The sequence below is a fragment of the Musa acuminata genome, chromosome BXJ1-3 (assembly GCF_036884655.1).
Source record: "Musa acuminata AAA Group cultivar baxijiao chromosome BXJ1-3, Cavendish_Baxijiao_AAA, whole genome shotgun sequence".
In the NCBI taxonomy this organism is placed as follows: domain Eukaryota; kingdom Viridiplantae; phylum Streptophyta; class Magnoliopsida; order Zingiberales; family Musaceae; genus Musa; species Musa acuminata.
The window spans coordinates 9,969,736-10,094,582 of record NC_088329.1 but is presented as its reverse complement, the minus strand read 5'-3'; the positions used below and the strand labels follow the sequence as shown (position 1 = coordinate 10,094,582).

General features: G+C 37.7%; 7 protein-coding genes across 7 annotated transcripts; 3 read left to right on the top strand and 4 right to left on the bottom strand.

The window, feature by feature from the left end:
• Positions 1 to 31,690: 31,690 nt before the first annotated feature.
• LOC135622608 (uncharacterized) lies at positions 31,691 to 34,363 on the bottom strand. Its single transcript, XM_065124611.1, has 2 exons — positions 33,235 to 34,363; positions 31,691 to 32,124 (listed from the first exon to the last, which is right to left on the bottom strand). Exon 1 carries the CDS (start codon positions 34,213 to 34,215, stop codon positions 33,421 to 33,423), a length of 795 nt encoding a protein of 264 aa, XP_064980683.1. The 5' UTR covers positions 34,216 to 34,363; the 3' UTR covers positions 31,691 to 32,124; positions 33,235 to 33,420.
• Positions 34,364 to 34,396: 33 nt separating this feature from the next.
• LOC103973867 (nuclear pore complex protein NUP43) lies at positions 34,397 to 39,106 on the top strand. Its single transcript, XM_009388536.3, has 5 exons — positions 34,397 to 35,272; positions 35,879 to 35,948; positions 37,167 to 37,401; positions 38,548 to 38,621; positions 38,728 to 39,106. Exons 1-5 carry the CDS (start codon positions 34,614 to 34,616, stop codon positions 38,797 to 38,799), a joined length of 1,110 nt encoding a protein of 369 aa, XP_009386811.2. The 5' UTR covers positions 34,397 to 34,613; the 3' UTR covers positions 38,800 to 39,106.
• Positions 39,107 to 42,479: 3,373 nt separating this feature from the next.
• Positions 42,480 to 47,091, top strand: LOC103973869 (uncharacterized). Its single transcript, XM_009388537.3, has 6 exons — positions 42,480 to 42,724; positions 42,824 to 42,880; positions 43,574 to 43,727; positions 46,345 to 46,442; positions 46,529 to 46,594; positions 46,758 to 47,091. The coding sequence occupies exons 1-6, from the start codon at positions 42,605 to 42,607 to the stop codon at positions 46,794 to 46,796; spliced, it is 534 nt and encodes a 177-aa protein (XP_009386812.2). The 5' UTR covers positions 42,480 to 42,604; the 3' UTR covers positions 46,797 to 47,091.
• A 353-nt stretch (positions 47,092 to 47,444) lies between these two features.
• Positions 47,445 to 57,843, bottom strand: LOC135622594 (autophagy-related protein 11-like). Its single transcript, XM_065124578.1, has 5 exons — positions 56,297 to 57,843; positions 52,140 to 53,820; positions 50,631 to 50,848; positions 48,462 to 48,675; positions 47,445 to 48,003 (listed from the first exon to the last, which is right to left on the bottom strand). The coding sequence occupies exons 1-5, from the start codon at positions 57,256 to 57,258 to the stop codon at positions 47,608 to 47,610; spliced, it is 3,471 nt and encodes a 1,156-aa protein (XP_064980650.1). The 5' UTR covers positions 57,259 to 57,843; the 3' UTR covers positions 47,445 to 47,607.
• A 3,277-nt stretch (positions 57,844 to 61,120) lies between these two features.
• On the bottom strand, positions 61,121 to 82,213 carry LOC135622585 (protein RRC1-like). The gene is made up of 18 exons (XM_065124566.1): positions 82,056 to 82,213; positions 81,735 to 81,813; positions 81,489 to 81,624; positions 81,302 to 81,347; positions 74,984 to 75,038; positions 73,127 to 73,264; positions 69,331 to 69,450; positions 69,078 to 69,243; positions 67,495 to 67,607; positions 67,293 to 67,358; positions 65,909 to 66,130; positions 64,822 to 64,880; positions 64,578 to 64,662; positions 64,300 to 64,437; positions 63,990 to 64,214; positions 62,857 to 63,641; positions 62,563 to 62,741; positions 61,121 to 61,870 (listed from the first exon to the last, which is right to left on the bottom strand). Exons 2-18 carry the CDS (start codon positions 81,798 to 81,800, stop codon positions 61,602 to 61,604), a joined length of 2,868 nt encoding a protein of 955 aa, XP_064980638.1. The 5' UTR covers positions 81,801 to 81,813; positions 82,056 to 82,213; the 3' UTR covers positions 61,121 to 61,601.
• Positions 82,214 to 83,572: 1,359 nt separating this feature from the next.
• On the top strand, positions 83,573 to 95,040 carry LOC135622578 (alanine--tRNA ligase-like). The gene is made up of 22 exons (XM_065124555.1): positions 83,573 to 84,085; positions 84,588 to 84,728; positions 86,195 to 86,341; positions 86,450 to 86,602; positions 86,693 to 86,822; positions 87,416 to 87,512; positions 88,424 to 88,544; positions 89,262 to 89,321; positions 89,726 to 89,776; positions 89,910 to 90,005; positions 90,257 to 90,358; positions 90,690 to 90,812; positions 92,180 to 92,323; positions 92,405 to 92,476; positions 92,563 to 92,638; positions 92,710 to 92,852; positions 92,976 to 93,084; positions 93,161 to 93,348; positions 93,871 to 93,960; positions 94,101 to 94,283; positions 94,443 to 94,619; positions 94,713 to 95,040. The coding sequence occupies exons 1-22, from the start codon at positions 83,588 to 83,590 to the stop codon at positions 94,782 to 94,784; spliced, it is 2,973 nt and encodes a 990-aa protein (XP_064980627.1). The 5' UTR covers positions 83,573 to 83,587; the 3' UTR covers positions 94,785 to 95,040.
• Positions 95,041 to 99,179: 4,139 nt separating this feature from the next.
• Positions 99,180 to 106,138, bottom strand: LOC135622574 (eukaryotic translation initiation factor-like). Its single transcript, XM_065124544.1, has 9 exons — positions 105,834 to 106,138; positions 105,040 to 105,111; positions 104,358 to 104,453; positions 103,880 to 104,089; positions 101,781 to 101,878; positions 101,395 to 101,482; positions 100,947 to 101,297; positions 100,620 to 100,862; positions 99,180 to 100,404 (listed from the first exon to the last, which is right to left on the bottom strand). Exons 1-9 carry the CDS (start codon positions 105,990 to 105,992, stop codon positions 99,406 to 99,408), a joined length of 2,316 nt encoding a protein of 771 aa, XP_064980616.1. The 5' UTR covers positions 105,993 to 106,138; the 3' UTR covers positions 99,180 to 99,405.
• Between the last annotated feature and the right edge of the window lie 18,709 nt (positions 106,139 to 124,847).

Below are 124,847 nucleotides of genomic sequence, written 5' to 3'. Positions count from 1 at the left end.
TTTGCCCCCTCCTCACTACGAGAAATGCAGATGGGTATCAATGTCAATTCAATTCATTTTGTTCGGGTTTAGACTTATTGAAACGAAAATTATTTTAAGTATCTCGAAAAAACAAAATAATTTTGCACAAATATAATCCAGTTTCGGTGGGTCCCAAGGCCGGTCTCGGAGATGACTTGTAAGCCAGTCGAAACTGGCTGAGTCAGACTGGTTTGACCTCGGCCGACGATGAAGCCTAGCTTGACCATTTGAGCCAGATTAGAATACTTTCTTTACTATTATCCTTCTTCGTTTCGCATCAAATTGGAATTTATCAGTAAAGATCGGCACCCATTAGTGTAATTGATTCCTTCTATTTGAAAGCCAAGTTCAATTAAATTGTGGTCGAAATGTGAAGACGGTCTCCAGCGCTTGAAACCAGCTCGGTGCTCTCGCCGACCACAGAAACCAAAGTTGGTGATATATAATATTTTGGAAATAAATCGTTTCCTTAATTTATCTATTTATTTATTTGGAAGACGAGATGAGTCTTGACCGAAGTTTGGGAAGACTCTGTCGGTTCTTTTCTCTTCCGGTTGCACTATATATATATATATATATATATATATATATATATATATATATATATATATATATATATATATATATATATATATATATATATATATATATATATATATATATGTGATTGAGATTCATTTTTACTTATATGGGTTTAGTCATCCATTTAAGTCTTTATGATTTATTTATATTTAAAATAATTCATATATTTATAAAAATATAATATATAAGTCTCTTTTGTTAAGTCTAAGTTAATAAACGTTGGAGACTACTTATTAAAATAATAATACATATAATTTAAATAAAAAAAATCCATTTAGCCCTTTTAATTTTTATTATAGACCACGCTTTTATGGTTTTACTCAAGTCTAAAATAATCCTAATATTTTTAAAAACATAGTATATAAGTCCCTCCTATCAAGTCTAATTTAATAGATATTAGAGTCTGATTATGTGACATGTTGACTAATAATAAACTATCAATATAATAATACACATAATTTAAATTAAAAAATTGAGATCACCATCAATGACAGGAGGAGATGTCATCGTGGAAGCGACCACCAGTAGTAGTATTGAGCCGCTAATGCCTAGTAGGACGTCATACGTATGCAACCTCTCTCGCGCTAATAACAAGCTCAAGAGCTTCTGATCCTATCTCAAGTGGATATGCGTTGACTAGTCCGATGCTAAGCATGCAATAGTCTCCTGATCCATCTTTTTACTCTTGGGTGTCTTCGTCCCCACCACCTCTTACTTCGTCCTCTCTTGCATCCTCACTCATCACGACTATGTTGTAGTGATCCAACTCTCCATCACCTCTGTCTTCGGCCTCTTCTATCTTTATCTCTCCACCTTCGTCCACTACTATAGCCTTCAACGCTTCTTATTCCTTGACCTTTTTTTTTATTTAAATTATATATATCATTATATTAATAATTTATTATAACTTAACATGTCAGATAAGCAAACTCTAATATCTATCGACTCAAACTTGACGGAAGGGGTTTATAAGCTATGTTTTTTAAAATATATGGATTATTTTAAATATAAACAAAATCATAAATACCTAAGTAGTGCATGACCAAAACCATACTAGCTAAAATGGATTCTTTTTTTAAAAAACTTAAATTATATATGATAGTATATTAATAGTTTATTATGAGTTAACATAATACGTAAGCATACTCTAACATATCCGTGAGTTCTTCGTATCATCTAATTAATTATACTAAAAATCTATATATAATAAAAGATAAATATATTCAACTATAAATATAATTAAAATTATCGTAAAGTACGAGAGATACATGAGGAAGAAGGAGGAGGATCATAGAAAGGTGCGAGGGGAGGGAGCGGGCTACAACGATCAACAAGGCAAGATCGCGTTGTCATGGACTTAGCTGATTTTACCTAAGTCGTACGACACCCTTGCGTGTCCGTCCGCAAAAGTTAGCCTCTCCAAAACCTCCCATGGTCCCTTAGGACCTACAAAAGATAAAACGGGTTAGAGAAAGTGCTTCACTCGGGATCCATAAGCAAACATTTTCGAAAACACTTCATAGACAATGCGAATTACAAACAGATTTTACAAGCTCTGAACGGTTGCACAATAAAGGGGCAAAATGGTCCACTACGGATCGAATATCTCTCACAAGTGTTCACGTGACACAACATTTATTTACAAGCCTTAGAAGGCTACCAAACCCAACTAAAATAGGGTTGTTAAGCCTTCGACTGTTCCTCTACATGTTGTGCAAAACATGAACAAATAGAAAGACACAAACATACATAAGTATTACATTAAACATCCTGTTTAGAACTTTGTCCGTGACATTCTCCCCCACTTATTCTTTCGACGTCCTCGTCGAAGCCTTTGTCGACACTACAACTCCTCACCTTTGCTGAGTCTTCAATCTTCTGCTCCAATTGTAATGCGTCTCTTGGCTCTCAACTACTCTCCGTTGTTGTTTTTGAGTAGTCGAACCTTTAATCCGCTATGCTGCTTCAACTCGCCAATGACTCTGACTCTAGTGTGGGGTTGGATGAGTTGTGCTGATCCCTATTGGTTCTTGCAGATCCTTTAGATAAAGGAAAAGACCATCCTTACTATGCGCCAATCTCTCAAATGCCTCATGTTGCTTGAATTGGGTGGATGCTCGTTGGAGATTTAACGACCATCGCCTCGCAAACTTCTAAAGTTTTGGGTCATTCCTCTACAAAATTTGCCCATTGACTCTTCTTTCACTTAGTTGTCACTTTCAAGTAGATTCATTTTACTTCCACTTTCGATTGATATTCTGTTGGGAAATAAAGCGGATAATATACTCTCAATAACACTGATCACCATTGGTGAGGATTTGAGAACTATTATCTTCTAATATCTTCGAATAGTCTTTGAATATGTGCAGAGCTCCTCTACTGGATAGATGAGAGAATTGAGATACTCGGTTTCACCCATTCTTTTAAGAGTTGAGAAGGCAATGGTTACTTGACTTCGCCCGCCTCCTTAATGATTGTACTCCATGTATCGAGTTGGTAACTAACCTTCGCCTACTCTTTGCTCACACTTCTAAAGCACTTAATGTCATCGAACTTCTGGAATGCAAGAAGTTTTTACCCCAACTTAGAGTAAGTCTCTAATAGTTTTGGTCGCCTTTGAGATTGAACCGTCTTCTCCATAAACCCTGTCGCCTACTCCATTAAGTAGCAAAGGTATAACACCATGTACTGCCTGCTTCGTTCCTTGGTCGTGCACTCTTGTATGACCCGAAGTCTTTTACTTTCGGTTATTTTGATGAGAAGCTCATTGACACCAGTCTTACGAAGTTCCTTAGTCTCTGCCCTTCAGCCTTGTCTTAGTACTTAGAGTTTGTCTCCGCATGCTCCACCTTCTCGGCCCTTTCACGACCAAGCGCTCTCCCTCCATGAGAGCAAGGGATTAATGACTTTCATGGAAGTCCTATCTCTGCGGTACCATGGCGCTGCCATGCCCATGACCATACTATCCATCGCCTCGCATCTGCATCTCTTTTCTTCATGATCAGTAGATATATCTCTGCGACACTCCTTCGAGTCCACCTCCATTCTAACTCATGCTTGATTTTGGGTAGCTAAGTCCCTCTGGACTCGTCGTCGCTTCCTCGCCCCTTTCGACCCCCTACTTCAACATCTCTGTGTTCTCCAAGCAGCTCCCTTTGGTCGATGGAAAGACAGACTGCAACTCCTATGCATGGCCTCTGCCATCACATTATCGGGTTTGCACTGATTTTGTTCTCCTTAGCTTCCTTGGTTGCAACGTTCGCTTACTTGACCTTATCCTTTGATTTGTCGGACTTAAGTGAATATGGGCTCTGAAGTAATCCAACTCTCCAACTGCTTCAATCATACCTCTACATGATCAAGTCCCTCCCATGGGACTCACTGGTACTTGCATTCGAAGTTTTCCCTCGGTGGTACACAGCCCTCATATGATGATGACCAAGGCTTTCATCCGATGCAAAATTTAATGCACGCATGGAAGACCCAACTCTATGGTACCATGACCTTCACTCCTTGAATCCAATACCCTTTTTGCCATCGTGTTGTTCACTGAAGTGGAGCTCCCAGTAGCTCCCAATCATACCTTCGTATGATCTAGTCCCTCATGGGACTCACTGGTACTTGCATTCGAACTTTCCCCTCGGTGGTACACAACCCTAATATGCTGATGACCAAGGCTTTCATCCGATGTAAAATTCGATGCACGCATGGAAGACCTACCTCTGCGGTACTATGACCTTCACTTCTTGAATCTATAGCCCTTGTTGTCATCGTATTGTTCATCGAAGTGGAGCTCCCAATAGCTCCTGATCATACCGCCGTATGATCTAGTCCCTTACGGGACTAGATTCATGTGTATCGCATTGCCACAAATTATTCCACCATAATCCGCTGCACCATGTCGCCTCCTGGTGACATCTCCATTGCATATGATCCTTGTAGGATGAACTCGAATTGTGATCCCTCCATGTGTGGCCTCGGCCAATACATCGCAGGGTCTTTTTCACCTTCGATTTTGTTCGCTCTTTCGGCAATCGACCTTTATCCACCCGCTCTTGGGTCACACTTGGATGAAGCACCGCTCTAGGATAGTCCATCGCCTAATAGCTCCTGAAGTCCACCGACTTCGCTGAAATTAGTGCACCATTGTCTGGATCCTAGGCCTCTACCCCTATCAGCACAATCTCCGCTATGTATTGCTTCCTTCATGGCAACTTGAATGGCAACACTGTGGCATATTCTTTAAGAGTACCCGCCTCTGCGTCCTCTTGCCCTGTGTCAAGGCCTTCTGAACCCAACTTCACCTCCGCAAGTTGAGTCGCCTTAGTTCCTCTATCAAATGTTTCTCCGAGATAAAATGCATGTGCCTAGAAGCTCCCTTCGTCTTTGGCACCATGCAAGATGAGTCCGCTCCATCAGAATGAGGAACACCCAAGTTGCTTCGTTCCTCGTTTTGCATTGAGTTGATGGTGGCCCTCGCGCCCACCATTCCACGAGTCAGCCCTCCCTTGAGTTTGATCTCTATATCGACTCCAAGTGTGGCTTCATTTGTGTTGCTTTGGGTCGCTCTCCTACTTGATCTCGCAATTCATCCACCAATGCATTCTCTCAAGCGAGATCATGCTACGACTCCTCGACGCTTGCTCGGTCAATTGAGCTTCGTGAAGTTGTTGTTTTTGAGGTACTACTCCTCAACATGTGCAGTCTGTTGCACATGATTGTCCCTCTAGAGAGCTGGAACTTATCCCTCCTGGATATCAATCTTATTGGAGCAACATCTCTCTTCGTTTCCTTCTCTATGAAAGTTTCAGAGGCCACTATCCACTTGGACTACTTCGCCTTGCTGAATAAACTGTGCATTATTCTGCCTCCTGCAAATGCGATTGTTAGATTGCGACTCCACATCAATACAGCCCCCGCTGCACCCCTCAAGGCCTAGCAACATGTTGAACTCACTGCACACTTCAACCTCCTACGGACGTATCCTTCTTATGCTAAAGAGAAACTTTCAATGCTCCATGGCACCAGGTTTTGGTCGCCTTGGGATCGCCACGAACACTCCATCGTTCACATACAAGCCATTGCATGAGTACCGAATTCTTCGAGTTAGCAATTCCCCTCGCCTCTGTGAGCTTTGCACAACTCTTTCGGTCGCTAAGCAACCCATTCTACCTTGCGTGATCTCATCCTTTACTAAGCACCTTGCTTGCCTTGAGCACTATCAAGTATTGTTGTCAATGTCGAGCCGTAGCTCGAACTTAGCCATCCCAACCTTTGTACGCTACGCATTCTTCCAAGCTTGTTTGTTCTCATGGTGCCTCTTGCGCGAAGGGTTTGTCATTCCTCTGAATGACAATCTCAGATGTCCACTCCTCTGAGCGACTCATTTTCCTTACATCTCTATGCCTGTTTTACCCAAAATGATCGCTCGTGCTGGCTGCCCTCAACGCAGTCCCGCTAGGTCCCCCACGTTTATATGACCAGTGTTTCTACGAGTGCTTGTCCCGCTCTGATACCATCTGTCATGGACTTAGCTGATTTTGCTTAAGTCGTGCGGCACCCTTGCGTGTCCGTCCGCAAAGGTCAACCTCTCCGAAACCTCCCATGGTCCCTTAGGACCTACAAAAGAGAAAACAGGTTAGAGAAAACGCCTCACTCGGGATCCACAAGTAAACATTTCTGAAAACACTTCATAGACAATGCAAATTACAAACAAACTTTACAAGCTCTAAACGGTTGTACAACAAAGGGTCAAAATGGTCCACTACAGACCGAATATCTCTTACAAATGTCCACAGGACACAACCTTTATTTACAAGCCTAAGAAAGCCACCAAACCCAACTAAAATATAGCTATTAAGCATTCGACTATTCTGTTAAGATCGGGGTTGACACTAAGAGGGGAGGGGGGGGGGGGGGGGTGAATTAGTGCAGCGGTAAAATAACATCAGTTTAAAAACTTCGTTGCGATAAAAATCGTTTACGATGTATAACTGTTTCGTAAAGGTAATACTTTGAATGCTTGTTTATAAAAGAGTAGTGGATGTAAAGAGCAAGTAAGGAGGTTTGCAGTTAAAGTAAATTGCATAAATAAAAATGCAAACCAGATTTTAGAGTAGTTCGGTCAACGTGACCTACATCTACTTTCGGCTTCCTCCTCCGACGAGGTCACCGGCATCCACTAGAGGTCTTCCTTCAATAGGTGAAGACCAACCACCTTTTACACCCCTCTTCTCCTTTTCATGGGTTTAGGAGATAACCATTACAAGCACTCACACTCCTCTTACAGAATTCTAAACTTAGAGTAGAGAAGGGAATTTCTAAAGAGATTGCAGCAATGTTTTCTCACTTTTGATCTCTCTGTGCTTGTGTGCTTTAACCAGGGATGAGAGGGGTATTTATACATTTCAAGTTGATTCAAACTTGGAGCCTAAAAACTTCTCATCTCGGGTTTCCCGGGCACGGGTGGTACCACCGCCTGCGCTGGGTGGTACCATCGCCAATGTCAGTTTGACACTAGGCGATACCACTGCTTGGGAGGCTGTGTTGGGTGGTACCACTGCCTAGACTAGTGGTGCTACCGCTTGGCTCCCTGCCAGGGTTGGTACAACCGTTTAAATTGGTGGTACCACTGCCTAACACAGTCTCGAAGACTGTGCCACGACGATGAGACTTCTTGGGGCACTGTTTGGGGCTCTCATTGGGCCCAACACAATCCTTACATGGGCCTAGCTGGCCCCTAATTGGGTTGGCCCAAATTCAAACGTAATTACGTGCTAACTACGATTTTTAAGACATTTACTAAGCTAAACAAGTCCCTATGTCTTGGTTTTTTCCGGTGAGCTTCCGGCGAACTTCCGACGATCTCTTGGCAAAGTTTCGACGGACTCTCGGCAAGCTCCTAGACTTCACGATGATCTTCTTGGCAAGTTCCGATGAGTTTCTCTGGCAAGCTCCGAGACTTCTTGGCTGGTTCCGCTAGAACTTCCGACGAACATCTGGACTTTCGACGAACTCTCGAACTCCCAACGAAGTTGCGTCCTTGACTCCGGGACTTCATTTTGCTTCATGCCTTGCTATCATAGTTAATCTTGCACATGTAAAAACATACTTCGATCTAGACAATTAATACTAAGCATTAATCATGTTGTCCGACATGTCATTGGTCCCTCTACCCGATTCTTCGGCGCATTGTCCTCTCTTGCAACTTATTGCCCAATCGATCAGTTGACTCCGCAACTCTAATATCCTTTGCGTAATATCCGCTCTTTTTGGCCCGATGACCAAATCCATGGCCCGAAGCCTTCTGTCGATACGTCAACCGATCCACCGGCTTGACATCCAATCTTTTGACATGTTTTCCCGCAGCCCAACATGATCCTTCGTGCTTTAATTGTCTCATCCTGATCGAAGCATCCTGCGTCACTCAAAATACAGATTAAAACATAAACACTTATTAATTGGTTTCATTATCAAAATATGAGATTTAACAATCTCCCCCTTTTTGATGATGACAACCAATCGATGACGGAGTTAACCTTAACTGTCAGAGTTTAAACAAACTCTCGCTTTCAATATGTCATATTGATAGAACCTTAAATTCAAACTGAATTCAAGTCATTGCAATATTCATCATGAATATTTGCAACACGTCATCATATATAACATGATCATACTTCTCCCCCTTTATTATCAACAAAAAGGAGAAGTTCAATTCTCATGTATTTGGATATAGAAGTTCAAATCATTGCATAATTAATATAATCTCCAGTTTTATCATCATGCAATTTGCTATCATCATAGATATGCAAGGCAGTAAGATAGTATGTTCTACAACATACAAGCTAGCAAATTTGAGATGTTCAAGAAAGCAACTCTTGCTTCTTGAAATATGCAAGTTGCAAGCTAGTAAATTTTTGCTTCCTTTGCAATGTTTGAGCTAGCAATTTTGCTTCCGTTGTAAAGTGCAAGTTAGCATGTTTTGCATCTTCTTGATTTGTGCAAGCTAACAAGTTTGCCTCCTTTCATGATGTGCACGCTATAAATTCTTTCTCGCCCTTTGTCATTGCCAAAAAGAAGGGAAGACCCTTTATATCAATTTTCATATGATGACAAAGGTAAAGAATTAATCCTTTTTCAATATGTTTGTGTATCATCCTAGTTTTAAATTAAAACATGCACAATTCCAAAACTTTATATTTGTATCCTTTCTTCATGCATTATATAAATAAATTAATCACTATGGGCATATCATACATGATATTCAAGCATACACAATACATTATTTTGGTAATAAATCATAGCATTTATCAACATTTTGATCATGATACTAAGCATTCATCATTTAGAGCATTCATGATACACATTATATGCAATACATCATTATAATAAAAAGTATAAGTATTACATGCATCATATCAAATCATAAATATTTCATATCATGATGGTACCAATTTTGTTAAATTACATCCTACCATGCATGATCAAAACTTCTCATTTGTATACATCAAAATAAATTTATGAATATTTCATGCATTCATATCATCACATAAAGAATATCAAGAAGAATTAATTGGGTGATGAGTACAAGGAGTTATACAAAAATAAATCATATCATGAGAGATAGGATCATGTAAATACCAAAAGATATGATTCATATATTAAATCTCCTCTTAAATAAAATACAAAAAAAAATTATAGGAGTACAAAGAAGAGATCTTGATTAAAAAATATCTTAGGTAATAAATCTAAGAACTCACAAGAAAAATCATGATTCATTTAGAAGATATCCTCTTAAGAAAACACCGAGAAGAAATAAGGAGAAAAAATGATCTCAATTCATAGAAAGATCTCAAGTTATAAATCTTGAAAAATCAAGATAAAGCTTATTCAAATTTGAATCATCAAATCAAAACCATTTTCAATAGTTAAAAAAAATAATACAAATAGATTCATCAAAATCAATAACATGGTTCACAAAATTCATAACATAAATTGATTCTAATTCCAATGATAATATATTTTCCTTTTTATGTATTTCATTTTAAATGATTGATTTCATATTAGCATGCCTTTTTCATTTATGTCAAATCCAAAAACATGCATCAACGTTTAAAACCGAAAAAGAACTTTCATTGAGGCATAAATTTGGAAATTTATTAAACATGATTATTATGCATCACTACTTTGGGCATGACATCAAAACATAGTTTCAAAACATTTAATATTTTCATTATATAATTTCATCATTATGCATCATCGAAATTGATTTCATAAAGTATTTTCCATCAAGATCATTTTGTTTATCGTAGTCATGCATTTTTCTTTTTAGGTGAATCTAACTTTTCATGTTTAGTTTCCATACAAAAGCTGTGCATCATCATTTCATTATTTCATCAAGCATGATTTCGTAAAGTATTTTCAATTAAATACAAAGATCATCAAGATACACATTATCACTTTATCACATCATTAAAACATCTAGCATGATTTAAGTCTAACATTTTGTTCCTTTATCATAAGTAATTTTCATAATTAATTTTTTTAAATTACTAGCATGATAAGCATGATTCCTATTTTTTTTTGTATTTTTATAACATTATAAAACATGTAATTTTTAAGAAAAATAAGTTTTCTAAACAAAAAAAAAGAAATGCATCATGAAAAGCATCATGTAATTTTGAAATAAATTAAGGGAGTTTTGATTACCTCATCGTTGAAAGCCGTTAAGGCGTAGTTTGCCACCTCGCCTTTGTTGATTTTCTTCTCGTCTTCGGAGGAGCTCGATTCATCCCAATTTATGTTCTTCTTCTTGCGTTCAAAGCAAATAGTTGTGTTCTTTTTATTCTTTGATTTTTGTTTAATAAACTTTTTAAATTTATTAGTGAGGAGTTCATGTTCAGCATCACTTGAGCTTATGCTCGAGTGATCTTCAAATGTTCTAAGTTCGAAATCCTTTCTGTTCTTTGGAAGGTTGTTCTTGAGTTCTTTACGTATATTGCACATCATTTCATAGGTCATCAAAGACCCTATTAGTTCTTCAATCAGAAAGGTATTCAAATTTCTTGATTCTTAAATTGCCGTTACTTTTGAATCCCAACTCTTATTAAGAGAACGCAAAATCTTATTTACAAGTTCAAAATCCGAAAAATATTTACTAAGAGCTTTTAAACCATTGATGACATCCATAAAACGGGTGTATATGTCAACAATAGTTTCGCTATGCTTCATTCGAAAAAGTTTAAAATCATGAATTAAAAAATTAATTTAGAATCATTAACTTTGCTAGTGCCTTCGTGTGTGATTTCAAGAGTGTGTTAAACATCGAAAGCCGTTTCGCACAAAGAAACCCGATTGAATTCGTTTTTGTCTAAGGCGCAAAATAAGGCATTATAGCCTTTGCATGTAGAGAAAAAGTCTTTTTCTCGAAATCATTCCAATCTTTTATTGGAAGAAAAGACGTTTTAAAATCAGATTCGATAATGTTCCATAAGTTCAAATATAAAGAAAGCAAGAAAACTCTCATTTGAGTTTTCTAATATGTGTAGTTAGTCCCATGGAATAAGGGAGGACGAATGAGAGAATTACCTTCTTGAAAGCCGAAAAGAGTCATTTCTCTTGGGTGTTCAACAAAATAAGAAATCACAAGGCTCTAATACTAATTATTATGATCGGGGTCGGCACTAAGAGGGGGGGGGGGGGTTAATTAGTACAGCGGTAAAATAACGTCAGTTTAAAAACTTCGTTGTGATAAAAATCGTTTTTGAAGTAAAACTGTTTCGTAAAGGTAATACTTTGAAAGCTTGTTCATAAAAGAGTAGTGGATGTAAATAGCAAGTAAAGAGGTTTCTAGTTAAAGTAAATTGCACAAATAAAAATGTAAACTAGATTTTAGAGTGGTTCGGTCAACCTACATCCACTTTCGGCTTCCTCCTCCGACGAGGTCACCGGCGTCCACTAGAAGTCTTCCTTCAATAGGCGAAGATCAACTACCTTTTACACCTCTCTTCTCCTTTTCACGGGTTTAGGAGACAACTCTTACAAGCACTCACACTCCTCTTACAGAATTCTAAACTTAGAGTGGAGGCGGGAATTTCTAAAGAGATCGCAGTAGTGTTTTCTTACTTTTGATCTCTCTGTGCTTGTGTGCTTTAACCAGGGATGAGAGGGGTATTTATAGGCTTAAGTTAATTCAAACTTGGAGCCTAAAAACTTCTCATCTCGGGTTTCCCGGGCACGGGCGGTACCACCGCCTACGTTGGGCGGTACCACCGCCAGTGTCAGTCTGACACTCGACGGTACCACCACTTGGGAGGCTGTGCTAGGCGGTACCACCGCCCAGACTAGCGGTGCCACCGCTTGGCACCATGCTAGGGGCGGTACAACTACCCAGACTGGCAGTACCACCGCCTGACATAGTCTCGAAGATTATGCTATGACGGTGAGACTTCTTGGGGCACTGTTTGGGCCTCTCATTGGGCCCAACATAGTCCTTACATAGGCCTAACTGGCCCCTAATTCGGTTGGGCCAAATTCAAACCCAATTACGTGCTAACTATGATTCCTTAGACATTTACTAAGCTAAACAAGTCCCTATGTCTTGGTTTCTTCCGGCGAACTTCCGACGATCTCTCGGCAATGTTCCAGCGGACTCTCAGCAAGCTCCTGGACTTCACGACGATCTTCTTGGCGAGTTCCGATGAGCTTCTCTGGCAAGCTCCAAAACTTCTCGGTTGGTTCCGCTAGAACTTTCGACGAACGTCCGGACTTCCGACGAACTCTCGAACTCCCAACGAAGTTACGTCCTTGACTCCGGGACTTCATTTTGCTTCATGCCTTGCTATCATAGTTAATCCTGCATATGTAAAAACATACTTCGATCTAGACAATTAATACTAAGCATTAATCATGTTGTCCGGCATGTCATTGGTCCATCGACGCTTCGTCCAATTCATCGGCGCATCGTCCTCTCTTACGCCATATTGCCCAATCGGTCAGTTGACTTTGCAACTCCGATATCCTTGGCACAATATCTGCTCTTCTTGGCCCGATGCCCGAATCCATGGCCCGAAGCCTTCTGTCAATACGTCGACCGATCCACCGGCTCGACGTACAATCTTCTGACATGTTTTCCCCCGGCCCAACATGATCCTTCCTGCTTTAATTATCTCATCCTGATCGAAGTATTCTACGTCACTCAAAACGTAGATTAAAACATAAACGCTTATCAATTGGTTTCATCATTAGAATCCGAGATTCAACATGTTCCTCTACATGTATGCAAAGCATGAACAAACAGAAATACACGGACATACATAAGTATTACATTTAACATCTTGTTTAGAACTTTGTTCATGACAGCGTGGTGGGCGAGGATGACTATGATGACGAGGTAGGAATGCTACGATGAAAGAGGAAGCTGGGAAGAGAGATGAGGGAGGAGAGAGAAAGGAGTGTGCGATAGAAAAAAAAAAAAAAAGGAGAAAGAGACAAGAATATTGAGAAATCGTTATCATTGTTCAATGTTTATCGCTTGCAACGGTTGATTATCGAAGGAATCACCATATGGTAACGGAGAAAAAAAAGGACCGATGAAGATAAAGTCAAATAATCATCGTGGTATCACTATCGATTAGGGATTGGGAGCACGTAAAGCATGGGTAGTAAAAAAAAAAAAAAATTAAATAATAAAATATTTTATTTGATTCGAATCGAATAATTTTTAACTGAATTAATCGATTCAATCAAGGTTTAATCAATGTAATTTAAATAACGAAAGTCTAGCTTGTTTATTATTTTAATTTATCATCTCAACTCACTTATTAATAAGTATTCTACTTATTCTCATCTCGTATTTGTATAAATAATATAAAAAATATATATTCTTTTTATCTCGATCTTCGTTCCCGTTTATTTTTTTCTTCTCGCAGACTGAGCATTAGGGGGCCGGTGAAGGCAAAAAAGGACTAGGAGGTCAAGGTAGCCCCCCTGGTGGTGCTACATGATCTAGCGACGATGGCTTTCGCGGAAGAGAAGGTGCGGACAACAAGGCAATGGGACAACAGGGTGGTGACGGAGAAGAACCGGGTGGAGAAAGTGGCGGCGCTATCGCTGAACGACATATGCAAGAGCAGGAGATGCCAAGGGGGGGATCTGTTGATGACCAGCGACAATATCATTGACGAGATGCTAATTGTATGCCGATCCTCGGCTTCGAGATCGCCCTCAGGTGCTAACGTAAGATGAGCTTTCATTTCTAAGCAATTCTTCTCATATCAATGAGGAACAAGGATTATTATTATTTTTTTAGACTTGTGTGCATCTCCTTCATAGTAACTTTTCTTGATCTTGAACTATGTTGGTGATGCAGTAGCAATTTAGTTGATTTATCACTAAAATCATTTTGATTAATTTATAAAATATATTACGTTATGTTAAAAGTTGTCACATGACAATATATACTTGGATGAAAGAAAGCAAATACGAAGGTGCAAGTCTTCATCTTTCTTATATTTATTTTGATATAATGATACTCTCTCATTTTTATATTTTTTAAATTATTTCCTGAGCCTATGAAAAGGGGTTAGAATATTATAATCCATCGATGAGAAAAAAAAATAAATTGAGTTATTTTCCCACCTTTTGTGTGGTGGGTGCATCACCTTTACCTAATTTTGATGAAATAATACTGAATTTATTTTATTTGTTTTGCATTTTAATGTTATATATATATATATACTGTGTAAAAAATTACGTACCTACCACTAAATAATTGATGTGAATTATTAATGACCCAAACGGCAGGTCAACCGAGCATCTCTCATGTTGTAGCTCCGTCCGGCTCATCTTTGATTGGCCCGCAAGTCACATGCAATTGTACTACGTTTGGCATACCAGCGAGAAAATTTACGGGACATATTTTTCCGCGGAACACCTAAATCACTCGCTCGTCGAGTCGCATTGTGGATCACCGGATTGGAAGGGAACGACACGGTGCTAATGTATCGATGAGTTACAGCTTGATGGTCCAGCTGGAGCCGTTTAGGTCCGAGTGTCGACAACTAAGACGAGCTAATGACTACGGCCCCATTGCTAATTGGGCCCGAGGATTCAAAATTGGCCCACTGTGCCCACTTTGGCTTGCACAACCCTAATAGACCAATATGTAATTTCCATACTTGGCTGAACGCCAAGTGTTCGCCAGAAGGTATGCTGCTGCTTTACATACAAACCTTCGGAACGATCTCCTGCGTTTGTATTCCGCGCTAACGTAATGCATCTATCTGAAGCAGAAGCATCAAAACCGTCGTTAGCCTGCGGAATTATGCGGACCGTAAGACGAAGAGAGAACCGTCGATAAGCGCCGCGCGCGTCGTACGACCTCCTATTTTTGGCCCAATCCAAGAATAGTATCCCGCCTCTTCTTCCCCTTCTTCTCCATGGTCGTGCCACCCCAACCCTATGGATGCGGTTCTTCTTCTTTTCCAGGATCCGGAGAAGCCCCCTGTGCTGCCCCCTCGTCGGATCGGATCGCTGACCTCCCTTCCTCTCTCCTTCCTGCGCTCCACCCGTATCCGTCGTGGGGTACGTAGATCGACTTGATCATTCTTTCGGGATACGATTCATTCGTTGTTCGATTATTATCCACACAGCGTCGGATCTGAGGCACCAGCCGTCGTTGTTTCTTTTCTTCTCTGTTTCTATGAATCGGCTGGCTCTGGAATCTTATCTGCGGCTTCTTTTCGATCAGTGTATTCCAAGTAGGTGCCGTTTTCATCGTTCGTGATTTAAGTATTCTGTCATCTCGTCTGTTAGGTCCTTTTATAATTGGATGAGTTCCGTTGAAATATTTTAGCCAAGAAGTCACCCATATCTTATCGTAGACTTGGGTTGAGAGAATGTTGACGTACAGACACACCTCTCCGTAGAGGGATTTCAGTTTTAGTCTCAACTCTCTCCCAAAACTCTCTCCCCAAAATCCATCAATCTTAGTGGGTCCTGATAGGAAGAGAGAGAAAAGATCTAATCCTTGCATATTCCGCAACGATTATGGATTAAAGACAGTGCCGATCTTGGATTAAAGATGATGTTTGGATTAAAGAAGGTGCTTAGCAGATCAAACGGAATCCCTGAACAGATGACATCGAAAGGTACGCATCGTAATAATTAGATCTATGCATTTGATTCCAATCCTAGTATAAAAGTTATTTTCGCATTTCAGATATAACATAATTATAGATTTTTATGCTTACAATTCGTATTAGAACCAGGTTTTTGAAATAAAATGTATTAGATCTGTTAATTTGTTTACGATGCATAAATTACTTTTATCCTCCAAGAATTATTGAGAAACAATGGTCACCGTCGACCTCGCTGCGAATCTGTGGCTATGCTGGGCAGCGTGCGCACCGCAGCGCATGTAGCCACTATACACGGGCATCATAGTGTCCATGCGACGGTAGGCTGCACACGGGTGGAACCCGTCCATGCAACAGCCGCACGTAGGTAGAGAGCCCCGACGATGGCCGTGCGCGAGCAGTGGCAGCCCCACGGTGGTAGCGTTGTGGCGACAGCGGTCGCGAGCATGCTAGAATTGCCGTAGGCAGCCGTGCACAGGCGGCAGCCCCACGCACAGGCAGTTGCGCCGTAGGTAGCAACGGCAGCGCCACACGCGCAGGCGACAACGACGAAGGCAGATTAGGGTTTTTTTTGGCATAATTATGATTTTGTCCTCGAGGCTAGTTTTGTAAAATTATAGTTTTGCCCTTTGCAAATTTCGTAATTTTAATTTATGTTCTGTCAACATATTTATGGTTTTACCCTCGAGTCTAATTTCTGCCAAATTACAATTCTACCATTCATAAATCGTATATTTCCGATTTATATCTTTTCAAATATTTACGATTTTATCAAATTTGAGAAATTTAGTTTATATTCTCAATTATAAAATTGATAAATATGATTATTATAATTATGATTCATTTTAATCATGATTATATTTTTGATTATTTGATTGGATTTAATTTTGATTTAAAAAAACTATAAATTATGGTTTATTTTATAATTTTCTCATATGAATTATTGATTATATATGTGGTAAATAAAATTAAAATCTAATTATTATTTTTAGAATTTTATTTACTTATTCACATGTATATATATGAAATTATGAAATAATATATACCTTTCACATGAATACATGATTTATATGAATTATTGATTATACATGTGATAAATAAAATTAAAAAAATTAATTATTATTTTTAAAATTTTATTTACTTATTCTCACACACACACACATATATATATATATATATATATATATATATATATATATATATATATATATATATATATATATATATAATTATGAAATAATATTTACCTTTTACATGAAGGCATGATTTATATGTTATCATGATTATCATATGAGTTTTCTTACTTATTAATATTCAATAATAATAATAATTATTTATTATTAAATTACTTAGAATTAATTTTTAATAATTATTATGATTATTTTATTATTGAATTGCTTAGCAAAAATTAAAAAAAATTGATGAATATTATTTGTAATTCATCTTCCTAAGTTTTCTCTGACTAGTAGTTGCCAAAGTGGCCCAAGATAATAAACTTTTGTGATATTAATTATGATAAAAGTTTTATCATTTATAGGATATTTTATATTTTATTTTATATTATTGCATTAGTCTTGAAGCCACCAAATTGACTTGGACTAATGATTTATAAAATAATATTAAGAAATTAGTCCTAAATGACATTAAGGAAATAATATTCATAATGACACATATAATTAGGAGATCTAGATAATTTAAAAGAGAATCTAATTCAAATAATTATATGATGGGGTATGATGATACTGTTTTGGATATCCTTATACCCAAATGTAATAATACTATTCCACAAGAATAGTATCAATCATCCATAAATATTCTTGAGTGAACACTAGATATGTCAATATTTCACCGAAAGATGTAATATAGATGATATCAATAGTTCATCAATTTTTGACAAATTTAAAGTATTAATGTTATTCTATATTTTTGCAATGATATTTCCGTATATACATTCATATGCTTTTAGTGTCCCTTTACTCTCTGGATCAAATTATTTAGAATGGTTAGAGTATGTGCAATTCACACTAGGTGTATTAGATTTTGATTTAGCATTACTTGTTGAAAAGTCTACTGACTTGACTGATGAAAGTACCGTAGAACAAGTTAATGAAATGAAGGTTTGGGAAAGATCTGATAGACTTAGTTTAATATTCACAAGAATAACAATTGCAAATAACATAAAGACTTCATTATCGATTGCAACTAGTGCAAAGGAATATTTAAAAGTTATTGAAGACAGATTTAAATCTGCTGATAAATCATTGGCTGGCACATTAATGAAAGAACTGACTATGGCTCAGTATGATAACACTCGAGGAATTCAGGATCACATCCTTAATATGGCTGACAAAGCTACAAAACTATAACTCAGTCTTTTCTCGTGCAATTTATTCTAATTCTCTTCCTTTTCAGTTTGACCTATTCAAGATTCACTATAATACAAATAAGGATAAGTGGGACTTGAATGAGTTAACTAGCATGTGTGTTCAGAAAGAATTAAGATTAAGGTAGGAAAGTTCATATAATGTTATGACTACTACTCAAGGAGCTGGTAATAAGAAAAAAAAATTGAAGCATTATCAATCAAAGAAATTTGCCGGGTTTGAAAATATTAAACGGACTAATGGAAACAAAGTCTTTACTGTAAAGTGTTTCTTTTGTGGCAAGGAAGGACACATGAAGAAGGACTGCATTAAACGCAAGACTTGGTTCGAAAAGAAAGTTATTAACTCGAACTTTGTATGTTTCGAATCAAACATTACAAAAGTTCCTTCTAACACTTGGTGGATTGATTCTGGTGTTTCAACTCATGTTATAAATAACATGTAAGGATTTCTTTTAATTCGGAAACCAAAAGAACATGAAATATTCATCATTATGGGAAATCATCTTAAAACGAAAGTGATATCAATGGGAACTTATCGTCTATGCTTAGAGACGGGTCACTTGATGGATCTTGTTGACACATGTTATGTCCTTATAATTTCTAGAAATTTAGTTTCTCTTTCTAAAATTGATGAGTTAGGATATTGTCTTTCTTTTAGTAGTGGCAAACTCAGCATGTTTTATGATTCAATAAAAGTTGGTTCCGGAATTCTATGTGATGGTTTGTACAGAATTAATTTGGATCTTAAGTTTGCAAAGAAATTAATAACCTTGCAATCAAGTGTTGGATTGAAACGTAGTTTCAATCATGAAAGATCTTCTATATTGTGGCATAGACGATTGTGGCATATCTCCAAGGAAAGAATTAAAAGATTAGTAAAGGATGATATTTTAGAACATTTAGACTTCACTAATTTTGATGTTTGTATAGATTGCATAAAAGGGAAAGCAAACTAAACATATAAAGAAAAATCACAAGAAGTAAATAACTCATTGAGATTATTCATATTGATATCTGCGAACCGCTCCATATTCCTTGTTTTAGTGGAGAAAAATATTTTATCACATTTATAGATGATCTGTCCAGATATGGCTATGTTTATCTAATACATGAAAAGTCTCAAGCCGTTGATACTCTTGAAGTATACATAAATGAGGTTGAGAGACAATTAGATAGAAAAGTTAAAATTATCAGATCTGACAGAGGTGGTGAATTTATGGCAGATATGATGGATCTGGTCAGAATATTGGTCCTTTTGCTATATTCCTAGAACAATCGGATATTTGTGCTCAATATGCATTACCAAGTGTGCCATAGTAGAACGGTGTTGCTGAAAGGCGAAATCGTACTATGATGGACATGGTTAGGAGTTTGATGAGTTATTCTTCTGTACTTGAGTCGATGTGGGGTGAAGCTCTTAGGACAACTATGTACATCTTGAATAGGGTTCCTAGTAAATCAGTTTCATCGACTCCATTTGAGTTATGAACTGGTAGGAAGCCCAGTCTAAGACATTTACATATTTGGGGGTGTCCTACAAAGATAAGAGTATTCAATCCATATGAAAAGAAATTGGATCCAAAAACTATTTTAGAATATTTTATTAATTATCCAGAAAAATCCAAGGGATATAGATTTTATTGCCCTAATTAGAATAGTAGAATATGTTAATGCAAAATTCCTAAAAAATGGCAAAATCAGTGGGAGTGAAAATTTCGAAGGATTAATTTTGATATCGAGGAGATTCAAGTTAATTCTTTCATATCATCCCCTATTTGAGAGATTGTTGTTCCTCAAATCAATGAGAGTATTGATGAGGGTGAACAACAAAATAACATTAAAGAACTCTCACATGATGTTGATGTAGCCGCTGATGATCTTGTAGAACAATCACAATTGAGATTTGAGAAAATCTTAAAGGAAAAGGAAACATACCATTTCTAATGATTATGTGGTATATCTACAAGAATCAGATTATGATATAGGAATAAAAAGAGACCCCTTATCGTTTTCACAAGCCATAGAAAGTAACAATTCTGAAAAATGGTATGATGCAATGAAAGAAGAGTTAAAATCAATAGTCCAGAATGGTGTTTGAGATCTCGTTGAATTGCCCAATAATTGTAAAAGAGTCGGTTGTAAATGGGTCTTTAAGACAAAACGTGACTCAACAGGTAATATCGAACGATATAAAGCCAAACTTGTGGACAAGGGTTTTTCTCAGAAGGAAGGCATCGACTATAATGAGACTTTTTCTCCAGTTTTAAGAAAGGACTCGTTAAGAATTATTATGGCATTAGTAGCTCATTATGATCTTGAGTTGCATCAGATGGACGTGAAAACAACATTTCTGAATGGGGATCTAGATGAGGAAATCTATATGGAACAACCTGAAGGATTCATTGAAAAGGGAAAAGAAAATTGGGCTTGTAAACTTAAGAAATCCATTTATGGCCTTAAACAAGCTTCCATACAATCGTATATAAAATTTCATAATACCATTATTTTTTTTGGATTTAAGGAAAACATTGTTGATCAGTGTATATATCTGAAGGTAAGTGGGGGCAAGTTTATTATATTGGTCTTATATGTGGATGATATTTTACTTGCTAGTAGTGATCTTGGTTTATTGTACGAAACCAAAATATTTCTCAACAAGAACATTAATATGGTTGATATGAATGAGGCAGCCTATGTTATTGGCATTGAGATATTCAGGGATAGATCTCAAGGATTATTAGGATTGTCTCAGAAATGATATATTGATCGTATCTTAAAAAGATTTAATATGCAGCTTTGCTCAGCCAATGATGTACCTATTACTAGAGGTAAAAAATTCAGTCAAAACCAGTGCCTAAGAAATGAAAGAATCAAATGAAGAATATTCCTTATGGGTGCGCAGTTGGAAGTCTATTATATACTCAAACCTGTACAAGACCAGATATCAGTTTTGCAATTGCAGTGTTGGGAAGATACCAAAGCAACCCAGGAATGGAACATTGGAAACCTGCAAAGAAAGTAATTAGATATCTGTAAGGGACGAAAGATTATATGATCACATACAGGAGATCAGATCAGCTTGAAGTGATAGGATATTCAGATGTTGATTTTATAAATTGCCTCGATAGTAGGAAATCCACTTCAGGATTTGTATTTATGTTAGCTGATGAGGTAATTTTTGGAAAAGTGCAAAGCAATCGCTTATTGCATCATCAACAATGGAAGCTGAATTTGTGGCATGCTTTGAGGCCACAAATCAAGCTTTATGGCTGTAAAATTTCATATCGGGACTTAGTGTGGTCGACTCAATTGTCAGGCCGCTGAAGATATTTTATGATAACACTGTAGTAGTTTTCTTATCTAAGAATGACAAGTACTCTAGTGGTTCCAAGCACATTGAGATAAAGTATTTGATGGTTAGAGAAAGAGTCCAAAAACAGCAAGTGTCAATTGAGAACTTGAGCACCACTATGATGATTACTAATCCATTGACAAAAGCCTTACATTGTAAAATATTCAAAGAACATGTTTTTAAAATGGGCTTGTGAGCAAGTCATAAAAGATATGGTGATGCATGTTTATGTGGATGCTATTATTGACATTCTTCTTGCTTAATTAAAGTTATATGCTTTTGCTATCCTGTTTACATTTATATTTATGTATATTATGGTTAAATATAATAACATGATTGTCTTGACAAGACAAATTACAAGGGTCATTATGGACTATATTAGGAAAGACTAACAATGTTGTAGTACATAGAAGGGAGTATGATATTGATGAAATACAACCGCTATAACTCGCATTGATAGTTGGACTTAATATAATATTATTATGTTTATTGGACTTATTGGCTTATTTTAAAACATGGCCATGTATAAAATGCATTTCAAAATTCCTTGGAATTCAATTAGGTAAAATTATTTTTAAACAAATTTTATTTTGTTTATTTTGATTTTGAATATCTCTTTTATATCTTATCAATTAATGGATCAAGTAGGAGAATGTTAGGTTTTTGTGGCCCTTTTATAATTGGATAAGATATATAATATAACTAATTTGGTTCCGTTAAAATATTTTAGCCAATAGAATAGAAGTCCACTTACGAAATGATTCCGCGGGAGATAACCTTGATGAGAGGAAATCTCCTGAGATCTTATCGTAGACCCTCTGCTCTCGCCTATAAAAGGATATGACCTCTAGGGGGTTGAGAGAGCGTTGGCATGTTAGCACGTATACATGTACAGACGCACCTCTCCGTTGAGGGATTTTTGTTTTTCTCCTCAACTCTCTCCCCCAAAATCCATCAATCTTAGTAGGTCCTGTGAAAGGATAGGAAGAGAGGAGAAAGGATCTACTTCTTGTATATTTTGCAACGATCTTAGCTTAGAGACGGTATCGATCTTGGATTAAAGATGATGTTTGGATCAAAGATGGTGCTTAACAGATCAAACGGGATCTTTGAACAAATGACATCGAAAGATACGCATCATAATAATTAAATTAATAGATCTAATGCATTTGATCTCAAAACCTAGGCTCTGATACCAGTTGAGGAGAAAAATAGAAATCCCCAATGGAGAGGTGCGTCTGTACGTGTATACATGCTAACACGTCAACGTTCTCTCGACCCCCTAGAGGTCCTGTCTTTTTATAGGCAAGAGCAGAGGGTCTACGATAAGATCTCAAGAGATTTCTTCTCATCAAGGTTATCTCCCAAGGAATCGTTCTGTAAGTGGACTTCTATTCTATTGGCTAAAATATTTTAACGGAACCCAATTAGTTATATTATATATCTTATCCAATTATAAAAGGGCCACAAAAACCTAACATTCTCCCACTTGGCCCATTAATTGATAAGATATAAAAGAGATATTCAAAATTAAAATAAATAAAACAAAATTTGTTTGAATATAATTTTACCTAATTGGATTCCAAGGAATTTTGAAATGCATTTTATACATGGCCATGTTTTAAAATAAGCAAATAAGTCCAATAAACATAATAATATTATATTAAGTCCAACTATCAATGCGAGTTATAGCGGTTGTATTTCATCAATGTCATACTCTCTTCTATGTACTACAACATTATTAGTCTTTCCTAATATAGTCCATAATGACCCTTGTAATTTATCTTGTCAAGACAATCATGTTATTACATTTAATCATAATATGCATAAACATAAATGTAAATAGGATAGCAGAAACATATAACTTTAATTAAGCAAGAAGAATGTCAATAATAGCATTCACATAAACATGCATCACCATATCTTTTATGACTTGCTCACGAGCCCATTCTAAAAACATGTTCTTTGAATATTTTACAATGTAAAGCTTTTGTCAATGGATTAGTAATCATCATAGTGGTGCTCAAGTTCTCAATTGACACTTGCTGTTTTTGGACTCTTTCTCAACCACCAAGTACTTTATCTCAATGTGTTTGGAACCACTAGAGTACTTGCCATTCTTAGAGAAGAAAACTGCTACAGTGTTATCATAAAATATCTTCAGCGGCTTGATAATTGAGTCGACCACACCAAGTCCCAATATAAAATTTTACAGCCATAAAGCTTGATTTGTGGCCTCAAAGCATGCCACAAATTCAGCTTCCATTGTTGATGTTGTAATAAGCGATTGCTTTGCACTTTTCCAAAAAATTACCCCATCAGCTAACATAAATACAAATCATGAAGTGGACTTCCTATTGTCGAAGCAATTTGCAAAATCAGCATCTGAATATCCTATCACTTTAAGCTGATCTGATCTCCTGTATGTGAGCATATAATCTTTCGTCCCTTGCAGATATCTAATTACTTTCTTTGCAGGTTTTCAATGTTTCATTCCTAGGTTGCTTTGGTATCTTCCCAACATTGCAACTACAAAACTGATATATGGTCTTGTACATATTTGAGCATATAATAGACTTCCAACTGCGTATCCATAAGGAATATTTTTCATTTGATTCTTTTTTAAGTCATTTCTTAAGCACTGGTTTTGACTGAATTTTTCACCTCTAGTAATAGGTACATTATTGGCTGAGCAAAGCTGCATATTAAATCTTTTCAAGATACGATCAATATATTCTTTTTTAGACAATCCTAATAATTTTTGAGATCTATCTCTGAATATCTCAATGCCAATAACATAGGTTGCCTCATTCATATCAATCATCTTAAAGTTCTTGTTGAGAAATATCTTGGTTTCGTGCAATAAACCAATATCACTATTGGCAATTAAAATATCATCCATATATAAGACCAATATAATAAACTTGCTCCCACTTACCTTCAGATATATACACTGATCAACAGTGTTTTCCTTAAATCCGAAGGAAGTAATGGTATTATGAAATTTTATATACTATTGTCTGGAAGCTTGTTTAAGGTCATAAATGGATTTCTTAAGTTTACAAGCCCAATTTTCTTTTCCCTTTTTAACGAATCCTTTAAGTTGTTCCATATAGATTTCACGTCCATCTAATGCAACTCAAGACTATAATAAGCTACTAATGCCATGATGATTCTTAATGAGTCCTTTCTTGAAACTAGAGAAAAAGTCTCATTATAGTCGATGCCTTCCTTTTGAGAAAATCCCTTGGCCCCAAGTCTGGCTTTGTATCATTTGATATTACCCATTGAGTCGCATTTTGTCTTAAAGACTAATTTACAACCGACTCTTTTATAATTATTGGGCAATTCAACGAGATCCCAGATACCATTCCGGACCATTGATTTTAACTCTTCTTTCATTGCATCATACCATTTTTTAGAATCGTTACTTTCTATGGCTTGTGAAAACGATAAGAGGTCTCTTTTTATTCCTATATCATAATTTGATTCTTGCAGATATACCACATAATCATCATAAATGACATGTTTCCTTTTCTTTTGAGATCTTCTCAAATCTACCAATTGTGATTGTTCTATAAGATCATTAGTGGCGACATCAACATCATGTGAGAGTTCTTCAATGTTATTTTGTTGTTCACCCTCATCAATACTCTAATTGATTTGAGGAACAATAATCTCTCGAATAGGAGATGATATGAGAGAATACCTAAATATCCTCGACATTAAAATTAACCCTTCAAGATTTTTCACTCCCACTGATTTTGTCATTTTTTAGGAATTTTGTATTACCAGATTCTACTATTCTCCTATGATTAGGGCAATAAAATTTGTATCCCTTGGATTTTTTTGGATACCCAATAAAATATCTTGAAATAGTTCTTGGATCCAATTTCTTTTCATGTGGATTGAATACTCTTATCTCTGCAGGATATCCCCAAATATGTAAATGTCTTAGACTACTCTTATCTCTACAGGACACCCCTAAATATGTAAATGTCTTAGATTGGGCTTTCTATCCGTCCATAACTCAAATGGAGTCGATGAAACTGATTTACTAGGAACCCTATTCAAGATGTATATAGTTGTCCTAAGAGCTTCACCCCACATCGACTCAAGTACAGAAGAATAACTCATCATGCTCCTAACCATGTCCATCAGAGTACGATTTCGTCTTTCAGCAACATCGTTCTGCTGTGGCACACCTGGTAATGCATATTGAGCATAAATGCCCCGTTGTTCTAAGAATCTAGCAAAAGGACCAATAGTTTGACCAGATCCATCATATTTGCCATAAAATTCACTACCTTTGTCAGATCTGATAATTTTAACTTTTCTATCTAATTGTCTCTCAACCTCATTTATGTATACTTCAAGAGTATCAATGGTTTGAGATTTTTTATGTATTAGATAAACATAGCCATATTAGGACAGATCATCTATAAATGTGATAAAATATTTTTCTCCACTAAAACAAGGAATATAGAGTGTTCTACAGATATCAGTATGAATAATCTCAAGGAGTTCTTTACTTCTTGTGGCATTTTTCTTTATAATGTTTAGTTTGCTTTCCCTTAATGCAATCTATACAAACATCAAAATCAATGAAGTCTAAATGTTCCAAAATATTATCCTTCACTAATCTTTCAATTCTTTCCTTGGAGATATGCCCCAATCGTCTATGCCACAATATAGAAGATCTTTCATTATTGAAACTACGTTTCAATCCAACACTTAATTGTAGGGTCATTAATGTCTTTGCAAACTCAAGATCCAAATTAATTCTGTACAAACCATCACACAAAATTCCAAAACCAACTTTTATTGAATCATAAAACATGCTGGGTTTGCCACTACCAAAAGAAAGACAATATTCTAACTCATCGATTCTAGAAAGAGAAACTAAATTTTTAGAAATTGTAAGGACATAACATGTGTCAACAAGATCCATCAAGTGACCCGTCTCTAAGCGTAGACGATAAGTTCCCATTGATATCACTTTCGCTTTAAGACGATTTCCCACAATGATGAATCTTTCATGTTCTTTTGGTTTCCGAATTGAAAGAAATCCCTGCATGTTATTTGTAACATGAGTTGAAGCACCAGAATCAATCTACCAAGTGTTAGAAAGAACTTCTATAATATTTGATTCGAAACATACAAATGTCGAGTTAATACCTTTCTTTTCGAACCAAGTCTTGCGTTTAATACAGTCCTTTTTCATGTGTTCTTTCTTGCCACAAAAGAAGCACTTTACAGTAAAGGCTTTATTTCCATTAGTCCGTTTAACATTTTCAAACACAGCAAATTTCTTTGATTGATAATGCTTCAATTTTTTTTTCTTATTACCAGCTCCTTGAGTAGTAATCATGACATTATATGGACTTTTCTGACTTAATCTCAATTCTTCCTGAACATACATGCTAGTCAACTCATTCAAGTCCCAATTATCCTTATTTGTATTGTAGTGAATCTTGAATGGGCCAAACTGAGAAGGAAGAAAATTGAGAATAAATTGCACGAGGAAAGACTCATCAAAATTCATGCCTAATGTTTTAAGTTTTGCAGCTTTGTTAGCCATATTGAGGATGTGATCCTGAATTCCTCGAGTGCCATCATACTGAGCCGTAGTCAGTTCTTTTATTAATGTGTCAGCCAATGACTTATCAATAGATTTAAATTTATCTTTAATAACCTTTAAATATTCCTTTGTGCTAGTTGCAATCGATAATGAAGTCTTTATGTTATTTGCAATTATCATTCTTATGAACATTAAACAAAGTCTATCAGATCTTTCCCAAGCTTTCATTTCATTAACTTGTTCTACAGTACTTTCATCAGTCAAGTCTGTAGGCTTTTCAACAAGTAATACTAAATCAAGATCTAATACAGTGAATTGCACATGCTCTAACCATTCTAAATAATTTGATCCAGATAGTACAGGGACACTAGATACATAAGAATGTATATGCGGAAGTACCACTGCAAAAAATATAGAACAACATTAATGCTTTGAGTTTGTTAAAAATTGATAAACTATTGATATCATCTATATTACACCTTTGGGTGAAATATTGACATATCTAGTGTTCACTCAAGAATATTTATGGAAGACTGAAACTACCTTTGGGTATACAACCCTAAACTGCAAAGATATCCAAAACAGTTTCATTCTACCCCGTCACATAATTATTTGAATTAGATTCTCCTTTGGAATTATCTAAATCTCATAATTATATATGTCATTATTAATATTATTTTCTTAATATCATTTAAGACTAATTCCTTAATATTATTTTATAAGTCATTAGTCCAAGTCACTTTGGTGGCTACAAGACTAATGCAATAATATAAAATAAAATATAAAATATTCTATAAATGAGAAAACTTTTATTGTAATTAATATCACAAAAATTTATCATCCCAAGCGGCAACTACTAGTCAAATAAAACTTAACGAGATAAATTACAAATAATATTCATCAATTTTTTTAATTTTTGCAAAGCAGTTTAATAATAAAATAACCATAATAATTATTGAATATTGATGCTAAGTAGTTCAATAATAAATAACAATAATAATTATTGAACATTAATACTAAGCAATTCAATAATAAATAATAATAATAATTATTGAACATTAATGCTAAATAGTTTAATAATAAATAATAATAATAATAATTGAACATTTAATTTAATCATAAATAATAATAATAATTATTGAACATTAATGTTAAGTAGTTCAATAATAAATAATAATAATAATTATTTAATATTAATCAGTAAGAAAACTCATATGATAATCATGATAACATATAAATCATGCGAAATGTAAATATTATTTCATAATTTCATATATATACATGTGAATAAATAAATAAAATTCTAAAAACAATAATTAGATTTTAATTTTATTTACTACATGTATAATCAATAATTCATATGAGAAAACTATAAAGTAAATCATAATTTATATTTTTTAAATCAAAATTAAATCTAATCAAATAATCAAAAATATAATCATGATTAAAATTAATAATAATTATAATAAATCATATTTATCAATTTTATAATTGAGAATATAAACTAAATTTCTTAATTTTGATAAAATCGTAAATATTTGAAAAGATATAAATTGAAAATATGCGATTTATGAATGACAGAACTGTAATTTGATAGAAATTAGACCCGAGGGTAAAACTATAAATACGTTGACAGAACATAAATTAAAATTACGAAATTTGCAAAGGGTAAAACTGTAATTTTACAAAACTAGCCTCGAGGGCAAAATCATAATTATGCCAAAACCCTAATCTGCTTTCGTCGCCGCCACCACCTCGCGTGCGGCGCTGCCGCTGCTGCCTACGGTGCGATTGCCTTTGCGTGGGGTTGCCGCCGCTTGTGCGCGGCTACCTACGACAATTCTAGCCTGCGCACGGCCGTTGCCGCCACGGCGTTGCCATTGCTCGCACGCGACTGCCACATGGGCACGGCCTACCCGCATGCACGGCCGCTGCCGGGGCTCTCTGCCTACATGCGGCCGTCGCATGGACAGGTTCCACCCGCGTGCGACCGGCTGTCGCATGAGCACTGTGATGCCCGCGTACGGTGGTTGCATGCGCTGTGGTGCGCATGCTGCCTAGCGTGGTCGCAGATTCGCAACGAGGTCGACGATGACCATTACTGCTTAATAATTCTTGAAGAATAAAGGTAATCTATGCATCGTAAATAAATTAACAGATCTAATGCATTTGATCTCAAAACTTAGGCTCTGATACCGATTGTAAGCATAAAAATCTATGATTATATTATATCTGAAATGTGGAAATAACTTGTTTGCATTATAGCCACATCGAAGGACAAGGATTCATGGCTGTGAAAGACTGATCAGGTCTAGGTTAGCTGTCTATTAACCTGATGCCATGGAGGGTGTCTGTTGAACCCAAGGCTCGGTCGAGGTTCGGCAGACCGTCCATTGCTAAGATCATACAGAGAGTCCAGAGACTGTCGAGTACCTCGATGGCTAGCTGGCAGGAAGTAGAACACTTGGTTTTTATTCTATTCTGCCTGAAGAATTCATGAAATGCACCAAAGCATAGAGATCTTTTATTATACCTTCTTTCCCTGTTTGCTGGAATTAAAATAAGCAAACACTTGTCTGAGAAAATTAATATTTTCCATGATATATGTTTAGCTAAGGATACAACTTTAGCATCGATACGGCAAAAGCAGATATGAACTTACATTTAGACTTTCATTTTCTGCAATTTGATTGTCAAGTCTCTGTAAAAGCTTTGTCTCTATATCAACATTTCCAATTCCCTAGCAGTGTTATTTAACTGTTATGCAGATAAATACCCAATAGGGAGGGCCACTAATAAAAACATTAAGCATGCCAAAACTTTCACCTGATCGAAGTGTCTTTTCTATTTGAACTTTACATTCTCTAAGTCAATAAGGTTCACATGTACTGCAAAGATTGTTGCATGTATCCTTGTGTGTTATTCCTAGAAACTGATATAAAGTTAGTAATTTACATCTTTTACCCTAGATTTTGTTATCCTTTTTGTCAAGAACAATGTGATCTTATTTGTTGCAATGCAATTGTAAACGGCAAAGTATCCTCTCCTCTTCCATTTATCAACAATTCTTGAATGTTTTGTCCAAGAGCTGTTCTGAAAATATACTGCTTACGACACACTCTCTCTCTGTCTGGCCGCCGTGTGTTTTTTTGTCTTTCAGGGCGGGCCTAAACTGGTTCGGATTAATCCAAACCGTGATGGCTCTCGAATCATTGTCATCCCCTCATAGGAGGTCTCAGAGCACAAATTTGTCGCCATCACCATCCAAGCAGCAGGCGTCAGGTCATGTTGAGTTGGGTAGTTGGTCTACTGTTCTTCAGCGTCACAGGTTCCTCTTGACGATGCTATCTCTGTTGGCAGTCTTGTGCACCATCTATCTATACTTTGCAATTACTTTGGGGGCTACAGATTCCTGCGCCGGGATGTCAGGAGCTGAAAAGGCACTTTGCCGGTCTAATGTTTTGCGCCACGGGAAAATATAATTCTTCTGACCACACATTGCTTCTAAACGATGTGATCTAAATTTTGGAGTCTGCTAAAAGAGAAACTCATGATTGTAATCTTTTTGCAACCTGACTTGTTAAAATTGAAGTTCTTATTGATGAATAATTCATTACATTCTTTTTTGTGAATGGAACTTGGGCGATTTTTTTTTTCTTTGGAAAAATTAAATCCTTATTTAGGTTTTTTTTTAGAAGCTACCCTTGTTTTTATTTTTATAATACTCGTAATGCCTCACATCCATCATTGACCATCGCTTGTTCTCGTTCATCACTATCATTGCACCCTCATATGGACACCCTATGCTGTTATCTTGACCCTCTTAACACCTTCATTAAGGTCCTAATGATGGGGCCTCGTAGCGAAGCCTTGACAATGCCTCGACAATGATAGACATGGGTAAAGGAATCCACGATGGTTGAGAGCCATACTGATGATAGCAAACGAGTGCACACTTAAGACAATGGATGAGGAGGACAAAAGAGTGAAGGTAACAAACGTAAAAGCATCCACGATGGTTGAGAGTCATACATGATACCAAACGAGTGTACACTTAAGATAATGGATGAGGACAAAGAGTGGAGGTAACAAACGAAGGTACGACGATAGTGGTAGACGAGGACAAAGGCAAACGGAAATGGATGACAACTGGCATTTCAAGAATACTATAGGAAAAATAAAAACAAAGCAATTTTTTTTGGGCCATGGCCCTTGGGATGAACTTTGACTCAGGCCTTTTTATCCGTTCATAATTTAAATTTTGTTTCTATGCAGTGATGTATTTCCTTTAAAAAAACACAAAAGTGAAATATTTACTTTAGGAAGTCATGCTTTTCAAATATAATTTATTTCAAAAACACTTTTCAAGAATTAAGAGCAAAAAAGACTTCATTATTTTTTTTCAATTTATTAAAAAGGCATCTAATGGAAAAAAGAGAAGAGAATCCACACTGGCTGACATTGTAGTTTATATACTGACCAGTGAAAACCAGGTGAAGACTAAAGAGTCGGTTACATGTCATTCAATGTGCAGCAAACAACTAAGATGTGGAATCTATTCTGGCTGCAGCTAGGAAGGCTCATTATAGAGAAAGTTTCAGTAGCTGTAAAGTACTATACGACATCAAAGCTGAGACTCAACGTTCACTGTGCGACTATATTCAATAACTACTTCTGAAACACCAAAGATTTGGAGTGTTTTAAGAAAAAGGCAGTTGGCAGCAACTTCCGGATTAGGACATCAGGTAACAATAACATGGGGATTCTTAGAACTCGAGTATATGATCCCAGAGTTCAGCAACAGAGATCAATATAAATAGACCACAAGAGTTGCTACCTATCAATTGCTAGAACAAAGGTTGACAGCCACACAACATGGAATTTCTAAGACCTGCCGCCATAGGGTTCCACGAATATCATCAATGGCAATACAAGTAGGTTCAAAGACTTCATGTTGGCTGAGACAGCTAGCTCAGGCATAACTTCAACCAGCAATGGCATATATCTAGGATTTGCCAGATGTAGGAATCAGGGCACCATGATGTTTCCAAGATTAGAGGAGTTTCTGATTTAATATCATGGAAAAACATAGTTATATAATCTTAAAGCATCTAGATAAATCTTTTTTTCAAAAGCTATAAATTAGAACATAAAGAGAGGGCAAAGACAAAAGAATTGTTTTATGGTTTCTAGACATTCTTCAGAATATGTGGATATCCAACCATGGATATTATAAGTATTTATGTAAGATCAAGGAGTGTTTAGATGCTATTTAGAGAGGTAATCAGGATCTTTAATGATCAGAATGTTGTAGTCATCATGCTTTATGTTTTTTGATATCTCACACTCATACATATTCTAGTCATCATGCTTTATGATCAGAATGCTAACTACTATTTCAAATTCATCTTATTGTCTGATATTTAAAAAAAGAGGTTAAGATTCCATTGATTGACATGAATCGTCATATCCATCGAAACCCTATGAATACAAAAACTTGAATTAAAAAGGAAACAATAACTAAAATTTCATAGGTAAAATCCAGTTACAGTATCATGAAATGCTTATCCTATTAAATCGAGAGCTATTTGGATCACCGACAGCGGCATTTGGAAGTTATCTCTACCATACGGAGTTATGATGGCAAAGATAGATAAGATGCTCTTAAAAGGGGAGAAGAACAATTACTACGATATTCTATTTAGTCAATAGTATACACACCGGGAAGTTTTAAGATACTCTGTTATAACAATGTTGAATTAATTTTGGTGAATCAAATTCTCTTCCCGATGCAAGCTAACAATCAAATAGTGATATAAGATTGAAATTCTATGCAATTCAAATTTTTAAGCTAACAACCACACACCAGATTGTTCATACACTATGCGTTTCAAATATTTTCTACCAAAGGAATCCCTCAAGCACATGGTTATAATGAACAATAAAAGGACCATGAACTGCAAAATTAACCAGAAAGCCATACTATATATAGAACCAACATGGCTATGTGCGCATATCAAGCAACGAACCTCTTAAGTCACAGTTAACTGCAAGCTGAAATATAAACTAGATTGTAACAAGACAAAAGCATTATGATCAAAATTCCATCAGACAAGTCCTATGATGATACAATTGCTAAGATATTAAAAAAGCTAGCATGTGATGTCAAGATTACCTTATGACGGAACCTAATCTGTCTCCACTCCAGGCTTGCAGTTCTGGATGCATCAAATCAGAACTCAAAAGTCCAATTCCCCTTTTAATTTCAGATGAGATAACAATTACGAATTTACGATTGTGTGCCTTCTAAATTCAACTATTAATTAGCCCCCATTGAAGTGACTCGAAGATTACATCTTTGCTAATCTTCGGGTCTATTTTTCTTCTTTTTCTTCTTATGCTGTTCATCCTTCAAATCCCCTAAATCTTCTCCAACATCTAAAGATTTTCTATGTTTTCGATCTACAACTCCTGCAGGAATTTCCTCTTTCTGATCTCCTTTGCGATTCTCCTTTTCTTTCTTCTTCCTGTGCCGATGTCTTTCTTCCACCAGCTCTGGTTCTTGCTTAACTTTCCTGCCAGGACTGCTTGTTTCCCCCACATCGACCTTCATCTTCTTCTTTCTTCTCTTCCCATCTTTCCGTAACTCTGCTCCATCTCCATAATCCCTCCCTGGTTCCACCAAATTCCCATTGCTCACCGGAACTTTCTCATCCTTTATAGCAATGTAGCCCCTTTCCTCATCGGCCTTCTTCCTCCTCTTCTTTTTCTCTCCCTCCCCATCACTCCCAACCCCGCCCCCACGACGATCTCTACATCCATCCTCGACCTCTTTATAGCCTCCAACTCTTAGGGTTCCGTCATTGACAAATTCGGGTTCATCTCTGCTCCTCTTCCTACTCTTGTTCTTCTTCAGCTCCTCCTCTGCCTCCCCCTCCTTCGCGATCGGCTTCTCGATATCTGATCCTTTGCGAGCGGCTCGAATCTCGCGGTGGAAGCGGACGAGCTCGTCGAAGGCCACGGAGGTGCGGCGGACGTAAGCTGCCACCTCCGGGCGGGCGGCGTTCTGGTTGGCAGCGAAGCGGGAGACGACAGCGGAGGCCTTCGAGAGGGAGATACGCTTCGAGGAGATCACGGTTCCAGTTACCGCCCTCATCGCAAACTACATACGGAAGAAGACGAGGGGGAGAGAAGCATAGAGGGAATCGCGAAGCCCTTCCCAACGCAACTTTTTAGGGTTGGGGCGCGGTGCTTGCGGTGCGATGCCGTGTTTCCAAGACGTCACACGAAGTATAAAGCACTTGATCTGCGTAGATCCGCCCTGGTTCCTGATTAAACGTTATGATTCGTGGTCTCTCTTGTGATTAATGGGCCCCCCAGCCCGCGAAATTGAATAGGCAACGGACGCATCGACCTCGCACCGCTTTCGATTTCTCAGAACCGAATCACAAGGAAGGTATCCGAGCGGGTACATAATAAAGGAGTACCAAAACTATTTCTCCTGCCACTTAAAATGCTCGCAGGTTAAGCTTTGAACCCAACAGAGAGGGCGTAATGGCGGAAACCGGCGAGTACTTCCATCGCTTCCCGCAATCGAAGTCGATTGACGCCGTCCGATGGCTCTCTGCCGTCTCCGCCTTCGACCGCTTCGTTGCCGCCGCCGTCCATGACCCGGACGCCAGCTCCTCGGCTGCCGCCTCCGCGATTGAGATCCACTCCTTAACCCTAGCCACCTCCCCCCTCTCCCCGAGCATCGGTGAGCCGAGTCTCCACGTCCGCTCCTCTTGGCCCTCCCCTTCCCGGATATCGGCACTCCGATCCTCCCCGACCCCCCACAAGCACCTCGCCGTCGCCGCCGCTACCCTCTCCGGTTCTCTTCACGTCCTCTTCGTGGATCCCGTCGACGGGTCCATCGACTCCGAGCTTTCCATCGCTGATCGATCGCTGCACGCGGGACTAGTTTCGGCCGTCGATCTCCTGGAGGGCGGGAGGGAGTGCATCACCGCAGGGGAGGATGGCAGGGTGAATATGGTGACCATAGGGGAGGCCAGGCTCGACTATAGGAGGGTGTACGATAGCCGGGGTCTCGTGTCCTACACCGCGGCTAGGTGGGGGTCGCCAATGGAGTTCGCGACTGGTGGTCTGGGGTTTGGGGTCCAGTGGTGGGATCAGAGGAAGCCCGGCGGTTTGGTGTCTCAGTTAAAGTGTAACTGGTGAGACTTGCTGTTTACCTCTCTGACACAAAGAAATCCCTTTTTAGGTGTATTTGTTCTTTTACTTGTAATTACTCATGGCGTAGCTCTAGATGTCATTGGTTTGTATCCTTGTGATGCAATCAATGTGTTTGCATTGAGATTTGACGATTTAGTTTGATTATTTGGAACAATGTAGATATATAGCACATGCTCAAGTGAAAATTTATGTTATAGTCTATTTTAGCAGAAAACAGTTTAAAATTTGTAGGGTTAAGATGCAGAGCTAGTTCTCTCCAAAAAAAATTGTAGAGAGTCACACTGCAACCACTAACCACAGTGATTTTGATGTATTGTCAATACTATTACCAAAAGGAGAACAGGCTGTAATGTCCCAAGTATTTGGGGTTGTCTGCTATTTTGGTATCTTGTCAACTGGTTAATGAAATAAAAGGACTAATGACTCCATCTTTCTGCGAGGATTGGTACTATAAACTCAGACACTGTTATTCAATATTTTACAGTAATTCTGTATTTGCCATTGAACCTGAATTTTCTACCTTTTACAAGCAAGTGATATTTGTACATTCTTTTAGCTATATATGTTAAGTTTATTATCCTATGCAGGGCACAAGACAAAGCTACTGGTATAGTGCATTCCATAGATATTCATCCATCACGTAAGCATATATGCATGGTGAGATGGCTTACACTCTGCTATTAATTTTTTAGATACAAGCTTACGTGTCAAAGCTTATTTTAATGACTAAATGTTTTGATTTTTGAAGGCCATCAAAGGTGAAATCTGCAGATTTTTTTTATCAAATTTCCCCTTAGATATGCTTTTCACAATTTGGTGCATTTGTACTTTTGCTTGAGTGTGATATGAGGTCCAAACTGGAATTCCTTTCCAGTTCCTTAAAATTGAACCATTATTGATTGCCTCATTAAGGTGAATAGGAGGTAGACCTAGCCGTCTAAGTTACAATTGCTTGTTTTCTCATTTTAATCTGCTTCTCAAGGCAAGATGGACTCATTTTCTATATAGCACAAAAGGATGGGTGGTGAAAAGTGCACATCTACACCTTCTGGAAGGCGCAAATATGATACAAAAAGTTTTATTCATGAAGGGTCTTGGAATGTACTTTAAATTGTCCTTTTTTAAAAGCATTAAAGGCTAGGTTTTGGAATGTGAAAACCTTTTAATGGCACTCAGGTGGCTGTATCTCAAATGTGCATTAGATCTTTATAAAAGTGAAAAATATATATAGAATGGTTAGCACATTTCTGTGAACTGTGAAGGAAATGAACCCACAAGGGCAAACACATACATTATAGGAAAAAGATGGAGGATTTGATAGTGGCAAATGAAGGTGGAGAAAAGAAAAGGAACAGGAACAGATGCTGCTATTTGATGCCGCCATAAGAAGAGTGGGAGAGATTAGGAGAAGATTTAGGTTCCAGATTATATTGATTGGCCATTGGTATATCTTGCCCTCACTTGACCTATCTAAATATCTTGGTTCACTTATATATGACTTCTGGATAGGACCAATGCAGACAATTTCAAATAGTATCCATTACGCTGACCGTGTGTGGGCTCAGTGCATGACCAAACCGCGTATGCATATGCATGTGTCAGATGTTTTGTGCATACACTGTAAATTATGCAGTCACCTGGGTCAGTCTTGGAAATAAGGTTAGCAGATATAAATTTTAAGATGAACTGTCAAAGTATGTCCATGTCTGCCTTAAGCATGCTTCTCTCACTGAAAGCACCTCACAGATAATATTTCACTGGTACTGCTAGTAGGTTTTGTTTATGTATTGATTTTTCTGAACTGAATTTATTCTAATTAACTCCAAAGTTTTCTGCAATACATTTTAACAAGCAATCTCTCTAATTATTTTGAAGGTCGGGGGCTCATCTGGTACTATATTTGCCTGGGATCTTCGTTATCAACAGCAACCAATCCTTCTGTCTGGGGTAGGTCATGATGGAAGACGAGTATCTGTCTCAGAGAGTGAGGTCTGGGAGGTCCAGTATGATGGTCACTCTCGGTCTTCAAGTGTTACCTCGGCTGCATCTGCAAAGATATTACCTGTCATGATATGTTCAGAAGATGGAATCCTCGCTGTTCTTGAACAAGGTTTGCTTCCTCTTATGATGATCAAAATGTTACTTAACATTAAGTAGAATTTTCCATGAAGATCTAGACATGAAACTGGTTGCTTCGATTCCTATAATTGATTGGTTGCTATTATGTGTTTGTCTAAATGTGAGTTTGCCAGGTCCATTTGTTGTTTTAAATTTTTTATTTTTGACCTTTTTTCACTTAACATTGCTAATAAGTTCTCTGCTATGGCTGATATATTTTTCTTATCTGAATTATTATTCCTTAAAATCTTGCTAGGCAGTACTATTGTGTTTTTATCAGTCTGACCAATTCAATTTATACATGCAGAAACTAAGCACCTTAAGAATTAGCAGTCTTCTGTGATCATCTGTCATACCTTTTATTATTCACATAAATAATGCATAATCACTTCTCCTTAGGCACTAAAACTGACTACTGATTACCGTGGATATTCTGGAATTATATGTTCCTGCCATTCTGTAGCCCTCTCTTTCCATATTATTGCTACTCTAATAATAAATTGCATTTAAAAAACAGAAAAAGAAAATTTTCCTTGACCTAGTGTCGTAAGAGTTACTGTCTTAACTATATGCTTACTGAGAGATTCTCGAGGAGGAATGCTGGATCATTTCAACTATTAGGAAGTTTTTTTTTTTCTTTTCCATAAGTCATGAGAACTGTAGGGACTAACTTTGGGAGGTTTTGATTCCTAGTAGAGATCTAAGAATCAGTGAGCTTTTTGATAGTAATATTTATTCAAAATGAAGTGTGATTTAGACTTAAAGGTGCATAGCTTGATGATGAGTTTAAGATCATTACCTCATGGAACGTCATCCCTCGTCAATGCCCAGTCTGAAGCCTTCTATTCTTTGAGACCCAAGTTTCTCTTGGCAGGTTTATGAAAGTGTAACTGTAGATAGTGAATCCATTGATGTGGCCGGTGTGTGCTGTCGCGAGGTTTGAGCATACTTTCAGTGTTCATGTAATTCTTTTATTTTCTTAAATTTCCTGTTGCTTTACTTTGGGTACCTAAGGTTCCTTTTGTATGATCTATGCTGCTTAATGAAACACTATTAACTAGAATAAAGGTTCCTCTAATCCAGTTTGCTTTATTCTATAATTGTGGGCAGAAAAACCTGATGGTTTCTGGTGTCACAGGTGAAGAACCAACAGAACTACTAATAGAGCCCTGTGCCATCAATGCTTTTGATATTGATCCTCAAAACCCATCTGTGAGTTTGACCAAATGGAAAACTTTTGCTACCCTTGAAATTTCAGTTGCGCAATTCTCATGTTTTACATGTTCTTAAAATTCACCCATTTGACTTGCGTCTACAGGACGTTGTTTGCAGTTTGGAGTGGGAAACTATAGGCATCTTGATGCGCCCAAGAGAGAGCATTATTGCATAACCTGTCGGGTCGAATTGTAGGAGAATTCTGTATCATCGGAGGAAGGAGATTGTTGGCAAGCTTTGGGTAACGGAGGATGCTGCCGACCAGTCCACTGGAATGATGCTATTGCACCATTGCTATCTTCTAACTAACAGATCATGCTGTCATCACTTGCAGGCTTATGTAAAACAATCAAGCTATACCCATTGTATCTTGATTTAGATCACATTGTTGATTCACAATGACAACGAGCCAGTCAGTTCTGCTCATTATTGGTATTTTGCTAATGTCACTGCCAATCCAGAAATTCTTTGCTCTCTTCTCACGATGCTTTTGATGTGGTGGTCTGAAGTTTCCTTGTTTTGGACCTTGGTACTTTTCCCATCGTCATCAGCTCATGGAGAAGGAACTGCACTGAAACATCAATCTATATATACTGTGGATTTTACGAACCATGGATGAGCCTTAGATTTTTTGTCACGCAATTCTTTGGAGTACTTTACCTTGCTAATAAAGTGTTTATGTAATCTAAGTATTCATGTTTCCACAAAGTAACAAATTTTCTTTAATATTTGCTCCTAATCAACATGTGTTTTACCTATGCAGGTCTTTATTGGATTGTACAAGGTTAGGAGGAGATTGATGCTATGCCATTTGTTAAAATGTTAATCCTACAATAGAAAACAAAAAAAAAGTCTTTAATAAGGTAGAAAATGTATATATATATATATATATATATATATATATATATATATATATATATATATATATATATATATATATATATATCCACTAGCTTTTGGTGTGAGCCATTCTCTCTTTTCGCAAACCCTTCTGCGGTAGTGAGGTAGAAAAAGGGTCTGCGCGGAGCAAAAAGAACACAGATAAGATGGCCTCATCTTCTCTTTGCTTCGTGAGGTCGTCTCCTGTCACCCCACCGCCACTTGGTTTCTCCAATGGCGTCCGCCGCTCGTGTCTCCCATGGCTCTCTCACTCAAGAACAAGCTCGGCTCATCCACGGCCATGTCTGGTTCCCCTCTTCTACTCCGCAGAGATCCCTTTCCAATCCCCTCTTCTCAGAAGCATTCCGCTCTCACTGTCTTCGCCGCAAAGTGCTACAAGATGAAGACGCACAAGGTACCGTCCTTGTACGTCTTCTGGTCCTTTTTGATCCATCTGACGGGAAAATTTCCTTCTTTAATGGGCTTGAAGGCTTCCACGAAGCGATTCCGTGTGACGGGAAGAAGAGGATAAATTGTGAGGAGACGGGCTGGGAAGCAGCACTTGTTGGCGAAGAAGAACACCAAGAGGAAACTCCGGCTTTCCCTAATGGTATCTCTTTATCCAATCACCAGTAGGTTTTGATTTGCTTTTGATGTGCTTGTCGTCGTCCATGGACGTTTGAGGCATTTTGCTCGCATGATTGTTTGCATCTTGTATTGGCAATTACCATCTTCCATTGACGTACTTGGATCCAACAAAGTGAGCTTTGAAGACGGCACTGTAGTTTCGTTATTGGAATTTGGATTTGGAAATTCGTGCCATCATTTGATAGAATGCTTTAGACATATTACATTTTGGTTCAGCAGTCCATCTATACTAAAGATAGTACTCGTGTGATTGTTAATTCGATTTTATCCATGTTTTGGTAGTCTCATAAACTTATTTCACATGAATTCAGCAGATTCTTGGAAAAATTCATCTCTATTTGTCTTGTCGACTACCCAAAAGATATCAAAAACTTAGATTTTGGTGATTAAATCAAAAGTAGATGATAACACATTATGTTGAGATAAAATTTGGAACTACTTGCAGATGTGAAGTACATTTCTTGACCAATTTGACATTGAAGACAAGGAGTTCTTATCAGTTGTGATTTTGACAAAGTCTCATGTGGCTCATTTCTTGCAATCTTTGTGTGCTATGATGTGTAATAGCATGAACAGAATTAAATTATCAGATCATCATAACAAGTGATGTGATGTGCAAATAATGTCGTGCCTTTGTGGTTGCTTTTTTAAATTTCTTGATTTAACCATGAAATGCAATTTCAGGCCTTTGTCTTTGATTCATTGGGAGTGTACTAAACTCAGAGCTTGAATGCCCACCTTTTGGAAAAAACTTCAGGTTTTGATACTTTAAAAGAAAATTTCGATTATCTTTTGATGAAATTGGCAACCTACATTAATAGACATCGATCTGTGTGATCAGGGATACACTAAGTTGCTCTTTTTGGTATTCATCGTGTGATTTGATTTCAAAGCTGTTGCTTTTCTAGTCATTCGGCTCTAGTTATTGCCCAAATTTTATTTTGACCTTGAAGTGTATGCTGGTACAATTTTGCACCGATCGTCGGTTTTGTTTACATGTCTCATCAAGATTAAGGTTGACTTTTAGGATGTTGCCTACTTTTCACCTTTCATTGTGTTCTGGTTCAAGCTGTCAATATGGCTCTTTTCTTTTAGAACAACAGGTTTTCATTATTTCTTATATTAATTACTGATAATTAATTCTGCTCACAATTGTTCATAAGTCTCTTATTTTCATTGTCAAATGCTTTGAAATCAAACATTGTTCTTTGTTCATTCAGCCCATCCTCGCTATTGTACCATTCTCCTAATGCTTTAAATAGCTGACACCGCCCAAGTAATGTGGATATGCATCTGATATCTGTCCAATTTTTGGTTGTAGCATCCTGTTAACAAAAGCGATTATGACAACGTGATTGGCGCCTTACCATACCTCAAAGTGAATCGACATGCGACCTGAGGGTTTCTTGGTGATGGAAAAGGATCGATCAATTTCTTTGCTTTCCTTTTTTTGCTGTTAATTTTCTTGCACGGTGCTTATTGTTTAAATATATAACGTAACTCGTGCTTTGGCATTGTTTCAGCTCCATCTTGATCTATGCGTGAATGATTTTTAGGTGATGCCAATTTCCAAGTATTCTTACCATACCATACCTCAAAGTGAATCGACATGCAACCTGAGAGTTTGGTGGTGACGGAGAAGGATCGATCAATTTCTTTGTTTTCTTTATTTTGCTTTTAATTTTCTTGCACCGTGCTTATTGTTTAAATATATAATAATGTAACTCGTGCTTCGTCATTGTTCTTATTGTACCTGTTTCAGCTCCATCTTGATCTATGTGTTAATGATTTTGAGGTGACTCCAATTACCAAAGTGTTTTTGGTGTGATGGATTTTTTGTCTGATTTCCATGCTCAAATAGCTTGTCAATCCCCTCCAGGGAAAAACAATCATCGAAAGAGACACAATCAATTTAACCTAACATTTGTTATTGCCATGGTCCTTAATTCAAGTAGCAGAAAATGAAAAATAGGCAATATTATCATAAATCATTTTATAATTTTGTTCTTGTGTACATGGAATTGGATATGCTTTTGAGCATGGAAATAGAGATGACGAACTATCTAAAGAGAAATATACGTGAAACTAAGCGACGGAAAATTTTCAATTACTATGATTTTCTAAATTTTGTACCCTATTTTAATGATTTTTAATTGTCATTTTCGTCTCCAGCTTGATTGGCTATTGTGGTAAATATAGGCCGGTCGATGACGTGCCTCATCGTACTTTGAGATCCACGCCCCCACTTGATTGGCGCATGATGGGTGCAATTTGAGATTCATCTCGGTACGCGCTTATCCATCATCAGCCGTTCAGTCTGGACTTTCGATCTAAGTGACATGCCTTAGGGCATGATATCACGGTTCTCACAGATCTCAAAGCATTGACCTGCCTCCGCCGTTCCAAGTAGCGAGGTGGAGCATCTGTCGATCTCTCGAGGGTAGAGCGAACACATGGAGAAGGGGAAGGGATTAGCCCGGAGATGGGCTGTGGAATTCGCCGAGAATTCGTATTCTTCCTCGCCAGTGGACGTTCCAGATCCAATGGGTTTCAGCCGATCTTCTTCTGATCCCGTACTCCCTTCTCTGTTCCTCTCACTTTCTTGATAGCCTTGCGTAGTTTTCTCACTTGGTCTTAGGATTTATTCTTTCTTATTTTGATTCTTGGCTCAGGATGACGCCAGTGCCAGCCGGCAGAAGAAGGAGGCCGAAGCGGCTTGGAAGGCGCAGGTACTGATGCGTTAGGGTTTTCAATCCCCAGGAGCTCGGGGGCTTCCGACGTTGATTGGAAAGAGTTTTGTCTCCCTTCTGATTCATTTGGTTGTCGAGCTTTACCTCTCGATCCATCAAAATTTTTCTGGTTGAAATTTGTTGCATTAGTCTCAGTTTGATAACAAGGATGGTTTGGATAGTGGAGGATACAATTCCTTCTTTTGGGTGAACAGTTGGGAAATCAGTTGACAATGTCGACTAGTGAAAATATCACTCTTTGTATCAGCCTAAGCAGTATTTACCGCTACATTTTACAGAATTAGGAATTAGCTTTCTGATGGTCAATTTCTAAGACAGTGCCCATAAATAAGAATACATGTTTTCTGATGGTCATAACTGGTTTTCGATGGTAAAATATTGCTGTATATATGGCTATTTCACTTTACTTAGTATATCATCATTAGGAGGAATTGTCTGATCTTGAACTTATCAACCTGCTTAATTATTGTTGTTTTTATAAAAATTGCAATTGATACTTGATAGATATCTTGGATCTTTTCACTGTTTCTTGGTCAATTTTTTACTATTTTTTGTTTCATGTCAAATTTGCATTACTTGCATCCTTTTGTCCTTTTACGTTTGCTGCCATCGTTTTTCTACATCCATCTGTTTAATCTGTTCCATGTTTGTCTCCTCTCTTCATGCATGAAGAAAGCTTGGGAAGTTGCTCAAGCACCTGTTAAAAACTTGTTGATGATGGGTTTTATGATGTGGATGGCTGGAAGTACAGTTCATTTGTTCAGTATCGGCATTACATTTTCAGCGCTTTGGCAGCCAATAAGCGCTCTTCAAGGTGTTGGAAAAGGTATGCAATTGCCACCATTCTTTTTGTTCTTCAGTTATTCTCCCATTAGATGTAGGTTATGCATACAAAACTGATTTCACATTGGATATACATGCATCTTGGCCTTGGCCACATTGAAGATTTATGTGTGATCTTTCAGCTATATCATTAACTGTGCCTAATGTGTCCTGTAGAGTTGTTATAAGGATGTGAAAGAAACTAATTAACATCATGCCTAAACCTCTGTTGGCGCCTCTTTTGGTTAGCATTTGACTACTCAGAGGACGCAGGAGTAACTCAGGGATGGAAAAATTAATACAATATAGGAACTTTTTTAGTTTCTAATGACTGTACAGGACATCAAGGATGAAAAGGTATTTTCATATATATATATATATATATATATAATAATAATAATAATAATAATGAAATAGATGGATCAGGAATCCCTAAAGGTTTTTGATATCTTGGTTGTACTGCTAAATGTAAGAGGACCTCTTAATATGTGTATAATAAATAAAAGAGTGGTGATTGTTGTAGAACCCTTACTTCTGAAGGATGGTTTTATAAGATAAATTTGTGGCTTTTTATACCTTTATGAATCAAAACATTTGTCCAAATAGGAAAATATACTAAAAAGTGTTTCGCCCAAAACAGATATATAAATACACCAGTTAGGTCAGGTGAGCCAGTTCAGGTTAGTGATGCGATATGAGACATAGGAAGATCGTATAAGTCAATGTAGAAAATGATAAACATAAATTTTTGATGTCATTGTTGAAAACAATGAAAGGGTTTTCTATGGGCCCTAGTTTATCCAGTAACATTGCTCTGTATAGAGCTTAATTGTGAGAATGGATCATGTAGCTGACCCCAAATATTTTGGATTTAGCTTCTCATTGTTGTTGAAACCTCAAAAGTTACACTGGAATTTTAATACTTTTCTTGATGGGCATTGGCCATTGAACCTAACTGCTAGGCTATACCCATACTGTTGGCAAGTAAGCAACGTAGTCAGTTATACTGCTTTAGAGCTGGTTGGGGTTGTCGAGCTTGTAAACCAGCTTTGCACATTAATTATTTTTATATTTAACAGTTTACTCTCTTATATTTATTGCATGTTTGGTCCTTCAGTCCCTCCATTCTCTCTTTTCTTTTTTCCTTCATCTCCTGCTCACTGTATGATGTATTGGGATTGTTCTGGGGATTATTTTGGTATTGAAATCAGATGAGTTTGTTTGATGGGTTGGATTGGCATTGCTACCGAAATCATGAACAAAAGATTGATACACAGAAACTCAGAAAAAGTGAACAAAGAAAACAGAAATGGTGGGATTAGATTCAAGTAACGTGCACATGATGTCAATTATAAAGTACCAAAATTGTTCACCTAGTATTGGAACTCTTGGTCTCAGTGATCTCCAATATTACTGTGATCTTGTCTATTCATTGCTTTGATTCCTTTGAAGAAAATGCTGTTGTGGAAATTGTGCCCCATAAATGCCTTGATATAACACCTCAAACCTCAGCCGAATACTTGCTTAACCTGTTTCCTTTTCTTGGTCTCTTAATCTGTGCTGAAGATGATTCTTCTGTGTTTAGCAGCATATTCTAAACAAATGATTCTTTACTCAGTGAAAGATCTCATTTTCGTATTCTAGCAATCTTAAGGTCATAATGAGAACTTAGTTATCCAAACCCTTTAATATCATGCAGCATGTCCGCTAACTCCTTATATATCAACTACACTTTATTCTAATAACTTCCTTCTATGAAGCTATTCCTTATCTTTCCTATGAAGACTAGCTACATTTATTACTTATCCTTCCTTCTCTTCTTGCTTCTTTTTTTCCTTCATCTTCTCCTGTTCTTTGTCTTTCTCCTTGTCTTGTTCCTGGATCTAGTTGCCAGGAGCAAAGAGCAAGAGAAAACTATGAGATATCCTACTTCATGCAGTTCTTTCTCAGCTCCTACTCCTATTGGAATTTGTTTGTTATCTACCGGATTGGACTGCTAAAGTGTTTTGTCATCCAGTCAATATTTAGGGACAGGGACCAATCCTCTCTTTTCCAGTCATGATCAGGCTGGCTTCCCCAGTTCATGATGATCTTAGGTGTAATCCACTCGCTATTATTGGTTTCTTGACAGTGATCAATCTGAATTGATGCAACAGAGTTTATTCTATTTTCAATGGGTTTTGGTGCAGTGGTTTTTCCTCAATGATCAATTAGGGTTCTGGTTCCAAATTCTAGCCTATTCCTACTTGGATATTGACTGATCATTTGAATAATCTCTCTTGAATGCCTCTTGTGTCTTTTCTTTCTGATACCGTCAAAAGTGTGAATATATTGCCTTAGGTCTTTCGCCCACAGGAATTAACTAGAGTTGGCGCCTTTTACATCATTACATACGATTCACTCTTTTTTTTACTTGACGTGTTCTATCCTTTCTTTCAAAATTGGACATGCATTTCATTTTTTGGTTTTACTGTTGATATTGTGTTTGTGCTTTGCGGATCACATGTGCTTGTCACAAGATATGGTGTTTTTGTTTGTCAACATGGTTTTGCCTCAACTTGCATCAGTTAAGATGTTCAAAGTTCTACAGCATTCTGGAATGACCATGTTCCTCCTTGCAGTTTTTGAACCCTACAAGGACCCAAGGGTAGATACCCTTGCACCCAAATTGCTTTTCATTGCTCTTAACTTGGCTGGGCTGGTCCTAGGCATCTGGAAGGTAAAACTTTGATGACCATAATTGTGCAGACAATCGCAAAAATCATTTGAATCTTGAATGTGATTTTTCTTCTCATGGTTTGACAGCTCAACACATTGGGTCTTCTCCCAACACATGCATCAGATTGGGTCTCTTCTTTACCTCCTGCATCGGTACTACTTCACCGTCTTGCTCATTTATGCTGCTTGCATTAATATGCATGTGTTGCCACCCACATCATTCTGTTTCCAATAAATAATGATCAATTTAATGTGTTAACAGAGATCCTTGTTCTTCTTCTAACTAATGCCTTTTAAGTAACCACTATTACTCCAGGAAGTGGAATACGCCGGTGGGGGCCTTCCAGTCCACTGATACTTTTGAGCCAGCTTATTGTTCAAGAATCTCTTGCTACTCCGGTCATTGCTAATGTCGGTATCGGGAACAAATTCTTGCTAGCTTAGCATCAGCTTGAAAGTTTAATATGGATGATTGGATATGACGCATAACATGTTTGCATTTGGCCTATAGACCTGTTGTTGAGTAAGATTATTCTTTTGCTTCTCATGTTATTAAGTTTGATGTCACAGAAACTCTCTATTTGCGGGCATTAGACATTATAAATGTACTTATATCTCGTTGAAAATTATGCATCAGTCTTTTTCTATTATTAAGATTTTTACTAATGTGAAATTATTTTCATCACCCAATCGAAATCAAGAAGCAAAAAAATGATAACTCGGTTCGACTTAAAAAAGGGTATCGATGGAGGTGTGGAGAACGTGCTTCGAATTTCGTGCACAATACTAACACATCCACGTCGCCCGAATTGTGATTTAGCAAGAGAAATGAACAGTATTCCACTATCGCTGTGATTTAGCAGAGATATACATGTTTCTTTTTACTGCTAGTAGTGTTCAGATTAGAAGACGGCAATTCTTGGCAGCGTACCATCAGACGGTCAATTTTTTAAGCACATGCATGAATCCATGCATAAAACGTAAGCCTTACGTCCACAGAATCTTCAAAAAAAAAAATACATGTATTCACATGCTAATAACGTCATAAAAGAGTTTGGTATGTACAGAAGAAAGTGCGAAACCGGTCATATGTACAAAGGTACCCCACCAGAGTCAATTCTATGCACTGTACAATTGATCCTCCTTCACTTCAGCCAGCAGCGAGATCAGGAAGTAGAATGAACGGTGTTAGGTAGCATCGCGATTGTCACTATAAAGTATTCACAGCCGATGGGAAGATTGTATGGGTTCAAGGCAGCCCCTTGTGCTATAGATCGTCGGTTGTTGGTAGTTTCGCCGGTCGAAGCTTCGACTTGATCTCCTTGCTGAGTCCTGACGGATACTGGTGGCCGCACAATCCGCCGCTCGATATGCACGATCTGCCCGATTATGTATGCTGGTCGCCCGGAATGTTGTTCTTTGAACAGTGCAACTGATTCTTCAGAGAGGTAGTAGTTCGGACAGCTCCGATTGATTGCTTCGTAGTGTCCGGCAGGGTTCAGAACAAACGCTGCGAGCTCGTGAACTTCAAAGCGACCAAAAGTGATTTTCTCCTTGCTTGCCTGTTAAATCCACACGTACAGATTACAAGTCCAATTAAAACATAGAAAGCAGTGACTACAGAAAGATGATGGCATGATTAAATTGATGTTAACAGTCGAACCGACCAAATCAACCTGAGAAGAAATGTAACCCGATAGGCCTAGGCGACGAAGAAAAGTCATGTCTTGCAATTATGTAATCTATTGGCTACACATCTAGACTAAGTAATTCAAATAGAACAAGCTGAGACTGGTTAACAAAGGCACCATGATGAGCGGAAGACAAAAGTTACCTACTAGAATTAACAATGAAATGTCATCCAGTAAAGTACTGATAGAAATATAGAAGTACATAATAATCCTTCCAAGTTACCAACAGATAATCAAGGATGACATGGCTATCAAGAGCGGAACATCATGTTATCAAGCATGCCATATTCTCAATCCATTTTAAAGATCTAGTGGAATGAGCTACCAACCTGTTTCTCTAACTGATGTTTATTGTATAAGCTTTTAAGTAGCTCATTCTTCTCTTCCAGCTCTCTCACAAGGTTTACTTGTGCAACTTCAGCCTTGGAACAGCGATCCGAGAGATCAGAACGATGACGGGACAAAAAATTTACCCTGTCTGCAAGGACTTTTATACATGCTTGGAAATCCCTGGTAAAGTCATCTTCATCCTCACTGAGAGAACTGCAAAAGAGGAAATGGAAAACATTCTGAAAAGAAACAAAATTTTTTTATGCTAGATTCACAAGAAGTTAATTTTGATTAGGAGTGGAAGCCATGCATGCATTGACGCAAGAATCAATCTCACCAGACTGTTCAATTAAGTCCACTTAAAACCTTCTTCGGAAGACTGATTCCTTATAACTACAAACCGAATTCAACTCTTATAAATCAATCAATCAATCATTACTTGCTACAAAGCTACTGGCTCTAAAAATCATGTTAACCAGTCAGTTATGAATGGATGGGATAGCTAAGATCCAAATCAAGACATTATTTCGTAACTGTTCGTGAGGCATACAAGATGATAGATACAAGTGTCACTAGGAAAATCAGCAAATAACAACTACAAATGCTAGAAAAAACTTATATGCCCTGGGTTCAGATTTTAAGATGAAGTGTTGGCTTTAATAGAAGATACATCATCAAAGGGGATATAGAAAGATAAGGTTTTCCTGTTTTTGTCCTCCAATGATAACAGTATAAGAGACAAACTCTCTATATAACATTTTTAAACGCCATCCAAGGATTAATTTTGAATTCCCTTTGAGAGTTAAGACTTAAAAACAAAGCTGAAGGAAAGTGGCATTAAAATGCAAAACAAGGATCAGTAATTATAACAGTAGCAAAGGTGTCAGAGCCAGTGATTTAAATAGGCACTCGAACACTTGCCTGAGCGCTCGGGCAAGGCGAGGCGAGGTGAGGCTCGAGCGCCTCGTGTGTGCACCAGGAGACACGCTTCAATGAGGCGCCACCTGGGCGAGCGCCCGATTCTATTAGGCGAACCGAACCAGTTTAAGGCTGGTTCGGTTCGTAGTTTCTTACCTCAAAACCACACTTCACGCCCGCATGACCCCGAGGAACCCTAGCGCTGACGCTTTCTACCACTGCCTTTGCTGTAGATGCAGTGGACTGAGCCTTCCTCTGTTGTCGACGGATGAGTCCAACGGCCCTTGTAGCTTACTTCCGTTGTCGCTTCCTTCCGCTGTTGAGGGAGAGGACCGCAGGTTCCTCCACCACCGACAAACGCCCTCTGGAGCATCTATCACTGTCGTTGCTACTGTTCATAGCTTCTGCTGTTGTCGTTGTTGTCCGTTGCTTTCACTGTTGTCGTTGTTGCTGTCCACAACTTTCGCCGCTGTCATTGCTACTGTCCATAGCTTCCCTCGCTACCGTTGTTGCTGGCCACAACTTTCGCCACTACCGCTGCTATCGTTCGTAGCGTTGCCATAACTATCTTAAACTAATTCTCTGTCGCTACTGGTATCTCCCTCTGTTACTGTTAACATTTTTTTCTCCCCCCTCTAACTTTAAGTAATATACTGTTAGCAGTATTTTTTAAATTTAATATCATATTTTTAATTTAAATAATTATATTTTTATTTATATTATATATTTTTATATTTCAGAGAATATTTTTTTGGCCCCCTCTAACTTATATAATATACAGTTAACAAAATATTTTTAATTTAATATTATATTTTTGTTTCAATAATTATATTTTTTATATTTTAATATTTCATAGCGCCTCGCTTCGCTCGCCTTGGGCGTTTTGGGACTTTGGCGCCTAACGCTTTTTAAATCATTGGTCAGAGTTGAACTATCCATATAAAGGTTAAATACAAACGACAAACACAACAAAATCCAATAGGTCTACTAAGACAATATGTAAGAGCCCTCAGAGCACCCAGAAAAGGATGCAAGATTTGAGTATCATGTGTTCAAATAAAGGTGAGGTTGACCTAGCAATTACTAATAAGAGGATAAAGATTTACTATGCAACGTGCTTTTCAGATAGTACATTCAATGGCATCCAGAAACAATCACAAATATCACACTGGCACAACTGAAATAATCAGACATGAAACACAATCAAAGGGGATATTGTCAACAATGGTAATTCAATTATCAAAAGATACCTGGCAAGCGACAGAGCCAAAGATCGGAATGAGTCTGCAAAACTAACCGCAGCACCAGATGTAACACAACTGCGAAACCGTTCAAATAAACTGTGCATCTTCACTGCTTTTAAACGCAAGGCATTATATTCCGAGGCCCTTCTATCAGCAGCACATAGATTAGTATGGGCATCTTCTCTTGCTTCATGTAGGCAATTCTCCAAGTGCACACAGTTCATCTTGCAGGAAGTAAAAAACAGCCTTTTAAAAATGTCTTGAACAAGTGATGAGAACAAGAGATAATACAGAATATATTTCATAATTATGGAAGCATGTCCATAATGGTATATAACCACTACAAAGAGCCTGGTTAAGTAAAAATAACATGAAGCATGACAGTAAGATATGTTACAATCATGTTTCAGCCACAAAAGATGCAGTTAAACAAAAGCATGATGGCATCGACATCAGAAATGGGGACCGGGACTGGACTGAAAACACTGGATTAGATGGTCAGGTTGGATTGACAACATTGGCCAAGAATCAAGCAGAAACTGCCTAGGGATGGCCCCAGATCTTTGGAATATGACAAAATCAACCTAAAATCTGGTTCAAACCAGCCAAATCAGGTCAGACTTCCTCCCTCCCAAGTTAAGCCAATATGACCCATTTCCCATCTCAAATTTTAGGAGTTGATTATGGCAGATCGGATGGAATGCAGACCTGACTTTACAAGATTGCTGAGGTAACTTTTCTTGAATGATATTTTACAGGAAGATGGAAGTACTTTCATAAAAGAGCAAATTATAGTGCTCTTGACGACTATATCTTAGTTGCCTCTCCACAAAAAAAAAGTGGCTACATGCTTTCCGGGATAAGCATAGTTATTACACCATTTTATCCAAGAGAAACATTTCCTATTCACTCCAAAACTCCTTGATCTTTTAGAATGTGGGAAACATGGCGCAGCCGACTATTCTTATCCTATTGAAGATATCAAGGATCAAGTAAAAAGATAAGAATATGATCAAGTCAACATTAACATGTAGAATTTCGTTATTACCTTAATAAAAGTCACCGTAACCCAATAAGGTAGAATAACCAATGTTGGAATTTCCTACCCAAGATGTCTGATCAGAATCACTAAAAGAGTCAACTTGTCAATGAAACAATTAAACAACTGGAAACTCAGATATGAAAGACAAGAACAGCAACCTTAAGGATATAAAAGAAGTGTTACTTGAACTACAATAAATTAAAAAACATCAAAACCAAATTCTAATGCACTGGGATTTTCAGAACGACTATTATTAAGGAGTATTGATTAAACAAACCAACTATTAACATTAGCCTATAGAAGTTTTGAATAACTTTCAAAGATGAAATTCTCAGCTATACTAGATGAACAGTAATTTTTTTCAACATTAGCCTGCACAGATTCTCAAAGCTTCAGAAGATGAACAGTAATTTTTCAACATGTACATTAGCTAGCTATTCAACGGATTCTCTTATTCCAATGCAGCAACTGACCTGAGATTCATCAAGAAGATTTCGGCTGATCTCCAGTTCTTTCTTAAGTGAGTTTACCTCCTCCATAGTGGCTTTGAGCTTGTTTTCCATTTCAGTGCACTGATTTGACTTCTCTGCAAGGGCATTTTGCAGGTCTTGTACAAGGTCTTTTGACTCCAAAACTGGCTCATCAGCAGTTTCACAAGGTAACATTTTCACAGGAATCTCAGTGTTGACACCAGATGAATCTTTTTCCATGGTCATCTGGGCTGTCATCATTTTCACTTCACTGACAAGAGGACCAACCTGACTTTCATCCCGAGGCTGCTCTAGCATTGACGCATCCATAGAATTATGTGTGGAGTCAACAGAACGCATATTCAGTGTGCCCGAAAGATCAGTCATACTCTCATCTCCACCTTCTCCTGGTTTACTTGGTCCAGTCACATGCTCTATCTTGGAATCCACCAATCCAGATGTACTAGATAACTCATCCATAGGCATCATTGACGTGTAAGGTATCCGACTTTCCCCCTCTCCAAAACTCTCCAACTTATAGCCATCATTCTTTAAAGCTGAAATGCCAGAATCAGAGACATCTTTAACAGACACAAGATTCTGCCCTTGGGAATACTTATCTGATAATCTCTGCTCGAGCTCTTTAATCCGTTTCACATAAGACAGACATTCCTCCTGCTTCACATTTAACATATAGCGAAGGCGATTGGCAAACTCATCTTTTTCACGAAGAGCTTCAGCTGTCCTCTCCTTCACGTTTTTCAACATATCATCCTTTGTGCCTTCATCTACGGGGTCATATCGAGTTGCAACATCAATTGCACAGAGCATAGCAATCGCCGAAGCAAGGTCAGCTTTTAATAGTGCATTCTCAACTTCCATTTTGCTGGTTCCAGCGATATCCACTGATTCGCAACCCTCCAAAAACTCCACCTTCTCACCATTATGAACAGAACTTTCTTCAGATTTAATCATATTGCTACTGCTACACGTGGCCAAGTAATCATTTTCTGCTACATCCTTCTCAGTCTTAGAGACCAAGCCTATCGATGACTGTGGTGCATAACGATCAACATCAATCACATCAATTTCCAACAAGTTTGTATCAAAAGGAGTTATATTGACATCACATTGACTGGGTGAATCAAACAATCCCATAGCTGCTAATATATCATTTGGAATGTATTTACTCCATGTTTTGAAGAACAACTCTCGTCTTCTGATCTCCGATTCTCTCTCTGTTGCAAGCCTTTCGGCCATTTGTCCAGCTAGGCCCATGTATAACTTCAAAGAAGATCTCCTTCTTACAATTTCAGCAAGGCAAGCTCTATATGCCTGTCCCACACCATTGACAAATTTTAAATTTTCAAACTCTTTGTCCTGATGTCCCATTACCTCTTGAAATGCATGAAGTTCATTCATCATGTCTCTGATGCCAAACTGAACAGATTTGACCTTTTGCATACTGAGATGAACCAACAAATTCATATCATTTTTCTTAACCTTGCATTTATCAAGTAACTTTGACATAACATGATCACAATTCTGCACATTTGGAAGATGACTTTTTTCATGAACATCATATATTCGGCCAAGGGCAGAAACTGCATCATGAGGACGAAGTGTTTCAGACAGTGGGAGACCTGAATCATCCACAAGTTTCTTTGCAGTGTCGACATCCTTACTGCATAAGAAACATAAAAGTCCTACATTACAATTCAAATTAGCATTAAAAAAAAAAGAAACAGAGGCAGCAGATAATGAATAAATAATTTGTCAGCAGATGACCTGGGCCACAAAATAATTTTCATTAGCAAACAATAAGTCACTTCACTCCAATATCTCCACATAAAATTTTAAGTGGAAATTCCTTTTAGATATAGATATTGAAAAACCCTACAATATATCAAGAGAGATCTGAAAAATTTTTGCTTCCATGATTTGGCATATCATTGATCTGTTAAAATTTGCTTCATCTCAGAGCAAATAGATCTAGTACATAAGTATGCACTTATAGTCATCCCTTAGCTTCTCATAAAAAAAAAGGTCATAAATGGAAATAAAAAAGCCTGTTGGCACCAACATCAAATGGGTAAGCTGGTCATACCACCACTATTTTACTTCAAGTCAAAATGACATTGTGCTCAGGCTCCAAATTTCATTTCTCATAAATGTAGGACATTATTATCTGAGATAATTAGGGGAAAAGGTAAAAATATAACTAAGATGTCAATTGACACAGCTATATAGGAACATATTCCAGAAAGCTTCACTGGGTAAAGTACAACAAAATATTCAAGAAAGAGAGGACAATTTGGGTAGTCTATAGCTCTTCTGAATATTATTTCAATGAGTGAGAAGAAAAAAATGATTACTCATCTAAGAACAGGACCTTATTGTGGCGTAGGAGCATTGAACCTTACTAGGATGCTTATTTCAAATATTCTGAGAATGGTATCCTGAAGAAAAATAAGTATCTTCATGATCGCATGATAGGATCAACATAACATCTGATACAAATACAGATTTTTAATCTAAATATGTATCATAAGATCCAATACATAAATAATAATCATTAGTTAAATTCCAACTATGTTTATATTGTTCGAGAATGAAAGGGATTGAAGGCAATAGCCCAGCCCCAGACCTGTCTAAGTTCTAGATTAGGTTTCATTTTTTTTAGCTACACGTCATTAACAATATTTTTTCATCCAATTGAATATGACAAGAACTATGTAGCCAAATATGTATATGCAATTATATAGTTGCATCACATAAGATGAACTAATATGCAGTCTTCTAACTGCATATACAGCCAAAAATTATATGGCTGCTTATACAATCCACAATAGACATGTAAATGCATCCACAAATACACCTACATACAACCATGTGTCCATCTATACAGTCCACATACGTATGAATATGTGTCTGTCGTATGTAGTTTATGGTTCCTTCTCAGAGTTATAAATTTGAATTACATAAATTGAATAGTTCAAATATGCTCAATATACCACTTCAATCACATACATTGTATCATATAATCTATCACATAAATAACTTCTTAAACATATAAACATCACCAATGAAGTCTTTGTTTATATCTGATTATGGTACTCAACATTTTAATATTAATGAAAACACTATCGAACTCCTAGAAAATGGGACATTCTAACATATATAGAATTGATGACTCTTCAACCCTGAGAAAAGACTCCCCCCAACACCCAAACAATAGAGAGGGAGGGAGAGAGCGAGGGATAGATGGATGGATGGATGGAAGGAGGGAGGAAAAGAGAGGGGCAGAGAGAGAAGGCAAGGTAAGCTTAAAGATAAGTCAACGAGTCTGAACAAAGGAGAAAAAAATTGGAAGGAAATTTTCCACGTAGTAAAAAAGATGCATGTTCAACCAAATATCTCTTCAAAATGAGCAAGAGAAGGCTCATGCTAAGGATAGGAAAAATAGAGAAAAAGAAGAAGATAAGATCAGTTTAACTGTGCATGCAAAGCTTCTAAAAGACCTGACCCATAAAAGATGTGAAACATGAGTAGAATTGTATAGTAAATGGTCAAGGATTTTATGCATGCATTGTAACTTTGTGACAGTTACATAAGGAACTTTTTTCACTCGAATTTTTATAGTGGAGTGTGTTTTTGTCATCTCATCTTTATTATCTCAAGTTATCAGTTTACATGGTCCAAAATGAAGGATGTAGAACCTCTCACCATGTAAGCATATACTTACTTGTCCATTTAAATTACAGTTGGGCCATGTGAGTATTAAATGGAATACAGAGAGTAAAAAATAGTCTTTCACCCGAGTATTATGTGAATCAATACCCTTTAAAAAAGCACCTAAGCTACATTTAAACATTAAAGAAAGACCAAGTATAGAAATTATAAAACTTCCGATCACATATAGAATTGCTACAAAGGTTATTCAAGAGGCATGCCAATAGAACCTTTCTCACAAACTTGCTACGGCCATGAAATCTTCAGATGAGAAAACTATCATCCAATGTTACCATTAAAATCTCTGCTAAGCATTATTGTCAAGTGAATCAATATTAAGTCACTTTGGTTTAATTGAAAGAATAGTGATCTGGCGCTCAAGTGGTTATGTTAAATCGGAATGACTAAAAGAAGCATAATAATCTAACCTCAATGACTGCATTACACTCTTCTGGTCATTAAGAACCTTCAGATGATTTTTAATTGCATGTTCCAATTCTCCCCAACCAGCTGAGTTCATGGATGAGAGTAGACTATCCAATTTTCTCTTGAGTTCGCCAAAGTTTGTCTTCAGCTGCGAAACTTTAAGTTCAAACTGCCGGTGGGAATTGAAGCAGACATCAACCCACTTTCTCAGGTCATCCTCCTTCACGAGATCAAACAAGCACTTGCGGTTCCCAGACTGCAGTCTCGGATGGAGTTTCAAGGACCGCAGCCTCTCCAAGTCCCTCTCAAAATTACCCAGGAGTTCGGAATGGTTCCTGTGCTGCTGGGAAAAGCACTTGACGAATTCCGTGTACCTCTGGTGTAGCTTCCTGTACGTGTGTTCCAGATTGCCTCGAGCCGTCTCCAATGCCCTCCCCTGCACCTGTTGCTCCCTCAGCAACCTCTTGCAGATCTCCAACTTTGCCTGAGCGCATGTATACACAACATTTGCGAGCTGGAAATGGTATCGGAACTGGCGCTCGTAAGAGACCAATGCCTTGAGGGCCGGGTCCGGGGCATTGTCCAAAGGGTGCGAATCCTGGGTCCGGGAAGGCGGAGGAGGGAGGGCGAGTTTCGGGGCGTCAATGGCTTCGGGGTGTGGCCGTGGGGAGTCAGCGTGGAGTCGGGCCTTGTTGTATAGGAAGACCTCGCGATCGTCCTGCGGAAGCTTGTAGTATGACAAGCACTGCTGCGCGTCCAGCGAGGTGTTGCGGCAGAGGAGGAGCTGGTCGGCCATGGCGACGCCACAGAGGGCCTCGATCGAGCGCTGGATGGCCTCGACGGGGGTGGCGCCGTCGCACTCGAACTCCAAGCTGTGCCCGTTCTCGGCGACGTGGACCAGGAGCTTCCGCCCGAGGACGAACCCCTCGTTGGTGGTGGAGGTGACGGCCGACCCGCAACTCATCTTCCTCCCTTGCCCTTCCCCCTTTTCCCTTCTTTCCCTCCACCCCTAAAACCGGAACCCTAGAACCGAAACCAGCCGCTAAAAATCCAAACTTTTCCAGAACGATGGCCAAAAGAACCCTTTTCTCTTCGATCCCCAATCCCACAACTACCAGCCTCGGCTGTATGTAAATCAAGAAGAAAGGAATCGGAAGTCGGAAAAGGGGGGAGAAAAGAAAATGGGAGACGGAGAGAACAGGGTTCTTGTGCCACAGCAATCGAAGCAAAAAAAGGCTAGGGTATGCGAAGGGAAATCGACGATTTCTCGGAATCAAAGATAGATCGATGGATGAGACCGAATCCAAAACGTTTCCCAGGTGGCAGTGCCGGCGGATTTGTTAGAAGCCGTCTCCCTCTCCACCTCTCGGGAGCGGATTTACTTGCAGGGTTGGGATAAAGATTGGGATTAGGAGGCGTCGTGCGTGTGTCGATCGGATGAAGAAAGGGAGAGGCTGGCCGGACGGATTGAGAAGGAAATAAAAACACGCACACGGACGCTTCTCCGCCTTATTCCCTTCTCGTTTTGGGAATCGGTAGAAAGGAAGGAAGGCTCGAAGGTAAAGCAATTCCAAAGCAACTATTTACGGTGTTTAGGCACTTTTTACATATCCATCCTTGCAAGATACGAAAATAGCGAAATTAGGCACTTTAAATTGATTTATGTACCGCCATTTATATCTGAAGGATGGATGGATATGAAATCAATTACTTGGGAAGGGGTGTATACGAAATTTGACCTCCTTCCTTCATATTTAACCCATGGCCGTAATCATCGATCGACTTGGTCCAACCGGAATTAGGTAAGTGTCGAAACGTGTGTGGAAATTGAATTAATGTTTAGAACATGCAAAAATGTGCTTTTGATGAACTCCTTTTTGTCAATGACTTTGGCAAGCCAAAATTACCCACCGGAAACGATTTTAGATGGTGAGCTAAAGATCATAAGATGAAACTATTAAATTTATATCCATCATATTTGTCACACTTTTCTCTCTATTATATTCACAAACGAGGCTTCTAATAACCATATGTTTTTATCTTCTCGATGCTATATTTATTATAATTTTTTTTAAAATTCATGTGTTTCTTAAATTGATGTCATCACCGATATCTAACTTATCGATAATTTACTCTAAATAGTTTTAATTTATTATTATGCATAAGATATTTTATTTTTTTAATAGATAATGAGATAATAGGTAAGTGGAAGCAATGCTTTTGACCACTAGAAAATACTCGAAATCAGATTGAGGCTTAATGCCATGAAAGATCGTAGGGAAGCTATTATTTTGATGATGGATGGATGATACGAGATTGACTCATGGTTTATAATTAAGGGATGTTATCCTTCCATGCTTCCAAATAAAAGTTGACTTTGGAAGACTTGGGGCCGCTTGATTCGAAGAGGAAGCATTTTTAGCAACATGGCAAGGCAATGAGAAATTTTATTAAAGAGAGAAAGTTAGAAGAAAAGGAAAATATTGTGAGAAAAAAAAGTGTTTTGCAGTTCATCAAGAATGATGATGATCAATTTTTCTTTTTTATGAAGGTGACAACTAATTAGAACTATGAAGCTTAAATAAGATGTTCATTTGTGTAAAAGAAAAGAAAGAGTCATTTCCACGAGAAACTACAAGTCAGCAAACAGGTCCCCTTCTACTTCACGACTACTGTTTCGAGAAGATGATCATGTGAAGGAAAATAAGACCTTCCTAACATTTAGATTATGGAATATAGCATCCATCACCAAGTTTTGGAAGTGGATGATTGCTTCCAAAACTTTCTTTGTACAACAGTTAATGGGTTAAGGATCACTAACCATTTTTGTTATTCAAATGCTACCAGCAAAGATCATAATTAATGTCCAATTATCATTGATGGGAATGGAGGTCAATTATCTGACCATGTCAAATGGCCGACAGACCAACAACAGTGAGCTTCGTGTTAAAGATGGTCAAGTCTACCGTTCAATTGCCACGTCAATAAATCATGAATTTTTTTTTTTTACTCCTAAAGTTGGCTATTTTTAGATTTCTAGAATTAATATTGTTGTAGGATTAGAAATCAAAGTTTTATCATGTTAAAAAGATTTCATGATTTATGTGAGAGCAGTACAAAAAATAAATATTGAAGCTTTGGATTTGCTTTTAATTCAAGAGAAAAATTTATTCTCTGTGTTTGATCAATATTAATAGTATTTATTTATTATTAGATAATAATGTAAATGGGCTTCCTCCTATTTGAATTTTCTTTGTTGATTTCTGAATATTAATAGCATTCTCACTGATCCTATGTGATTTACAATATCTGATCACATATTGGAAGTCGTAAAACTTTTAGCAGAGTAGTCAACATGGCATAAACAAGAAATTCTTGAACGCTACTGCTGTTGTAGGATTCCATTTGCATATGTATCTGTAGTATGGAACAGAAGACTCGCTTCTCTTTCTTGTGTGTTTCGCTTTTAAGGAAGGGTGTCTGTCTGTCATCGAGTTAGTTGCCCACGAAAACCCTCACTTCCCAAGAAGTTGCGTGTGTCCTGTTGATGAGACATTTGAACTGCAGACAACTTTGAACGGAAGTCCTCCAAGGGCAATCGCTGTGCACAAGTCACTGTTGCCCCCATTAAATAGGCTGAGAAGTAGACATGAGAACTGGCTGCACAGAAGCTATCCTTCTTCTCTTGTGTTTCCCGTGGTTGGTTTCACTGTGATAAGTGCTGCACAAAGTTCCTGGTAGAGATGAGGTCTGGCTGTGACCATTATTACAACAGATTGATTGCTGCTGCATGGTGTTTGGCTCCGAGTGCTCCGAGACCAAATGACTATTTCTCGCCGTCGAGAACTCTGCCATCTGCTGTAATCGAACGACACATGAGTCACTTGTCAATGTGTTGATCGGATTGGTCACGCTATGATCAGGCTATTATTTTATCATATGGTTCAGATGCTCCATCATTGGGCAGATAATATGATGAGCAACATTGCAGGGTCAAGTGCTTCAGCAATTACAGCTATCTATCTATCTATCTATCTGGTGTTTCCTGTGATGAGGCGTTGCAGTCACTCTGTTCTCTGAGTTTGCTCGATAATGAACTGCATCATTCATGGCATCCATTCGGCATGCGCCGCCTCAGCAGCTGAGGCAGACAAAAAGTGCTCGGAGGTAAACAAAATCCTGCGAATTAACGTATGAAGATGAAATATATAAATATAAATAAATAAATAAATAAATAAATAAATATATATATTGTAGGTTTCTTAATCAAACAGCTTTGAAGGCCAAGCATTTTGGTGAGCCATATTATATTTGCACAAAAGGTATGCTTATTGTACGTCGTTCTTATTTATTTATTTATTTATTTATTTTCTCGTTTATCAACAACATTCCTTCACTTGTGGTGTATTCACCTTAATCAACATCTCACATGGCCTTCTTTTGTCCCCAAGTCCGAGTGAACCGACAATCCTAGCAGGACCACGTTGTGAAATCAACTCCGAAAAGCTAAACGGATGAAATTATGAATATGAGCTAATCTATGTGTAGACTCTAAAACCAATGATGAGTTGGCATACCTTGTTCGACAATGGAGTTCGATTTTGAGCCGTTTGTTTGAATTTAAGTTTCCCTGGAAGCAGCTGCATTACAAATCCTTCAGACAGCAATCTGTAAGGCGACTCTTGCAGACGGAATCCGTTGATGTATTTAAGTTTGGAATAACAGAAATCTATCGGAACAAGTGGCAGAGAGACCAATCATAAATGCAGACTTGCTTATCTAAACATGCTTGTGAAGATCATTTTGTACCATAAGAAGACTCCAACTGGAAAGCTCGCCATGATTTTTTTTCAATTATACAATAAACAAAGGTTAGATCTCCAATACAAATTCGACAAGCATTGGTTGTCAAATATGAAAACAGAAGCTCGCATCTGCATTGATCAACCGTAACTCACCACCGGCTAATATGGCAAATTTGAATTCTACAAACAACTTGTCCAACATAACATAAACTAATGCAGATATGCAAACTACTCCATTCTTAGCATAAGAGGCATTATTTTCAACAAAGCTTGCGACTAGGAGAGCTTACATATTGTGATGGAAGAGGGTCTTTCCATAATCCCTCTGAGACCAAGTTGACCCAAGTGATGTTCACATCAATAAAACGAAGGCCTGCTTCCACATCCAAAGTCCTTGAAGCAAAGGTTTTGACGCACAATCTAGACCTTGATGAGAACATCTGAAATACCTTTGAGAACAATCTGTCTTCTGGAAGCCAATTGCTGCTTTGGATTCAGCTGCTCACTTCTCATTTCTCCTCCTATCTTTCTCCCTGTCCCTAGTCTTATCCCGGTTGTGATGATCATCCCTCTCTCTGCTCCCGCTCTTCTCACGTGAACCTTCTCTCCCAATCTCAATCTCATGCGACCTGTCTCTATCACGGTGTCTTTCTCGAGCCCTTTCTGATGGCTTCCTCTCAGGACTGTGGCTATGACTCCGGCTGCGACGTCGCTTCCTGGTTGCATCACGGACATCATCCCGCTTCTCCCTCCTTTCAGAAGATCTCCTTTCTGCAATTTCAATGGTTGTCATTTGAACACATATCCCAAAGCTAACAGAAGAGAACCAAGTCCATAAGCAACGAATGAAAAAAATAAATAAATCCAGCAACGTCAAAGAACTTCAATCCTACTTAAAAAAGAAGATGAACCATGCTAATAATGTGCATGTTACCTTGAAACTCTATGCAAGATAATGTGCATAGCAAGCTAGTAAACATATTTAGAAGTGCCTGTAGGGAATCTGTCATATTATAGCAACCACAATTGCCTGGCTTGTAGTGTAACAGCGTTATTGTTAGAAGTGCATTATTTTTAACTTCATAACTTGCCAATCAAGATAGGAAAGTCTTTTTCGTTTAGACAGATAACTTTCCTTCTATCTAAAAAGGAAATAAGCATGCCAATTTTTCAAGATAATAAATGACTTCTTCCGAAAGCTATACAAATGGCTCCGTGCTAGGCTCCACAAGTATAATTTGCAATCTAAAAACAAGCCAAAGATATAAAGTAAATAGAACATGATCAGTCATCACCTTCCTCCATGAACATGATAAAAAAACCAAATTTTCTTTTAACTCTTCCAGGAAAAGTACATCCATAACATAAAATGCATGGCATTCTTTTGACAAAATGGATGACCCAGAAGCTGAACTAGTTATACTCTGGATTTCACAGTAACTTTAGGTCCTTGATGCACTTACCAGATGAACTTTTCTTGCTCCCTATATCATCTGTAGTATCTGACAAACCAAAATCAGATTCAAGCTGTCTTCGATAAACTGCTACCTTCTTGTCTATTTCCTCGGCATTTCGGAGGCCCCGTTCCTCAAGCGATTCACGGTACTCTACTACTGCAACTTCCAGACGTCTTAGCTTCTGTCTGTGGAGGAAAGAAAAGGAAGAGATTGTTAAAACAGACACTGAGGTACTTTATGAACAAAAATTACTTGATGACTTCAAAGACATTTTTCCTAAAAGAAGCATGTAGAAACCACCTCTTCTCTTCATTAATAGAAGTGTCAGGATGAGTATGAACATTAGGATCCATGTTCACTTCAGCACCGGTCTTCCCAAGATCCCCAGCATTTTCGCTTCCAGATGAATAACTCAAACCCAAACCCTGAGAACTTTTATCTTCATCATCACTACCATCATCCTCTCGATTCCACTTGGAAACTAAAACAGGATCAGATTTTTCTTTCTTGTTCGGAGCCACTACTGTCTCTAGTGAAATAGAGCCCTTATCATGCCATGAAGTTGCTCCTCTACCAAACTGATTAAGTGCAGGGGGGCTTTTTTCTGTCTCAACATTAGTTTCTCTTAGCCCAGCATTACTAACATTCCAACTGCTATCATCTTTTGTGTATCTGTATAACTGGTTTTGCCCATACTTCATATCGTCCTCTCGATCGTAACCTCTCTCTCTTTCTGCTTCGTCTAAATTCAGCAGTCTGGCAACCATCATCTCTTTACCTCCACAGAGAGATAAACCATTATGTCTGCAGCGCCTCTCAAGCTCAGCCATAGGAAGCCCTAATAGCTCTTTCATGGCTGCTCCCTTTCCCACTGCCAGTGCAGCATCCTGGTTAACCTTACCTCCTTCATAAGTTTCTTCATAACTTGTTTTATTTTCAATTTCTGGCGCATCACCACATATGGAATGGAAGGGCAAAACACCTGAGTTCCCTGACCGAAGAAAAGTTGCTCGCAACCCATTCAAATATGCATCCGAAAAGAGAAACCAATCGGCCCATACTTGAAGAACCTTCAGAACTCGTTCCTGTCCAGCAAATGCAAATGAGCAGCAACAATTTAAAGGTCATCAGAGATACCAATTACAAGTCTCATAAAAGCTCAAAAGTGTCGTTAAGTACCAAATTTTGCAAGTATGTAGTAACACGTATCATGTCAGTTAAAAAGGGCATGAAGCAAAACAGCAGACTATGGCATCGAGCATGCTGCAACATGCTCACAGAATAGGCAAAAAGCACTATCACACACCAATATCTCACAAAATGTGGTCCTGGCATGTGCTTCGATGAACACAGGACAGCATGGCATGGCAGGTAACAAACCATTACTGCTATAGGGCCTAGGCATGATACTTCTTTCAAAGAAAGATTATTACCTTTAGTGCTTCAGCAGTGATCCTTCCCGTAATGCTGCGATAGAGATCATTAAAGCTCTCCATTATGTCAGGAAGGGTGGCTTCAAACTTAGTGCGGTATGCAGAAGCATTCTTGACTGGAGCACTACTATTGTGGAGGATGTCAGATACCAGCATAAGCCTTGCAACTTTTGTTGGTACAGGTGTTTCCTTTAGAGTCAATGATTCTGTAAGGACCTCAACTACCTGCATTTACATGATGCAAAACATGGAAAGTGGTACGAAGCCAGGGTGCAACTAGCGCATGAATCTGTAACACAAGGTACATTACCTCTCCAGCAGCATCAGCATTATCTAAGGCAAATCCCATAGCTTCTCTGATCTGGCTTCTCTCCAACGTCAAGGCCCGTAACATATCTTCAAACTCATCTCGTTGGGGATCTGTCAATGCACGCTCCAAATCAACCCGCTACAAGACAAATGAACTATCAGGGGAAAGCAGTCCTCACCACGTATCAGTTCATAGCAAAACTTGCAGAAGATATTCTTAATAGTATATTCTCACAGAAGAAAGAAAAAATCCTATCTTGTTCTATTAAGAAACCTCACCTTGCTTCTACCAGCTGCGAATGTTGAAGTAGATTCTTTATCATGTTCAGGACTTCGATTGACCGGCAGAGGAGGAGGAATCCATCTGAATATGACATTTTGGATTAGACTGAATGCTAATCAGAACTAACAAGAAAAATGATTATAAAAAAGGTACAGGAATTAAGCAGTAATAAACACTGAAAACAGTCATGCTGAGCAAATGGAAACTTGCATGGAAGATGAAATTATGCATGTAACTCACCTTCCACTACCAGTAATCATAATGAAAGGTTCTGTCCGCCATCGTTGAAGGGTGTCACCCTGCAGTTTCACAAAGGACAGCATATTGCATTAGATTGGAGAACAAAAGCATTCTTGTTGAATCATGGAATACTGTCTGTGTACTTGAATTTTCAGCTTTCTCGTGTCAGATTGCTCACTGAACTCACCAAAGATTTACCATCACATTAAAGAAAGATACATCTATTCAACATTTCTATTGCTTTCTTTGTTAATGGAATGTACAAAAACTATCATATATTGAATACACAATGAGCAAAAGAGGAAACTTTTCTTCATTAAATCTAAGATTTTTGAAGTTCTTAATAGCTCACAGCCATATCATTTAGTAAGAAATTGAGACAACATTGTCTAGCTCTCTTGCCTTAGTAAGAAGATGTTGATGTTCAGTTGACATTAGCAAGAAGATATTGAACATTAGCGAGAAGATGATGACATTCAGTAGGTATTAATAAAATATATTTTTGCCGACTTTAAGTAAGAGAAAGTATTGGACATGTTAGAAAAGGAGATGATGAAAAAAATCTTTAGCTTAGCATGAACTCAATTGTTCTTTATAAAATGGTCTTATTAAGGTACCACACTGCACCCAATACCACCCAGCTTGCAGACAGGTGCAATAGTATACCACTGACAAAAATTCTAAAATATTATTGAGGAGTCAGTATAAGTTGGTATAGATGGTGAAAATTTTACTTGCTGGCACCAATTACATAACAATCAGCACAGTGGGCATGGGTATCCATTCCTGAGACCAGAAATGATGGGATGCATCAGAAAAGTGAAATTGGTATCTTGACAAACAAAACTATCCTGACATCTCAGGCATTCAAGAAACACTGGAAGGGGATAACTGAAGAGGAGTTCAAGAAAACACTGGAAGAGGTTATTATCTGAGTTCTTCTCAGGTCAGGAGCATACTCATTCTAACCTCCTTATCAGAATAAATAATTTAACCTATAGCTAGAAATTCTCAAAATAATTTATAATGGAAACAATTTATAATCTCATGCCGCTGCATCGAAAATAGTATCAAAAAGCTTATAAACCTGTGCAAAGGAATAGAGTCTCCAGACGTAGTATGTGTGTTCCTTCGATCGAAGATCAAATAGGAAGTCAAAAAGTGAATTTCCACGACCTCGCTCCATGACAGCTTGTTCGAAAGCACATCCACCATCAAGAACATACAATGCCATTGTGTCAATCACATGCCGAAGGTGATCATCCTCTGGAGGAGCAACCACGATGTCTGGAATATTTGGAGTAAGCACCTAGAAACAAAAACAAGCACTTAATATGTTTGTTTTCAGAAGGAAAACTAATGGTCTGCAAATAAGATAGGAACACTTTGATCCCACACTTAATATCACCAAAAATGATATTATTAACTGGCCATCAAATGCAAAAGAGACAATATAATCAGTTAAAGATGAACTTACAATGATCTCTAACCATATCTTTTTCCTGAGGGAAATGGACTTACAAAACCAGTGTGCTTACAAAGTCCAAATTTCAGAAGAATTAAGATCACATATCATACAAGAAAAGTTGTCATACCATATTCAGGCATCAAGCTACTGAACAATTGAGTTAAAAAAAAATTCTTAACATAAACAAGAATGCACATAAGATGCTAGAACACAAGTTAATATGACAAAGTTTGATGGCCTAAAAGCACTTCTATATATAAATCTAAAATGATGCAGTTTTACTGTTAACCGGAGAAAGCAGCAGGGAAGGACTAATGAACTGGCAGAAACCTTTTTTTTTTGTTATCATAAAAAACAACAACTAGAAGGCTCTTATAAATATTAATGTGATGTATATACCTCAATACATTATCATTATAAGTAGCATTAAAAAAAATCTATAAAATGTCAATTATTTTATCATGATCTGAATCAGAAAATAGTAAGAAATAATGCTAGAAACGATCAACGTAGTTGCCAAAGTTGTTAATGTTATCTTATAGGTATTTAACTTCACATGACCATATTTGTATTCTGCAGGCATTTCTGCCTTTTTAAGCATACCATGAATATGGATCACACAGTAAACAAATCGCTGGGTTGCCCTAGGTCAAGTGCAACAGAACCCTGGAGATTCTGTAAAATTACTCTGTAGATTTTATAGTAACATGTAAAAGGCATGCTAATTTAGGTTTTTAGTAACTTCTGCTCCTGCCTAGTTTTACCTAGGAATTTTAAACAGGGTTAGCTTGTTCACATCTAGTTGGAAACAATAGCAAATTTCTATTTATTACACACATCAAACACTCTTGGCTTTGTAGCATTGCTCAATGGTTGACGAGATGTTGAAAGGACTGTAAGCTTGGATAATAGTGAAAACATCAGCAACAAGAATCTCAGCAACTCATTTCCCCAAAGTGATGAAATGATTAGTACATAAATGTTAATTAGGTAGGTTACCTACCAACTCGGAGCTTTGAGTTGTTGTTACTGGTGCTCCATCGGGTCCAGATATTATGACAGTATTGCCCTGCCAATAACACAGTAGAGATGTGTTGACTATCAACCAACCAAAACAAATTTCTGCATATGATTAAGTAGAATACCAACTCAAGCAAGTATAGAAAATGATTTTGGTAAAGAAAACTCAAGAAAAGCAAAAGAACCTCCTTATTTCTGATAGCCATGTGACCAGGTGGTGGAGCAGGCAGTGCCTGTGCAGGAAGAGCTACCGATTTACCCCAGCCAATTTTCAACTCATATTCATAAACAACTACACCTGAAACATACAAGCTCAGAATTGTAAATGAGGTAAACCTACAAAAAGAACTAATTTGTGAACTAGAATTCAACCTCTCTACCACTTTATAACAGCAAAAAAATATAAATCGAAGCTAAGTAGCAATTAACGTGTACAGTTTTGTAAAGGTTAATAAATGATATCAATAGAAGATAGCTAAAATAGCTTGTCAAAAGTGTCCACCAGAAAACAAGCAGATATTCTGTTTCTGCAGAAACAACCAATACTGGTGAGTCACAGATCACAAACTAAAACAAATAGCGTACATTTTCAAGGCTGAATCTAGGAATTGTTCAAATCCATATCAACATCCATCAATGCTTTAAGTTAATAACCACTGGTCTGGGTAAAGTGGGCCTGATAAAATCTATCCAATTCCATTTAAAATATAAATGAAGCCAGAAATGATTACATAAATGTGTCCATAACAATGTTAGGCAACACAAGTCCCCAGATCACTAAAAACATTGACTTGGAAGAGACGGATCATCAGCAACTAGAGTTTAGTTAATTTTTATATCCTACTATTCCAATAATAGGATGACAGGGGGCTTAATCACATGGTTGTCCATGAGGCATCCTACTGTGGTGCACACATGACAATTCTTAATCGACTTATTTGGTAGAAGTTTGAAAAAAATATAATCCAAAGATATTTTTGTTAGTGATATCTCAGGGAATTGCATGTGCACAGAGACAAGTTAACCACTCAGGTCAAGGTATGTAAACAGTTTGTTTGTTGGCAGCAATCTACATAGGCATAGCATGAATGCCTGCTTGACCAAATAAGCACCATAAACTGTTCTCAGCTTAAACACCTACATACTGCATAGCACATGCATTAATCTAATTAATGGTTGAGTTCACTATTTTTTACACATTAAATAACCCACTCTTTACTTGCTGCTATACCAGAAGCATATAATCTAATTAATTTTTATCACCAAAGGCAGAGTTTCATTAGTGTTCAACCACGTAAAAGATCAAGTTATCTATTAAGTAAGAATGGTCATTTGATCTTTCCTTGTTATTACGTTGTTCCTCCTACCCTTTACATCTTTTTTTTTACTCCCTCTTTCCTTACCCTTCTTTGTGCTGGTTTTTCTACCTAAAAAAACCAATTATATGCATTGGAGTCTCTATATTACAAAGACAAACGACCACTTAATTGCTTAGATAACTTTGCTTAGTATAATAATGTAAAAGCCACAAAACAAAGTGTGACTCGCACAGATATTCAAGAGCTTGATCTTTTTTATTTATAAATTGCTACATATAAGATCTTTTAATAGTAAGAAAAAAAATAAATTGCTGCACCTCATCACCTTATTAGAAAATTTAAGCATTTGATGTGTCCTATAAAGAAAAGCAGCATGAAACATGCAATGCATAAACATGAATATACTCAAACAAAAGCTTTTGTTTTCTGATGACCAGACGTAGTCGCACCTTGCATTTCATCCTTAGCAGCTTGTCCGTCAGCTCTGTTCATGAAAGCAACAAAGCCACAATTTCTTTGCCGCCTCCGTTCCTCTTCCGTTCGTGGCCACATAATTTTCACACTGGCAATGGGTCCAAACCTCCCAAAAGTCCTTAAAAGGAAATTTTCATCCACCTAACATGGTAGAAAGTAGACTGACAATTTTAAATCACTTGAAAGGTACTTGTAGTACTAATATTTGAAATAAAAATAATGACAGACCTTAGGGGAGAGATTTCCAACATACAAATTTGTGGTTTGAGGATCTCCATCATCAAATGACCCTGGAAACTTACCACTGGGATCAAAATCATCCGGTAGCTCATCAAAACGGCTAAGCGGCTGCAAAGAAGTAACCAATTTAATTATATAAGATATCCCAATATGCATATACAACATTTTAAAATAAGGTTACATGCATATATGTGAGTGATAGACAAACAATGTAATGGTTTTAGCAAAATAGCAAAAAGCTACAGGAGAACATTCGCATCCATTGAGTTAGATAAACTGATAAAGGTTTGCAATACACCACATTAGCGTACTGCAAACCAAGAGAAAAATGATATTTGCCGATAAACTCTAGACCACATTCGCATCATTTTGAACTCCGAGAAAATTGTCCCTTGTAGACATTGCAAGTAACCAAATGTTTGCATACCTATGAAGCACGAACACGCTCGATTCAGTGGTGTATCAGTGTCCGACATGTGTCAGACACAGATTCATCGTCGACATGACCGGACACGTATCTGACACATGTCCAGCTAAATCCTCTTTTATTTTTTTTTATTTTTAATTAAGTTGGATTCGAGATGGCATGTTGGACTCTTCCTCACCACGAATGGAGTCAAGGCATCATGAAACCAGGATTTCTCACCGCAAGCGAGAAGCATCTGGAATCCTTCTTCCTCACAGATTCCAAGAGGATCAACTTTACGTACCTCAACACCCAACCAAACCCTTCTTCCTCACTAGCTTCCCTTCTTCCTCACCCTGCTGTCGAGCCCTCCGCTTCGAGCTTACCTCTGCTACAACTATGTTGCCATTGGACCCTTTGCCTCGAGCCCACCTCTGTAGCGATCGTGCTGCCGGACCGTCCACCCCGAGCCCCTCTCTATCGCAACCTTGCTGCTGTTGCATTGTCGAACCCTCCGCCCCGAGACCCCTCTACCGCAACCATGTTGTCGTCCCATGCTCTTGGGTCTGCGACAACTTCATTGACGTCCAGTGAACCATCTTCCTTAGCAACATCCAATGAAACTTCTTCCTTATAGGCGAAGCTTCTTCCTCAACAGCATCCAGCACCCGACAAAGGTAAATTAATTTTGTTTAGATTTTGTAAAAATCACTTATTTTGATTATTAACAAATTTTTAATCTGTTTTATTTTTTAATCAGGGTTTTTTTCCTGCTATTAAATTGTTAACGTATTATTAACCTATTTTTAATCTGGGTTTTTAGTGTTGATTAAATTGTTAACATACTATTAACCTATTTTATTTTTTTAATATGGTTTTTTTACTACTGATTAAATTGTTAACATATTATTAACCTATTAATTAACCTATTTTAGAATATTATTATTATGTTTCAGATTTTGCATCGTCTCGAAAATAAAAGAGTGCCATTGTGTTGTTAAAGATTTTGCATTGTTTCAGATTTTACATAGTTATTTTTGGCTGATAGATTAGTTGGGTCATGAATCTTTAGATTTAGATGGACATTTAGATTTTGATGATTTTAATTATTTAAGCTTGTGTGATGATATTTATTTATTCACATTACTGAGTCTATAAAATTTAAATATATAAATACTATAAAACTCATGTTAATCATATATTATAAATATATATTAAAAAAATACATGTCCTCGCTGTGTCCGTATCCTAATTTTTTTAAAAATGACATGTCACTGTGTCTGTGAGGTGTAGTGTTCGTGTCTATGTTTCTTCGTTGCATACTATATATATACACATTGAACAGTCAAGCATAATGTCGGTTCCAGGTGTGCGTGTACTCATCTGAAAGAGTAATATGTGGAATGATTTCTCCTTTAGTTTCAATAACATGCAAACCCAGGTTACTTAAAGATTTCTCTGCAGATTCTTCAAGCTAGTATTGCATTTTTTATTGTATCCAAGGCAACTGTTTAGGAAAAAAATTCTTACCCAAAAATTCTGATGTGACACTGGTACCAGCTCACTGGCTACAAATGTTTTAATGACCTTTCACCATTTTAAAGTTAGTTGCATGTTGAGACAATTACAAATTGTAAGTATGAGTATGACCATAAGAATCTTTATCAATGTAGCATGCTATAAATGAGGTTACAGTACCAATGCCTAAAATCCATATAGACAATAACACATTTATCTGATTGAGTTGCAAAAGGCAATATTTTAAAAAACGATCAATGCAACTGGATATACATGTGCTATCACTGTATTAAAAAGGTCATTTACCACTTAGATAAGTAACCACATATCCACAAATGCAGCCACACATGCAACGGTGTACATTAATGTGGGTGCTAATGCAGTTCGGTGCAGGTATGAGAAAATGTGATCACACGTGGTTTATATTTCCTCCTCAATAGCATCAGTTTTACTAATATACTATTTTAATGTTATAACATGAAAATGGCATAACCTTCACCAGATACACCTTAATAATTTTCTTATAACTTATTGCTCTAACTCTTTAAAAAATAGAACTATCATCCTGAAAAATTTGTGATTTAGCCACAACACATTTGTCCATTTTTAAATTTTTTAAAATTGAACATTATATTATATTTTCTCTGTGTATTTAAGTAATGCCCACATGTGCCCCTACATGCAGCCTTATACCATAGATGCACCATGTGGTACCTTGATCACCCGCAAACCATGGCTGCTTTTTCGAATACTGAAGGATGGTGCTTCAACCATGGTTCAAACATGGGTTGATCCATGACATCAATAAAACTATTCAAACAAATCTATCAAAAAGAATAATGAGTAGAACCATTCTGAAAAAGTGTAAAAAAAATTCAGTGGCATTAAAGACGATAAGACACAGCAGGTATCTAATGCAAATTTGTTGACAATTTAAGCCATTTGCTAAAAATAGCAAACATACAAGCATATGACATTTATTCTAGTTAGGTAAAAAAAAATACAAGTGACAAACTACAAGCTATATTTATGATTTTGTATCAAGTGAATAAAAAAGATCAAAAATATCAAATAATATTAATATGACATCTAAAGATCAAATATGCCATAAAAAGGTAAAATACAAAATATAAGGATAATTCATGTACATCATACAAAATAACTACATTTTCTATGCAGCTTTGTGTAAGGTTATATGAAAAAAGGGCTTATAATGGACATATAGCAGTGTACTTCAGTAGCAAAAGCAGTTGATAAAAGCAACAAAAAAAGTTTGCATCATAAAAGCAGATGTTGTTATGAGTGAGCCTGCAGGATGTACCATAAGCTTTAAAGTAAGCAAAAATGATTTCACAATTTCCACAATCCAAAGTATCTCGCACTACATAACCATTAAGACAGTTGCACAAAATGAAATCACAAACTGCATACAGGATTAAGCAAAACACATAATAGACAAAGTTGTTTCGCAGAGATGTAATAACCTAATTGCAGAATCCATTAAGATATGCTGAACATATAACCAGTGGTTTAACAAAGGTAGTGAGAACAGTTTGATTGGTTGATCTGGGTGATCCAGATAAATATCAAAACATTGGATACGTCAAATGTTACTAAGTTCATGAGTAATAGATGAAATGGCAGCTTATTTTGGATATTTTGTGGTTTCAGTTGACATGTTAGTTCACTTCATCTTCTTATTTCTGTTTTGGAGGATGATTGCTGGTAATTTTCCTTTACCCTTTATTCGGACCCCAAATGTCAATTTTGGCAAAACAATTTCAACTACTAATCCAACCAGAAAATCCGAGGCAATAGTAAAATATTTCTCAAAAACATATGATTGAAGTAACTACTTACAGCAGAATTATCAATGTGCCGCCCTTCACGTTCTTGATTTCGCTTCTCCCTCAATTCTTGCTCAAACTTCAGCTCCTCCAAGAATTTATCAATATGGCGTGTTTTTCCCTTTTCCTTCTCCCTAGGTTTCTCCTCATCCTTCAGCAGGTAACAAAAATGGGTTTCAGAGATTCTAGGCACATTTATCACTTTGTCAAGCTAATAAAGCACAGCAGATCATAGAGGAGGATCTGCCCTAAGCATAAGAACTCTGTATTGCTTGGTTGTTTATATTGTTGAACATGATACATGCTAAAACAACATTTATCTCAGACAATATAAAGTATGATAGGAAACATATGACCAGACAAATTATTTTGCAAATGATTAGCACGAAAAAGCCAGTGCATGCAGCAAACTGAACATGTGACAACAAAGACAGCTCAGACATTTTCCCACCATCCATAATTCAGAAGTAATTTTTTTAAATCCCTGTTAGCTATTAACTTAACCAGAAAAGAGAAGAGTAAGGACAGAAAAGGAGGGAAAAAAGGGAAGCGATGAGAGGAGTGAACATCACTTTACACTCTCTCATTTAGATGAATAGAAGAGAAAGTAAGAATTATTCCTTTCTCTTTCAAATCTCACCATTACCAGAAGAAAGCAAAATTGGGTTTGGAGAAATTCAGTTCATACTCACTCTCTCCAATTCTCTCCTAAATAAATTTTCACCACTCTTCCTCCAATTAGTATAACCAGACAAGAAAAAGCAAATTTCTCACTGAACTTTTTCTTCTCTACTCTCTGCTTCTGTGCAACCAAGTAAGCTTATATCTCTTTGAGTTTAGATCTTAAGTCAGTGCAAAATCATGTCAACAATAGAGTGAGAAGGATTTCATCGCCAGTCTATACCAAGTATTGGCTAGCCAGTGGATACAAACATTATGCCCCAGTATATTGCTGAGTGCAACAAGTCAACAACAATATGTAATGTGCCAATTAATTGGGTCAGCTAAATGGATCTTCTCCCACCATTGAGCAATATACTACTATGCAAAAAGGATTGAATATTTATTTAAATTATTATAGTTAATAATATATACACCCTATACCACTTGGCTTTGGACCAGTGTGGTCAGCACAGACCAGATCTAAAGTCATGATTTGCCATTTTTAAAAACTAGGACCACATTCTGTTGATTGCTAAGGGTTAAACTGATAATAGAAGGTTTAATACTCAAGATGGTGGAGATAAAAAGTTAATTTTAAACCCAGATAAGCCAAACTAGAACAAGCCACTTAAAGAGGGGAGAACGAAAAATGGGAAGGGAACTAGCCTTATAACCTAATTAGTTAGCTGGGTTAGCAACCAAACAAAAAAGGAGAATCAAAATTAATTTAATCTAGATATACCATGGAATAAGTGCAGCCCAAGCTAAACTTTGAAATAGTTGATGGAGTTTTCCCTGGTCATCTTCTCCAAAAAGCAGAAAAGAAAAGACACTAAACAAAGTTCAAGTAAAGATGCAGCTTCAACCTAATTCAACTCAATCCTACGTCCATCCAAAAGAAGAGGTCTGACTAAGTTCACATTACATGAATTAAAAATCTGTGATCCTTTCTAAAAGTTCTTGTGTTTGTTCAGGACTCTAATGTGCAGTAGAAACCCAATAGAAGGCTAAGCCCAAAGAAGATGAACACTAAAATGAGACAATGATTAAATATAATCACTCTTTTGTTGTCTAAGCACAATTCTAGAATCAATTTGTGACCTACAACTTTGTTAATGCAACCATATCCAGTGTAAAATATTATTCAAATTATAAAAATGCCCAAAATTCTAGACATGCATTAGTTTGAAATGAAGTCGCATCTAACCTTTTTCTCCAATTCCCTTCCTTGAGATGGTGGTGGCAGAAAAGATGGCACATACCTAGAGAAAATTCAGTATCATCAAGAATACATTTCAAACACAATTATACAAGTAAACTTGTACAGTGCAGATTTAAACATATATATACATGTGTTATTTATATATACATACAAATTTCACCCATATAAAAACACATTAATGCAATTGGCACATAATGGTCCCGTTGCACAAACACATTGATGCAACCATGCTCCTAGATAAAGTCTAAATTAGTTAGATTTAGTTTAGGGGTCAAGTCAAGTTTATTTATGATTATATTTCTGTAATTGAGTCACATTTAACTGGATCTAAACATTTTCTTAAAATTAAGAAACCTAATGATCAATACAATGCACTTATATTTCTGTAATTTTCGTTCAGATTTTTCAAAAAATTAAGAAGGGCGTTTTTAATAAAATCCGATTCTATGTTTGTTACTTTAGGCTAACTAGACTTCCATAAGTCCAAAGGGGTATCCAAGTGCATCGTATGATCATTAGGTTTCCAAAAGATTTTGATAAGATTTGATTACGTAGAGAATTGTCCCCCTATTTGTTTGCTTAGTAATCTATCTTATAAATAGGGATTAAATTAAAAGACTTGTATATGGAAGTGTTAAACCTTTTCTGTTAACAATATATTTTTATGTAGTGTGTCCTTAATCATCCTTTTCTCATTCCTAATATTTTCATCCTGTTTCTGACCTCCATCTTCCCCACAACAGTATTCTACCTCCTTTTCCTTTCACTCTATTTATGGACTATCTCTTCCTACAGTCAGAAATTCATCATGATTATAATCCCATCTAGCTACCACAATCTTCTACCTATCCCATCTCTCAATCCTTTATAATATTTGTTTAACTTGTGTTTGCATCAGTTTGGTACCCAAGTTGTACTTGCACCGTATGTATATATGTCTTCACTCATGAAATCGTGGAAAACAGGCCTACACAACGATTAAAAGAGTTCCAAATGATAACCTTAATGATGCAAAGATAAATTACATCCTGCATGTGGGCAACATGCCAAAAACCATAGGCTGTCATTTCAACCAAACCAGTACACAGGGTATGTATTGGTCCAAGCATGAACCGATATGCGGACCGACCCCATTTCAGGCAGTTCGATCCGACCCATAAAACATTAACAAAGACAAGAAAGCCAATTTAATCGTGCTGGTTTAGGGCTCACGTTCGCGAGCCTTCCTTGCCATACAGGCAGAGCCTACTGACGTTGGTCGTTGTCTGTCACCCACTGTACATCACCAATTTTGAGTATGTTTCCTCCTCCTTCTTCCCCCTCTTCATTCCTTTTTCTCCTACTTCTTCCTCTTCCTCCACAACCTCCTCTTCTTCCTTCCTCTTCCTTCCTCCTCTTCCTCCACCAACTCATGTTCTTCATTCCTCTTCCTTCCTCCTCTTCTTCTTCTTCCTCGTTGAGTCTTCAATATGCATCGATGTACTGTGTCTCCGCACATCGTTATCGATCAGACAACATAAGAAAAAGAAACCAAACTTCCAGACTCATCAATCACCAAAAGCCTTGAGATCCAGATACCCATGGACTTAACAAATATGACCATATGGAATTCTAAGAGAAACTAGTTTAGCAGTAGATAATCTTAGACTATCAAGGAACATTGTCCACAGTTCAGTAAGATGTACCAAGCCAATATATGTAGAGTCTTTTTTTTAATTTTGTGATGTACGTTACACTAAAGGCTAACAAACATGAACCAGAGTTTGGAATGGAAAAAAAAAAGAACAATAATATCATCTTCAAATAATAAAAGGGCAGCCAGAGATTCAGGCTGAGTCATCAAGAGTGCTACTTAAGAAATTATAACTTAAATAAACTATTCAAAAGGTACTCAACAATTTACATCATTTATTGCATATATATCACACTAATGATGCTTTCCTAAGCAGTGATTTCAATAGGCGCTCGGGCACTCACCTAGGCGCTCAGGCGAGGCGAGGCGAGGCGAGGTGAGGCTCGAGTACCTCGCTTCAAAGAGGCGTCACCTAGGCGTTCGCTCGAGCCCAAGCGTCGGGCGCTTCGAGCGAGCGCCCGGGTTAAATCAGGCGACCGAACCAGTGTTTTACGTTTGGTTTGGTCTCCGGTGCTTCAGTTGATTCGATTGAACCAACCAAAGCACCGATATCAGCCTCCCAACATCCCTCTCGCGACTTCCCCAACCCTAATCCTGCTCGCGATTCTGCCACTGACATTTCCTCTCTACTGTCGTTGCCTATCTTCGTTGCTGCTGCTCTCCGCTGCCACTGTCGTTGTTGCCGTTGTCACTATCACCACTCCCACTACCGCTGGTGCTTCTCTCAGTCTTACTCTTACATCACTGTCGGTGCTACCGCTGCCACAACCGCTACTGTCGCTGCTTGCCACTATCGTCGCTCCCGCTCCCACTGCCATTACTGCTACTGTTACTCTTACTCCCTCTACTCACATCGAATTGATAGTATACTGTTAACAGTATCTTAACAGTATACTAACTATATACTAGTAACAATATTTTTTTATTTATTAGATTAATAATATATTATTTTGATTTTAATACTGCTAATTTTTATTTATTTGAAATTATTGTTATTGTTTTGAATTTTGAGATTTTTTGTTAATGTGAAATTGTGATTATGTAAGATTTTTTATTTAATATTATATTTTTATTTAAATAATTATATTTATTAATTAATTTATATATTTTAATATTTTAGCGCCTCATTTCGCTCGGGCGAGCGTCGAGCGCCTCGGGCATTTTTGCACCTTGGCACCTTTTGACGTATAATGCTTTTTAAATCACTGTTCCTAAGTCAAATAGTGAACTTTCCCCGATAATAGAATACTAGGGAATGGAGCTCCTATGCTTAAAGTCTAAAGCACTAGAGACAATAATCAGTTAAATGATGATAGCCATTCAAAAACTTCTCTACATTTGGGCATGGGATTATAAAGTCGAAGGAACATATGTTGCCACCTTTTTAGCATAGCAGCATTTACCATGTAAGACTGATCCAAATGCCTCTTGTGCTAGATAGAACAAGCCAAATTTGATCATTCCTGTGTCAACATAACCAACACAACTCTCGGGGCCCTTTGCATGCCAGATGTACTGATCAGCACAGCAATTCTCATGGGAGATTATTCTTGCTCAGCATGTGCCTCAAATCTAATACAAAATGACAGAGAGTTTGGATATACTTGAGCTAAGACTTTGAGGGGCACAAAATAATAATAAGGATCCTAGAAAGTTGACTGGCCATGAAAATCACCTCATAGCTTGTTTGTTCATATTTAAGTCATACATGACAAAACCTCCAGAAGCAAAACCCTAAGGCTTGGAAATATGACTATTTGGGTAAAAAAGGAAGAAAAAGAAAAAAATCACTATGTACATCTCCTTAACAGTTTATTATATCCAACCATGTGATTCTGACACCTTTGACTAGGTATGAAATACTACCTTTAGTTCATACCTAAACTATATAATTTATTAGGAGATGAATAAATATGTATTACTAATAAGATTATACCATTATATTGCTATGTTCATGAACTTTTAGTAGCAAATATGAAGTTCAGGTTAACAAGTATTAAATACACAATTGATTTTCATTGAATGACCCATACTCCAAAAACTGAAGATAATTTGATTCCTAAATAACATTACAAACATGAAACAGTGCCAGAGAACAAATCAATGTAGAAGCATAGCAAACAAGTGTTTACAGACACTAGCATGGTAATAATTCAAAGATTATGCAAAGTAATTGGTAAAAACATTTTAAAAAAGCAAGAAGCCACATATGAACATGCAAGTTTTTTGGCGCTTGGGCAACCTTAAGCATTCATTAATGAGCACAGTGCCTAACCCAAACACCAGCCACCAGGAAGTACCAGATACCCAAACTGAAACTTAACAAACATCCAGGCAACTACCTATATGTAGATGGTCACATATGATGATTATTGTTAATCAAGTAGGTTGTTCAGTTAGAATTACATCAGTGGTGGTGAACTTCTTTGCCAAATAACCAAATCATGCGTCTTCTATTTGATCTTTTGTCTTCTTTTGCATTAATTATAATTGTGGTAGTATTTGTTTCCCGGAGATTTAGACTTGTTGAACAAGTCTTTTATATAGAATTGTACCATGATATACCAACAGCAAGAAAAAAAACCATGAAGTCCCACCTTCTTGAGGCTGCAACATATGTCTTTTCCTCACCAATGAAAATGATCTATACTAAGGAGTGACAACAATGGTCAAATTAATCGCCATCACTATCACTTAAAACCTCCCTCCTTTTTCAGACTTGCAACCTACACTAAAAGAAAGATTTAAAATAACCATAGTGTACTTCTCAATAAAATCCTTGGTCGTCTCCAATGACTTCATCCAATGATTGGTAGTGTAAAGACACAAAAATATCTCACTCTCAAAACTAAAATATAGGAAGAATAACAATGTAACTGTTTAAAAGACAACAAAAAAATTATATAACAAATAATTGCTTTGGTTGCTAAGGTAGGAGAAAGGGGAACAACATTATTATGACTCCTTCCTGTAGCATCAAAGAAATCTAGAAAATATAACTTGAGTAAATTATGTCCACCAAGTTTCCTAATGTGATTAACAATTTTTTGCCTCAAATTATAAAAGGACAACAGATTAAGACTAAGAAATCAGAACAACCAAATCACTCTTGCCCGAGTTTTCTGTCTCTCTAGAAATTTTAGTTTGACCATACAAAAGGGAAGGCCTAAGTTATTTTTTTCCCTTTTCATTTCCTCTTAGAACTTATTTTCTTCATTTCTAAACAGACTGATAGTCACAAGTTAATGAGGCAAAAATTAACACCAACTAGTACAGCATTAGATGCCAAAATTTTCTCCCCTTCTTTTGTTTTAACTTCTGGCTTATCGTTTCCTTCTCTCTTTTTGTTAAATGAGTAACCAAAGAGCCTTAAATTTCTTTTCGACGGTCTTCCCAGACCTACCTTGTTTATGAATAAAACTTTGGTGAGCACAAGTTTATTACTGTCTAGTTGTTTGATGCATCTAGTTGCTAACCTGCATGCATAAGATCAGCAAAAAGAGTTTTATTAGATATTCTAATTGCAATCTGTTTCAATGTATTATATTATATGCATATATATCCTGAAGCCACTCCTAAAAGATTACTCATCCTATGAGGGTCACTCATAAAAATGAGTTTGGCATAGGCCCTATAAGTTAGTGAGAGAACCACAGATCATTATATTAGGGAGATATATTTGTGCATTCCTAATCTCTTCTGATAGAGCATGAAAGCTTCACGTTCATCTGCTCTAATGGTAGAAAGTTGATGGTGACACACCAGCAGCACTCGGTGATGATGTGGCAGCAGCAACAATAAACAGCGACCAGTAACTAGAAGTACAGGTCATTTTCTTTGTTTCCACCTTTTCAGTCACATGTGTACAAAATCCGTGACACATAATTTTGGAAAAAACAGACCTCTTGTGAACTATTTTGCATAATGCAAAGCAAAAGCTAGATCTTAAGAAACACATCAAATATAAGACAATTATATAACAATTGACATTCCTAGATATAAATTTGTGTCAGATCGAAATCCTCATCAAACAAATTTATTTTATAATACTGACTACAGTAAAAACATGATACACCAAAGTTCAACGAAAGGTGGAGACAGTACCACAAACAAGTTTTTTTTATTTTCATCTCCTACAGTGAAACATACCAGATAGTAGATGACTATGCATATTCTTAAAGAACTGCAAAATCCAGCTAGTGCATGCCATGTACAAGAGATTAACTTAAATACAGTCCAACTACGTCTTAACAACGGGGCCTATGAGGATGGAGGATTACAAGCCACCGCCTTTTTCGACAAGAGAGGCAAAGCATAAAGTCTAAGCAGGAAATAGACCCCACTGACTACATCAACCAGAATAGAATTGCCCCTAACCTGGAAAGACTCTGAACTACAAAAGAAAACAGATATACTTCACACGAAATGTTTAAAGATCACAAATGCAATAATCTCTAAAGAAGATTATTTGTATGTACAAAACATTAAACAAATGATATTAATTCAAGCACCATTTACTCGAGAATGCTTAATTCCTACTAAATGAGCGGCATATTGTCAGCCTTCAATTGTAGTCTGATCAAATTATATGAAAGGGGTTCATTATTCTAAGCATGGAATATGGCTAACTCCAAGATTCCGCCTTTTGAAAATCAAGTACATTCATTTACCTACTTCCCTTCTTTGGAACAGATACCCCATCTTTGGACTTTCCACCTGCGATTGCCGAATGAATAAGGCCAATCCTTTTATTAATTTGCACTTATATAATAAGAAAATGCATACATCCATAAGATAAATAATGAAAAGGAGCTTGTGGTAGATACAAAAAAGAAATTTCTCGTTCTAATAACTAACCTTCTGGGCCGGCCTTAAGCTTCTCATTTGGATCAATGACCCCTCCCCTGACAAACGTCTTCGAACCAGGAGTATTATCGCCCTTAAAGGACTCCACAAATTCAGCATAAACACGAGCAGCTTCATCCTCTTCTCTCTTCAAAGTACGCCGCAATTAAAGAAAATCGCACACATAAATAAAGATCGTTAATCAAGAAGTTTCACCCTCGCTTCCACGACATTTGAGAGAAATTGAAGGCCACTTACCTTCTTTCTCGCCTCTTCAGCTTCCCTGTGCCTGTGGAAAGGTATCTTCTTCTGGGACGAGCCCATCCTGTGCTCCACTCTAAACCCACCAAAACCGCATCACAAAATGCAAAAGGGCAACAAAGATAGGGTTTTTTTTTCTTGCAAGAAAACAATAGAAAACAATTCCAATATAGCACATAAGATCTTTGGATTTCGAAGGCAAGGAGAGAAAATCGATCGGTCATGGAAAAAAAGGCCATAAAAGCCAGTAGCGAATAAAAGCTCAGCACCCCACTCCTCGGAGAAAACCCTAAAGCGAGAAGGAACAGAAGGGATCACCTGAGCGGAAGGTCTGGACTCCGATGGTTCCAAAAGAGAAGATTATTAGGGTTTCGGGGGGGGGGGCGACGGCGAGCGACGGCGCCCGCCGAAGAGACGAGGGAGGGCTAACGAGAAGGGCTTCCGAGTCTCGACAAATCTTCAATTTACGCCTCCGGGTAGAAACTATTTGGTCCTCATGATTTGCTTGTTACGTTTCCCGTAAACTTAATGCGATGGAATCGTGGGTCCCTTCTTGATGGATGATAACAACCGTCCGATGGAGGGTAACAAAGGAGGATATCAAATTACAGATATATCCCTCTAAATTATTTATTTAGTACATATATTTATAATGAATTTTAATTAATAATAACAAACACCGTTTAAGAATTTTTCGTAATGCTATTTTTAAATATTTTCATATATTAATTGTGTTTAGAATTCAAACTAGTAAGTGATCACCAATAATTAATTAATACCCCATTTTTTTTATTTATTTCAATAGTCATATTGCGATATCATAGATTTGAACCATTTAATAGAAATTAACTTTGCCAAAACTTCTTTTAGTTAGACACGCAACGTGTGTTACCCATTGGATCTTACCAGTCATTTTTCAGTTGATAAGTGTGTTTAGGAGACGACACATCCCAAATTATCCCTTACTCAAAATCCAATCGTCAATTGGGTATGCCACGTGGCATATAAATATAAGAGGAATATCCCTTGTTAAAAATATTTAATATTTTATAATTGATGATTATTACAAATAAATATTATATAAAGTGATATATTCGAATATATTTTCATTTCAGACTTACTAAACTAAGAATAATTTTTTTTTGCTATTTATTACGATGAACATATACTAACTTTACCATCGAATGAGTAACTTTTATAACAGGAAACCCAAGTAAGATCTGAAATTTGTTTTATCAACCAAATTGTTCCTTTAACCTTTCTATTTTCTCTCTTGGACATGATCACATTTGGAAAATAAGATATATCAAATCATCTTAGGCGATCAAAATAAAAGCTTAGCTTACGAAAACAAGTTATTTATTTGATAATAATAACGTTCATCATCAATATAAAGTAAGAAACCAGTCTCGTTTATCGCCAATAAAAATGAAGAATCGACTCTTGCTATTCCATGGTCCAAATAGGGAACATATTCCCAACAAAGATCTCTCGATTAATCTAATCATCACTATATCAGTGTGACGAACAGCTGACATCTCAAATATGTTAGAAAGATGTTATAATTAGAATGTAATGCTGATTTGATCTAAGAATCATATTGTTCATGTTATCATGTGATGCGCGACAGGGCCTCAGCATCTTCGAAACGGTCGTTATAACGGCAAACTAATTAGGGTTTCGAAAAGACCCTGCGATCGCTAGAGATCCAACGGTTTGTAGCAGTGATTGATCTCGCTGTTCGACCAATCTTAGCCGTCCACAGCGCGACGGACGGAACCGTTTCATTGTGCTCCTTTCCCTTTTCTCCCGATTTAATATAAATATCCTTCGACGGCAGTCGTTGTAGCATGGTCTTCTTCGCCATTCTCCAGCCGCTCCGCTACCTCGTCTTCCCTAGGGCTAGGGTTAGCGCCTCGGTCTTCTCCACCGCTACCTTCGTCCCCAAGCAGGCGGTGAAGATGGCCAACGAGGCGACACCGGTGGAGTGGCCGGCGACCAAGGTGAGGGAAACCTTCATCCGCTTTTTCGAGGGCAAGGAGCACGTCGACTGGCGGTCGAGCCCCGTGGTTCCCCTCGATGATCCCACCCTTCTCTTCGCCAACGCGGGAATGAACCAGTTCAAGCCGATCTTTCTTGGGACCGTGAACCCCACGACGCCACTTGGCCGGCTCAGGCGGGCGTGTAACACCCAAAAGTGCATCCGCGCCGGAGGGAAGCACAACGATCTTGACGATGTCGGGAAGGATACCTACCACCATACGTTCTTTGAGATGCTCGGCAATTGGTCGTTCGGTGATTACTTTAAGGCCGAGGCCATCACTTGGGCCTGGGAACTCCTCACCGAGGTCCTAAACCACATCTAGATTCAAGTTCCTTTCTTGTTCTTAACGTAACTTCTTCATTCTTTTTTGTCGTTAAAAGTATTTCTTTCTTAGTCTCCATGTCACTGTGGAAAAGACTTGCATATTTTGACCTAATCTGGGTTTTTGGTATGTAGCTTAACATATTATTAGTCACGCCCAATACAGAGATCTGTGTTCTTTTTTTCCTTTCGTTTTTCTAGAAGTTACGCAATTGTTTGATTTCCAGTATTATTGAACAAGATATGCAAGCAGTTGGAGTCAGATCTGAGTATTGGTTCTAGAAGTCCATAGTACAGCGTCAATAGACACTGGATGATAAAAGATGCAACTTTTACTTTGTGAAGAGACAGTTAGGTTAATTACTATATACAAGTAACACAAGACATTCTCGATATTATTTTATCATTGTGTCAGTCGTCAATCATGTGGAGCGTTTTTATCTTGTTCGTCAGCTGACAATTGTTATTTGCTTATCAATCTGCAGGTGTATGAATTGCCTAAAGACAGGATTTATGCTACTTATTTTGGTGGTGATGAGAAGTTAGGCCTTCCAGCTGATAATGAAGCTAGAGATATGTGGCTAAGATTTTTGGAGCCTCAACGAGTGCTGCCTTTTGGTTGCAAGGTAATATATGTAAAATTGCAAGTGATATTGCACAATACGGCATTAAAGTCACTTAGACATATAAAATAATATGCATTATGTTGCAGCATTTTTCAAAAAGTTCTGCCTTTCTTCTGGAGGAAAACGAAAATCATCTTTAATTTGTATGAAGTAGATGTAAAAAAAAGAAGATTTTGATAGCATTTCATGAGATTTTGTGGGCTTCCCACTAATGTCAGCCATCTAAAGCTACCTCAATTAAGGCAAATTTATGCAAAGCTAGAAATGATTGTTGTGGAAAAAATCCTATAGCTTTTAGTTTACTCTCATGCAATTTGGGATCATTCATCTTAAATTTTCTGTAGACTTGCGAATATTGGTGGTGGTTAAAGTTGCTCTGTTGGTTGCTTACGCTGGCACGCTGGCTATAAACATGCCTTGAGATGTCTAGACAGTCCTTACATGGACCATCATGTATACCATTTGTATTTATGAATGCAAAGTATCCATTTTATAGGGTGATTGCGTTGAGGGGGATGAAAAAAAAGGCATGTGACATTTTGTATTCTTGGGTTGAGGGGAAAAATAAAAAGATGACTTGTGACAGTTTTTTATTATCTTATTTTAATTGATCTAACTAGTTTTTTCAAGTTATAATAAACCATTAATGCATTTCTGAGTGTCAATTTTACTTCTAGGAGAGTCAAATACATCAAAATCAACCCGAAATTGCATGAGACTCAGTGTGTATGTCAATACATATATATGTATATATGTATGCATATGAATAGGTAGTTTAAGAAAATTATGTGAGTTTCTTTTTTGATATGTAAGCTGAGCTATTACACCTGGGCTTTGGGAAAATTTCACTGCTTGGAGTTGCTTAAGAAGTCTCATGACTAATTTGAGAAAAGTTTGGAAGAAGCGGAAATGACGATTTTGCTACAGTGCCTAAATATTCATTTTAAAGGTATACATGCGTGGAACAGCTGATGGAACCTAATTCTCAAAACTAACAAAGATGAAATCAATGGTGGAAGCTGACAAGAATGTTCAAATGGGTTATACATTTGTCTTGATTGGCTGGCATAAAATTGATCTGGGATGTGTTTTTAAGTTAATGGGCGACACTTTGGTAAATGCTGATAAGTTCCAGCAGACTACCAAAAATGATGCACATGTAAAGTATAATATGCTGACAGTTTATGGAGTTGAAGCACATACACATCACTGTTTTGGTTGTGACTTTAAAGTCTCTTTTGCAGAATATGTTTTTTATTCTTGTTATTGATCATGCTCATCACTGTTCATATCAACTTTTTGTTAGTTTTTATTTTTTCAGTACATTTTTGCTACCTGAATATTGTTTAGAATCCTTTTAGCTTCTGGACATGCTGTCTATACTGCAAGCAGACATATTATGCTCATTAAAGAAAAAAACAGTTCTTGCATATTTTTGTCTCAGTGTTTCTTTGCATGTTTAACAGGACAACTTCTGGGAGATGGGTGATACTGGCCCTTGTGGACCTTGCACGGAAATTCATTTTGATCGCCTTGGCAATCGTGATGCAGCTTCCTTGGTCAATAATGATGATCCTACTTGCATTGAGATCTGGAACCTTGTGTTTATTCAGGTATGAAATTGGATATTCCTGTCCTTTTTGCTTAAGTTTTTCATGTTCTTGTCTTTTGTACAGAGATTTGTCTTGAGTTCATGGTATTTATTGCTACTTCTTTTGCAGTTTAACAGGGAAAGTGATGGTAGTTTAAGGTCCTTACCGGCGAAACATGTTGATACAGGGTTGGGTTTTGAAAGATTGACTTCGATTCTTCAGAATAAAATGAGCAACTATGATACAGATGTATTCTTGCCCATATTTGATGCTATTCAACAAGTATGTTTTCAATTAATCAGATATTGTTGATGGGTTCTGAAGTGCATGATATGTTTTCTTGAGGAGATTTCCCTGTTGTTGTTGTGGCAGGTAACAGGGGCTCTGCCATACTCTGGCAAGGTTGGGGCAGATGATGTGGACAAAGTTGACATGGCTTACAGAGTGGTCGCTGATCACATAAGAACTCTTTCTTTTGCCATTGCTGATGGTTCCCGTCCTGGTAAATGTCTTGATTTGTTTTTTGTGCGATGCATACAAAATGCCAATGATTCTATGGACTTAATTCAATCACTTTGTTGCTTGAACTGAGCCAGCCAAAACTCATGACTGGGTCACTGTTCACACTAGTGGCCTTTAGTTGTTGAATATTATGCTATTTACAGAGATATTTGTTGCAAGTCTTATTCTTATTTACGATAACTCTTTCCCAAAGTTTCATAATATGATTTATGATTTTAATTCCTCTATAATATGTTTAATTTGTTTATAATCGTTTCATGTTTAATATTGTTCTTTATTATTTCTTTAATTTTTAAAATTGTTTGCTTGCTAATTACCATTGGGTGTGTTCATCTGTTACTATGTACTATCTTATAGCATGATGCTAATTTTGCATGCTTATTCCAAACTGTCAGGAGTTTGCATAATCATGAACTAACGTGCATGTCAAATTTCATATCCCACAAAAAATTAAATAGCTTGTGTAGTAAATTTGTCGCTTATGATTGACTTTTATTTAATTTCACATCTAGGTTCTGACTCATGCATCTTCATATCTGTCAAAAATCATATGCCTGAGTACTGAACCTGCAGGTAATGAGGGGCGAGAATATGTTCTTAGACGTATTCTTCGACGAGCTGTACGTTATGGTAGAGAAGTTTTAAAAGCACAAGAAGGATTTTTCAGTGGGTAAGGAAAATGACTTGTTATTTTGAAAGCTGTTTTTAATTTTTATTGGTGAACTGCCTTTTTATGTCTTCTGGGAGTTATCATGTTTTCTCAACGGGTGTATTTGATTGATATTAGAGGGCATACTGGAAAAGGGATGACTGGTTTTGTCGGTATAGTTGGTTTGCAATTGTCAAAATTAGTAAATCTGGAAATGTTGCAAGAATGAAACTGGAAAAGCTGCTGATTATAACATGTAATATGTAGTGGTGACCAGTAGTGATGATTCATAAGTGTCTTAAGGTGAGGGTCTAGCTGAGGATAAGGGTCATCAATTTGATTTAATTGAAGATGTATTGGTAGATTGCTTATGTAGCTGGACAGTGATAATCTTCAAGTATTGTACTTGAAAATTGTCATGGAGGATATTCTTTTGAAAATGATTTTTGATGACTTTGATTTTTCTATATAATAGATAAAGGATGTCACTATCAGGACATAGGAAGTAGGAACTGATTTGAATCTTGTGGAAGTTCCTCCGCATGCAGGCAATTCTTGCTTTAAAGTGTGATCCCTTATCAGAAAGTGATAATTTTGCAAAGGGTGAGCATTTCTTATGCTGATGCCTTTTCTGGACAGGCTACACTTGCAATTTAAATCAATGCTATTGTATATTTGTTGCTTGAGTGTACATTATTAATTCTGTTACCTAGGTTGTGTTTGAAAGTGAGGGTAGATAAACCTTTCCTTAATAATAATGTTAGGATATGCTTGTTAATGTTGTGTTAAAAATGTTGTGCTTTTTCTTCATTTTAAATGCTTCATCATTCAAGAATTGTTACTTATACAGGATATACACATGCATCTATATACACTGAACTTGTTGCCCATGCTTGTTCTTGTGAGTAACCTCAGACTGCAATGATATCTAGTCTTGTAGGGGTTGTCACGAAAGTGATGGGTGATGTATTTCCAGAGCTCAAGCAATATGAATCTAAGATACAAGAGATAATTGCAGATGAGGAAGCAAGTTTTGGAAGGACACTTTTAAAGGTATTTTTGATCTTTTTTGCATATGATCAACATTCTGAGGTGAATGACCTGAGGCTTCTTTTGCAAAATTAAAAAAAGGTCTTAGCACAAGACATTTCTTTTATTGTTTGGGGTTGCAAATCCTAACTGCATGTCATATGTTGAATTTACGATGCTGCATATTAACAGTCTTCCTCTGTTTATTTGGGTTAAATTCTCTATGTTGCATGATAACTCTATGCCTCCTGTTAAAACATCAGAGTTTATTTCCACTATGTATATACAAGTCATTTCTTCCAACTTGTTTTACTTTTAACCGCTTGGGATACCATCTTTTGTTGTTGATATTCAGGTATTATCGATTATGTTGTTACTTTTTGGTATGAGAAGGCTATTAAAGAAATAGATGAACTGGCCATCAGGATGAAGCATGGCATGTGATTATCTTGGTTGTTTTTACATGTATATAGTGTATAATGGACATGAATGACATTATCTGGTATTTCTGTTGGAACACATTTGGATATTGGACATTCTGGAGGACCATACTTAGCAAATCACTTTGTGATCAGTTGAAAAAAAAAACTTAATCTATTTTGCTCATCGTCTAATCATACATTAAAAAGCAGTGAGTTTGGAACAGGCAGCAGTTTCGCCACATAAGTGGAAACAAGTGATTTACTCTATTTATTAATAATGGTTATAATTAGAGCTTGATGAAATTATCTTGTTTTTCAGGGAATTGAGAAGTTTAAGAAAGCTGCACAAGATGTTCAGGGCAGCAAAATAAGTGGCCAGGCATGTTTACTACTTTTTATGCCAATAAATTGTTTTATTTGTCCTTTTATGCTGTGAAATCTTATGCAACATTGAGTGAACTGGTTGCAGTCTAATTGGCCATATTCCTAAATCCTAACCTTGTTTTTTCTTTGCCCTTTCTGCTTGCACCGAATTGTTTTTTTGTCCTACCTGAACCTTCTACTTTGCTCCATGTCAGACTTTCTTTTAGCATAGAGGTGTAATATGCAAGTGCAATTTCACTTTTTTTTTGCATTTTTGCACCAGATTATCTTTTGTTTTCCTTTGCTTGATTCTTATATTTTTAATATGTCCGTTTGAAATTTTATTAGCTTTTGGTGGTTTGTTTCCATATTCTTTGCACATATCTTACTTACTCTTTGATGAACTTCTTTTGTTTGCAGGAGGCATTTGTTTTGTGGGACACCTATGGTTTTCCTATGGATTTAACGCAGGTAAATTGCTGAATTCACTACCTGGACATTGTTCCTTTAATGTGTCTATACATGTGTCTTAATATACATCTTTTACTATAATTATCTCTGTGCTTGATTTTTTTTTCTTTGTTTTTATCATCTATTTTTACAGCTAATGGCAGAAGAAAGAGGACTATCAGTCGACGTGGAAGGTTTTAATATTGCCATGGAAGAAGCCAGGCAAAAGGCTAGAACTGCTCGCAGTAAGGTTTGTTATGCTCTTTTTTTTGTTTTGAAGTCAGATTTTTTAATCACTATAATTACTCTTCTCATACGCTGGGCCGCCCACTTGTTGTTCCTTTCTTTTCTTATTTTGGTGTTTTTCTGTGGGAAGGCTATGATAGGCTGTTTGTAGATAATTAATATTTTTGTTACTTTATTGAATTGGATACCATTTTATGGTGTTAGTTTTTGGTGTATAGTTTTTAAAAACCATCTGTTGCTTTATATGATTGGCAGGCAGTTGGGGACTCCATTGTGATGGATGCTGATGCTACATCCAAGTTGCATAAGAATGGTGTGCCTACAACAGATGATAGTTACAAGTTTATATGGCACCAGGTTTGTACCTAGAAGAACTTTGAATATTGGAGCAAGCTACTGGTTGGGTGCTGTGCAAACTACATCTTTTCAATATCATTGCAGCTTTTATTCTTGAGAACTATTATCTTAGGATTCTCTATACCTCTTGCATTTTTTTCCAACTTTCCAGTGTCATGAGCAAGATTCTCAATAGTTTATTTCTGTGGTTTGATCTTTCTTTATCACAAGCCCATTTTTTTGATGTCAGCCTAGTTTTGTTATTCGGTGGCATGCTCAAATTTAAGTTCTTTATCTGCTAAGCACTATACAAGTTGATTGGAAAGTTAAAGCAGAAATTGTCCTTCAATAGGATCATGAAAGTGTGGTCAAAGCTATATATACTGGTGCGGAGTTCCTAGAGACAGCTTTTGATGGAGTTGACATAGGCATTGTTTTGGAAAGTACAAGTTTCTATGCTGAGCAAGGGGGTCAGGTAATGTGGGCTTCTTGATATATGAAAATCCATTTCTGTTCAAAAATCAATTTTTTTTTGTGACTATATGGACTTCTTAATTTATGAAAATCCATTTCTGTTTAAAAATCAAAACTTGTGACTATAAATTTACTTAACCTGTAAATTTAGTTCCTTGTTGTTTGCTGAGTTTCTAGATTTTCTTGGTGTATGGTTCTGTACTTTGTTTTTTGCTGAGGTTGTTTCTTGGCGTAACCATTTATGTGAAAACTGTAAATATAGAAGGTAATCTGCAGTGGGTACAGAGAATTGAGTTTACTGTAGGTCCTGAGATACTTTTACAGGAGATGTGTGATTCTCTTTTTTTGGGACTTGATCAAAATTTTTTCAGCAATTTCTGTGATAAGACTAATAGGGTTGGACACTTAATCTTAATTTTCTTTTTCTTTTTGACCACAAATACTACCAGTATATGTATTATTAGCCTTCTGATAACCAGCCATGGACAAGTTTGCATGTGCAGTCAGTGACATGGGAATAGTTTAAGCTAGTTTCTCTATTGCAGTAATGGTTTTCAGGGATGTATATGTGTGAGTTACATCTTAATTATGCAGGCACGCCCCCACACACAAATAGGACCATACACAAACATATACCGAATTCAGGAAAGAAGTTAAAAATAGAAACAATGGGGGAAAACATTAGACAGTTGAGATGACACTATTGACTAGTCTTTACAACAATGTTTATGTTATTGTGGTGTGGCTTTCTTTTGCCAGAGTCTTGTCCTCTAGAACAGCACTGTTTTTGTTACTCAGGAAGCCCAGAAATCTGCATGAATGGGCAACGGTAAAGTGTCTAAACAACATACATTCCTTTAATTGTTGCTTTCGAGCTCTTACTGGATGTATAGAATAGTGAAAATTTTCTTTTTCTTTAAAAATTGCTTGTTTGATAATTTATTGTGGCACAAATTACCTTATCCGGTATATATGACATAGTTAACTTTAATTGATCACAACATAATATTTTCTATATGGTTATTTGTTTAAAGGTTTTGTGTTTGATATTCCCCTAATATCAACCATTTTATTATATTACAGTTGATCTTGCGTTTCAACTGTAATATAATAACTTTGATCTTATACTAACAGATTATCTAACTCTGAAAGGTTTTTTATATGTTTATTGTGTTTCAGTTGATATTTCATAACTTTGATTGATCACAGCATTATGTTTTCTAATGGTCATTTGTTTAAGCATTATATTGTAATGTTTTCCTCCTAAACATTATAACAAATCCATCTTTTTCTCAGTGTTTTGAGTTCTACTGGCTTCATTCATGTCTTGGGAAAGTAGAATTCTGTCTTACTTTTTTTTCGCATTAGATATATGACACTGGGTCAATTGATGGGTCATTTGGATCATTTCAAGTAAATAATGTTCAAGTATATGGAGGCTTTGTTCTTCATATTGGAACTTTAATTGGGGGGGCCAAAGCATTATCTGTTGGCGACAAAGTAATATGCAAGGTAAAGTTTTAAAAAATAATGTTTCAATATGTTCTTCTCTAGATTGCCCTGTGTATTGACATTTTTTTCTGTTATTAATAGGTTGACTATGACAGACGTACCTTGATCGCTCCAAACCATACTTGCACTCACATGCTTAATTTCGCACTTAGGGTATTAAACATTTATGATTTTTTATGCCTTGTTTGATTTATTAGCTCATCTTCTAAACACTTATCCTTGTTCTGTCTGAAATTTAGGAAGTGCTTGGGGATCATGTTGATCAGAAGGGTTCAATTGTTCTTCCTGAGAAGTTAAGATTTGATTTCTCACATGGTAATGCTCAACTCTTTTTAATCTTTTTTTGGATGTTTATGGACTCTAATTTATTTGTCAATGTGTATCAGGGAAACCCATCCATCCTGAAGATCTGAGAAAAATTGAGTCCATTGTAAACCAGCAGATTAAAGATGAGTTAAATGTGTATGCAAGTGAAGCGACTCTGGCTGCTGCGAAGCAGATAGTTGGATTGCGAGCAGTATTTGGTGAGGTAAGTGCTTTGGTTTCTCGAATGACATAATCTTAAATGCGCACTTGGTTTCATGAGCAAACTTGTTGGAGTTGATTTCTGACCTAAATGCATTCTCAATTGTGCTCATATTCTTTGACATAGATCTATCCTGATCCTGTGAGGGTTGTGTCAATCGGCCATAAAGTGGAAGACCTTCTACAGGATCCAGACAATAAAGAATGGTTATCCATATCAACAGAATTATGTGGAGGTATGTTTTGAGATATTTCTCCTGAAATTCTTGGTCATTTCCTGTATTCTATAACTTAATGGTTCGTTATTGCCAGGTACTCATATATCAAATACTCGAGAAGCTAAAGCATTTGCCCTTCTATCTGAGGAGGGAATTGCCAAAGGAATCAGAAGAGTAACAGCTGTCACAACTGAATGTGCATTCAAGGCATTGGAGTTGGCTTCCTCTCTTGATGCTGAAATTACTGAATCATCCAAATCAGAAGGAAGCTTGCTGGAGAAGGTACTGTGTATATCTTTGATAAGTACAGTGCATGGTCTTGTCATGTGATAATTTTGTGGCATCTCATATGCTGCCATGGAAATTGCATGTGTTATGTAAACATTGCAAGTCGGCATAGATGATGATACCACTATGGGGATTCTATTGAAACATTATGTATTCTTCAAGATGACAAAAAGCTAAGGTGGATCTGAACTTAGCACAGCCTCATTCGTAATAGGATGTAGGCATTGTAGTCCAAGGGTAATGTTGTCAAAATAGTGATATTCGTGTAGTGCTCCACCTTTTTAACAATCCTATTTTTTAATAGGTTTAGATTTCCTTTCAGAAGTTATTGTCCATCCTTCCATATATTTGTTATTATTTCTTCCTATCTTTTGGTGGCAATAGGCTACAACAATCTGCTTAGATGGTACATCATATACATCTAGGACCTAAAACAATAATACTGATGCTTAAATTGTTTAGTTTTGCATTTTTTTTACTCACTTTGATTTTATCTTTCTTTTTTTTTTTTGGCAGAAAGTTGCCACTCTGAAAAGCAAAATTGATGCAGCTGCTATTCCAGCAGCCATAAAAGCAGACCTCAGAGCCAAGATTTCCCAACTGGAGGTATATAACATGTCATTATAAGTTTGTATCCTTCGATTCGTCAGAGTAGTTTTTGGTGGGGGAGGCAGTTACTTGTCTTGTGATCTTTCTATGCCACTATGCAAGTAGATCTCATTAACTCTTTTATAACGATTTACCAGGATCGTGTTAGAAAGGCAAAGAAGAAGATTGCTGAGGAAAATATACAGAAAGCAGTCAAAGCAGCAACAGAAGTTGCAAAAGCTGCTGCTTCTGAACGAAAAGCCTTTTGCATCGCACAAGTAGACGTAGGGCTGGATACTGCAGCGGTTCGAGAAGCAGTGTTGAAAGTTTTGGAACTACAGGTCTTTCACCTTTTCATAGCTTTTCCTTCACATGCATATGATTGGAAACTTTTGTAATAATTTATTTTAGTGGTGATTCCCCATTTCTTGCTCTCCGTTACTAGTTAGTATGTCATTTTTTTTGTCTTTTTGACATAGATGCTGGTGGTTTTACTATAGGGGTTAGCGGTGATGGTGTTCAGCACAGATGAGACATTGAACAAAGCCGTGGTTTATGCTGGGGTTCCCAACAGTGGATCAAAGACTGGGCTGGCAGTGTTAGAATGGCTAAATGAAGTAATGAAGCCCCTTGAGGGAAAGGGTGGTGGTGGGAAAAACGGCATCGCCCAGGGCCAGGTAAGTTCAGTGATCTGAAAGAAACATCAGATGCTCAAGTAGATTTCATTGACAATGATGTGGAACATGATCAAATATTTGCTCGTCTTGCAGGGGAGCGATGCATCCCGCCTTGAGGAGGCAATGGATGTCGCGGCAAAATTTGCTTCACTGAAGCTGCAATAATAACACATCTGGCATCCATATCAAAGCAACAGAACCAAAATTATTTTCCGTTTGCTTTTCTTGATTGAATCCGAAGCCAAATATGATCTGGCATTATTTGTTGGTACTAATTTATAGTTTGTTTGATGGTGCAAATCCATTCATGGTGACACTGGATGGAAGTTCCCAGTTATAGCTTCCTACAGCAGGGGATTGTATACTCAGCATCTAATTAACTGTTAAATCATCAAACCATGGTGCAGATTTAGCGATTAAATTTTTTTTGACATGGTTAACATTTGTCTCACTTTTGTGATGAGGTAAGTATCATACTTGCTTTCAAGTCTATACAAATTCTTGTGTCATTAGTTTCTTCATCTGATCGACTTAGGTATTGATTCATACTCACCATTATGCTCTCTGACAGTTCGAATTTGGATCGTAACTGGATTTGTCTATTTTAGCTCAATAATATTATATTTATAAAAACTGGATTGGTGAGGAAGACTAAAATCAGGAATTGATAATATTATATTGAGGAGGGTAATTATAGATTATCTTTGTATATACCTAGCATCTCTATTTTTATATTTTAAAAAATTATATTAGTATATTTATATTTATAAAAATAAAATATTTAAATTTATTTATTCTAATGATGTCGATTTTATCAGTAAAAATATAAAAATAAAATATAAAAAAAATAATTTTAGCGTTTCAATTGGTGATGATTGATGATAATATTGTTGGGGTCTACGGGTGGATATTGTGGAGGAGGAGAGTGATGATAAAAAATAAAAGTTCTATATTTGCTAGATGAATAACGAAAGGGTAACTATTGTCGATTTTAGGTTTTTGTGATGAATGATTTGAAGAGAATCTTAACACACTTAGACACTTTTGTGATGAGTGGTAAGTATCTTGCTTTCAAATCTATACAATTTCTCTTCAAATAAGTATTGATTCCTACTAACGCGACCTCTATCATCGTTATGCTCTCTGACAATTCGAAATTAGTTTATAACGGGATTTTTATCTATTTTAGCACAATAATATTATATTAGGATTAGTGAGGAAGACTAGAATCAGTAATTAATAATATTATATTGGGAAGGAGGGTAATTATAGATTATTTTCTTTATATATCTTTAGCATCTCGATTCTTATATTTTAAAAAATTATATTGGTATATTTATAGTTATGAAAGTGAAATATCTAAATTTATTTATTTTGATTTTAATAGTAAAATTATATAAAAAATAATAATTAATTTTAACGTTTTAATTGGTGGTGGTGGATGATAATATCGTTGATGTCTGTAAGTGATTATTGTGAATGAGGAGAGCGACTATAAAAGTAAAGGTTATTTTGCATTTGCATCGATATAGATAATGAATGACGAAAGGATCACTCGACATTTACTTCGATTACCCTTTTATTGTTCTACATTTACATCGACACTGATCTAGATATCGAACGGTCTTTACCTCTCATCGTTGTTCTCTTCAACTTATAAATATTTTACTTTCATAACTACGTAGATGTTAATATAATTTTTTAAAATATAAGATTCGCGATGTTGAAGGTAGTTAACTACAGGGGATAATTTATAATTAATTTATATTGGGGAGGAAGATAAGAATTAAAAATTGATTGAAAAAAAAACATGAGGCTTTGTGTAGTGGGAAGCCCAAAAATATGTTTATTCTAATTCTATCATTTGAATTTATGAGAAATTTTAGGTAATGTTCAATATTTGAAATTTTCTTGTTTTATCAAATGATAAAGAGAAAAAGAATAAAGAGGAAAGGAGAAAAAAAAATGGGTCGAAGGAAAAAGAAATTTGTGGTTTAAGCTCATTAACTCAAGTTAATGAGTTGGGACTGTGATTTGAAGAGCAAGTTGATGAATCAGTATTCCTATTAGACAATTGGTGTCATAATAAATGTACCATCCGAAGAGATGATGATGGTTAGCTTAAAGATAGATCATGAGACAGGTCACACAAATGTCATTCTGATCATTTTAGCTTATTGTTCCACATCAATGAGAGCTAAAAATCTGCCTTGTTAGATTTCGCTTCAATTCCTCTTAAAACACTGGAATAAGATTCCTCCTCTAACCATCAAACGATTAAGGCGTGTCAATGCATTTCTACATCAGCATATATTCCCACTCAAACACAATGTGGTACGAAAATAAGTTGCTCTCAGTAGATTTAGAGGGCAATGGGACACTTCCAAGTGATACGTGAAATCCAACCACAAAGGAGGACAAGCAAAAGAAAGGAAATAATAGATGGTTTGATGGTTGACATTTTGCATATTTAAACAATCGATTTTGAAATATTAAAACAATTAAATAACTTATTATTCATATCATTTTCTTCATTGCTAACTCCGGAGGAACACAAATCTGTCCATTTTCTGTTTGTCATGACGGACGGACGAGCCGTCAGGAAACGATAGCAAAAAACATCAGCCAGTTGTTCTTTGATGGCATCGACCATCACCAACTCATCACTATCCTCCTCCTTCTTCTTCTTCTTCTTCTTCTTCTTCTTCTTCTTCTTCTTCTTCTTCTTCTTCACCACCGCCACCACCACCAAAGCAGGAGGCAGAGCAGGTGCAGACGGAGGAGGAGCCGCGCGAGAGACGAGCACGGCCGCCGCCTCGACGCCCCGCTGCTTCGCGGGTCGCGCGGCTGACGGACCGACTGCGACCCGCCGCCCTCGCCCTTCCCGCTCCCGACGCCCTTCCCTCCTCCTTTTCCTGCGCCGCTACCGCTACCGCTGCCGCCACCGCTGCCGCCACCGCTGCCGCCACCCTTCGAGTGGGTCGTGCTCCTCATGGCGTCCAACTCCCCATTCCCCGCCCTCGAGACGACGGTCGCATTGAGGCCACCTGCGATTGTCAAAGCTGTGCTTGTGACGGCAACCGGACTAGAGATCATGTAGCTCGTCGTCAAACCTGGAGCCGGCTGGCTCTGGTTGAGTCGAGGCAGTCGGCGAGCCTCGTCTGCTCCACCGAGTGTGGTTTGGTTGGACGCAGACCGACAAGCTTGAAACAAGAGGACGAGGAGAAGGGGGTAGAGGAGACTTCCGGGCTTCATCGATCCGGTAAACTGTGGTGCGGCACGGTGATCACAGAAACCGGAGGAGATTTATAGGGGAAATGGATCGTACTTAAGTTGGGAGCAATTGTGGCGAGCGAGATTACGTGGATTCTAAGCACACATCAATCCGGTGCATGAAGTATGAAAAGTTGCCAGTTTGTTTTGGGAGATGGATAACGTCGTGTGACTGGAATGAGATTTCCCTCGAAAAAGATAGATAGATCTTAATGTGAGGAACTCGATCTCGACCGTAAGCTCTACGTGTCAGAGGTTTGAGACAACCACCAACCTCGGATGAGTACATGGATTCACTACCAAATATAGTTCGAGTACCATGTATTGATGGATTCACCTCATACATGCAATCGAAAAAGTAATTTTTGTATAGATTTATAGAGAGAGGAAAGCCAACTGTGGGCACAAAGATTCCGTGATTTACACGTAGAAGAACAAGAACAAAACAAGGCATATGTTCTCTCTCTCTCTCTCTCTCTCTCTCTCTCTCTGTGTGTGTGTGTGTGTGTGTGTGTGTGTAGAGGAAAATAATTGGAGTTCTTTGTCTTGCCATATTCCACGCACAATTTTGGCATTTCATCATGAAGCATGCTGCCCAGGATTCACACCATATAGTTTGCTCAAAGAAAAAGTTCCCCACCCTTGAAGATTCCGTGATTTACACGTAGAAGAACAAGAACAAAACAAGGCATATGCTCTCTCTCTCTCTCTCTCTCTGTGTGTGTGTGTGTGTTTGTGTAGAGGAAAATAATTGGAATTCTTTGTCTTGCCATATTCCACGCACAATTTTGGCATTTCATCATGAAGCATGCAGCCCAGGATTCACACCATATAGTTTGCTCAAAGAAAAAGTTCCCCACCCTTGAGAAATAAATGACATGTATGCTAATGATAAATGTATACATCCAACCAACACAAGCCATTGCAACCACACATAATCCATAAACTGAAAGAAGTACAAATGACACATGTATGGCACAATTGACATGCACTCAGAAGGTGATGCACTGCCATCAGGCTTTAGCTTTTGGGTTCATGACAAAAGCCATGGAAGACAACACCATAGATGGGGTTCAAACAGTGTGTCAACAATTGCATGGTAATTGATATCCAAATCTGGTCCTACCCTTACCCACCTCCAGTCTACAAGTGAGCTTCTTCCTGGGTGATCGATAGGTTAGATCTTGAGGCATGCAAATGAAGGATAAGTAGGGGCAAAAACATTGAGAACACAAACGAAAACAAATTATATACACAACTCATCATCACATTCTTAAACCGCAGTGATGGCCGAATTCTCATGGCATGCTTCTTGATTCAATAATTAAATTCATGTTACCTCGCAGAAATATACAGCTCATATGGTTCCTCACAGATGCTCTTGAAGAAATTGCATCGTACTCATAGTTAAGGCAGGGAAAGACAAATGAAAGAAGATAATGGAATAGGGAACAAAAGTAGGAACCTTTTTCAAGCAGCAAGCAACTTTTAACTAGCAGCTACTACAGCTAAATCAGGATAACAGCTTCTCACACGCACTGATGATGGCTGCCTGCCCGCTCAATATCGACTGACCGTTTGGGCTGGTTCGAATAGCTTTCGTCACAGCATCAAATATCATTGATCGAAACAGTGGATCTTCAACTTTCTTGAGAATTTGCTCCACTACCGTGAGATCTATGCCACCAGCAAGAACCAGTTTACCGGTAATTTCACCAAAATAAGTAGGTGCTCTCGGTAGATCAATTCCAATGTCGTCAAGGATGGCAGCATAAAGCAAACAACCTGTCCCCAGATCCCTAGAAGTAAAAATCTTATTGACCACTAAATACTCCAGTAGCCTCATAACAGGTTCCATACATGAAGGCCCCTTTTCCAGAGCCAGATTTACGGCTTCTTTGACAACCTCTGGGTAGTATTCAGGGCTATTAAGTTCCTCAATGCATTGAAGTGCTTCATCTATGAGGCGGATATGAAAATATTCTTCCAGAAGCGCAATTGTTTTCTTATGCAGTTCATTAGTATTAAACTTCGGAGTTGGCACTGGCTTATCTGAGATCAAAGGAGATAAAGCTCGGCCACCGGGCCTCAAGGGAAGGTTTCGAGACGGAGAGTCTTTTGTGCCCGTGACAAGACTAGAAGAACGAGCCTGTGGACCATTTCCCTGCAACAAGGCACTGGTCATACCAGCTACCAGGCCACCACTACCTTGAGGTAATAACTTAGGGTTTATGGGGGATGGCTTTGCCACCAAAGGTTTCTGTACACTTCTAGCTTCACCCCTGGTTATCGACTTGCTGCGTGGAACTTCCCAACTGTCCCCATCTGGATTAGGCATCCCTGGCATTTTTCGTACTCCAGGCATCCCAGGCATCATACCTCCTGTTCCAGGTCGGTTTACCGGAAAACCACCAGTATTGCGACTATTTCTCAGGCTTGCAGTTGATCCAGGACGCAATCCAAGATTCTTTTCTGCCTCACTATGGATTTCAGTAATTGTCTTGGCCTTTACCTACATAACCAGGCAATCAACGAAGTGTCAAGAAAACTGACAAAAGTGTCCAACTCTTATTTACATTATTCAAATCAGTTTCGACCAATTAATCTACCTCATCAGGGCATGTAACAAAATATGAAAAACTCCAATAAGGTTAAGAAAATTCTAATTCTTCACAAAGGGAATGCTAAATCTGTGAATGAAAACGGCTAAAGAAGTGGAAAAGATACCTCCTCACGACGAGGGATCCAGTTATTGGCACGTAAATCAAGCACATCTTGGACCATAAATCTTAGACGAGATGCAAGCTGTGGAATGGTTATTAGCTCTTTCAGCCGATTGAAATAGGCATCATTGAAACGCCGAGATTTGGGGCTCTCATCCAATTGTTTACCGATGGTGTTAAACAACTGGCAGATTGCTTCAACATTCTCTTCAGCAGGACAGGCTTTGTTATCAGGCCCCAGTAGCTCCTACTTGCAATAATCACACAAGCATTTAAAGGAACACATCATCAGATGCTGTAAACAGACAAAAAGTTACCACAGAAAATTTACCTGAACAATATGATGGACAATTTTTTCAGGGACCATCCTCTGCTTCAAAAGCTCACCAATAAGGCGAATATTACCAAGAGTACGAAGTTTCACCATTCTCTCTTTATCCCTTCGTTCCATTTCTTGGTCTTCATCAGTCATCTTTCTTATATCAGCCCTCAGTTGGCCAGCACCTTCAAATGCTTCCTGACAATTATTCAACAGTATTCGCTTGAAGCTAATCTCCCTCCCATTAGCTTCCTCGGAGGGGAACGAGGGTAGCTTTTCATTTAGATCAGAACAGAGTTGAGCATACATGGGGCAGAAAGTTGGTTCAAGAACAGCTTTCTCAAATATGAGTGTAATGACACCCTGCAGCGTTAGTGTGTTAACCAAGTTAAATCTAGAATAACACAACCAAATGAGCTTCTCAGGAGTGAATTTTAGTACATAAAAGCAAAGTAAGAACCTTCAGGATATCAGGTGTTGTAATTCCAGCATCGATTAGTTGACCCTTGAGAAGATCAAATTTATCGGGTGTCAGCTTGTTCAAAATACTGCAGAAAAGACATCACAGGAAATGTAGATTTTGACACAGCCTTTACATATAGTTGCTTCCATTTGAAAATTGAAAAAAAAGCAAGTTAAGCAATATTGCCATATAGGATTGCATATAGACAACAATATTGAGGTTACATGAAAAGAATATAGTAGTGAAACCCAAACCAGTATACAACAGATGCAACACCAAAAAAGTTGCACACATATATTTTAGGTCAATTACCCTAAATAACTATACAATACCATTTGACCAACATTTGCAACAAGGCTGAACTAAAGAATTAGGTCAATTACCCTTTTACTGTTTTCAGGACCCGTTCTTTCTCAGTAAGACTCCCTCTTCGAGCAGACCATGGTACTTCAGCCTTAATAAGAGCAGCAGCAGGCCCTCCCTAAAATTTGCATTTAAAAAGAACCAAATATCAAAATTATGGACAAGAAATGGGAGTTCATAGGCATAAGTAAGAGGGATGCTTAACAAGTCGAGGGACCTTGCAGGCTTGAAGGACTAATGTTCCAACAAAAGAAAAGCAACAATCCCTTGCAAAAGGACAAAAAAGGTATCACAGTTCATAAGACATGATTGCTTATGCATTTCCAGATCAGTCAACCATAAACACCTATAGTTTTATTTTCAAACAATAAACAATGCAGACAAATACTTGGATCTTTTCTCTCTCTTTCTAACATGTCTCTCAAGGCTCTAACATCCAGGAACTAACCATGCTTATAAACAGATATAGGCATCACTATTTACCTGCTGGCACCTTATGGGCACATATGCCATCTTGAATAAAACTACATTCTTTGACAGCAATTGGAATGAAGCAGTGATTTCAATAGGCGCTCGGGCGCTCGCCTAGGCGCTCAGGCGAGGCGAGGCCCGAGCACCTCACTTCACACTTCTAGGCGACGCGCTTCAAAGAGGCGCCCAGGGCGAGCGCCTGGGTTAAACCAGGCGACCGAACCAGCATTTTATGTCTGGTTCGGTCTCCGGTGCTTTAGTTGGTTCAATCGAACCAACTAAAGCACCGATATCAGCTGTCGCTGCCCAACCCTAACCCTGCTCGCCGTTCACGCTACCGCTGCTTGCTGCCGCTATCGTCGCTCCCGCTCCTGCTCCCGTTGCTCGCCGCTGCCGCTGCTCGCTGTCGTTGCCACTGTCGCCGCTCTCGCTGCCGCTGCTCACTTTTACCGCTATCACTGCACCCTCGGTCTTCCCTTACACTCCTCTTTCTTCTCCTCTTTCGAAAGTATACTGTTAACATTATACTAGTAACAATAATGTATCTGTATTTATTAGATTAATAATATATTATTTTGATTTTAATACTGTTAATTTAATAGCATATTTTTATTTAAAACTTTAAATAATTATGTTATATATTTTTATATTTTAGAGTCTCGTTTCGTTGGGGGCGAGCGCCTAACGCCTCGGGCATTTTTGGACCTTGGCGCCTAGCGCTTTTCAAATCACTGGAATTAAGGATATTCTTTGTTGTTTCAAATTAAGGCATGAGTAAGAAAATTTAGTTACAAGGATGAACAAAACAGTATGGTACTGTAGAGAAATTAATTAGAACTAATGTCTGAATCACAAAGGCACCATACCAAAAACCTAAATCCTTGTTATACATACACCAATTGCTACCTTGTAAGAGAAAAGTCAACAAATATGTTTCCTGTTGGATTCCATTAAAGCTCAGCAAGAGATACCAGACTTTTGTTAAGGCAATTATTATGGAAGCTTAGAATACATAAACAAGTTGATCACAAAGGCACAAAGCTACCAGTAGCATCTATCCATCGGCAATATATCAGAAAAACACAAAAGATTCAGCAGACACAATGAGGCTTCCGATAATAAATGTCACCTTGTTGAAAAATACTGAGGACAGAGGATGTCGAGATAAGAAACTGTTAAATAGCCAATTGACGAACATAAGCTTAAACATGCAAAGTAAAATTGAACATGTCATAGTTCAGCCGCTAGAATGTCATAGATGAAGAAGAATAACATGAACTTGAACCAAGTTAAGGAATGAACAAGAGAACCCTCAAAATAAGCATGATTTATGAATTCTGGAAGGAACAGACAACAAACTACGAAGAAACCATTATATGTATGATTTATGAATTAATCTTGAAAGATAAGCATGATGAATAACTTAATCATCAGAGACACAACATCAATTCTGATATTTTATTAGGAGATAAATGATACAAATAATTCAAGAACAGAAGCAAGCCAAAAGAACATAATAAACAATAACTAGCAAGAGACGTAGGCTTTAAAAGATAACAGATACAGACAGCATTTGCTTTATTAGTCAGGGTCAGATAAGGAAAAAAAAAAAGATATTTGCAAGCATTTTAACTAATTAATACACAACCTGGGTCGAAGAAACTTGGACTTTTGAAGAGAACTGGCTGCTTGGTTGCTCCTGCCTGTTCAATTGGTTTGTTTCACGAGATCTGGAGCTCAAGATATTTGATTCTTTGTTGTCAGGATTCTCATCTTTAAGTGAAGGCAACTGCCCTGATCGGCCACGCCAATCACGATTGTCGGGTTCATAATAATGGTTCTGTGATTGACTCAGCAACTGGCAAGCAAAAATAGTTATTTAAATAATACATGCAGAAGCCTGAAGAAGCTTGAACAGAAAATATTCACATAAAACTACACAAGACGTCACCAAATGTTCAAACATTCTTAAAAGTAACAAGCATGAAATATCCATACTAAATATATCTTAGAAGACCAAATATCTAGTCTGTTCGAACTGCTCCACTGTACTCTCTACAAGTACACCAAAAAGAAAAAACATTTTCAAAATGTATGCCATTCCACACAAAATGATCTCAACATACATTTGCATCACCGTGACTCCATGTTTGGTCTTCAATGAACAAACCAGCCTCGATCTCCTGCTTGATTTTCAGAATATCTTCAAGAGCTTCAACATGCTGTCAAGTAAAAAAAGTCAAAGCCATATCAAGAACATGATTGAAGATATTGTATCCAATAAAACGAATACCTTCATTTAGCTCATTTATTTGGCACAAAGCTTTCATCTTGTTTGATGCAGGAGAGGGTTTTTCTTATGATGGGATTACATTTGTTGATGACAAGAAATGTTCACAAATGGCAAAGCTAACAGCATTCTTCCCAAACACTAATTTAAGAAATGACACTAATTCTATCAGCAAAATACAGCACACTAAAATCAAAACAACAAGTAGCTTCACTAGATATGGGAATGATTTACATAAAAAATTAACTCTAGCAATTATGAGCGTCTAAAAAAATTTTGCAATATGAATTAATCTTGAACCCCCCAACCAAAAAAAGGGGGAAAATTAGGAATTATTTTGGGAAAAAAGGTGGATGTTTTTTTAATCAAGTACAAGATGAAAAACTTTCTGAAAGAAAAGGGATTGTAACAGACCAAAGCTTCCTCAAAGGCTAAAATTAAAGATCAACAAGGTGACGTACCCATAGATCAGAGCTAATATTAAAAAAAAATCAGTCCAAACCAAAATTCATATGTACCTCACGGATTTGTAAAAGTTGATCCTTTGTGTAACAAATGCGCTCACGGTTCTCAAATCTTGCATCCCAAGTCTGCCAGGAGAATTATGCATTATAAAGAAGTCTTGTAACAGCTACTCTCAAAACTAACACATAAAAAAGAAATAAACAACATAGTTGTCTCACAAACAACATATGGACAAGATGTCAAGCATATCAAACATAATGAACATCAGAAATTGGATAGCATATAATGGGACAATGATCCAACAGACCAACAGTATTTGCATTATATTCAATAGATCTCAAATTAAATTACAGTATTAACAATTTCAAGACACAAGTTTACAACCTCAAGGCATTATTTCGAGTATAATGCTTCCAAATTATATAAAAATAAACATTAAATAATGTGCATCCTTGAAAAGTATTTACAAATTCAATTGAATACGAAATGCATGGGCTCACCTTTCATACTAACAATCACGTAGAAAGCATTCACGATTCTAGAAACTTGCCAGATTCAATTTTTGTCGTATTAAATGCTGGGAAAAAAATCTTTGACGTTTGAAACGCACGAAATTTGAGTTCAAACACTGAAGAGTTCGAATAAAAGTCTAAATTTCCCAGCAAAATCGTCCCAACACGGGCAAGACAAGCCAGATCAACCGCAAGATAATCACATCAACAAATCACTAAATCCAACATAGAGAAACCAAAAGCCCTAGCTGGAACACGGCACGAAACCGCTTAAAGGCACGAACTTTATCCCAATGAGCGAAAACCATAGATCAATAAAAGAACTCTCCAGGGACCTTGAGCGAAAGAGCTGCACCGGCGCCGCCGTGGGGCCGGAGGACAGGAATATCCGAGGAGCCGAGGGAGGCAGAATCGAAGCGGGGGGCTGGGAGTTTGCTGCCTCGGTTGCCGCCGCCGCCAGGCCTCAAGCTAATGACCGTCGGATCCGACTGCATACCTCAACGTGTCGCTCTCTGTAAGGCTGGCGGTGGAACGATCCCGATCAACGCTGAGAAGGCAAATAAGGGAAACAAAAGGAACGAAAGCGATGCCGCAGAGACGGAGGAGGAAGCCCCTTCGTCAAGAGGGGGCCGATGGAGAAACGGGGAGGGGTGAAACCCTTTAACGATCGAAGGGACGGAAATTAAGAGCGAGTAATGTCGTAATTAATCCAACATTGATGGGTGATTGGACAAGGTGATCGTAGCATATGTCGGTGTCAGGGCTTTGGGGGCGTTCCCCCAGCCCGAGCCGGTTTAGTCTCACGACGAAGTAATCGGACGAAACTACCCTTCCTGTTTCGAGTGGAATTCCGCTTTGCAGAATAGAATAGTAGGAGCTGCTGCTGTTGTTTCAGTCCATAGTCTTCTCTTCTTCCCAAAATTCTCGAAGGCATTCCTGTTCTGATGTTGACTGCATCTACAACAATTATTTGCTATTCTTACTTAATATCATATGATGTCTGAATTCCTGTTGACGAGAATGGAACATTAACGTCGTTCGCTCGACAATTTTGTTATGCAACTGCACAGATCGACATCTTTGTTATGCTTTTGTTTGGAGTAAATTGGATCGTTGCCATTTGTGCTCCTAAGTTTACGTTCTTACACTTTGCCATATTGTATTTATGCAGTAAAAATGTACCGATTATGTTATTTAGCTCACTCCATTTTAGTAAGGATAAAGTTGATCTGATTAGTTTGGCATGTTGATTTATTTAATCGATAAATTTTATGAAATACTTGTTTTTTTATTTCAAATCAAATTGAATTAATTATTTGGTAACATGCTGCATATTAAAATCTCTATTGATTAATGGGTTAATTCATGTGTTTATTTAATTCGAATTATTATAATTCCATATTTATATTAAATAGGACGTGTTTAATATCATGTTAATTAGTTTAATATGGTTTGAAATCGGAACCGGGGGATTGATTGTTGGGATTCGGTCTGAGCGAAGTCAGACCGCAGACTGGACCCGGTGAGACTAACCACCGTACGTGTTTGGTCTGGGTGCTGATCTGTTCAGCCCATGGGGCCCGTCGGTTCAGTCATGTCGCACGTGTCCGGTTCATGGCCTATTAGGCTTGGTCCAGATTTGGCCCCATGCGCCTGTGCACTAGACGCGGGCCGAGCCACTTCCTTTAGCCCGTGGCACACGGGCGCAGCTTCTATGCCTCCTTAGCGGGACATGATCAAGTGGCCCGTGTCGTCCGGTTGGAGCCCTCTAATTGACTCGACCGGACCAATTTTGATCGAGTTATTCTTAACTTGGCTTGCCAGGTTTAAGTTGGTTTAACCTAAATTGGATCCGTTAAAGTGAAAATTAGACTGGGTTAGGATGATTTAGACCAGTCTTAAGTGAATTTTATGTTGGTTCAGTTGGTTCTTGCAGAAAACTTATCCAGTTCAAATCAATTGGACGATTCTAGTGAGGGTGTTGATAACTCATGATTTTATTATTTAATAAATTTAAAATATTTATTAAAAATTATGATTTAAAATTGATGAGTTTTTTTTTAATTATTTTGATATTATGTTGATAATATTGATATGATTATTCTTTTTCCAAATGATAAATGGTGAAGGCACTATTCGAGGTTTCAAATCCATTAATTGACCTTGCGATAAACTATAAAGCTTAGTTTAGTTGATACTATGTTAATTGGGATTTTGAATCTTTAACCTTATGTCATGGATTTAGTTGGGATTGCTTAAGTCATAAGGCATCATTGCGTTATTCCTCCATAAAAGGTCATCCTAATTGTAACCTCGCTCAGAAGAACTTATAAAAGAACAAATTGATTAGTTCGAAAGCAAATGATGAAAAAGTCCCGATATCTCGTGAAAAAATAACTTTATAAGTAATTCAACAAACACTTTGTGTGTAAAAGAAAAAAAAAGAGAAAAGAAAAAATTAGGACTTTAGAAGATAAATGAACGGTCACAACTCCGCAAATGACTACTCACTAGGTGTTAGGAGCAATGACAAGTTTCTATAGGCTTAATATATGAACTTGCACATCTAATCAATGCCCAATATTACTCCAAACCCCCATTTAGCCATGTGCCACTTGAGAGATTCTGGGATGCTAAGATGGTTGATGTTTTTCTCTACACTGTTGCTTGTAGAAAACATGTTATGATATACGAAAATTTGATCATTTTGGGATAGTTTTATCTATTATGGTGAACGGTAATTCTGCAGCATTGTAAACTATTCTTAATTACAGTTTTCAAACAAAAACATAAAAATAAAATAAAACACATTGCCAAGTATATATACAAGTAAACAAAAGCGATGAACAATCTACTAACGAAAGTATTATGGGTACGCGACAATCGTTTGTGAGATTCTCGCCACTCAAACTATCGACATCCTCGTTAATGCTTGCTAGTAGGTTTTAATGATTACTTCTTAATATTACAAGGCATCTTCAGACTCCCAATTAGCTTCTGTTCGAGGAAGCTTTTACCATTTCATCAAGTACTCGATATGCTCTACTTTGTTAGATAGTTTTGTCTTGTGATCTGCTAAAATGATTTCAACTCATTTTTTATAGGAGACTTTGGTGAGGGTTAATTAAGTTGGAATACTTTGGGAAGCGTATTGCGGTTCTGAGTGTTAGGCTTTCAAGTTACTTGCATGAAAGACATTGTAATTTTTGAGTTGCCTACCTTACTAATAATTAGGAAAAGTTTTTCATACTTGAGTATCAGTCCCTTATACACTTTATGCCTAATAAACTAGAGTGATGTTGGTTAGAGTTTCACTAACACCAAGTTTTTTACTTTAAACTCTTATGGTCGTCTTTTTAAATCTGTCTACTTCTTCATCGTTTTCGCCATTGGTGTCCACCATCGCATGAGTTGTCAGCCATTTAACTTGATAACCACATATATCATTCAACAAATGAATTATCAGTCATTTAATTTGATGTGTACATACATCAGCTTGCTACTCCCTGATTTTTAGGCATCATTTTTATGTTCTCCCTCACTTGATCTCGCAACACATTCAACAAATGCATTGCTCCCATCTAAGATCCTTGTAACTCCTTATCGCTCATGTTAGATTCTAAACTTCCTGAACTAAGGGTGATGACCTTGCTCTTATCTAATCTAGGGGATGAATTGATATTTGTCAATGCATTGAGTGCTTGCTTTTGTGGGCGCTTCCTCACCATGTGCAGTCCTCCACATAAGAAACATTTATCAGGTTTTAGGGTCTTACCTTTTGAACTTGAACCTTTATGGGAACCCCTTTTCTTTTGCTCAATTCTGGACTTCTTCGCTTGGAAATACTTAGATGGGCGATTTTTCAAAGATTATCTTTTTTCCCTCCGGCAAAACAAAGTCAATGAGCCTTTCCGAAGTTACGATTGTCTCGACCACATCGATTACATTCCTTTGATTTAGTTCATGTTGTGCCTATAACTTTAGTTTATTGAGGAAGCTAAATAGCTTGTCCTTCTCGGACATTACCTGTATGTCTAGCATCAATGCTAAAATTATTTCATATAGTCTCGAATTGAAGTACTTTGGTAGAGTTATCCCATCTTCCTTCCTGTGATGAACTCCATATTCATGGGTAGGAATTGAGTTCTCAATTCCCGCTTTAAGTCCTCTCATGTGTCTACTCAACATTGACATTGTTGGATCTCTTACTAACATGTTTGTCACCAAAGTTTTATATCCTCATTTAGGTACATGGTTACTATTGAAACTTTAGTTTTTATAGAATCGAGTCTCGTAGCTCAGAAGTATTATTCCATATCAAAAAAGAAATTCTCAAGCTCCTTCGTATCCTTGGCAATCCCGTAGCAATGCGGCTCGGGTGCCCTCAAGTTTTATAACAAAGCAATATATGTGTTACTCTCTTCCTTATTAAAAGCCCTTGTGAGCAATGTAATCCTAGATGTGAATTTCGTCATGATTTCGTGTAGGTGTTGTATTGAGTCTTTGGTGTCTTCTGTCAATAGATCTACTTGGGACTTAACCTTATCAATCCGAGATTCTATCTCTTTTTGTGAGTTTTTTATCCTAAGAAGCCTTCGTTGACCTTGAAAATATTCCTTTAGACTCACTTCAAAAACGTAAAGGTGAGTAAATAAAGAAAAGAGAGTAAGAAGAAAACAAAGATTTAGAAGACAAACAATTAGTCACAAGTATGCAAACGATTACTCACCAGGTGTCTGATAAGACCCTAAAGTCTTATCATTCTCTTTTCTCCTCTTTCTTCCACGATAAGACTTTAGGATCTTATCATTTGGTATCAGAGCGACGATAAGACTTTAGGGTCTTATCATTTGGTATCAGAGCTACGATAAAACTTTAGGGTCTTATCATTTGGTATCAGAGCGACGATAAGACTTTAGGGTCTTATCATTAGGTATCAGAGCAGCGATCCTTCGTTGCAACGAAGCTATCAAAAAGAAAGAAAGAAGAAGCAGCAACCGCAGCCACGCACCCCTGCTTCCCCTGCGTCCGGCCAGCGCACCCGCCGGCCGTCGCTGCTCTCCGGCCAGCGCCCACCATTGCCCCGCTTCCCGGCCGGCGACCACCACCGCCGCTGTTCCCCGGCCAGGAGACGACGCTGCCAGCGTCCATCCCAGCCCTACTGCCGCCGCCCGCCTCCCCTTGCGTCGCAGCGCAGCCGCTCGACTCTTCTCCTCGGCGATCGTTGGTGACGCTGCTCCCAGCCGCGCCACCACCGCTGCCTCTCCACTGCAACCCTAGCCGTGCCCCCCCCTTGGGTCGCAGCCGCAGCCGCCTGTTGCCGCAGCCCCTCGTTGCAACGGTTGCAGAAACAGAGTTCCTCTGTTGCCACAGCCCCTCGTCGATCGCAGCCGCGCCTCCACCAGCCGCGCCGCCTCCAGCAATCCTCTTCCCCTCCAGCGCCGTCGCCGATTAGCCTACCCATCACTGCTGCGGGCCACCGTGCGACGACCGCCGCACGCCTCCCAGCAGCCGATCCTCCTTGCTCTGCATCCGTAGTGCCAGAAACAGGGCAACTCACCGGTTGCCCTTGTTCCCAACCGTGACACCGCCGACTCCTGCTTCTCCACCGCTGCCGCTGCTTCTCGGCCGCACGATCACCGCCGCGCCGCCGTTGCCAGCATCGCCAGCGGTTCCGGCTGTGGTGCAATAGAAACAGAGCACCCTGTTTCCCATCTCCAGCATCGCAACTTCCCGGCCAGCGACGACGCTCGCTGCCTTTTTCTCCACCGCCAACGCTGCGCTCCGGCCAGTGACCACCGGTGCTGCCAGCCACCGCAGCCTTCTCCTCAACCGCTCGTGATCTTTCCGGCCAACTCCTTCGGTGGTGCCAAAAAAACAGAACCGCCACGCAGCAACAAAAACAGTGGCACCCTCTACTGCCGTAGCAGTCGATTGTAACCACCGTCGTCGCTCCCGGCCAACGACCAACCCTTCGTTCTGCAGCAGTCACCCTCCAACAGCGAACGCAGCAACAGTAGCAAGTACGCTGCCTTGCCTCAACCCCAGCAGCGCACGCAACATTAATTCCTCTTCTCAACCTCGGCCGCATCAACGCCGCCTCCCCCTTACTTAGCATATTCTGCCACAACCACAGGTTGCTATCACCGCAGCCTCAACCCCGTTGCTCGGCGATCGCCCCTTGGGTTGTAGCAGCTACAGCCACATCAACGCAATCGCCTTCCAACCCCGGCGCTCTCACCTCACGCAGCGATAAAAACAAGGCAGCTACTCTTCCTCCAACGCAGCGACCGCAGCACTGTCCTTGGCGTCCACCTCCTCGGCAACTTCGCATCGACAGTGTTGACGCCCTTAACCGACACCAAAAACAGGAGTTGAGATTACAAATTTACAGTCTTACGCAATGGCCACTGATAACTCGGTGAAGGCACAAATGGAAGCATTGGAAATCAGAATTGAGAACCGGTTACAAGAAGTACTTAATGATTTCAAAAAGAACTTACTGGGGAGCCTTAGTAAATTTTAACAAGGTGGGAGCTCAAGTTCTACATTGCATAGATCTGGAAATACTAGAAAAGGGCCCCAAGATTGTGACACAATCTACTCAGACATGAAGGTGGATGGACAGCTCTCAAAAATTTGTCAAACTTCTACAGTGTCGGAATATCAGAGTATGTTTGAAAGATTATCAAATCAAGCTAGAGATTGGTCGGAACGACAACTTCTGGATACATTTATTGAAGGTCTTATTCCAGAGATTTGGTGTGAAGTTAAGGCTCGTCAACCCCGCACTATGATAGCTGCGATCTCATTCGCACATCTACATGAGAAAAAAATCAACAAGGAAAATCATGGAAACAGAAGTGACAACAACCATATGATTAGTAAGCCCCTGGCCCCATCTATTCCCAACCAAAGCCTCGACACCCGAAGACTAACCCAAGAAGAAATCAATGAAAGATTAGCAAAGAGTTTGTATTATGATGAAAAATGGAGTATGGAGCATCGATGTAAACAAGGGCAACTTCTAATGATTGAACCAATTGGAGAGGAACCGAAAGCTAAGAATGTGGACTCCAATCATGAAGGTATAAATTCTAATGCAGAGGTTGGACCTACCATACATACAATGCATGCATTAGCCGACTACTCTAACCCGCAAACTATGGAAGTTGGCGAAACTCTGGAACATCAGCCTGTTATAGTTTTGATTGATACTGATAGCACTAACAATTCTATGGACAGTGAGACTGTTGACCGATTGGCCCATCACATTGAAGACTGTGACAGATTCAAAATAAAGATTATTGATGGACGGATTTTCACTTGTGATAGCAAAGGTTCAAAGATAAAATTGATTATACAGGGCCAGAAGTTTCATGCAACGATTACTACACTGAAAAATCAACCTGTTGCTTACACTCTCAAAAAGTGGAGACCATACTTACTTGATCAACGGGTTGTGACGCGTTGCAGATAGTCTATGGCTAAAGTGCCGAAGAGAAGCTCCCTGAGATTGATGCTGCTCAGCCTTGAGGACAAGGCTGATTTGAAGAGGGAGGAACTGTTAGGACCCTTTTTCTAAGCTTTTGAATAATGTTTGTTGAGTCTGTTTAGTCCAATTGTTTATTGAGTCGGTTTGGTTCAATTAGAATCAAGTAGAGGTTTATTTAATATTTATTTATTATTAGAGTTCAAGTCCTGATGGACTCTGGGTGGAACTCTATAAATAGGGATGTAATTGCTTCTTTTCAATAATCTATGAAAAATACTATTGTCTTTGGACAAACCCTAGGAGGTCGATCCCAGCCCTACTGCCGCCGCCCGCCTCCCCTTCCGTCGCAGTGCAGCCGCTCGACTCTTCTCCTCGGCGATCGTTGGTGACGCTGCTCCCAGCCGCGCCACCACCGCTGCCTCTCCACCGCAACCGTAGCCGTGCCCCCCCCTTGGGTCGCAGCCGCAGCCGCCTGTTGCCGTAGCCCTCGTTGCAACGGTTGCAGAAACAGAGCTTCCTTTGTTGCCGCAGCCCCTCGTCGATCGCAGCCGCGCCTCGAGCGCCGTCGCCTTCCAGCCGACCCACCACCACTGCCAGCCACCGTGCGGCGACCGCTGCTCGCCTCCCAGCCGCCGCTTCCCCTGGCTCGGGCGAGAACGACCGCCACCACTCCCCCTTGCTCTGCCCCCTTGTGACCGAGAAACAGGGCAATCCTCTTGCTGCTGCTGCGAACGCCGGTTGCCACCACCGTCGCCACTGCTACCCAGCCAGCGACGACGCCGCTCGCCGCCCAGCCTGCCACGACTGCTGCTGCCAGCCACCGCAGCCTTCACCTCAACCCCCTCGATCTGCACCGTTGCTGCAGCCCCCTTGCTCTGCATCTTTGCTGCAGCCGCCGGTTGCCACCACTGCAGCCTCAACCCCGGCCGCTTCAACGTCACCTCCCTCTTGTTCTGCCTCCGTTGCTGCAGTTGTTGGTTGGCATCAACGCAGCCTCAACCTGGCTGCTCGGCTATTGCTTCCTTGGGTCACAGCAGTCACAACCGTCGCCTTGCAGCCTCGGCACTCTCATCTCACACAGTGACAAAAACACAGGGCAGCAACTCTTCCTCCATCGCAGCCACCGCAGCGGCGAGTCCTTGTCGGCGCTGCCCCCAACCACATCACCATCGTTGCCTCCCAGCCCTCAGCAGCAGCGATCCCTCCACGCAGCGATTGCAACAAGCATTGTTGCCTCTCACTAGCGCCTCCTTCCGCAGTGTGACAGAAACAGAGCAACACTGCCTTTCATCCGCGCTGTCGCAGCCATCGCAGCGGTGAGCCCTTGGCGATGCTGCCCTAGCTGCACCACCATCGCTACCTCCAAGCCCTCAGCAACAGCGATCCCTCTATGCAGCGACCGCAACAAGCATCGCTGCCTCCCACGCGACGACCACAGCTACATCCCCGCATCCTCGCAGCAACCCTTCATTCCCATAGTGTTGCCACCAATTGCATCACAACAGCAGCACCGAATAGGGCAGTGATTGATGCCCTTGACCAACACCAAAAATAGGACTTGAGATTACAGATTTGTAGTCTTACGAAATGGCCATCGATAACTCAGTGAAAGCACAAATGGAAGCATTGGAAATTAGAATTGAGAATCGGTTACAAGAAGTACTTAATGATTTCAAAAAGGACTTACTGGGGAGCCTTAGTAAATTTCAACAAGGTGGGAGCTCAAGTTCTACATTGCATAGATATGGAAATACTAGAAAAGGGCCCCAAGATTGTGACACAATCTACTCATACATGAAGGTGGATGGACAGCTCTCAAAAATTTGTCAGACTTCTACAGTGTTGGAATATCAGAGTAGGTTTGAAAGATTATCAAATCAAGCTAGAGATTGGTCGGAACGACAACTTCTGGATACATTTATTGAAGGTCTTATTCCAGAGATCCGGTGTGAAGTTAAGGCTCGTCAACCTCGCACTATGATAGCTGCGATCTTATTCGCACATCTACATGAGAAAAAAATCAACAGGGAAAATCATGGAAACAGAAGTGATAACCACCAGATGATCAATATGCCACCCACCATATCTATTCCCAACCAAAGCCTTGACACCCGAGGACTAACCCAAGAAGAACTCAAGAAAAATTCAGCAAAGAGTTTGTACTATGATGAAAAGTGGAGTATGGAGCACCAATGTAAACAAGGGCAGCATATGATGATTGAGCCAATTGGAGAGGAACTGAAAGTAGAAGAGTTGGACTCCGATCATGAATGTATAAATTCTAATAAAGACGTTGAACCTACCGTACATACAATGCATATATTAGCCGACTACTCTAACCCGCAAACTATGGAAGTTGCCGGAACTCTAGAGCATCAGCCTATTATAGTTTTGATTGATACCGGTAACACTAACAATTCTATGGACAGTGAGACTGTTGACCAATTGGCCCACCACATTGAAGACTATGACAGATTCGAAGTAAAAATCATTGATGGACAGATTTTCACTTGTGATAGCAAAGGTTCAAAGATAAAATTGATTATACAGGGCCAGAAGTTTCATGAAACGATTACTACACTGAAAGATCGACCTGTTGCTTACACTCTCAAAAAGTGGAGACCATACTTACTTGATCAACAGGTTGTGATGCGTTGCAGATAGTCTATGGCTAAAGTGCTGAAAGAGAAGCTCCCCGAGATTGATGCTGCTCAGCCTTGAGGACAAGGCTGATTTGAAGAGGGAGGAACTGTTAAGAACCTTTTTCTGAGTTTTTAAATAATGTTAATTGAGTCTGTTTAGTCCAGTTGTTTATTGAGTCGGTTTGGTTCAGTTAGAGTCAAGTAGAGGTTTATTTAATATTTATTTATTATTAGAGTTCAAGTCCTGATGGACCCTAGGTGGAACTCTATAAATAGGGATGTAACTACTTCTTTTAGGTAATCTATGAAAAATACTATTCTGTCTTTGGACAAACCCTAGGAGGCCGATCCCCTCGAAGTGATCAAGGAGGGCCGATCCCCTCGAAGCGATCAAGGAGGCCGATCCCCTCGAAGTGATCATTATCATTCCATTTTCTCCCATTTCTTCCACGATAAGACTTTAGGGTCTTATCATTTTGTATCAGAGCTTACGATAAGACTTTAGGATCTTATCAGTGTCAGACGCATTGGCAAGTTCCCATTGGCTTAACATATAAACTTGTAAATCCAATCAATGCCTAACACTACTCCAAATCCCTATCTAGCCAGGTACTACCCAGGAGGTTCTGGTGGGTTGAGATGGGTAATACATATTGTAGCCCATAGAAAATAAGTCATGACATGTAAAAATTAAATCATTTTGGGATAGTTTTGCCCATTCTGATGAGTGATCGCTTTGCAGCATTACAAATTATTTATGCTTACAGTTTTCAAACAAAAACACATAAAAATAAAGCAAATCATGCTACCAAACATATGTATAAGCAAACAAAAGCAACAAATAGTTTATTGATGAAGGGATTGCAGGTGTGTGAGACCATCCGTGACACTTAGGTAAATAGATATTATATATCACTACCAAACCAATGTTTAAGATATAAAAAATATAATATAATATTTATGTAATTATTATCATGTGATATAAGTGATTATGCTAAGTAATCCACATTAAATATGTACCTTATAAAAAAGAGCTAAAAGTCCATTATAGTGTGTTGTTACTAGTCGACTGAATCTAGTAAATAGTATACGAATTATAATCTATCATAATATTTTATCAAATGACTTCCTTGAATATATGAATGAACATGACATATGAAAATAAATGATAATTTTGATTCCTTATCAAGGACAGACATACTAATATTGATAAGACGAGATCCTTTAGTGATTAACGAATCATCGGACGTGATGAATAGATGATTCATTTATCCATTATTGAAAAAATCATATCTTCACTTGAGCATGCGACAGACACGACTAGGTTTGTCATTGAGAGTACGATATGAGTTTTCTTTATCCACTATTAGAAGAAAATAAAATATTTGTTATTGGGAGAGTGCACTATCTAATATTCTCTTTTATTATGTCATACATGTCATCGAGATATGTTGAATATAATTAATATATGATTTTCTTTACTGTATTCATTTATTTGACGCATGAGCTTTATGATGAATTGATATATTTTTATTTCATGTAAAAATATTAATATAAATTTTTTTAATATATTTTATAATTATTAAATATAAATTTTATGATTTTTGTAGAATTTTACTTGTATTCTTTTAATTGCCAATTTAATAAGAGAATATTCCTTTAAAATGAATTATTGATGTGAGATACCGACAATGGGGACAAATTGTATTCTATTTATCTGCAGTCGGATTGATGAAAATAATAATCATAATATATTTGACTGAAAAAAAAAAGACTACTCTTCTTAAAAAACTAGATCGACGAAGAAACTTGAAACCCATGATCCCTTGTGCATTTTGAGGGTTTACAAGTCCCAAAAGTTTTTGGATGGTCGGCTGAGTAGTGATTAACATCTTTCACGACAATTTATGTTGTTCCTTGTTCATCCAGATGGAATTTAGTATGTTTTAAGTGAGCACGTCAATCGCATCATATGATGCAATTATATGTTTTAATTGTTAGAATATGTGACCCTTTTATAATTGAATAAGATATATAATAGAATAATTAATTTAGCTCCATTCAGATATTTTAGCCAATAGACTAAGTCCACTACGGAACGTTTCCTCGGGAGATAACCTTGATGGGAGGAAATCTCCTGAGATCTCATCGTAGACCCTCTGCTCTCGCCTATAAAAGGACAAGACCTCTAGGGGTTGAGAGAGTGTTACAGCGTTGGCATTACGTACAGACACACCTCTCCGTTGGATCCATCACTCTCAGGAGAAAGGATCTACTCCCAAACGGTGATGGTGCCTGCAACTTTGGATCGGCGGCTGGCTGCAGCAATCTTGGATTAAAGACGGTGTGCTTAGCAGATCAAACCAGATCTCTGAAGAGATGGCATCAAAAGGTACGCATCGTAATATTTAGATCTATACATTTTGATTTATAAATTATTTTCGCATTTCAGATATAGCATAATTACTTACAATTGGTATCAGAGCCAGGTTTTTTGAAATCAAATGCATTAGATCTATAAATTTATTTACGATGCATAAAATTACCTTCATCTTCCAAGAATTACTAAGCAGCAATGGTCACCGTCGACCTTGCTGCGAATCTGCGATCACGCAAGGTAGCGTATGCATCACAGAACCCGTCCCATATGCGGGCATCACAGAACCCGTCTCATATGCTGACATCACAGAACCTGTCCCATATGCGGGCATTACAGAATCCGTCCCATACGCGGAACTCGTCCATGAGACGGCCGACCGCACACGGCCAGAACCCGTCCATGCGACAGTCGGCCACACGCAGGCAAATAGCCCAAGTGGCAGCCATGCGTGAGTAGGCTGTGCACAGGCGGCGGCCGCGTGCTGGCAGCAACCACGTGCGGGCAGGAACCGCCGCAGCGGTAGCGGCCGCGCGTGAGTAGTAGCAGCCCCGCGGCGGTAGCGCCGCGGTGGTAGCGGCCGCACGCTGGCTAGAACTACCACTGGCAGTCGAGCACAGGCGACCGCTGGCAGCCGAGCACAGGCGGCCACGTCGCAGGCAGTAGCGGCAGCGCCGCTCGCGCAGGCGGCGGCGGCGGCGAAGGCAGATTAGGGTTTTTGGCATAATTACGATTTTACCCTTGAGGCTAGTGTTTTATGAAAATTATAGTTTTACCCTTATAAATTTCGTAATTTCAGGTTATGTTCTGTCAACATATTTATGATTTTACCCTCAGGTTTAATTTATGCCAAAAATTACAGTTCTACCATTCGCATATTTCTGATTTATTCCATTTCAAATATTTATGGTTTTATCAAAAATTGAGAAATTTAATTCATATTCTCAATTATAAATTGATAAATATGATTTATTATAATTACGATTAATTGTAATCATAATTATATTTTTGATTATTTGATTGGATTTAATTTTTGATTAAAAAAACTATAAATTATGGTTTATTTTATAGTTTTCTCATATGAATTATTAATTTTACATGTGATAAATAAAATTAAAATCCAATTATTATTTTTGGACTTTTATTTATTTATTCACATGTATATATATGAAATTGTGAAATAATGTATATCTTTCACATGCATGATTTATATAAATTATTGATTTTACATGTGGTAAATAAAATTAAAATCTAATTATTGTTTTTTGAACTTTTATTTATTTATTTATTCACATGTATATATATGAAATTGTGAAATAATATTTACCTTTCACATGAAGGCATGATTTATATATTATCATGATTATCATATAAATTTTCGTATTGATTAATATTCAATAATAATTATTATTATTTATAATTGAATTGCTTAGCATTAATATTCAATAATTATTATTGTTATTTATTATTGAATTGCTTAGCATTAATTTTCAATAATTATTATTGTTATTTATTATTGAATTGCTTAGCATTAATATTCAATAATTATTATTGTTATTTATTATTGAATTGCTTAGCATTAATATTCAATAATTATTATTGTTATTTATTATTGAATTGCTTAGCATTAATGTTTAATAATTATTATTGTTATTTATTATTGAATTGCTTAGCATTAATGTTCAATAATAATTATTGTTATTTATTATTGAATTGCTTTGCATTAATATTCAATAATTATTATGGTCATTTTATTATTGAATTGCTTAGTAAAAATTAAAAAAATTGATGAATATTATTTGTAATTCATTTCCCTAAGTTTTATCCGACTAGTAGCTGCCGCCTAAGATGATAGACCTTTGTGATATGAATTACAATAAAAGTTTTATCATTTATAGGACATTTTTATTTTATATCATTGCATTAGTCTTGTAGCCACCAAAGTGACCTAGATTAATGACTTATAAAATAATATTAAGGAATTAGTCCTAAATGACATTAAGGAAATAATATTCATAATGACACATATAATTAGGATATTTAGATAATCCCAAAGGAGAATCTAATTCAAATAATTATATGATATGGTAGGATGATACTATTTTTGAATATCCTTGCAGTTTAGGGTTGTAAAGTTTAGGGTTGTATACCCAAAGGTAACAACACTATTCCACAAGGATGGTATCAGTCATCCATAAATATTTTTGAGTGAACACTAGATATGTCAATATTTCACCCAAAGGTGTAATATAGATGATATTAATAGTTCATCAATTTTTGACAAACTCAAAGCATTAATGTTATTCTATATTTTTGTAGTGGTACTTCCGCATATACATTCATATGCTTCAAGTGTCCCTATATTCTCTGGATCAAATTATTCAAAATGGTTAGAACATGTGCAATTCACACAGGTGTATTAGATCTTGATTTAGCATTATTTGTTGAAAAGCCTACAGCTTGACTGATGAAAGTACTGTAGAATAAGTAAATGAAATGAAGGTTTGGGAAAGATCTGATAGACTTAGTTTAATGTTCATAAGAATAATAATTGCAAATAACATAAAGACTTCATTACCGACTGCAACTAGCGCAAAGGAATATTTAAAGGTTATTGAAGACAGATTTAAATCTACTAATAAGTCATTGGCTGACACATTAATGAAAGAACCGACTACGGCTCAGTATGATGACACTCGAGGAATTCATGATCATATCCTCAATATGGCTGACAAAGCTACAAAACTTAAAACATTAGGTATGAATGTTGATGAATCTTTCCTCGTGCAATTTATTCTCAATTCTCTTCCTTCTCAGTTTGGCCCATTCAAGATTCACTACAACACAAATAAGGATAAGTGGGACTTGAATGAGTTGACTAGCCTGTGTATTCAGGAAGAATTGAGATTAAGGTAGGAAAGTTCACATAATGTCATGGCCACTACTCAAGGAGCTGGTAATAAGAAAAGAAAGTTGAAGCATTATCAATCATAGAAATTTGCTGGGTCTGGAAATATTAAATGGACTAATGAAAAGAAAGCATTTATTGTAAAGTGCTTCTCTTGTGGCAAGAAAGGACACGTGAAGAATGATTGCATTAAACGCAAGACTTAGTTAGAAAAGAAAGACATTAACTCGACCTTTGTATGTTTCGAATCAAACATTACAGAAGTTCCTTCTAACACTTGGTGGATTGATTCTGGTGCTTCAACTCATGTTAAAAATAACATGCAGGGATTTCTTTCAATTCGGAAACCAAAAGAACATGAAAGATTTATCATTATGGGAAATCGTCTTAAAAAGAAAGTGATATCAATGGGAACTTATCATCTACGCTTAGAGACGGGTCACTTGATGGATCTTGTTGACACCTGTTATGTCCCTACAATTTCTAAAAATTTGGTTTCTCTTTCTAGAATTGATGAGTTAGGATATTGTCTTTCTTTTGGTAGTGGCAAACTCAGTATATTTTATGATTCAATAAAAGTTGGTTCTGAAATTCTCTGTGATGGTTTGTATAGAATTAATTTGGATCTTGAGTTTGCAAAGACATTAATGACCCTACAATCAAATGTTGGATTGAAACGTAGTTTCAATAATGAAAGATCTTCTATATTGTGGCATAGACGATTGGGGCATATCTCCAAGGAAAGAATTGAAAGATTAGTGAAGGATAATATTTTGGAACATTTAGACTTCCCTGATTTTGATGTTTGTATAGATTGCATAAAGGGAAAGCAAACTAAACATATAAAGAAAAATGCCACAAGAAGTAAAGAACTCATTGAGATTATTCATACTGATATCTGCAGACCACTCCATATTCCTTGTTTTAGTGGAGAAAAATATTTCATCACATTTATAGATGATCTGTCCAGATATGGCTATGTTTATCTAATACATAAAAAGTCTCAAGCCATTGATACTCTTGAAGTATACATAAATGAGGTTGAGAGACAATTAGATAAAAAAGTTAAAATTGTCAGATCTGACAGAGGTGATGAATTTTATGGCAGATATGATGGATCTGGTCAGAATATTGGCCCTTTTGCTAGATTCCTAGAACAACGGGGTATTTGTGCTCAATATGCATTACCAGGTGTGCCACAGCAGAATGGTGTTGCTGAAAGGCGAAATCGTACTCTGATGGATATGGTTAGGAGCATGATGAGTTATTCCTCTATACCTGAGTCGATGTGGGGTGAAGCTCTTAGGACAGCTATGTACATCTTGAACAAGGTTCCTAGCAAGTTAGTTTCATCGACTCCATTTGAGTTATGGAGTGGTAGGAAGCCTAGTCTAAGACATCTACATATTTGGGGGTGTCATGCAGAGATAAGAGTATTCAATCCACATGAAAAGAAATTGGATCCAAGAACTATTTCAGGATATTTTATTGGTTATCCAGAAAAATCTAAGGGATACAGATTTTATTGCCCTAATCATAGTATGAGAATAGTAGAATATGGTAATGCAAAATTCCTTGAAAATGGCGAAATCAGTGGGAGTGAAAAATCTCGAAGGATTAATTTTGATATCGAGGAGATTTAGGTTAATTCTCCCATATCATCTCCTATTCGAGAGATTGTTATTCCTCAAATCAATGAGAGTATTGATGAGGGTGAATAACAAAATAACATCGAAGAACTCTCACATGATGTTGATGTCGTTGCTGATGATCTTGTAGAACAATCACAATTGGTAGATTTAAGAAGATCTCAAAGGAAAAGAAAACATGTCATTTCTGATGATTATGTGGTATATCTACAAGAATCAGATTATGATATAGGAATAAAAAGAGACCCCTTATCGTTTTCACAAGCCATAGAAAGTAACGATTATGAAAAATGGTATGATTCAATGAAAGAAGAGTTAAAATCAATGGTCCAGAATGATGTTTGGGATCTCATTGAATTGCCCAATGATTGTAAAAGAGTCGGTTGTAAATGGGTCTTTAAGACAAAACACGACTCAAAGGGCAATATCGAACGATATAAAGCCATACTTGTGGCCAAAGATTTTTCTCAGAAGGAAGGCATCGACTATAACGAGACTTTTTCTCCAGTTTCAAGAAAGGACTCATTAAGAATCGTCATGGCATTGGTAGCTCATTATGATCTTCAGTTGCATCAGATGGACGTGAAAACAGCATTTCTGAATGGGGATCTGGATGAGAAAATCTATATAGAACAACCTGAAGGATTCATTGAAAAGGGAAAAGAAAATTGGGCTTGTAAACTTAAGAAATCCATTTATGACCTTAAACAAGCTTCAGACAATATTATATTTTCATAATACCATTACTTCCTTCGGATTTAAGGAAAACACTGTTGATCAGTGTATATATCTAAAGGTAAGTGGGAGCAAGTTTATTATATTGGTCTTATATGTGGATGATATTTTACTTGCTAGTAGTGATATTGGTTTATTGCACGAAACCAAGATATTTCTCAACAAGAACTTTAAGATGGTTGATATGAATGAGGCAGCCTATGTTATTGGCATTGAGATATTCAGGGATAGATCTTAAGGATTATTAGAATTGTCTCAAGGATGATATATTGATCGTATCTTGGAAAGATTTAATATGCAGCTTTGCTCCGCCAATGATGTACCTATTACTAGAGGTGAAAAATTCAGTCAAAACCAGTGCCCAAGAAATGACTTAGAAAAGAATCAAATGAAGAATATTCTTTATGGGTACGCAGTCGAAAGTCTATTATATGCTCAAACATGTACAAGATCAGATATCAGTTTTGCAGTTGCAATGCTAGGAAGATACCAAAGCAACCTAGGAATGGAACATTGGAAAGCTACAAAGAAAGTAATGAGATATCTGCAAGGGACGAAAAATTATATGCTCACATACAGGAGATCAGATCAGCTTGATGTGATAGGATATTCAGATGCTGATTTTGCAAATTGCCTCGATAGTAGGAAGTCCACTTCAGGATTTGTATTTATGTTAGCTGGTGGGGCAATTTCTCGGAAAAGTGCAAAGCAATCGCTTATTGCATCATCAACAATAGAAGCTGAATTTGTGGTATGCTTTGAGGCTACAAATCAAGTTTTATGGCTGCAAAATTTCATCTCAGAACTTGGTGTGGCCGACTCAATTACCAGGCCGCTGAAGATATTTTGTGATAACACTACAGCAGTTTTCTTCTCTAAGAATGACAAGTACTCTAGTGGTTCCAACACATTGAGATAAAGTACTTGGTGGTTAGAGAAAGAGTTCAGAAACAACAAGTGTCAATTGAGAACTTGAGCACCACTATGATGATTGCTGATCCATTGACAAAAGCCTTACAGTGTAAAATATTCAAAGAACATGTTCTTAGAATAAGGCTTGTGAGCAAGTCATAAAGGATATGGTGATGCATGTTTATGTGGATGCTATTATTGACATTCTTCTTGCTTAATTATCTGTTTCTACTATCCTGTTTACATTTATGTTTATGCATATTATGGTTGAATGTAATAACAGGATTGTCTTGACAAGACAAATTACAGGGGTCATTATGGACTATATTAGGAAAAACTAATAATGTTGTGGTATATAGAAGGAAGTATGACATTGATGAAATACAACCGCTATGACTCGCATTGATAGTTGGACTTAATATAGTATTATTATGTTTATTAGACTTATTGACTTATTTTAAAAAACATGACCATGTATATAAAATGCTTTTCAAAATTCCTTGGAATCCAATTAGGTAAAATTGGTTTTTAAATAAATTTTGTTTTGTTTATTTTGATTTTGAATATCTCTTTTATATCTTATCAATTAATGGGCCAAGTGGAAGAATATTAGAATATTTGGCCCTTTTAT

Coding starts and splice junctions, on each gene's coding strand:
- LOC135622574 (XM_065124544.1), bottom strand. CDS start 105,992: ATGCAGTCGGATCCGACGGTCATTAGCTTGAGGCCTGGCGGCGGCGGC. Junction 101,879..103,879: donor TCCAAGTTTCTTCGACCCAG/GTTGTGTATTAA, acceptor TGCAAATTTTAG/GGAGGGCCTGCTGCTGCTCT. Junction 101,298..101,394: donor CAACACCTGATATCCTGAAG/GTTCTTACTTTG, acceptor CTAACGCTGCAG/GGTGTCATTACACTCATATT.
- LOC103973869 (XM_009388537.3), top strand. CDS start 42,605: ATGGAGAAGGGGAAGGGATTAGCCCGGAGATGGGCTGTGGAATTCGCC. Junction 42,725..42,823: donor GCCGATCTTCTTCTGATCCC/GTACTCCCTTCT, acceptor TTCTTGGCTCAG/GATGACGCCAGTGCCAGCCG. Junction 42,881..43,573: donor AAGCGGCTTGGAAGGCGCAG/GTACTGATGCGT, acceptor TCATGCATGAAG/AAAGCTTGGGAAGTTGCTCA.
- LOC135622594 (XM_065124578.1), bottom strand. CDS start 57,258: ATGAGTTGCGGGTCGGCCGTCACCTCCACCACCAACGAGGGGTTCGTC. Junction 50,849..52,139: donor ATCTTCTTGATGAATCTCAG/GTCAGTTGCTGC, acceptor ACTTCCTGCAAG/ATGAACTGTGTGCACTTGGA. Junction 48,676..50,630: donor TTGGCTCTGTCGCTTGCCAG/GTATCTTTTGAT, acceptor CCTCTTTTGCAG/TTCTCTCAGTGAGGATGAAG.
- LOC103973867 (XM_009388536.3), top strand. CDS start 34,614: ATGGCGGAAACCGGCGAGTACTTCCATCGCTTCCCGCAATCGAAGTCG. Junction 35,949..37,166: donor CACGTAAGCATATATGCATG/GTGAGATGGCTT, acceptor ATTATTTTGAAG/GTCGGGGGCTCATCTGGTAC. Junction 38,622..38,727: donor TTGATCCTCAAAACCCATCT/GTGAGTTTGACC, acceptor TTGCGTCTACAG/GACGTTGTTTGCAGTTTGGA.
- LOC135622578 (XM_065124555.1), top strand. CDS start 83,588: ATGGTCTTCTTCGCCATTCTCCAGCCGCTCCGCTACCTCGTCTTCCCT. Junction 84,729..86,194: donor TGCTGCCTTTTGGTTGCAAG/GTAATATATGTA, acceptor CATGTTTAACAG/GACAACTTCTGGGAGATGGG. Junction 93,961..94,100: donor CCAAGATTTCCCAACTGGAG/GTATATAACATG, acceptor ACGATTTACCAG/GATCGTGTTAGAAAGGCAAA.
- LOC135622585 (XM_065124566.1), bottom strand. CDS start 81,800: ATGGGCTCGTCCCAGAAGAAGATACCTTTCCACAGGCACAGGGAAGCT. Junction 66,131..67,292: donor CAACTCAAAGCTCCGAGTTG/GTAGGTAACCTA, acceptor TTTTGTTTCTAG/GTGCTTACTCCAAATATTCC. Junction 63,642..63,989: donor TCACTGCTGAAGCACTAAAG/GTAATAATCTTT, acceptor TTTGCTGGACAG/GAACGAGTTCTGAAGGTTCT.
- LOC135622608 (XM_065124611.1), bottom strand. CDS start 34,215: ATGAGGGCGGTAACTGGAACCGTGATCTCCTCGAAGCGTATCTCCCTC.